The sequence below is a fragment of the Sabethes cyaneus genome, chromosome 2 (assembly GCF_943734655.1).
Source record: "Sabethes cyaneus chromosome 2, idSabCyanKW18_F2, whole genome shotgun sequence".
Classification (NCBI taxonomy): domain Eukaryota; kingdom Metazoa; phylum Arthropoda; class Insecta; order Diptera; family Culicidae; genus Sabethes; species Sabethes cyaneus.
In genome coordinates this window covers 230,843,963-230,965,858 of record NC_071354.1, presented here as the reverse complement: position 1 = coordinate 230,965,858, position 121,896 = coordinate 230,843,963, and the positions used below count along the sequence as shown (strand labels likewise).

The window sequence follows — 121,896 nt, the reverse complement described above, 5'->3', positions numbered from 1 at the left end:
GAAAATGATGATAGTAACGACGAAAATGATGAATATGACGAAACTGATTATGGCAATCACGAAAGTGATGAGGAATGACCAAACTGATTATGGTAATGACGAAAATGATGGTCATGATTGAAATGAAGACTACTCGTATAATGATGAAAATGATTACGGTAATGATGAAAATAATGATGATTATTACAAAACTAATGATGGTAATGACATAAATAATTATTATTATAATTATTACGAATATGGTGATGGTAAGGACGAATGATGGTATTTATGTCAAAAATGATGATGAAAACGGGAAATGAGAAGGATGATAATGACCCAACCGATGATAGTGATGATGGAAATGATGATGGTTATGATAAAAATAATCGTGAAAATGACGAAAATGATAATCATCATCATCATCAATCACGAAAAGGATTATAAAAATGACAAAAGTGATGATAATGACGAAACTGAAGATGATGATGACGACAAAAATTATGATGAAAATGATTTTTTATCAAGATAATTTACCAGAAGAGTAGGAGAAGGGGTGAATGTAGGGAACGTGCGCAGTTAGAAGAATTAACGTAAAAATAAATCTAATGAAACTAAATCATTTGTTTCAGTGTAACGGAAATTGCTTTGCATGTGTTGCGAGAATTTGTCATACGAACGGTAAGAGACAAGGAGAGCAATCTTGAATCGGTCAATATGAGACTCACGTATACTGGCACATGGCATGATAAAGCTTGCTCTAAAACCAGAGAGTCAGTTTTTGGACGAACGTAGACGTTTACGGACGTTGTTGTTCCGTGTTCCGGAGGGCTCGGTCGGAGGCAACCGAGGCAGACACTACATCATCTACAACCCGGATGTCGTTGGTTAGGCTGCATCGCCATAAGCCTCTGAGTCTGCCTCTTTTAGGCTGTCCTTGCGGATTCCAGTCGTGTGCCTCTCTGCAGCTCTCGTTCTTTCCTTTCCTCAAGCTGTGTTCGATCCACTTCCCCCTACGTTCACGAATTACTGTTGGACTTTGCCGCCACGGGGCTGGCAAAGGGTGACCATGTGCATTCCATAACCTCTGTTCATTAACTCCTATTCCTACCTTCACGAGGTGCCGGCTGGGGTACGCTAACAGGAAAGGGGGCTGCGGGATAAGGACCTTAGGTTAACAGCCTACTGTATCAGAACATAAAAAAAGTTACCGAAAATGAAAGAAGAAATCTCTGGATTATTGGCAACGACCTTTAGCATGAAAACACGGACACGAATCGGAACATGGAATATACTGACCCTTTCCCAGTAGGGCAAGCTGGCTCAACTTGCAAGGGAAACTAGCCGCCTGAAGCTTGAAATCCTGGGGCTGAGCGAGGAACCTTACAGCAATCCAGTGCTATGCGCCAACAGATGCTGCCAACCTGCAGGAAAAAGAGTTTTTACAGCCAGCTGAACAGCGTGGCAGAAAATCCCGAAGCAGGACATCCAAATTCACATGGGCGACTTCAACGCGAAGATGCTTTGCTCAAACAACGCGGACCTTGAACGCGTCATGGGACGCCATGGCCTAGGAGAGATGAGCGAAAACGGGGAGCTGTTTACAAAATTCTGTGGTAATAACGACATGGTCATTGGTGGATCGCTCTTCCCCCATAGACCAGTACATAAAGTCACGTGGGTTTCCCGCGACGGCCGAACAAAAAATCAAATCGACCACATCTGCATCAGCCGGAAATGGAGAAGGAGCCTTCTTGATGTACGCAACAAGCGCAGCGCTGATATTGCATCCGACCATCATTTTGTTATCGCTGAGATACGTCTGCGCGTCGCACGTGTCCAACGACGGAAGGAAATAGTTGGATGCCGCTACGACGTCCGCCGATTGGAGAATTCTGAGGTGAAAAGAGCCTTTGTCGAACAACTTGAATCTCGAGTCTCGGAGTTAAACTTGGTTGTAGGCGGGACAAGAGAGCCTGGACTAACTCCCTAGCCAAACAAGGAGAAACCGCCGCCGCCAATGGTGATATTCATTTGTTGTACGATATTTCTCGCCGCCTTAGTGGTGCCAGGATGAATACAAAGATGCCGCTAAAGGACAGAGCTGGTCAGCTATTGACTGACCGTACAGAACAGCTTAAACGATGAACTGAACATTTTGTACAACTCTTCCGAGTTTCAAATGTCAGAGACCAACAAAACCAGCAGCGTATGGCGCCTACAGTTCGTCGAATCAATCGCGTGAACTCGGAGGCGCCATCGCTGGATAAAATTGTAGCAGCCAACAAGAGTATGAAATCCAATAGAGAGCCAGGGATAGATCGTATTTCAGCCGAAATGCTCAAAGCTGACCCATCTTTGTCAGCCCAGATGATGCATAAGCTTTTCAGCAATATTTGGGAAACCGCAACTTTTCCGATGGACTGGATGCAGGGCATATTGGTCAAAGTCCCTAAGAAAGGAGACCTAATGGAATGCGGTAACTGGCATGGCATCACGTTGCTCTGTATTACTCTCAAAGTACTCTGTAAGGTAATCCTCAACCGGATCCAGGAGAAGATCGACGCTACTCTCCGGCGGCAGCAAGCTGGATTCCGAGCTGGCCGATCATGTGTAGACCATATCACAACGCTCCGCATTATATTGGAGCAGATCAATGAATTCCAGGACTCTTCTGCTGGTGTTCGTTGACTTCGAAAAGGTGTTCGACCGACTCAATCACGAAAACATCTGGGGCGCACTTAGGCGTAGAGGAGTTCCAGATAAGCTAGTCCATGTCATCGAGGCTCAGTACGAGGCGTTCTCGTGCAAGGTTTTGCACGACGGCGTCTTGTCCGACCCCATAAGGGTTACTGCTGGCGTGAGACAGGGCTGCATTTTATCACCGCTTCTGTTTCTCATCGTTATGGACGAGATATTAGTTGGAGCAATTGACAGTAGACCAAATCGAGGATTGCCTTGGAAACCCGAATCTTTAATTCAAACGTTAAATCCGTACTGCTGTATGCCTGCGAAACGTGGTACGTCTCAGCGGAGAAAACGCAAAAACTGCAGGTATTCATTAACCGGTGCCTGTGATACATCATTCGTACCTGGAGGCCTGATAACTGGATATCCAATGAGGAACTCCATCGTCGGTGTCATCAACGGCCAATAGTCACAGAAATTCGTGAACATAGTGGACGTGGATGGGACACACCTTGAGGAAAGGAGCGAACGAGGTTTGCAGAAAAGCACTCGACTGGAATCCACAAGGACAGCGTAGAAGAGGCAGACCCAGAGGCTCATGCCGACGGAGCTTAGCCAACGTCATCCGGGCTGTAGACGAGAACCTGTCCTGGCGACAGGTAAAAGTCATGGCGGGTAACCGTCAGCATTGGAAATCTCTGATTTCACCCCTTTGTTCCGCCTGACCGGCGGATATGGACACATAAGTAAGTAAGTAAGTTTGCCACCACGGGTTCTCCACACCTTCTCGCTTTGGCGCAGGATCTCCTGCAGTGTCATGATGTAGAGCTTTCGGGGTTCTAGTTCTTCGAACTGCACCTGGTCGTCACGAAATCTAGCAATATGCAGAGTCAGGTACCAAGCATCCAATCTTTGTCCTAGCTTGGTCGCTGTTCGTTCCGAGCCGCATTTTCCTGATTGTTCGTAGTAACTTTGTTTAGGTAGGATACATTACTAGATTAGAATCACGCTTCAGAGTCTCGTGATGGGGCTGCCATCGTATAGCTTTAGTGCCGAGACAACAAAGACTTGGGAGTATTGTTCGACTCTAAGCTTGATTTTAAACAGCATAACCGGTTCAATCTTGAGTACTGCGCTCCAGTTTAGAGTCCTTATTACCAAAATGTAGTTGACCGAATCGAGTCAGTGCAGCGCAGATTCATACGTTTGGCACTTCGGAGATTGGCCTGAAACGACCCCTTTCAGCTGTTCTGCTGTGAACAACACTGCAGACTTATCGTTCTTGATTTTGAGCCGCCCCTGACATGGGAATAGACGACCAAGTCTGACACGGCCCTTGTCACAAGGCTATTTTTTCGTTTGATCACTCAGCATTCGCATGAGTGCCTCTTTGCCTGTCGGCATCCTACCTTAGTTTCTACCGGAGGGTTGGTTAGCCGATTATACAACTTTTCTGTACAGTAGAGAACGGCATCCTAAGAATTTTCTTTAAGATTTTTCGACGAAAATATTTTTCCTTTTTTCCTTTTTTTCGGGTTATCCAACTGGTCGCTTAATAGCGTATAAAACTCTGCGCTGGGCCCTTTTGTGTTGTCAACAAAGTGTCAGGGAGACCTCAAACATCAATTCTACCTGACGAGACAGGCACTGGCGCCCACTAAAACACAGGTAGAGCCCCAAGCATAGCCGTCACGCCTATACCCGCAGGCGGAGGCGTTTCGGCCCTGCGCGGACTCCACGAACTGACTCTAAGATCTCTCTGCCAAAGGCCGGAATGTCATATTTTAAATATAATGATGATGATGACGATGATGATGATAATGATGATGATGACGATGATGATGATAATGATGATGATGAGAAGAAAAATAATAGATCGAATTTGTAAATGTGCTTTGGACTTTTTGTACCACTCGAGTTGCAATATGTGGTATAGTGAAGAAGTGGAGAATTCGTCAGCCCCGCCTGAAACTGGTCATCAACCACGCGCCCGCTTTTAGTTTTCCAACACAAACAACCACAAATGAACCAATAGATAAGACAAATTTCGGAGCAACTCGGATCAACTTATCAGGGCAAATTTAATCTTTCATCCCCTTAGCATTCACAATGCATTCCCACGATACAAAGTAAATTGAGCGCAGCACAAGCTGGACGTTCGTGGTAGTCGACAGAAGCTTCAAAATATAGAGACTCGCCCGCCTTCCAACCCTCGAGACCAAAGTGCTGTAAAGCTCTGGGCTTAAACGTCTCTTTAAGACTCGACCCCTTCCCATAGACAGAGCCCGCGGGCAGCCATCAGAGGTCAGGACAGCCACGGGGCCAGTGCAAAAATCCTACTCTATCTAGCAGCACCGCCTAGCCGAAACTTGAACACGCGACACGAATTGACCTAATTTTCCCATCTGCTACCTAAGAAGTGCTATTACCAAGAAGTGCTTCGGCATCCAATCGGATCTGGTATCCCGCTTACATCCCCTTACTAACCCTAAGCCCCCGACCAACTCAATCAATCCGACATTTTTCGGAGATATTTGTGACAGTTGTTATAAACAGGGATGAATCCCAGAAAACTTCATCTATTGTCAGAGATCCCCATACTGGCCTTATTCTTAAACGGAATAAAAGCACTTTCTGAACAACTCAACAATCACATTTGGTAAATTTTTACCCCGAGTCCCACTTGAAATCACAAAAGTATTTTGATTTATACCCACATTCAGAAGTAAACGTGATCGCTGTTCATTTACTGATTAGTTAAAAAGCCCTACACCACGACAAGGTTCAGTTTTATCGTAGGGAAGATTTTTCGACGAAAATATTGAAATAATAAACAATTGAGTGAGAGTACAAAAATTTATAATTACACGTACAGATATCTGATGCAATCAAAACTTAGCCTATTCACTTTAGTACTTGAACTATCATGTTACCACCATGCACAGGCATATGTTTCAGCAAATAACTCTTTAGATGAAAGCCTTTCCCGCAAATATCACATTTGAAGGGCCACTGGTGCGTGTGACCGTACTGATGTATTCGGAAACTATCCATGGTAATAAATCCTTTGCCGCACGTTTCGCAACGATGCGGTCGTCTTCCCGTGTGAATGCATTCGTGTTTCGTAAGCGCGAATTTGTAGGCGAATCTCTTATCGCAATAACTGCAGCTGAAAGGTCGCTCACCCGTGTGCGACCGCAAATGCAGCGTCAACTTGCTCTGCGATGGAATCGACTTACCGCAGGTAGGACACTTTATGGCTCGCTCGTGCTTTGTTTGGACGTGTCTCTGACGCAAGTACTCAGTCCGATACCGTTTTTCGCAAAGATTACACTGGAAAGGTTTTACGGGAATATAACGCTGTTTCTGGCCCGCTAAATGATACGAATGATCATCCAAAATACTGCTGACTTTTGGTAGCGCATCTTTACTTTTCGGTCGTTTACCATTGTGTCTTAATTTATGATTCGAATTAATAAATTTTTCACACGTGTGCCGTTCCAAATACAAGCGATGATTAAACCCTTTATCACAAACCGAACATTTATAAAACTTCTGTACACTATGGCATCGTCGTCGGTGCCGTATAAGCGAAGCATTGGATTGAAACTCTTCGTCGCAGATTACGCATTTTAAAGAGGTGTTACTTGTATGGTTAGCCTCCGGATCGTTTGGGTGATCATCGCTGGCGATTTCAGAAATATCACCCAGATTCGGTTTTTGTTCACAATAAAGACGTCTGTGAGTGGCAAGAATAGTGTTGGATTGGAATGTCCGATCACAAAACTCACAATCGAGTCCGCCAGGGTGTGTTAGTTTGTGTCTTTCAAGGATGCTCCTGTACATGTAGCTTTTACCGCACAAATCACACTTGAACAGCCCCTCATTGTGCTCGTCGATCATGTGCTTGGCCAACTCGAATCGACGACGGAATCTCTTTTTACACTTGGGACATTTAGCCTGCCGTACACAACGGCGTACTTTGCGGCGGCGACGACGCTGGTTGGATGTTTTAGATAATTTTTGGTTGTTGTTTAAATGGCATTTTAAAGTTATAATAGAGCAGTCTTTATAGTGCAATTGTACGTGTTGGTTAACATTGGAGACTTCTTCGTTGCAAACGCTGCATTTGAGCGAATATTTTACATTTGAAAGAGCGTCGGCTTCAATAAGCTTATCGTTGCCACACTGATTTTTAGTATGTTTGCGGAGGGCGACATTATCTTCGAAACGTTTATCACAAACGCTGCATTTGATGATTGATTCATCTGCGCTTACCATAATAATATCTGGCTTTTCATCAATATCTTCGTTAGATTCCGCAGTTAGGGTATCACTGTCTGAACACAATTCATCAATGCACTGTTTTTTGTAGTGGCTATAAAGCTCCCCACTAGTTTCGAAGCATTTACCACAAAAATTACATGTGTTGTTTGATGCGGTCAGGTTTGCGTTAAGTATATCCGGTTTTTCATCGAAGTCTTCGATGGACTCTTCCAGTTGGACGAGATTTGGTGATGTCGGTGAGATATGCAACTCTTGATCCACCTTACATTCGAAACTATCTCTAGACGTGGCCTCTTCAATGTTTAAATCTGCTGTTACCGAGTTTGCTCCCATTGATATATCGAAGTTTGTTTGCTGCACTTCTTTGAGGAAGTCTTCCGTTTTGAGACACCGCAATCGGAAACGAGCAGCATTGGATAAATCGTTCAAACATATTTCGCAAATATCTTTAGAGAAGTGATCATGTTCCAAAATCTAAAACCAACATTCAAAACGTTATTAAAAATTTCCTACCAAACAATGTCTGGTTAAATTTACTTACCAACATCCCGGTGCATTCCAATAACAAATTACTTATATCATTTTGAAACTCGTCCAACGTGGTGAACACATTAATGTATTCATTTTGCTGTTCTAAACAGCATCGACAGGAGCTCAGGACATTGAATTCGCTGGCCATCGCGAGTCACGACTGTTTTAAGTTCGGCCAGATTCCAAACAAAAAATAAAGCTTTTTGTTTTGGCTGACCTGACACATATGACAGTTGTTTTCTTAGAGTGGCTGCGTACTTATAACCAGCTGATTTTTTGGTTTTTTGTCATTTCATGAAAATAGGGTTACCAGATTCGTAAATTTGCGTAAATTGCAAGTTTTTGAACATTATTTTTGAATGCCATTCTGCTTTGCAGCCGCATAAATATAAACAATTATCGTGCTTAGAAACCCCATGCCGAATTCTCAAAACTTGCGTGAAAATAAAAAAATCAGAAAGGTTGTGTACAAGACACGACCGCATAGGTGAAGCAGGACTACGTAATGTAGTGCCTGTAATCATTCGATTCTTCATATATACATGATATATGCAACATATATACATGCTACATGCGTTGTATGTAACATTTATCAAAGTAGTAACATTACATACGTTCAATCCTCAAAAGATTTCAGTGTTATTTCTATGTGCATTTGGAAACAATTTAACTAAATCAAGAACTCAAACTATTGCATGATAATTATAATAGACCGTTGTATTACTTTCGTTTCGTAAGAAACCCGAGACCGAAGAGCCACATCTTTTAATACAAACTACCCAAGTAACCACGAAGCTTTATATCAATTCAATTGTAATGCTTTATAGTGCGCTACAAAGCATATCATATAATGTGTTATTTTCTTACATGTACAATAAATGCAGTAATAAAGTGGAAAAGGGCCCCACTATTGTCAAATTAAAGTTGCATTATAATAGCAATTGCTAAAGCACCATTACGGCATGAATTAAACATCGCTTCGCCTGCATTATCGACATATCGTTATTTTTAGCCTGTTTGCGAAAAAAATATAAAAACATCAATTCGGCCGGCGTGTCAAAAGACAAAAATAAATATATTTCATATTTATTTTTTAAGTCCGCTGGTTCTAGCAGCTTCTCAAGCTATGCGTTACTTCATTATTTACGACGAATGGATTTTTTTTTGCATTTCAAATGTTACCTTTAATGAGACTTGAACCTGATGGGTGCGTGTATCCCTGCATGGTTCATTTGCTGGCGCCTTTGATATCTTAACCACAGCTGTTATAGATGAGTGGGTTGTAATTAGTCGTACTTAAATCGTCGTTCGTAGTTGATTTTAGAATTCAATTGGTTGAAAAAAGACAGCAGCAGTTAGGTGAAACAGAGTATGAGCAGGGATGCCACATATAATTCTGTGTTTTTTGTTGGAAAAATCTGACAATCTGTACGGCGAGGAAAAATATCTGTGCAAAAATCTGTCCAATGCAAAACAATGAGAGTGAAAGAGATAGACAATCATTTTGCTGACTATTTCCGTCTCTTTCACTCGCATGTAAAAGCTCAAAAATCTGTTTAATCTGCGTAATTTGGCGAAAATCTGTATTCTATGCATACAGATTCTGTACAGGCGATTTCTTTCAAATATCTGTTAAACACAGAATAATCTGTGCATGTGGCAACCCTGAGTATGAGTAGTGGCCGTAAATAAGTCAGGTATAAGCATTTTATTAACATTTACGGTACGTTTTAAAGATTTGTCCTAAAGCTTGTAAGCAACATATTGTAACATTATATACGCAAATAGTGTTTTTAATAATGCTAATTTACGATAATGCTTAAACGCATTAGCAATGTTTATACAAAAGTTTTAACCATGCGAATTGCTGATATACCGCTGTCTGGTATTAGCGATGCCGAGCTACAGCCAATATGGGGTTATGCGTTAATGCTTGTGGTTACTTGGGTACCCTCTACCCCCGCTGGAATGACCTTCCTTAATCTGAACATTTTTAATCTGAACCCCGTTGGTGTGAATACGTTCACATTAAAAACTGATCAAGCGTCATACACAATTGACGGTTAAGTTGACTGGGCAAATTGAAAAAAAAAGCAAAAAAACTTGATACATTTCCTCTTGATCAGTAGCTTTGTCAATATAGCTCATATGTAACTTATCTCTCACCAGCACTCAAAGTAGACCATTTTAGTTGATACTCTCGAGCCAATTTCCACTTCTACAATCTGGATGTTTAGAATTCGAGAATATTCGACATGTTTTCAAAACGTTTGTTCTCGTCAAATCAAAACAACAAGGTCATAGGGTGCGCGCCTTGTGCGTATGTGAAAGTGAATAGAGTTACCAAATATTCAGATTAAAAATGAATTCGCCTGGTCTGAACGAGGTGTTTTTCATATTAGCGGGGGTTGAGTGTATTGGTTTCCTGCTACCTTACAGAAATTAAAGATTGTTGTTATTACCCATGGTTCCCCACGTTGAAGGGATTTTACCAATTCAATCCTATTTTATCAACAGCACAGCTTTTCACTACACTTCTAATGAAACGGTAAGCATGCGTATTCATACAGAGTCGTATTATAACCGAACACTACAGCTGTAACACATTTTTCCAACACAGATATCAAATTCGCCTAGGTTTAATCGTCTCACAGTAAAGAATTTGCAATCTGCTGGGATAACGAACTTGTGTCATTTTTTCTGGCACACGTCCCTAACACAGACATCAAATTGGACTAGGTTTAATCGCGTTCGTAAGAAATCTGTTGACACGAGGAGGTTTTGTCACTCTTTCTGGCGTACTTCCCAAGCAGGGACATCAAAATAGTCTAGGTTTAATCGCGGTGTTAAGAAATCTTGTTGAAATGAGGAAACTTGGTCACTTGTTTTGGCTTACTTTCCAAGCACAGATATCAAATTGGCATAGGTTTAGCACAGACAAACAGACATAATACTCGTTTTTCATTCTACGTACCGATTAAACCGTCATTTCAAATTTGGGCTTAGTTGGGAATGTCTCCGTTTTGGTCAAAGTGGCGCTTTTTGATGAAAGAAGAGGAATTCTCCATAAAAAATACTTGCTACTTCGAGGGATACCCTTGTTGCTATTTCTTATTTGGGAATGTCGATCATAGATGGTGCTAGTGTTCAGGCTAAAGGTGAGGTACGATAATTTTTGTTGATTTTTCAACCCAGAGTTATGTCTGTTTGTCTGTGGGTTTAGATCATCGTAAAGAACCTTCCAACCAATCACGAAGCGAAAAAATAGGTTCATTGTTTTCAATTTTTCAATAGTTCAACATCAAGAATCCATACTTTTCATCATTTGGGCCAATTCTTAGAAGATTTTCCAATCGATTGGTGTAATTATATTGAAAATCGTTCGGGAAACCACTAAGCTTTTAGCGTCCAAAACCTGACCACTTTTTGAGAAAGATTTTTTTGGAATTACCCCCTGTACCAGCTGCCTTCCTGAAAGACGTAGTCCTACGTCAAAATATATTTCCTTCTCTTTTTTCACACAAAACCCAAACAAATATTTACGACTTCGTAGTCGCGAATTGCGTACTCGCATAAATGAAAACAATTGAAGATAGAATTCACAAAAGGGCGAATGTCGCAAGCGTAAATAAATCGAGTGAGAGTTGATTTTCCTATGCTGGTCCAGCAAAAAATAACTCTCACCCACTTTGTTTACGTTTGCGACATTCGCCCTTTTGTCAATTCTATTGACCTGTTCGACAGAAACTTATGCGCTGATGGTGGTGGTCTTTGGAACTAGCCGAACGGTGAGAAAGTTGACAGTTTGCTTGAAGAATCGGAAAAAAATTCACTTTTTTAATTTTCTTAATGTAGTGAAACAATGTACAAGTAAAATTATTATTGCAAAATGTAAGAAAATTGAGTACTTTATTTTTGATATATACTTTGTCAGTGGTTTGTTTACAGTATATACGAGAAAATAATGTTTTTGTATATTTATGCGACAACAAACAGGTTACATATTACGCTAAATTATAAAAATCCACGTGCTTGAGTGGTAAAAAACTTGTTTTTTCGTGAAATTAATATAAACCAGGCTATTGCAAGCAAGATACAGGATAACTAAAGAGAACATTCATATTTTCATGTAGTGCCGGAGCAATTTGGTTCGATGAGACTGAAAGATATTCGAATCTCCAGAATTTTGACTTGAACTGAACCGATACAAAACAAGCATAAGGATCTTGTAAAGTAGAAAAACATTCCAATAATATGCAAAAACCGCTTTAGGATCACTGCTGTGTTCGATTAGTTAAGTCGCCACACTAACTTTTACAGTATTCTTCAAATTTATGCTCTTTCAATTCACTATTTTAAAAGTGTTTTTAAAATAACTTGTAAAATAGCAAATTTCTTACAAAACCTGATAAAAATTTAGTAAAGTTTTCAATCGAAAACCAGTTAAAAATTAAATTTACTGAAAATTTTTTATAAAAAGTACCGCATCTGACATTTGTTTTCGTTTTTCTCACCATCGCAGCAGGTAGCGACACACCGGCAGTTTTTACTCAAATTTGTCAATCTAGAATTGTGAACATGGTCCTTTTTTTCTATGTGTGGACTCATTACTGCGACCAGTATAGTTGATCTATTGTAATATCACCCGGGTGTTTGCTGTATGACCTGCACTGCATTTCTTTTTGCTATAATCGCTATTGAGTGAGCGATATGCTTATTTTAAATTGTATGCATGCTTGCGTGTATTGGGGTTTACCCTTCCTTCAAAGCTTGATCTACTTTACCCACTTATTCCTCGCTGCCAGCACTATCCCATATTATAGCCGTCCCTGGCGAGGACTTATTCGTACCTCTGACCAGTACACTTAACTATAGGAGGGACATTTGCACTGTCAAGAGGCTTCAGAGGGTAAATATAGAATTCAGCACGAAGGAAGCGTAAATGGAGGGGCCTGCAAGGGGTCGGTCACTCGGCACAGCCGTTTTTATGTTAGGCGACTTGAAACGAGCCGAGCTGTGCCGATGCTGTACCGAAACTTCCGAACTGCATGATTTGTTAAATTCGTTATAATCTGATAGATCTGGCAACCGTGTGAGATTTTGACAACTGGCCGTGCTCCCATTCCATATGTAAAATTGAACCGGAGGTGTGTAAAGCCCTATAAATGTTATTTTTATAAGGCTTTAGGTGTACCGCTTGATTGGAGTGCCGCGGCACAATGTGCTGAGAATAAACCCATGCTAAAGTCACTTGACATCGAATGGCTTGATTCTACTAAGATTCGAACCCACGACCACTCGCTTGTCAAAGCAGACTCGGTAACCTTGCGGCTACGGAGCCCCCCTGGTCAAATGGTCATAATGATATCGCTACGTCGCTCGCCACGGTACAATCAGGAACGACTCGTTTCCTGTAGAGTGACTATATACAGAGTGGCGACAATGTCAAAATTGGAATGATAATTATCTGTCAGTGTCATTCCAATCGAGCAGACGACCTATCCAACGCGTATGCAGGAAAGAGAAAGAAAAACCTTGGAAAACCCGCATTGCATATATTTGGGATGACTTGTCGCCACTCTGTATATAGTCACTCTAGTTTCCTGAAGTGGCTACTAAATACACGCAATACCTTAAATCGGTGCAACCGGGCGAGTAAGAGCTAAAGGAATCGCCTTTTGAACACTGCTGGGGTAACGTTGAAGCAGTTATCAACAGCGCAGCGGAAGGTACCAGTGGATTCGCTGAAAGGAGCGACGTAACGACTGGTTCGATAAGGAATGCCAAAGGATGTTAGACGAGAAGAACGCCGCGCGGGCGTCGATGTTGCAGCAAGGGACCTGTCAAAATAATATCGACAGAAATGAAGCCAGCCATCCAGTTTTTCCGGGATAATAAGCGCTGCCTGGAAGAAATGAAGTGTGATCACATAGAACAGTTGTATCGTTCTCATGAAACACGCAAATTCTACAAGAAACAAAACGTATCCCGTAAAGACTTTGTGCCGCGACCCGAAACCTGTCGGGATAAAGACGGAGGGTTTATATTGGATGAACGTGAGGTGATCGAAAGGTTGAAAGCAGCTTTACAATGAATATATGAATGGCGCTTAGATGGAATGCCAAGACAGCAAGGGTAATAACTGCATCAGTACGGCGGATGATGGTGATGATGCCGACTTCCACAACAGATAAAGTAATCGAAACCATCAAACAGTTCAAGAATAATAAGGCAGCTGGCAAAGATGGCATCACATAGGTTCTGGGAAATAACAGCTACCGGAGAAGTGGAAGGAGTAATATGTCTAATATACAAGAAGGGCGACAAGTTGGAATGTAAGAACTATCGAGCGATCACCATCCTCAATGCCGCACTTGAAGAGCTCTCTCAAATCGTCTTCGCCGTCTATCGCCGCTAGCAAGTAGATTCGCGAGAAGTTATCAAGCCGGTTTTGTGGACGGGCGATCGACAACGAACCAAATCTGGATTATAACAGATCCTCCAAAAGTGTCGTGAATACCAAGTTCCTACGTACCACCTATTCATTGATAACAAGGCCGCCTACGATACCATCGACCGTAGAGCTATGGAAAATTATGGATAAAAACGGCTTTTCCGGGAAGCTGCCAAGACTGATTAAGGTGAGGATATCGGGCGCATTATCAGGCTCGTTTAAAACACGCAAGGGACTTCGACTAGGTGATATTTCCTGCCTCCTGTTCCGCGTCGTGCTAGGTGTTATGAAACGTGCAGAACACGAGCATCAGTAAATCTGGCCATTATCTGCTTCGCTGATAACGTGGACATTGTCGGAAGGACGATCTAGACAGTTGAGCGGTATACCAAGCTGAAATGTGAAGTAGTGAAGGTTAGGTTAGTGACGAATATGTCTAAAATCTTAACTAACACGAGGAACCGCGGTTGCACTCAAGCTCGTATTGGCAATATGGTGGTAGTCGACGACGACGAATTCGAGGTGCTAGACCGGTAGTCCTCTGTTTTATTCATGCCTAATGTTCGATTGAGATTTAAAAGCACAAGCCGTTTATGAAATCTGCCCAATGCCCGATGGTGGTACCAAGATATAGCCACACGAATCAGAAAGGCCAGGGCTGCCTTTGCAGGTCTACGCAACATTTATCGTTCAAACCAGATCACTCTACATACGAAACCCCGAATTTTCAATTCAAATGTTAAATCCGTACTACTGTATGCCTGTAAAACGTGGTGTATCTCAGCGAAGACAACGCAAAAACTGCAGGTATTTATTAACCGGTGCCTGCGATATATCATTCGTGGATGGTGGCCTGACAGCTGGATATTTAATGAGGAACTCCATCGTCGATGTCATCAACGGCCGATAGCAACAGAAATTCGTGAACGTAGGTTAAGTGAATCGCACTGGAATCCGTAAGGACAGCGTAGAAGAGGTAGATCCAGAGGCTCATGGCGACATCCGGGCTGTAGACGAGAACCTGTCCTGGCGACAGGTAAAAGCTATGGCAGGTAACTGTCAACAGTGGAAATCTCTGATTTCATCCCTTTGTTCTGACAGACCGGCGGACATGGACACATAAGTAAATAAGTAAGTTTATGAAATCTAGCTGGTTACACCAATTGAAGCAATTGTGGGAGAAAAAAGGAGAAATTGGAGACGGACAGCTATGGACCGAGTTTTTTGGCGGAACAGTGTTTTGCGGGTGAAACGGTGAAGCCCTAAAGAACATCACAACCGAACAAGTATGTAGCTTTCTATACAAGTATTGTGTTGGCATAATCTAATGTTATGTATGAAAATAGGCGCAATTTGTTTTATTACGGTGCAATGTGTAGAAGAGAAAGACATTCCGAAAATTTCTTGAAGTGATTCTTGTAAAATCTTTTTGAAAGCATCGGAATTCGCAAGGAAATTCGGTTGCATCCAACAAAGCACTCACCCATATTGGTTACATTTGCAACAGTCGCCCTTTTGCTGATTTCATCTAGATTTCGATACTTCTCAAATTCAAATGTAAACACTATTACAATTGGCCCGACATGGCCTATATGGACCCCGTGCTCGGTGCCAAACTATTGAAACGATTGAAACAAAAAATAATCCAAATTCCCAATTTTTGAAAAATCATATGTTTAAGTGACTAAAAAAAACAGTTGTGAATTTAAAAATAAACCTACGATGGCGAGCGGTTCCGTTACGATAAAGATCTGCCGCTGTTGTCTGGAAAACCAAGCCGAATCGGTCGGACTTTTCACAACGTTAGATGAGTTTCAAAACAAAATATGCGACCTGCTGCTGGAGTGCGGTGGGATTCCGGTGAGTACACACCGTTTCCGCGCGGTTTCGAGTCCTGTTTGCTGATGTCCTTGACGGTGGGTACTTCTAGGTTTCCGAAGAGGATTGCTTTCCCAAGTACATTTGTGCGGTATGCCTGTGGGATCTGTGCACTGCCGTACGCTTCAGGATGCGATGTCTCAAATCGCAAGAGGTTTTGCAAAAGGAGCAATTTGTCGTGGAAGAATTGCAGCAAGCGGATGTCGCAGGTCCAGTATTGGAGCAGGATATTTTAACGGAGTTAAATGTAAATATAACCGATGATTTTACATCCGGAGAAAATTCTGAAGGTAAAGTCGACCATAATTTTAAAGACCCTGGCGATGTAAAGGAATCTATTGAAGTAATTGATCATAAGATGGGTCTTCTCAGTGAATTAACCACTCATGAATCTTTTGAAGAAACTTCTGTAACTGAGTCTGGAACTCAGAGAAACAAAGTTAAACCAACTGACGAGCTAGAAGCTTGCAGTTCAGTTACACTTCCGCTTGAATGTAGCATTTGCGGTGAAAAATGTGGCGACAGTGATGCTCTTCATCGTCACATTCGATTGCATTCGAATGACAAAAATGGTATGAATTGCTACATTTGTAAACGACAGTTTCAAACTAAAAAAATGTTAATGCAACATCGGAAGGTTCACCGTGTCATACGGGTGCATAAATGCCCTGTCTGTGAAAAGAAATTTAGTTGCTACTCGTCTTTGGCGAGGCATAAGATTACCCACTCTAACGAGAGGCCACACAAGTGTACCGTGTGTGATAAACGGTTCAACCTAAAGAACACCCTGCGGATGCACATGTTTACACACTCGAAAGAACGGCCCCACTCCTGCGACCAATGCGGTCGATCTTACACCACCAGAAGTCTCCTTAAGAGTCATACACGTACACATACCGGGGAAAAGCCATACGTTTGCGACATTTGCAGGAAATGTTTTTCCCACCCGGTTCAACTAAAGGACCACAAAGCCCTTCACGCTGGTGGTTCGGCACACAGTTGCAACATATGCGGCAAAAAATACACAACGCTTAACTCTCTGCGCCGTCATATAGCCACTATTGGTCCCAATCATAGGAAGGAAGTGAAAGCCGAAAACGAGTTTGATAGACTGGTTAGAATTGCGCTGGATCAACATGGAGGGAAATCCTACGTATGCGGCTTATGTGGTAAAAAGTATTCAGCAAAACATTCTTTGAAAAGACATCATCAGTGGACACACACGGGGAATCTGCCATTCAAGTGTGACATTTGCAACATGTCGTTCGGCTCCAATTGGCGATTTAAGGAGCACACCAGACGGCATTTAATGAAGAAACATTATTGTAACATTTGCGGTAGAAAATTTGCCATAGAAACAAAGCTTATAAATCACATAAAAAAGCATGAAACTCAAGCTAGAGAGTGTGAGCATTGTGGGAAAAAATTCAAAAGCAATTATCTGCTGAAGAGGCACAAAATGATACATTCAAAACAAATGAAATCAAACAACGATTCTACTACTACCAAGTGCCACATTTGTGACAAGGAGTTTCGAACTGCAAGCTTACGCAAGCGGCATCTTGTATCGCATCAAGCAGAACTGCCGTACAAGTGCGATACCTGTGGTAAAGCGTTCACCATTGCAAGTCATCTGGCGAGACACAACCTTACGCACACCGGTGAGCGGCCTCATAAGTGCGACATCTGTGATCGGGCTTTCACGACCAGCTGTGCCCTGGTTCGGCATCGGCGGGTCCATACCGGTGAGCGACCGCATGGGTGCGACGTTTGTGGCAAAGAGTTTATCTGCGGCTATCAGCTCCGAATACATCGGTACAGCCATTCGGGCCAATGGCCGACCCATTGTACGGTGTGCGGAAAGGGTTTCCTTAGGGCGAAGTTAATGCAGAAACATATGCTATCGCATGGAGTCACGATGCCACAGGACAAATCAGCCAAGCGTGGTGAGGCAACCGACGGTAAAACTGGTTGAATATTTGTAGAAGACGGTGTTGCAGAGAACAGTCATTTAAGTTGGGATGAATTTGTCTTCATTTACTGTAAATTTCAAAGTGAAAATCATTGTAATTAAACAGTAATCCATTAGAACCATCAACCTGCGTGTTGCCTAACTAAAACAGGCATATTTAAACACTACAGGCAGTATAAGCAGAAAATGCGTAATTACCAAATTGTAATACCATAACTCAGTTGGCTGCAAGGTATGACACTGGTTTAATAAGTCAATTGTCGCAGCTTCGAATCTCGACTGGAGGTGACTGCAAGAGTCAATAGGATCGGTAGCACTAGTCCCCCAATTGTCCTGTACTTCTACAGTTGGCTGCGAAATCTGTCGTATAAAATAAGGTCAAGCTCGGAAATGGAATGTAGCATCTAGGGTTTGCTTTTCTTATTACTCTTTGCTTAATACTACCTATTATAGTAAACAGGCAGATATTGGCAAGATCCGAGTAAACACAGAGTAGGATATAAATACAAGCAGCACAAAGAAATTGGTTTCGTGCCATGCTGTAGTAAGCGATATAACCGTAAGCTATGATATATTATAACACTAAGCAACGCATAAATAAACGTGAAAAGATTATTCTCCTTGACTGGATTTGTAAACGGTTACGTTTCATTTACTGTGGTTCTAAGTAGAAGTGACCAAATATTAAACCCTACAATCTGACGGCGAAATCAGGTGAAAGTTACCCGTTTTAAATTAAATTAAGGTGAAATTAATCGTTATCGATTTTGCAAGTTTTAAAAGCAGTTTTATTCGTAGAGTTTTGATGGGCGAGAACAATGCAGTGAATTCATTTCTGTAAACAGAACCCCGCATTTGGGCCTTAAAACTGCTTCTGAAATTGGGCTCTCCGACGAAAAGTTAGTGACTGCTAATTTCCCGTTAAAAGGAAAAAAAATCATGAGAGCTTATCATCGGTTGATGATACAGTCAAATTGAGAATTTTGAATTTAATATGGAGTATACCCTCACGTTCATCATTTTATCAGCGAAGATCAACATGGGTTTATGAAAAAGCGTTCTACAACTATGTACCAATATGATGTCATATGTCTCCTCACTAGTACGCAGCGTCGAAAAAAGAGTGCAAGTCGACGCTGTATATGTGGACTTCTCAAAGGCCTTCGATCGTGTACCGCAAAGACTCGTCGTAGAAAAGCTGAAACGAAGCGGTTTTCCCGATTGGTTGACAACGTGGATTTCTTCATACCTGAGTAACCGAAGCGCGTCTGTACGATCTGCTCTGGCGTCCCACAAGGCAGCCACCTGGGTCCCGCTGCTTTTTGTTTTGTTCGTCAATGACTTATGCAACTTACTCAAAGCACCGAAATTTATGTTCGCCGATGATCTCAAGTTCTTCCGTGCGATTACTTCAGTTGATGATTGTATCGCACTCCAGGAAGACATTGAGCTGCTTGTGGAATGATGTGCAACAAATGGAATGGAAGCTAACGTTAAAAAGTGTCACATCATAACGTTCACTCGCCAGCGCAAACCAATCTATTTTAAGTTTAACAACACTATGTCATCAACTGACCTGGACAGAGTGCAGACCATCAAAAATTTGGGAATCACATTGGACAGTAAGTTAACCTTCTCGGAGCATATTTCATCATGTGTGGCAAAAACATTTTCCGTGTTAGGTTTCATCAAGCGCAACACTCAGCAACATATACTGCTTAAAGTCGCTATATTGCTGCCTGGTACGAAGCATCCTAGAGTACAGAGTTCAAGTTTGGGCACCATACCAAGCCATCCACATCAACAGGATTGGAAGAGTTGTCACCCGCTCCAAAGGCAGCGTGCGACAGTGTTTGGTACCGCTGCCTTGGAATGGTTATTATCCCCCCAGAACAAATTGAATGTAGCATTTATTTTACCCCAATACCTCAGCACACGATCAACAGAACAACACGACACACACTCAAGTTGCTGCTTGCCGAAAATGTGCTCCGATAGACTATCACAGGCCGATCTCTAATCTCCAACAGACAGCAGATGGAATTGCGAAAGGGGAAAGTCATCGCGTCCCGATAACACTCTTGATAACTGCAAGAATACCACCCGCACGCTCAATTCTCATTACCGATCTCACACGATCTTGACACCACCGATCGAAGAACTCACCAGCAAGATCATTCCGTTGGTGATCGCTCAAACCACCAGTTAACAGTGCAATCAGAGATAAAACATGCCCATCGAGGCGCTCGAGTTAAATCGGCTCTGCAAGCCCAACTTTTAGTGCCTGAGAAAAGTGTGGGCTGGGATTAACCGTGCCTTTCGAGGTCATCCAGCTAAATTGGCGTTAGAAATTGATCCTTGGTTACAAACGGAAGTGAATTAACGAAGTGCAGCTAGACTGGGAATCGCTGTCCTAAGCCCATTAGTATTATTAGCAAGCTTGGTACCGGCAACCTGGCTGTTTTTTCCCAAATTTGCTATAAAATTGCTATTTCACCAGACAGATTGAGCGACACTAATCTGCACAAGATGAGCTGTAGATTCGGGAAAACGAACACATCCATGGCGTGGTGAACCTGAGGGACAATAGAGATCGGTAAGCAGTTATCAGTCCTATGATGCGTTGTCGGCCATCATTGCTAAAATACCCTCTCGATCCCACCATACAGGCCTATTATACTTTGCGCAAATATCGCCTAACCACCAACATGGTATGCCTGGGTTGCAGCTTGGTGATGCTGCGATGCACTGGGTGCATTAATGGAGTAGACCGACGTCGAAGGCAGCAGAGGAGCAGTACGGAGATCGATGCCAGGGGAACACACTAGACACTGACACACACTTCAACACGATAGCAGATAAGTGAACTAGTTTTAAGTGGTCATGGGTGGAACAATAAAGGTTTAGTTAAAGGTTAGCCATTCTTTCTCCTCATGTGAATCTGACACATTTCCTTTGTATACTGGGTGATTTCGTGAGTAATTGTCGAATTTCTGCGCTGAATCGCGAACCTGTCAGTAGGCCGTCCAGGACGGGCCAACATCTCCACCTCGTTTTCTACTAATGATATTTTGTCTCATTTTTTTTTGTCGGAAGATTTTGTCTCATGCTCGCGGGAGCGTCCCTCCCCGTGTAACAGAGTTCAGAAAATGTTCATCCGTTACGCACTTCGTTCGTTTGCTTGGAATAATCCCATTACACTTCCACCGTATGAACAACGTTGTCAACTCATCTGTCTGACTACTCTCGAATCCAGACGGTTGCTGCTTCAACGGCTGTTCATTTTTGACATTATCAGCAATAACATCGACTGCACGCACTTGTTATCGCAATTGCGGTTCAACGTCCCGCCAAGGAACACCCGATCATCAACTTTCTTCCGGACGGTTCATCATCGAACGCAGTATGGCCAATTTAATCCTCTGGAAACCTGTTGCCGAAGATTCAACGAAACTTGTGATATGTATGATTACAATATAACTAAGTCAGTGTTTAGATTAAGACTTTTAAGATACGAACTGTCTGTACGACAAACTTGAGTCGAAGACTGAATAATAATAATAATAATAAGTCTGCCTCTTTCAAGTCCCTACCTAACACATTCTCGTCGATACAAAACAAACGATCATGATCGATGGGCATACGTGGCATCATGTACTAAGCTACAGCTTAGTTAGCTAGAGCGTGCGAACTCGAGCGCCTGTTTGTCAGGTGAGGGGCGGCTCAAACAACGTCTGTTTTCAGTACATGGCAGACTCATCAGCGGGATATAGCTACATACATGCGACCCCTGTAAGATAGTACACCAAAGATCTCAAATACCTTCAGGGTGTCGATTACCTGGAAAATCTGGAAAACCTGGAAATGTCAGGGAAATTCGTTTCAACCTGGAAAAGTCAGGGAATTTCATTCGAAGTCAGGGATTTTTGGCATGGGATGAAAATGTATCAAAAAAGTTAAGGCATCGCAAGGATAACATTTACTTCAAGAATCGGGCACCTTTTTATTCAAGGCCTTCGCGTATGCGCAAATCAAATAGAATATGACACAATATTTTTACTCGCGTGTAACCAAACACAGCACAGCAGATAAATTTCCTAGAGTTTCGAAATTTAGAATTTCATGAATGTGCGACTGACCTGCTTTAAACCAGGTCACATCTCTCAAAAACGGTTGGTCCCATTTGATCGATTTTGGTTTCAAAAGGAAGGGCTCACAATCTAATTGATCATTATCAATATCTTTTGGATTCTTCGACATTAGTCGGATATTTAGATCCAAATTTGTGTATAGAAATTTGCTTATTTTATACGGAAAGTGACATAAAAAGTCCATATCAGGTTAATCGATGTTGACACGCTAAGCGCATACTTTGTTGGCACAATCCTTTTTCTGCTTTCACTGCGGCCAATTAAGCAAGATTGTTAAAACACTCTTCGGTGCTTCGAGAACAAATATTCATTGATATTTGAAAAAATAAAACCAGCATTTCAAACAAGCAAATTTTCCCTCTAGATAATTCCAGACTTCCGGACTGAGATCGGACTGTAACTGGAACGAAGGCTTATCAAACTGAACCAAGATCAGCCTTTGTAAAATTGCTACGATATTCAACCTAAACGGGTCAGAACCCGGACTTTAATTTTTATTCTCATGTCGATGACTAGTGAAAACCCACACTTAATGCGTATTCAAATGAAAGACCATCTCCGTCTCGAAATTCTGCGAGCAGAGAATCGATAGAGTCACAAACCCGAAGTTTTCCTGAATATCAAAAGTTGACTGCAAGTGGGTTGAATAAATGCAAATAATACAACGATGCTGCGTTGCTCAATTCGTTGTGTCATTTGGCATCAAAAATTTTTAAATTTCTGAGGAACAATTATTTCCTCAAATTTTGATAACAAATCGAAATAGCCGCACAGACAAATCAGGCTTTGTGTCGAAAATTTCTTCAAATTATGTTCTAAACTAAAGACCAACTTTTATATTTATTGTTCTACAAAGTTAAATTGCACATGGATATCGTAAGGAAAAATTAAATTACTTATTGGATATTAGATGATGGAAACTGACGCAATTTTTTTTTTCATTCGAAGGATTGCTGGTGAGATTGTTCTATTTTTTCCATATATGCTTCATTTAATTTTATTTTTAATATTTTATTCATATCGTATATACTGGGTACACGGAGCGAAAAAGCTCCAGTTTGTTTTAAACAAAATGATTGTTGCTTTAAGCATCAATAAAATATTTTTATAACAACCTGAAAATATTGTTGTTTCAAAACGAGATTCTGTTTGAATCAAGAAAATAACAGTTTTGAATTAAAAGTAAAGTATTTTCAAATTTGAAGTTAACATTGATATAACAATAAATATTTTCATTTCAATCATACATTTCAGTTTGAAACAAAACGAAATTTTTGTTTGTGCGTAAAACAACCATAAATATGGTTGAAACTACATTTTTATTCTCCGTGTACAAGAACACCTATGAAGATTGCGCGAGTTTCTACGCATCCTCTTAAAGTAGGTGGTCAACTAACGTACCCATTTCTACAATCGTAAGGACATGGCCAGGTGTATGGTGTACTTACTGGTACATCATATCAGCCACCCATGATGTGTATGGTTGTCTATGCTATGCTATGCTATTATATTATCTTCAACTTAGAGTTGTACAGACAATTTGTTTTAGTCTAATAGTTGTATCCTACGCTTATAAATGATTTTACTAATGTCTAAGTACACGTACACGTCACCAGCATCATTGAAGACACGGCAGCACATGGCCCAAGGTTCGTTGTACCCGTAGTTTGTACGGTGAGAAGGCTACCACAGAAGGGAATGATTCCGGAGTTGCCATCGGGGTACATGGATGTTAACTTGGTTTAAAAGAGAGCTGCAGTCAACATCTCCGTTTAGTAGTCCGAAAACTAAAAGTCTTTGCAATAATTTCCGTCTCGCAGCTAACGAATGCAGGTCGATCAGTTTGCAGCGTTTTTGATAGGCTGGTAGATTTATAGGATCGTCCCAGGCAGAAAACGCAGAGCGTATCTCCGGAAATTTTTTTGGATAGCCTCTAATCTATTGATATGCACAGCATGGTATGGGGCCCATACAACAACAGCGTATTCCAGAATGCTGCGGACAAGTGCATAGTACAACGATTTAAGTGCGTATATATCCTGGAATGCTTTAGTGTTTCTTTTCACGAAACCTAGTATTGCGAAGGCCTTAGCTGTTATTGTAGAGATGGTTTTGCCCGATAGTGTAATCGTTTTGCAGGGGGTCACGTAGACGGCTAAAAGATATGACACAGCATTTCGTGACGTTTACTTCCATGCCGTTCAGGGTGTTCCATCGTGAGAGAGAATTTATATCACCTTTAAGAGTGCACCCATCAAGTGCGGACTTAATTTTACGGAATATCTTTAAGTCGTCTGCGAACATAAGTTTAGAACAGCTCAAACGGCTGCACAGCTCGTTAACAAAAAGTACAAATATCAAGGGTCCTAGATGACTGCCTTGAGGCACACCGGATGGCACCTCGAAACAAGCCGAATTAATACCATTGATGCTGATAAAAGCAGAGCGTTCGGTAAGGTATGATTGGATCCACTGTGTTACCCAGGATGGTAACCCCATACACCTCATTTTTTCTACTGCCAGTGCGTGTGGAACTTTGTCGAATGCCTTGCAGAAGTCGATGTCGATATCTTTTTTCAATGCTCGTGATTAGTGAGTTGACGAAGACCATCAAATTCGTGGCTGTAGACCGTTTTCGCATAAAACCGTGTTGGTGTTCCGAAATTATTGGGTGCACTGCATGATACACAACATCATAGACCATCTTTTCAAGAACCTTGGGGAGACAGCTCAGAATTGAAATTCCGCGATAGTTCTAAATGTCGTGGACATTTCCAGTCTTGTGTATAGGAGTGATGGACGCGACTTTCGTTGGAAAAATACCACAATCTAGTGAACGATTGAAGATGATTGACACGGGTGTAGCGAGGGATGTGGCAAATTGTTTAATGAACGATGGTGGCAGACTGTCTGGACCAGGACCTTTTGAGGAATCTACGGACGAAAGTGCTTGTTTCACATCCTCGATGGACACAATCAAGTGTGGCAGATATATGTTGTAATGCGCTATGCCGGTCAGCCAATCCCGATGTTCATCCGACGTTTGAGAAGGATGAATGTTCGAGAACACACTCTTGAAGAACTTAGCAAAAAGTTCAGTAGCAGCTACCACGGTGTCCGCGCGAGCTTTTTTCAAGAAAACGTCGTGCGGAATACCGCCATTACGTCTAAGCTTCTTCACAAAAGTCCAAAAAGTCGATGGATCCCGTTTTGCGTTCGCCTCATTGCGCAATACGTACTCATGGAATACTGTGTTTAACCGGCTGGAGTAGAACTCTTCCATGTCGCGAAGTAGCCGCTTGTTTTCCTCTGATCGTAGTTTAATAAACCGTTGTCTAGCTTTTCGTAATCTGTTTCTTAGATTTCGCAACTCAGGGGTCCACCAAGGTTGGCTGAATTGCACTCGGGGCAGTCTTTGTCTAATAGGAATACAGTCGTGGATGATATCGAAGATCACATCATAAAACAGGAAAACAGCGTGGTAAACATCACAATCTGCTAAAACTGTTGCCCAGTCTAAGGATTGAAGGCGTGTATGAACTGCAGCTTCATCGCAGGAGTCATAGTCATAGTAATAGCGAACTGTAGCGAAGTCTTCAGTAGCCCGAATGTAGTCAATTTTGACAATAAAAGGTCTATGATGAGCGTCAAGTTTTAAAATTCCATTGGGTGGTTCGAAGAGTTCAATTTTGTCAGTGTCGCTAACGAAAGCCAGGTCAAGTAGTCTGTCATTCACATTACGAATGTCCTGAATCTGTTGTAGCCTACATGCTAGAATGGATTGAGTCACGACCATTTATTGTTCAGACGAGGCGTTAATTGGAATATAACAATGCATATCGGCGTCAAATTCCCACGAGATTGCCTATGCTGTGTTGTAGTCACCCAATGCAATGACTGCATCAGTCGATTTAGCGATATCGCATAGTACCGCGACTTGCTCCAAACTGTTTGCGTTAGCCAAGGGAACCAACTTACATCGCAGGTGCTTCTTAACACCTATCAGCACGCCACCGCCCCACAGGACAGGAGCTGAGACGTAGCAGGATTACGCTCCAGACGGTAGATCTCGTAGTCAGACGAAATCTCAGAGTTTAACACGTCGCTAAGCCAGGTTTCAGTCAGCGCAATGACGTCGTAGTCGCTGGAAGAGAGAGCCAAGCGAAGGTCCTTGGTCTTCGTTCTCAATCCACGAACATTCTGGTAGTATATTGTTAACGAAAGAGCAGCTTGAGGAACCTGACGAGGGAGTGATTGAAGAGGTCCCGATGGGCCGGAACCTGGATCACCGGGTAAGTCAGGCGGACGGCTAGAAGCGGAGCAGGGATCAACGCTTTGATGATTTGAGGAATAAACATACTTGCCATTCATGGCAGCTTGGAGAACCCCTTCACCGCTCCTACACACAGGGCCGGGACGACTGATGAACGCTGGCTGCAGTTACGCGACTGTGGTATGGGGCTCCAGGGTTTCCATAGCGCCAACTGCAGTGCGTCCCGGTGTACCCTCAATGATGCGTCCTGGATTTAAACAACTGCGGCTCGGCTGGAGTAGAATGAATGACAGCGTAGTTGCATCAACTGTACAGTCATCTTGAGCCGTTGGCTGAAAGATTCTTTGAGAGGGTCTAAATGGGCCGGAATGCAGATCATTGACTAGACCAGAGAGAAGGCTAGAAGCGGAGAAAGTATCAACGTTTAACCGAGGATGGCGACTTTGTCGCAAGGTATAACCGTCGATAGTTTGGAGCGCACATGTACTGCTACTAGGTAATGGTCCGAGACGATATCCGCACGCCGTAGGAAGCGTACGTTGGTGATGTTCGAGAAAACCCGGCCCTTGATGAGAATACGGTCGATTTGGTTCGAGGTTCGTTGGTCAGGGGATCTCCAGGTGGCTTTGTGGGGAAGAAACTGCTTCTGATCACCAAGTCTCGGGAAGCTGCAAAGTTTATGATGGTGTAGTCGAAGAAACATTCTTCTATCCTCAACACGCGCATCCTCTCGTTGATCGCTTTTCAGTCCATTACGCGATCCTGCATTTTTCCCATTATTCCGATGCCCGTTCCCAGCTAGTTTGGTCACTTCACCGCTCTGGTAAAATTGGGTTTTGCCGCCACGGATTCTCCACACCTTCTCACCTTTGCGACGGATTGCCTGCAATACAACGATGCTAAACTTTCGGGGTTCTAACTGATCGAGCAACACTCTGTCGTCACCAACGAAATTTAGCGATATGCAGTTCCAGGTACAACGCTTCCATTCCATGTCCTTATTTCGTCGCCTTTGTCCATGCCGAATGTTCCGAGTAGAATTTTCTTGACTTTTTTTAGTGGGTTTAGTTTACATAGGGATAGGGCCGTACTAATCTAATCTTATAGTGTCGAGACAACAGTCTGCCTACTTCCCTGTTGGTATACGACCTTAGTTTCCACCGGGGTTAGTTACACGATCTCCGCTAAGGTTGCTCGTATTCCGACTAGTGCCACGTGGAGGTAGGGATAGGAGCCTCTGGATAAGAGGCCAATGACTACCATGGGGTCTGTTTTGCGCATTATCCAACCATTTACCAGCCAGTTTACAATGAAGAGTATGTGTGCGGGCGTTTTATTCGAATTCAAGAGGGCGAAGGATCCTCTTATTTTTATGTTTCCTAGATACGGAAACGAAACGCGAATTTCTTCCTTAAGAACAGGAAGATAGCCTTAGCACTTGGTTTGTGAGTTCGGATTACAACGTTCCTTAAAACAGGAGACGTCTAGGGGTCATGTGATATCATTCCTTAGCAACAGGAAAAGCATCTACACGCGAGGTCTTTAGAACAAGAACACTAACTTTATTAAATCGAAACTTAGCTTATATAGTCACAATTATTTACATTACAGAAAAATTTCCCTCTTTTGGGTATCGCTTACTTCTACCCTAATCAAATGTCCAAAAGTTACAAATTCCATCAAAATGTCATAGTAAGAATGAAACGGATAGTTCAATTCATATCAACATAACAGAGATAGATATAAAACTATGTGGGTCTACCAATACATAAACTACTATTTGGTTTGAAACATGAATTTAATAGGAACTTAATTTGTATGATAGAAAGAGAAACACATATTTGTCTTAATCTATAAACCTACTCTAAGCATCCTATGGACCTACGTTTATGCTTTCTATGCACCTATGCATTCAAATCGTGGCTTCGTTGCTCTAATACAATGAAAGAGTTAAAATTTCCCTTGCGCATGATAATGCACACAACACGTGCATGGATACGCTGCTGTCACCGCGTGTGGGCATATACAAATTAGATAAACAGAAAAAAGGCGAAAAGGCGTGGAAAGGCGAAAAGAGCACAAATCCTTTTGCCCTCGTCCTTTTCATTTCACTTTCGTTTCGGTGTGATCTCCACCTAACGCAATAATTCACCAGGATGTCTGATGCCAACTCATTATAGGCAACAGATAAGCCAAATTTAAGCGGTACGACTTCACAGTATGATTTTACTATTTTGCGGATAGTTTTTTCAATAGTTTAGTAGAAACAAAATTTAGGTTAATCTGTTTATTATGTTTATCATAACTCTTAATTCTATGAGCATAAAAAGTTTTTTGTTGAAAAAAAAAACAAAGATTGTCCACTAGCTAACTATTATAGTAATATTAAATAGTAATTAAAAAGTAATTAATTACCTATAAGATTTAGCACATGGTTGTTTGCTCAATAAACTAAACTCTACTAGATTTGGAAGAATTACACTTACACATAAAAATCAAATTAGTAGTATTGGATTATGTGATGTTGAACCTAATATACACGAGGTTCTACTATGACCTTTTACTGTGCTCCCCCAACACTCGCAGGAATATCCTCACTCTTAGCACCGTCATCACGAAGCACATGCATCATCCGGTGTCTTCTCATAGAAAACGCCGAGCAGAATATTTTCCCGCACACGTCGCATGCCGACCGCTTGCTTTCCCCGCTACGCGTAACCGATAGTTGCTCAGCGTGCGACGATCGAATGTGCCACCGAAGCTTTTGGGGAGTTTTGAAGCGCCTATCACAGAAAGTACACCAGAAAAAGCTTTGGTCGGAATGCGATTGCCAGTGCAGCCTAAGTTCGTATTTGGCGTTGAAAGAATCACCACAGATATCACATTGGTACTGTAGGCATCCGGTATGCCTAACGCGATGCCTCTGCAAAGAAAACTGCGTAGTGAAAGAGCTACCACAAATATCGCACGGGTGCTCCTGTTTCTTTCTGCTCACGGACGGCTTCGCCAAATTCGAATGCGATCGGATGTGCCGTCTTTGCATATAGACCGAGTGGAACTTTTCGTCACAAATAGTGCACTTGTGAACCGGAAGGCCGTTTTCGTGTGTTCGAAGGTGCCACTTGTGGCGGTAGGAGGTTCTGAACTGCTTGTCGCAGAGATGGCATTTGAACGGTTTGGCATTAGAATGACGGTGCATGTGGTAGGTAAGTTCGTATTTAGCAATAAATTTCTTGTCGCAAATTTCACACTTGTGCGGTTTCTCGCCGGTGTGGATCATGCGATGTCTCCTCACGGAGTACAGTGTAGTGAAATCGCTACCGCAAATGTTGCACTTGTACAGTCCGCTATCGTCCTTTACCAGCTGTCCTTTATCGTGCGATCGAATGTGATGCTTGTACAGGTAGGCGCCATAGATTTCTTCGTTGCAGAGATGACACTTGTATTGTTTCATGCTTGGATGACGCCGCATGTGGTATTTCAGATCGCATTTAGCGAAAAATTTCTTTTCACAAATGTCACACTTGTACTTCAGCTCCCCTGTGTGAATCAAACGATGTCTCCTCGCAGCAAAACTTGTACCAAAATTGCAACCGCAAATGTCGCACCTGAACAGTCCGTCCTCCGATCGTTCTATAAGTGGCATTCCGGTTTTATGCGCTTGAATGTGTCGCTTATAAAGGCGCCCATCGAAGAACTCTTGGTCACAGAGACTACACTTCAATCGGTTCACTTCAGGATGCAGCAGCCTATGGTACTTTAATTTATATTTGGCATCAAACTTCTTGCCGCAAACATCACATTCATACGGTAGTTCGCCGGTATGAATTATTTGGTGTCTCTGCAGAGAATGCAATTTACTGTAGGTGCTCCCGCAAGTATCACATTTGTGCCTGGTCCCGTCGGTTGCTGCAGACTCCACCGGTGCTTGTTCCGAGGGTTGATCTCTGGTATGCTTCTCGCGGTGTCTCTGCATCGAAAACATTGTAGACAAAGACTTGCCGCAAATGTCACACATGTACATCTTCTCCTGAGCAGCACACTCGGCGAAGTGCACTTTCCGGATGTGCCGTCTACGCTGGTATGCACTCCTCAACTCTTCGTCACAAAACCAGCATTTAAAAAGTTTGTTCTCGCCGCCCTCCTGCCCACTTCTTGGTGGTTTAACTTTGTGCGATTGAATGTGCAGTCTGCACTGCTCAGGAGTGGGAAGTTCCTCCTCGCAGATGTCACATTTGAACACTTTCTCGGGATGACTTTGCGAGTGATGTTTCAAGCTATCTTCGGTATCAAACCTCTTGTCACATTGGTCACATTTATACAGTCGGGGTAGGTGAAGCTCGCGGTGTCTCTGCATGGAAGACAGTCTAGTGAAAGATCTACCACAAATGTCACACTCTTGCAACTTCTCGCGAGTAACACTCTCGGTTGGGTGCGCATCGTGAACGTGCTGTTTGCGCAAGGCTGCACTGCTAAGCAATTCATCACAAAACCTGCACTTGAAAATTCTGTCGTTGACCTCTGTCGGCGGTAGACCATTTTCGTGGCACAGCATGTGCTTCTTGTACCGGTAAGCAGCGTGGAATTCCTCATCGCAGAGGTCACACTTGAACAGTTGCTTACCGTGACTTTGCGAGTGTAATTTCAAACTATCTTCGGTATCAAACCGTCTGTTGCAGACATCACAGTTATACGGTCGGATGGGATCTCTGGAATGAAGCCTACGGTGTCTCTGCATAGAATATAATCTAGTAAAAGATTTACCGCAGATGTCACAGTAGTGGATCTTCTCGTGAGTAAAAGACTCGGATGGGTGCGAATCGTGGATGTGCTTTTTGCGCGAGTACGAATTGCTAAAGGTTTCATCGCAAAGCCTGCACTTGAAACGTCTGTCTTTGAGCTGAGTCTGCTCAGCGGAATGCTTAGTTTCGTGCCATCGAATGTGCTTTCTGTACTGGTGAGCAGCCGGGAATTCCTCGCCGCATGGCTCACACTTGAACACTTTCATGTTAGCATGATCCAGCATATGGTAGTCATACTTGTATCTCGCATCAAACTTCTTATCACAAATTTCACACTTGTACGGTTCATCTTCGGTATGATGCATCCGGTGCCGTTGCATGGAAAATAATCTACCGAACGTGCTCCCGCATATGTCACACTTATAGGGCTTTTCGCGCGAATTATGCGCTCGGCGGATGTGCTTGTTGAGCGAATCTTCGCCGACAAACGGTCTATCGCAAGTTTCACACTTGAGGATATCAACATTTTCCTCGCTTCCCTCCACCGGTGGTGGTGGTTCAGCCTGGTGCGATTTCACGTGCCGTTTGTACGGCAAAAGAGCGTGGAATTTTACGTGACAAAGCTCACACTCGAACACTTTCATACCTTCATAACGCACCAAATGGACCCTCAATGAATATTGAGCCTGAAATTGTCTACCGCAAATGTCACATTTGAACGGCAGCTGGCCGGTATGAACCGCACGGTGCCGGTTCATAGAGAACAGTCGGGTGAATCCGCGTCCACATATGTCACAAGCATATGAATTAGCAGCATCCTTCGCTGCCACATCTTCATCCGGGTCAATATTATCCTCAATATTTAAGTTTGTTTCTTGCTTCAAACCGTGACTACCAATTGAATGGACATTTAGCTCACTAAGAGACATAAACTGTTTTCCGCACAGGTCACAATCATAACACGCAACGTCGGACTGCTGCTGCTGTTCCCCGTCGTCTTTCACATCGCTTGTGGACAACACTTCCGCCGTAAAAGTTTGTTTAACATTATGTGTCTTCCTGTGCTTCAGAAGACAACCCTTGAAATGAAACCGCTGGTCACAAGAGTCGCATTTATGGGGCTGCTCGCTGGAATGGATAATCATATGCTTCGCAAGAAGCGAGCGGCAGCTGAATCCCTTTTTGCACTTAGGACATTTGCTCGTTCTACCGGTATGGTTGAGCCGTCGATGTCGGATGAGTAATTTGGTAGTTTGAAACTGTTCGCTACAAATGTGGCATTTCGAAGCTTGCGTGTGGTCAGCCGGAAGCTGCGGAAGCAGTTTTACCGGACTATTCACATCGTTGAATACGTTTCCATAAATGCTTAATTGGTGTGGCTCTTCAACAACCGTATTTTCAACCTGTATTTGATTGTGGTTACTAAAAGTAGACGAATCTTCGAAACATGCCCCACGTGTGGGTTCATTCAACAGAGTACCGAGCAGATATGTTGCGTCTTCTAATTTCAGATCAGATTCTTCGATTTTAACCGGATTTTGAAAAGCTGACACATCCGCGACAAGCAAAGTTTGACTGTCTGTGGTTTCATAGTTTTGGCTAGATTGATCGATAGAATTGACGACGTCCAAGTCCGCCGAAAGCGAACCGATGCCCTGCAGGGCGGAATTATTCGGATCTATCGGCTGAAACGATTGCAGTACTCTAACGACCAGTTGATCACTTTGTAACGTCTCTTGCGATGCAAGACATCGCACTCGGAAGCGGTTCGCGTTGGTTAGCTCCACTAGGCACGGGTCGCAGATTTCCTTCGAAAAAAAATCTTGCTCTGAAATCTGCGGGATAATGTCATTAAAAAAGGTCATTAAACTTAGTGTCCATTAGTGCAAAATTTTACTCACCGAAATCCCCGTACAATCCAGCAGCAAATCACTTATTTTGTTTTGAAACTCGCACAATGTAGTGAAAACGTTGGTGCAAGCTCTATCCTGCTCCAAACAACATCGGCACACTTTATGCACCGTAGACACATCGGTGGACATCTTAAAAATTGTTTATTTCTTCCGTTTTTTCACAGAATTTTGCATCCATTCACGAAAACGAAAACGAAGTTCAGTCAACAATCATCGCTGTCCGTCAAAAATACATGGGAGTACACGCTAAACGCAAACTATTGAAAAATGAAAAATTTATTTACCGTATGGTCGCCTTCTACCGCTCATTTAAAAACGATTCTAAGTTATTATACCGTTTTTGTTTTTGCTTAGGTCCAATCTAGGTTCGTTCTAGTTCCAATCGAACGTCTGTCAAAACGTTTGTTTTTTTTTTACTCTCAGGCTGTGAACATTTTCGCGAAATTTTTAATTTTTTGGTTAAAATTTGGCAGATTGATGGTTTTTCTAAAATAAGCCTGCTTGGGAACATGGTTAGTTTTGACAGTTCGATGGTTCGCTTCTGAGAGCCAATAAGATATGTCACAGGTGAGGAAAGAGCTTCGATGTGTTTCACTGATTTTTTCTTGAAAATTTTTTCATCAATATATGGGCACAGACAAACAGACATAACTCTCGGAAGAAGTATCAACAAAAGTTATAGTTTCCTCACATTTAGCCTGAACACTAGCACCATCTTTGATCGACATTCCCAAATATCAAATAGCAACATGGGTATCCCTCGAAGTAGCAAGCATTTTTTATGGGGAATTCCCCTTCTTTCGTCAAAAAGCCCCACTTTGACCAAAACGGAGACATTCCCAACTAAGCCCAAATTTGAAATGACGGTTTAATCGGTACAGCACTCGTTCGCTAATTGCACGAATGAGGCGATGCGATTAGCGAATTTCGTTTTTTAATTGCACGATAGTTGCCAATATTTATTCTAAAACGTGATGCGTTATCAGTGTAAAGAACTCTTCACATGCATTCGCACGTACGCTAAATTTTGGGAAGAACATCTAAATTATTACAAACGAACTAAAAGCTTAATGAATATGTGTTCAATTAGTCAAAGTTTAGCCAAATTTGCATGAATTTGTTTGTAATGTATCTACGCAATGCAGAGATAGAGAGTTTGCATTCGGCAACGCTGCATTTTTGTTTATAGCAACCACCTGGAAAACCACATGTAGTTTGACAGATAACTGTTTTACCTTTGTTATACTATAACAAAGGTTTAAAAATTGGTCGAAAAACACGAAATTGATCCGAGGCCCGGAGGGCCAAGTCACATATACCAATCGATAGGGTTCGACGATTTGAGCAATGTCTGTGTGTGTGTGTGTGTGTGTGTGTGTGTGTGTGTGTGTGTGTGTGTGTGTGTGTGTGTGTGTGTGTGTGTGTGTGTGTGTGTGTGTGTGTGTGTGTGTGTGTGTGTGTGTATGTATGTAATGATTTTTTCTGTCGCCTGTTTCTCAGAGATGGCTGAACCGAATCGTTCGCTATTACTTTTGTTTGAAAGGTATTATTGTCTAGTAGATCACTATTGAGTTGCCTCGTGACACGACGTTTCGTTTAAAAGTTATAAACAAAAATATGAAAAATACGTGACACGGGTTTCTCTAGAACTACATGACCGATTTCAACAATCTTAGTATCAAATGAAAGCCCTTATTAAAGCTAAATTATTCAGAAATTTTTAATTGAAAACAAACAAGTAGTTTAAAAGTTATGCTTAAAAAACCTGTTTTGACAAGGTAATAAGGCTTATACAAATTTGAAAAAAAGTTTATGTCACCCCCCCCTTCAAAATTTTTCGAAATTTGAAGGGGCGAAAAAATAAAGTGCAATAATGTTGCATTCTTTAATGGTAAGCAGGTTTTTACAATTCAACAAGTTCACATCTCTAAATTATCCAATTCGTGCAAAGTTGAAGTAATTATCCTGCTAGTCTCGATCAACTACACCATCTATACTTTCTTTCTGCTACAGGTCACAGGCGACTATTGTGCTTAACCTTTAAGTTCCGACGCCGAAAATTCTGGTATAGTGCTTGGAATTAGACTTTTGGCTCCATTTACTTTAAATTTTGTCCCATTTTAATTCAACTTGCTTCAAAAGAACCGAATTAGATTGAGGCATCAATCAACCACAGACAAACAGACGTAACACTCGTTTTCCATTCTTCGTACCGATTAAACCGTCATTTCAAATTTGGGCTTAGTTGGGAATGTCTCCGTTTTGGTCAAAGTGGCGCTCTTAGACGAAGGAAAGGGAATTCCCCATAAAAAATACTTGCTACTTCGAGGGATACCCATGTTGCTATTTGATATTTAGGAATGTCGATCATAGATGGTGCTAGTGTTCAGGATAAATGTGAGGTACGATAATTTTTGTTGATTTTTCTTCTAAAAGTTATGTCTGTTTGTTTGTGAATCAACTATGTATTAGTGAAATTTGCTACCACTTTTGACGGAGATATTCCGAATTGCTGTGGGATTATATTTTGCTGTCATAGGGAGTAGATAAGATTAAAATAGAAATACAACAAATTACACACCCCGGAACATCAGCTTTCGGTGCTTTCGGGGCTCCAAATTGATTCTTTTATTCCGTAGTGCCCATGTACCTACCCTAATTTTGGATGTAAGGGGCTAAAAACTTAAAGATACATGTTTATACCATGCATTGGACGCATGCAGAAAGGATGTCACTGAACTGTTCGAAACTTTTCTGACTATTGTCATGTTGTGATTATCATTGGGATCAACGATGGCCACGACCATTACATCAAATGAAGTCATGTTAAGTTATATTGCTTTTTTACTGAGCTTTACTATGGAAATGTACGAAAGTGAAAAAATCAAATTAAATTGGAATAACACTTTCGAAACAGTTTATCTCTCCAAACATTTCAATAGTTCGTAAAATCCTAGAGCTTTCGAAGAAAGATCTAAATATTCATACTGATCTTATAGCAGGACATTGTCCAAACCGCTATCTGAAGCTTATGGGGAAACTGCAAGGTGATATATGTCGATTTTGTGGCACAAAAAAAGACTCGGAACACCTGTTATGCCGATGTCCGGCATTTTTCAATTAAAGATCAAGGTTCTTCAACAGAGGGCTGTTAGAAGCCCTGATATTTGAAAAACAACTCCCAGCGCAGTACTGCACTTCATCCGAAGTGCAGCACCGGACTGGACAAATGCTATTAGTCAAACTATGACATTCGCTTCTGATAGTGGTGCGTTTGCATCCTTAATATATCAAAAATAAACACGTTATTGTTGAGAACCAGCATCAGCTGAGGAATGGGATGATATTCATATGGCTAAAAGGTTGACCAAGAAACAAGCGGTTTCAAACGTGAATAGTGTCAGAGATTTTTTTTCTTAAAAATGTCAGTAGCATAGAACATGCGTTCCAAGTAAAAAAGTTTTAGGGACCTAAATTGCCATTTTTACGAGAAGATTAGATTCCGATACTATTTCGTGATTACCGAGTTCTGAACTAGTGACAGATTTGGATTATTCTAAAATACAAGCTAACTAACCGAGTGACATGCAAGTAAAAACCAAATTCAAATGAAGGTCAAGCTACACGTTTATGGCTCCCTAAGGTGATCCTGTAGCACTCCACTATTTTCAAGTTGATTCATCTCGGCCAGAATACTGGCGCCTGGATCAAAAAATTTTGAAAGTTGTTTTGGTTTGAACTAAAGTTTAAGTACTGTAAAACTTTTTTGTATTGAACTTTTATTAATCTAGAAAAATATACACTGGTTTCTTCTCCTTTGTTTAGTTATTGAAGGTTTGATGTTATTATTTTTTTCTTGCCCCCTCCTTGAACAATATTTCGAGACCAGGACATAAACTTTTTTCCAAATTTGTATAAGCCTAATTATCGCCTGTTTCTTAGAGATGGTCAAACCGATTTATGCGCTATTAGTCTCATTTGAAAGATAATATATGCTAATAGATCACTATTGAATGGTTTTTTGATTGGACGTTTAATTTGAAAGTTATGAGCAACCGTATACACCACACCAAAATTAACAATAATTTATAATGATTTTAACCAAGATAATTTACCTAATTTCAATTATTTTAATATCAAACGAGAGGTTTTGACACTACGAATATATATGCAAAATTTCATAAGAATTGGTTGTACCGGTCAAAAGATATTAACCCTCGAACACTCGCGCCAACTTTTGCAACACAGTTACTCGCGCGCACTATAACCCCAAACCAAAGAAAACGTGCGCACTAGAGGTTTGACTGGGAAAACTTGGTTTTAGGTTTATCGAACCTTTAGAATAGTTTCTTGAAATTAAAAGCTCTATCGTCTGGTGGAATCTAAATTTTGACTAATCCCCCTAAAAGTGAAATAAAAAAAATTATTTCTCTTCAGTGTCAATATAACACATTGATGTGCTCTGCAAAGTTATAGAGCATATTATTACAAGAAATTTTGCTAGAGACAGTAACCTTCCATCTCTACAGCTAAGATAGAAAAATCTAATTTATTGTATATGAATTTGTAAACTCAGTTTTTATATTTTTACTCTTTTTGTAATTGTTGTATGACTTTTTCATCTATTACAAAATTGTACAAATGATAAAAATACACAACTTTGCTGAATATAGTATACCTCTATGTTTGCTTGTTTAGGAACTGTAGAACTTTGATTATAAAAAAATACCTTAATTTTGACTACGAATTACTCGACTACCAGCAGACGGATACATTTTAAACATTTTACATTGGCTAGTTTTGCTGCATACAGACACCATTTTTCCATATGAAGAAACGAGAGAAAATTCCACTTGGGGTCAATTGCGGTACACCTCGCATGCTGATTGTTTCGTTTCTGTGATGGCGGTTTATGCTGATCTATTTTTCAAACAATTTAAATTACTAATGCATTGAATAATTATGACATTTTGCTCACAATAAGTTTGTTGAAGAATATACGTTAGTTAAACAACGATTTGTAACTTTATAACAATATGGCGTTGAAAAACCTACACGTGTTGTACAAAATACAACAGCGTGAGTAACCGAAGGTTAATAAAAATTGATTAAAATTATTCAAGAAAACTCTATTGATGTGAATCAAATAGAATGGCATTACAGGAAATTATGCATAGTTCAAAAACCTATAAACTAGACCTTTACTAGGCAATGTATATGTTAAAGAATAAGATTTCCTCTTACAACTTACTTTTATTTGCACTTACTCAAATTAATAACAACTTACTTATCCTTACTCAGCAATTACATGAAAAAAGGATCTACCAAAATTTAAAAGTGTTCCTATTTTGTTCAAAATTTGTAAACTTATTCAATTTTCAAAAATTTTATGTAAACCAACGCATTACGCAACGTTAACCAATAGATGAATTATGTTCCGAAAACGTGTCGATTTCTATCTCAAATACCAAGTAAGACCGTATAACAAAGGTTCCTTTCACCACTAGGTGGATTAAATCGGGTTTTTTAGTTGCACGATCGTGTAAGTAGCGAACGTGCAATTAAAAGACGGTGCAGTTATAGGACGTGCAATTAGCGCACGAGTGCTGTACGAAGAATGGAAAAGGAGTGTTATGTCTGTTTGTCTGTGGTATGGATGTTTAACATATAACAAATTGGTTTATTCAACCCGAAATGAAATGAGATAAATTTTATCTATCAAATAGGAGCAAATGAACACCAAAAATTCATCCAATTCCAACCTGGAATAAATAAATTCGCTGTTATAGAAAAATTTCTTCATCCTCACTATATATTTGCTATCATTGAGTGAAACAACTATCAATCTGTCAAATATGAAATGGTTCGCATTCTGAACTGATTTTAACCACTCGAGGAGAAATAACCATCGAACTGTCAAATTTTAACTAAAAAGTTAAAAATTTCGCGAAATGGTTCACAGTCTAAGTGTGTAGCCCGTCTGGCGTGAAGCAGTCGATCGATAATGACGATAACTGACAAACTTTTGCTGTCAGCCGAATTGCGAAATTCTCTGATCTGACAAGTCTTGTATCGATGTAATACGAGCCAAACTGAAACCATTTACACTATTGGGAGCTTTGCCCAAAGTTACACGCGGTTTAAAGTAAACACTGCTGCCAGAATGTTGTAAACAAACGTGTTTTTCACATAACTGCAGTGCCAAAAACACATAAAACTTTATGCTTTCTGTGTAATTTCTTCCAACAACATCATAATCGATCCGGCAACCATGAAAGAGCATTTCATTTTTGAGTTGCGCGGTGGATAACTATCAATGAAACTCACAATATAGTCATAAGTAAGCTGCGACCGCGCTTTGGTAAAACTTATTATTTTGCACGTTGTTGCGTTCATCTCCATGCCAGTAGACACACCAACTGGCTATGCTGTCTACGTCTTGCTGTAAGAGCAGCACAGTCGACTAACGAACTATCGGTACGATATATCTTTAAGTCGTCAGCGTGCATAAGCTGATGAGAGTTAATTCGGTAGTTCAAGTCATTCACGAACAGGATGAAAATCAAGGGACCAAGATGACTGCCTTGTGGCAGGCCAGGTGGTGCTGAAAAACTACCTAACTCAAGCAATTTAACGACAGCTGATCTATCCAATCGGCGATGAGTTTGAGATAGTCGATGAACTTGTCTCCCTTGGCTCACTGGTAACGGCGGACAATGATACCAGCCGTGAAATTCGGAGGCGTATTATCAGCAGAAGTCGTGCTTACTATGGGCTTCACAAGCAATTACGGTCGAGCAGACTAAGTCCCCGTACAAAGTGCACCCTGTACAAGACGCTTATTAGACCGGTTGTTCTCTACGGGCATGAAACATGGACAATGCTCGAGGAGGACCTGCGAGTGCTCGAAGTTTTCGAACAACGAGTGCCAAGAACGATCTTCGGCGGCGTACAGGAGAACGGAGTATGGAGGCGGAGGATGAATAATGAACTCGCACAGCTCTATGGCGAACCCTATCTGGATATCTGGATATCTGGGTATCTGGAAGTTGGCTAGAGCTGGACGGATACGATGGGCAGGGCATGTTGCAAGAATGCCGGACAACTACCCTGCAAAGATGGTGTTCGCCTCAAATCTGGTAGGAACAAGACGACTAGGAGCGCGGCGAGCAAGATGGTTGGACCAGGTGGAGCGAGATCTGGCGGAGAGTACTCGGTGTCCGAGGAATTAGAGAGCGATAGCCCTCAACCGAGTTACATGGAGAAACTTTGTTCAACAGGCTTTGTATTAGGCCGGCAAGCCACCTAAGTAAGTAAGTGATCTATCCAATAGATATGACTTCAACTTCAATTGGCATGCGATGAGCCAATGAGGAAAACCTACTAGCGTCTCAAGCTTCTTCAGTGTTAATTCGCGAGGCACTTTGTCGAGCGCCTTGGCAAAATCCACGTAAACGTTATCCACTTGACATCGCTTCTCCAAACAAGAGTTGAGCGTGCTAGTGTATGCCATGAGATTTGTGGGGGTAGAGCGATTTTTCACAAATTATAGGTTTAGCCGCAAAGTACATTCTATCGTGAATCAAAAGTTCGAGCGTTTTTGCTAGATAACAGAGAATGGAAATCGGTCGGTAATTTTTAACATCTTGGGCGATACCGGCTTTGAGAATAGGCGTAACAGCAGATAACTTCCATGATTCTGGAAAGACATTCTCCGAGAGCGATAGGTTATATATGCGACAGAGCGGTGGTCCATTCACATCCGCGCAACGACGAATGCATCCAGGAGGCAGTCTATCCGGTCCAAGACTTTTGAACGGGTCAATAGACTTCCTGTGGTACGATGGAAGTTGAGCATGGCACGTGTATTTCGTAGGATGGCAAAGAGTTTAGTATTTCCGGGGATACAAAGGGGAAAAAAGAAACGTGTTCGTCATACTCTGCCTCGAGAGGATGGAGAACATCCTTAGTTTCTGCGGTACAATGACGCGGGTAACGACGACGTGCCTTGCGAAGAACGTTGCGTCGATTACGAAGTACAGCGTTCCACCACGGGAGGGTGATTGTTCGAGCGTCGAATGTCCATTCTGCGAAAAGGCGTGTGTCTGCTAACAATTCGGAATACTTCGTCATAGCAAATGGAAACTGCTGTGTTGGTGTCTGTATCGTGGAAAAGTTCCTCCCAGTTCAGTAAGTTTAATTCGGCGAGAACGGCATCATAATTACAGCGGTTGAAGTCGAGGTCGCGATCTGCAGGCGTTGAGTGAATGCTTTCCGGTGCACTATGAACGGTTAAGCGTAGAACGAATGGTTTGTGATGATGGTAAGCGGGCAAAATCGGTCATGGCGCTTCGATCAACTCAACCCTTATAAAGTCAACAGATGACGTAACTAAAACATGAACTTTTTGTTATAACAGCTCAGTTTAATTAGTTAAGGTCTTTGACAAAATTGACGATAAGCTCAATGCAATTTAACGAAATTTGACACTTTCATTTGATTTTGCTGTAAGTATCCAAATTGTGTATCGCTGTTGATGAGGTCCAAAATACGCCAGTTACCATAATTAGCATTAAAAATGCAATCACTAGTCGCGATTATAGTTACTATATATATCCCTTTAAGCCCGAGCCCACATAATTGTGTGGGTGAGACATGATTACTTTTAAAAAAATTCCTTTCCTTTCTAAACGTCGTACTTTTACATATATGGCACCAATCTCTTGTGTAAACATCGTAACTCGTAGAAAAAATAGAAAATAGCTGAAAAGAAGTTTTCTTTTGTGCTTGGATTAATTATTATCTAGTCTTCAAAATCATGTGAAAACAGCAAAAAGTTTTATCTGTCGTATTTTTTTATTGGATCCGTATTTCGAAATTGCTTAGATAAAAAATTATTGGTAATAAGTATTTCTAATTGATGTAATTAAAAATTTACGGAAAATAACTTTTACAACTTATTTATGCACATTGTTTTTCATACCTACACAATTGTGTCGGTTCGGCCTTATTCTATACCTACTTTTACCTTTACGTTCCCGCCGGGACTTCAAAAATTAGTGTACTTGCCGTTACACTTTTGGCTCTATCTTTATTATTTTTTGATCGATTTTTACACAACTTGTCTTCAAAGAACCACCTTAGATTGACCTTCAATGCAAAAATATTTTAGCAAATTTTGGGTCCATTTTCCCGGAGATATTCCAGATCGCAGTAGGATTATTTTTTCACGTCGTAAGTAACAGATGAAATAGAACGAAATCTGCTGCTGCCATCTGATTTTGGGCCAGTAAGAATGAATACATTATACTGTAGAGCATTCGTTCTTGCTCCACACTACGGAACTTCCGTTTAGAGTACTACCGGAACCTAAAACTGGTCATTTCTAAATTGTAAAATAATAAAGAAGTGTGGCAAATAATGTATTCAACTGCGGGATTTTCTAAGACAAATTCTTGGATCAACATTTGAATGTTTTTAAGCCAATCTAGAGGTTCCGGTATATCTGTTGTATTAAGGTTAGTAAAAACTTAACTTGCAAAAAGTTTCGTGTATTTCCATAGCTACGTAGCGACCGTTCCGCTGCTGCAGAAGCTGAAGTCTATGAGCCTCGAAGCGATGATCTCGCTCTAAACTAAACGGGGTCAACCCTATTCACTTCTGTGGACTTCTTTACACAAAATAATTAGATTTTCATGTTTTGTTTCTTCAAAGCCTGGTTTGGTATACACTCAACCCCCGCTAATATGAAAAACAGCTCGTTCAGATTGGGCGAGTTCATTTTTAATCTGAATATTTGGTAACTCTATTCATTTTCACACACGCGCAAGACGCGCACCCTATGAACTTGTTGTTTTGATTTGACGAAAACAAACGTTTTGAAAACATCTCAAACATGCGCGAATTCTAAAGATTCGGTTTGTATAATACAAAATTGGCTCGGCAGTTTCGACTGAAATGGTCTATTTTGAGTGCTGGAGAGAGATAAGTTGCAAATGAGCTATATTGCCAAAGCTCCTGAGCAAGAGAAACGCATTAAGATTTTTTGCTTTTTTTTAATTTACCGGTCCACTTTAACGTCAATTGTGTGTGACGCTTGATCGGTTTTTAATGTGAACGCATTCATACCACCGGGGTACAGATTAAAAATGTTCAGATTAAAGAAGGTCATACCAACGGGGGTACACGGTAGTTCAAAAAGGGTAAAAAATGTTAAAAATAGTGGAAAATGAGCAAAATGGGGCACTTCCCGGTGACAAACAGAAAAGCGGTGGGCACCATGCGATTCTCCGGAAATTTTTACATAAGATCACCTACATTTTATCAGCCTGCAGGCCATGTCTTAATTGCGTCCGTTTTTTCCAGGCGTATGAAACTGAAGGGTAAAGAAGTAGCTAACATCTTTTTACGCTTCCTACACGTCCGACACAAAAAGAAAAAAAGCAAAAAAGTAACTTTGTTCGGGAGCTTACCAATACTGATTCATCCGAGGCTGAAGTTAGAGCGGGCTACTCACAAATACATTTTGTCCGAGGCAAAGTTTGTTGTGGGCTAGATGAGATGTTAGCTACACGAAAAATGTATGGGAATGACATTTGTGACAGCGGGGTGGTTTTTTCGGCTTGTTTTTGCCCATAGTGCAATGGTATAAGATAAGGCCGAACCCACACAATTGTGTAGGTTGCTAAATTTAGCAAACATTTATTGCAATGTGTAGAACATACTGGTTTTGGTATCTCGAGAGATAAAAAAAATTCATATTGATCCAAAAACCAAAAACATCGTAACTAAAAGCCTCCGTGCTTAAAGGGATATAGAGCTTTCCAGTTATGTGTGTATTGGTGCTTGAAAATGAGGCAAACAACAACATCAGTAAACAAAAGAGATGCATTCCTTTGTCACCAAGGTACAGAATGAATTTCGTCTTCCGCTGGCTTAAATACCAGCAAATTTTCAAAATATGTACTTGAATTTGAAACAGGATGGAAAATTTGACTTAAATATGTGCTCTGCAGTGTTGCAAACGGAGAAACACAACTAGTAATCGCTATTTTTCGGTTTGTCCCTCCAGCATCAGCTGTTCCCCAAAATGAGGGAAACATAATGTATATACACGCGTATTTCGTGTTCGCTAGTGTGGGTGCTTGAGCTGTCAGAAGGCTCTATATAGTAACTATAGTAGTCCTACGTCAAAGCATTGCTTTGTGCGATGCGCTCGATTTTCAAAATATTTTCTGGCATCCCTGGTCAACTATTCGAAGGGAGTCAACATAAAACATAAATTTTGTCGAGCAAGCAATAATAAATGGCAAGTTCTGCATTTTAGTGCACTGAGTATTTAACTTAATTTCGATTGTGTGATTAGAAAAAATGTCCCTAATAATGCCACAAAGTTGTCGATGCTGTCTGACGGAGCGGAGCGACAGAATCAATGTGTTCCTTATGCTGAATGAATTTAGCAGCCAAATTTGTGATCTGCTGGTAGATTGTGGCGGTATTATTGTAAGTTATTTGTAATATCTGGAAATCGTTCAACTTACAAGTTCTGCTGATGATCAGATTTCAGAGCATGATCCATTCTCCAAAAGCATTTGCAGCAGTTGTCTGACGGATCTCACAAATGCGGTGCGATTTCGTGAACGCTGTCTAGATAACGAACAAAATTTGAAAAGGATTCAACTAACCGCCCACGAGCATCACGAACCGGATGGCATATTTTTAGTGCATAATTCTGAAGAAACGTTACCACAAATTGACGAAGATGGTTCAAAAAATGCCATGAAACAAGAAGAAATAGTTATATTCGATGAGCTGCCTTTTCAAGAACCAGAACCGACAGCGGTACCCGAAATATATTCAAAAAACGAATCGGTTACTGATAGCAAATGTGATGAAGATTCGATCGATGATTCTGAACTATGTTCAGAAAACAAATCAGTCACTGATCAACCACCTTCTACTGATAGCAAACCCGATGGCGGAATGTCAGTGGACGATACAGCCTCTTGTAACCGTGACGAGATCGGGAGAAAGTTTTATGGTTAACTCGGTGGCTTTTGCGCCACTCCCGAATAGGGGAGACCACCGGTCGTGTGTTTGCCCGACTATTATTTTGAGAACTCTCCAGGGACGACTCGCACGGCTCAACTGCAGACTCAACGGACGAATTTCTGAACGGAAACGCACAAAGGGAATTTTATCGCTATTTGAATTTAAAAAACGTAGCTTCGGTGTGTGAGTTTATTCTATCGTTTAGAGTTAACTTATCGAATGCGATTTATAGTTCGTATGGCCGCTAAACGGAATTATGGCGGTATACCAGCAAAGACAAATTTTCGTGACAAACTTTCAAATCAAGTTAACTTTAGCCTAGCTTTATTGTTCGTTCGAATTGCACATTACTCTTGTACAGGCAACACTATTCAGGGAGGGTTTCCACCTACCTGCGCGCAGGGTTTTGTAGTAGTCGACGACGGCGGCCTGGTGCGATCCGGGTAGACCACCGAACCTTCAGTGGCGTTTGACGTTGCCAGTCGGCGCTGCTCGAGACGGTGGGCGTGTGGTCTGTTCGTGTGCTAAATGGTCGAACTAAAGTTGCGGAGGGTGGCGTGGTTGGACAGATAGCTATCGACTTGTATCAACGAGAGTGTTCACGACGACGCAATTGTCGCGTGATTCCCGGGCAGTCTTCCGCAAGGGCTGAACGTACTCGCTGACGGCCCTCGCGTACTAAGATTCCGCTGCCGACCGCCGCGAATGAAATGAACCCTTGCTTCGGACTCGGTACCTCGGTGCGCAATTGGCGACGCACGAAACGAGGACCGACTCTCGGACTTCGACCCACGAAAGGTTGTAACGTAAATGGTTGGGTCGGAAACCACGAGCGGCAATTGACGACCGCCGTGAAAAATTTCGCAACGGATTGAGCGAACTTACCAACGCCTCCGTTTGGCTACCCCTCAGGGCGGACCTTTTATTAGCACACGAACTCAAACGAAGAAATGGCCGAACGTAGAAACCCAGAATAAAACGCCCGTTGGACGAGCGCTGTCCAAACCGAACGTACATACAATTACAATCATATAATAAAAAAGGAAAAACAAAAATTTACCTTATTCTGCTATAAACCGTATTAAGAATACGGACGCCAGTCGAAAATTCTGCTTACGCACCACCAAACTATAAAATTTTTAAATAACACGTTAACAATTGAAAAACAATAGAACAAATTCACACAATTAATCTTTTACACACCTTTTAAAATAATTTGAATAGCACTAGCTCGATTCCTTTGAATCTATTCACTAAAAAATTGAACTTAAATATGCGTCTCAACGCAGTTAGATCCGTTGCGAAAATGTCCGCTTTCATCTCGCTCCCTTTCTTTTAAACGACTTTCCGTTCAATTGTTCTGAATTGAATTTCGGGTTTTAATTTAAATATGGCTACTTAAATCTACCGATCTAAATCGCGAGATTTTAACGTATTTTTTAGTACTCATAGGAATATATTTTACGCCTCTAGGAGTAGCCGGGACTCAAACCATTTGGGTGGCATTCTCATGCTCAGCCAAGACATGAACCGTTAGGTTTATAGCTAAGTACTATCGATCTCATATTTTAAATTTTAAATAAATTATCAAACAAAAAAAACTTATTTTTTTCGGCACAACGTTACATCACACTAATCTATTTTATGAAAATTTGATCAATGAAATTGATCAAATTTTCATAACTCCAGACTCAAGTTGTTACAAACCCCTGCAAACTTGCAAATAATAAGTTTTCTGCACCTAAAATCCTTGTAGCTAAAAAAAAAATCATTGATTCGAACCTATTTTACCTCCGCTTTTTTTTACCTAGCTGCTCTATACTGATTCTGTCAGCTTTTGATAGTATGTTTTCCCTTACCCCAAAATCTGCACATAAAATCCTACCACCATCAGTCATTTTGCTGATGCAATGGTACCATGACATAATCCTTCTGCTATCATCAATCCTCTCATTGATGTCATAGCTAAACGTAACGTAAACTGAAATGATATTGGCACTACATCAGAAAATGTATATCCGAAAAACTATGTACCATTTATCATTTCTTAAACTTGACTTAATACACCACCATCAATCAATCCGATTGATGCAATGGTTAAACGTAAATGTTCCAAGAGTACACGCCAAATTACTAAATTCGGCTTCAATTTGCTACTCTGGAACGTCGAATGCTTAATATCCCCTGGTAACGCAGCCAAATAATACATCATCAGCAAACTGACAGCATATCAGTACGTAGCTTAATGGTAAATGCTGTCGGTAAAACGTCAAACTCAATGGTAGCAAATCTGATGCAGTGCTACCAGATGTGCCGAATAGCAAAAGATTATCCGTCTATCTTAAAATCTGTATGCAGATTCCATCAAATCGCAATATTGCTACGAGTTTAGTGGATCTCCATGCAGGTGTTTCCGCATTATATTGAACAAGATCATATTTTGGATAAATCTCTACAGTTTAACTCGCATTAAAACTTATTTGGGTCTTTTTGAGCAGATGTTTTGATTTCGAGCGGAGTCATTAACTTTTCCGGAATATCTGACCACCCTGGTTTGACCTGCTGTTGGTAACTGTAAACACTTCCATGTCAAAGTGAAGTCAAAATGGTCCGAAATTTTTTACAAAACGCGCGTGTGAAGTGATAATCATCAAAATTTGCCGGATTTGGACCGGTTTTGCGAACTATATGGCAGGTAAGTTTCAACAATTAACTCCCTCTTTTCTTTTCTCCCTTTTCCCGGTATCTGGTCAGGTTCAGTCTGGCCAGATACAAGCTAGAAAAAAAAACTCGTAATGGTAATGGCGGTGACCGTGACCGTGACCTAGCACTTGCTAGGTGAGAGAAAAAAAACCGTACGGTACCATGACCGCCATTGCCTTTAGACTCGAATATCTACCTAAATCATTTCTCTACACCAATTCCTACTTAAAAGTTTCACGATTTTCCCTATATTTACAAATATCCTAGAGAAAACTATTTCTGATTTCCCCATAAAAATTTACTGCCTATATTTTTAATCTTATTTTCAGATTTACCCATTAAATATTAATGCTATATTTTTAAATAACCTTATTTAATTTTCAGATTTACCCATAAAATATTTAGTACTAATCTTTTAATTTGCCTTGTTTATATTTTCAGGTTTTTCCATAAAAAATAAACATTACAGAAAATTCCTTTTTTACTTTCAGACGCGTAAAACTAATTACCTTCTTTTATTTTTAGCTATTTTTCATAAATAATTTTATTTTTTCAGCCCTTTTTCCCTCTTATACGACTAAACATTAATGCTCTTTTATTTTCTTCTTTCTCGTTTCAGGTATTTTTTTTTTATTCTACAAAATATTAATACTCGTTTCTTTCTAATCTTTGTAGGTTCTGAAACGGAAAAAATTTACTACCCTAAAACCTAAACCTAAAAAAAAATAACCGGAAAAAGACATGAAAAATCATGTATGATTGAAAGCTAAATTTGAAGGAACAAGAGGATCTCAGGTGAGTAGCTAACCCCTCTACTAACATAGCTTAGTTACTAATATAGATATAAGTAGCTTTTCAAATTTTATGTTCAGGTTAGGCAACAAAATTATGTATTGAACAATCATACTAAAATAGATTTAAGCTTTTTTTCTCCACTAATCTACAAAATTTTCGCTAACCCAAGTTTTTCTTGTACCATCACTACAACGTAGAGTATATCTCTGCGCTGTAGTCATTATGTTTACATGCTAAGTGTCGCTCAATATGACACTAGCATGGTTTTCGACCACCTTAAAGAGTATACTCGAGGTGTGTTTTATTTTCTACTGGTCACTCTTATATGCGGTAAGAGTTTATTCATAGCTTCAAACAGAGGGAAACAACAGTTCTGTTGTTGTTTCCTTTTTTGAAAATTTACTGTTTAAATTAATGATAATGTTCTAAAAAAGTATTTTGAAAAGAAAAATTTAAATATTTACAGACCTTGTATCAATGGTCTTCTATTAACATTAAGTATCTATAAATTATAATTCTAAATTTAATATTCTATTAAACAAAACTTCTAATGCTTGTATTTACATTTTTTTTTAAATTCGTGGGGATTTTGAAAATCTCCTTTGGCTTTTTATATACTGTGTTGGCTAAGGGCTGATTGGGTTGTGGTTGGCTAAGACGCTGATTGGTTTTGTTTGTTTTGGATGGCTAAGACATTGGTTGGTTTTGTGTGTTTTGGTTTGGCTAAGACGCTGACTGTTTCTGTGTGTTTTGGTTGGCTAAGACCCTAACTGTTTCTATATGTTTTGGTTGGCTAAGACCCTAATTGGTCTATCTCGCCCTTTGCTTTGCCTGTTGATTCGCCCTTCATGGGTGTTTGCGTTCATTGACGTATCATGGTTTTTCAAATATAATCCTGGGGATATTTTATTAAAACTTTTTGTTACTCCGAAGAGTTTCATAGCTTTGGGATACAAAATTTATTAATTTTTTTAGGACACTCCGTGGAGGTTTCGTAATTCATAAATTTAACCCGGTCGGTATTTTTAATTAATTGGTCACTCCGAAGAGGTTCATAGCTTGAAAACAAGAAATACTTTACACAAATAATGTTCTCAGCTATTTAAATTAAAATTTCTTTAGAAAGTTTGCATGAAAAATTCCTAGATAGTTACCGTTAGGATCAGCTAGTTCATAACTGTCTCCTAGGACTTTTGTTACTATTGCTTCGGTAAATTTTGGACCAAGTTTAGCACAGTAATCTTTGGACTTGTCTGAAAGTACCGTGTGCTTTTTGAGAACTTTTTCTCCCGTTGCATAAGTAGGTGCATTTTTGTTAGATCTTAGGTTATAATACTTTGACTGTTTTTGATATGCCTCTGCTAAGTTTTTGCGGACTTCTTCATACAGTTTTTCTTTAACTTGATTATCAAAGGGTTGATAACCTGCAGTGTTAATGTCGCGCATGACTTCATACTCTTTTCCATTATTTATAATATTACGACCGAATGTTAGGTAAAATGGAGTATATTTAGTTGACTCATGGATTGAATTGCGAATTGCATTTGCAATTTGTTGTAAATTGTCAGGCCAAGCTTTATGATTTCCTTTGAGCGTTGCTCGAACAGCGGTAGTAATGACCCTGTTTACTCTTTCTGTATTATTTACCTGAGGGTGGTAGGACGGGGTCAACCAATGTTTTGCTCCATATTTTTGCAGTAAGCTTGCGAAATCTTTCGAAGTGAATTGGGGGCCATTATCGGATAACACCATTTCCGGTACACCGAAAAGAAGAAATACGTTTTGTTCAAGATATTGCACTAGTGATGAAGCAGTTGCCTGACGGAAAGGCTGAAGTAGGACGAATTTTGTAAATACGTCAGTAATGACCAAAAGACAGGTGTATCTACCTTTACTTGAAACTGGGAAGGGTCCAACATAGTCTAATGTTATGAATTGCCAAGGATGGTCACAGAATTTCTTTTGTGACCCCATCGGTGGGGTTGGATTTATGTTCAATGCCTTTGCTTTTTTGCATGTCAAACAATTTTGGCAAAACGTTTTGGTTTCTGTTGCCATATTGGGCCAGAAATATTTTTCCTTGAGCTTACATAAAGTCTTGTCGAACCCTAAATGCGCTGGGTCATGCGTTATATGGATTAAATTATCTCGTTCCGCCATTGGCGGATAATACTTCCATTCAAACCTTTTATCAGCGAATTTGGTTTTTCCAGTTACATGTTTAAAAATTTTGTTATTCGATACCACAAACGAGTCAAATTGCTGTGGATTCTGGAGAATTTTATTTATGAGCTGTTCATAGTCCGGATCTTTAACCTGAAGTGTTTGTATGCGTGATAAACAATCAGCTAATACATTATCGTGCCCTTTGCGGTACTGTATTTTGAAATCATAAGATTGCAATTTTAATGCCCAACGTAGTAAACGAGAATTGGCATTTGCAGCCGAAATTGAGAATAGCCACGTGATGCTTTTGGCGTCGGTTATTACCGTGAAGGTGGTTCCTTCAATGTAGTGTCTAAAGTTTTCTACTGCCAGTAGCACCCCAAGACATTCTTTTTCTGTGGCCGAGTACTTTCTCTGAGCCGTTGATAGTTTCTTACTGAAATACCCAATAATTCGTTTCCCTTCATCGGTTTCTTGTAGCAGAGCGGCTCCAACAGCCACTTGAGAGGCATCTGTTTCAATTATAAATTCACGAGAGTAATCTGGGTTTGCTAGAACAGGTGCGGAGGTTAGGACTGACTTCAAGTCGTTAAGGGCCTGTTCTGCCTCTTCAGTCCACTTAAATCGTTTAGATTTTTTTAATAAATCGGTAATCGGAGCTGTTAGGTGGCTATAATGATTAATGAATTTCTGATAAAAACCCATCAGTCCCATTAATCTCCTCACTTCTCGTATGGTTTTTGGTCTGGGGTAATTCAGGATCGGTTCTAGTTTGGCACTGTCGATCGACAACCCATTTTCAGTTAACAGGTATCCAAGATATCGTACCTGTTTCCGACAAAACCGGCTTTTTTCAACTGATATGGTTAGCCCAGCAACCTTTAATCGTTTGGACACTTCCTCAAGCAATTTGAAATGATGGTCCAAACTTTCTGTGGCGATAACTATATCGTCCAGGTATATAAATACGAAAGGTTCTAGATCGAATCCGATGGCGCGGTTCATTAATCTGTTCATAGTAAACGGTGCGTTTTTAAGTCCGAAAGGGACCACTTTAAATCTGAACAGGCCTTTAGGCGTTCTGAATGCCGTGTAGTTGCGGGAGTTTTCTTTGAGGGGTATTTGGAAATATGCATCTTTTAGATCTATTATACTGAAATATTTTGCTTTCTGAAGTCTGTGGAAGATCTCTGACATGTTACGCATTGGATACGCGTCCTTTTTCGTTACTGAGTTAATTCGTCGGGAATCTAGGCATACTCGGATCTTCCCATTAGATTTTCTGACCGGTACCAGTGGACTGGCAAATTCCGTAGTGCATTCTTCTATTACGTCCAATGTTTTCCAGCGTTCTAGTTCTCCTTCGATCTTTTCCCAAATTTTTGGAGAGTATCGGTACATTGCCAGATCTCTCATTTTCGTTCCTTCGACAAGTTCAATCTCATGTTCAATTAGAGTAGTCTTGCCTAGGTTCTGTTCACTAGTACAATCAAAATTCTGAAGGACCTTTTTTAACATTTCAGATTCCTTACCAGTCAATACATGTTCCGTTTCTATTTGTTCTATCGATTGCTCTGGGTTGGTAGGTAAATCTAAAGTCGGTATATCTAAGGACTCATCTTCTTCCGGGTGAGCTTCAACATAAATTTCATTATTATCTTCACACTTTCCAGATTCAAGAATGGGTAATTTAACGCAATCATTGTTGTTCGTTCTAGGTTCCTCTTCAATTTCCAAAACATTGATCAACAATTCATTATTCATATTTGAAGTCCAAGTTAGATCCAATTCTTGAATTTGATTTTCATGCCAAATTACTGGCCTGATCTGGAATGCTTTCCAGAAATCCATTCCTAAAATCAGAGGTTTCTTAATCTGTGGTACTATGAGAGTTGGAACTACTCTGGTTTCATTTCCTAGACTATATGGAACATTCACGTAACCCAAGCAGGTATACTCAGTATCATCTGCTGTACATATTCTAACTGTTGATTTCATTATTCTTAGTCCATGTTTTTCAATTATTTCTAAAGATCCGATTACACTAACTCCTGCTCCCGAATCTAGTAATGCCACTGTTTCGGTACCCAGTATATTTACCTTAATATGAGGACAAGCTGTGGGATTTACTCTTATTTCAAAGATCAATGGGGAAGGTTTTGCATCAGTGGGAATAATTTCCATTGGCGAGATGGTTGTATTCCCTTGCAAACATCTCGCTTTTAGTTTGTTGATTGTCTTGAGATTTGTGAACGATTTTGACCGACGAACGAGTGTTTATTTTCACAGGTTCGGGTGGTCCTGCCTAATTTTCCGCATGCATAGCAGAAAACCAGCTTCGGAGCTTTACAATCTCGCCAGATGTGTCCTGGTTTCTGACAATTCCAGCAGGTTGTTGGATGTACTGTCGCTTGCTGATTTTGCTGCCTTTGAGGCTGAGAAGGGATTTGTTTGTTTGGTTGCGACGGACGGTTAACATCCTGCTGTTTTTTCTGGAGCATTGAGATTTTAACCTCTTCGTGCTCTGAATATTCGCTATCAGAATGTTGATACTCGATATGATGTATCTCGTTTCTGTTATTTGTTATTGGCCTATAAAATCCTGGATCGTTAGCATCGATCCTATGGTTTAACTTTATCAAATGCTCTAAATCTCTTACATCCACTATTGATAATTTTGATCGGTAGTGTGGGCGCATGTTTTCCCAAATTAATTCGAACAGTGTTTCGTGAGAAAACGGTCGCTGTAAACATTGGTTCAATTTTTCGATTTCCGTAACATAAGCTACAAAGGTTTCCCCTCTTTTTTGCTTAAGGTCTCTTATCTGTGATCTAATGCCCCTATCTCTATTTGGATTTCCGTATCTGAACCGAATTTCGTCCTCAAATTTCCCCCATCTTGTGAATCTATCTTCTCGAGTAAACCACCAATCGTAAGCCTCCCCTTTCAGGCGGTGGTGAATATTCCTTAGAAGCTCTCGCTCTAGTACCCTCTCATGCCGAGCCAGCTTTTTGATACGATACAAAAAATCTTCTACTTGGATTGATCTGCTGTCTCCAGAAAAGTTTAGATCCCAATTTTCAACTCTAGATCTCCTATAATGTCCTCTTTCTCTACTAGTGCTACTATCCGACGTTGGCGAATATCCTCTATGCCTTCTGCCACGGGACTCTTCAATCTGTCGGTTCCGAAATTCCCTATCGTCTCTACTGTCTTCTGAATCGTATTCACTGCCCAAGCTGTAATCTCTAGCTCTGGTTGGTTGTCTTTGTCGACCGCTTGAGTTGCTTTCGACATCCCTTTCTAGAGTCCTTTCCCTGGTTCGATACTCAAGACCACTTGATCTTTCATTTATTTCATGCTCGCGATGCCTATTCCCACGTGTTATTAATGTTCTATCGTCTCTTCTATTAGTTTCCTCTCTTCTCTGTTTCCTCTGCCTGCTTTGTTCTTCACTAATCTCATAGCGATCATTTTTACTGTATGCCCCTCTGGGATCTGTTCTTCTCTGACTAATATTTTTCTCGTTTCTGGAGTCTGCTTGCTCAGTATCTATTTTTCTCCAGGACGGCTTTGTTGGTGCTGTAGTTTTTAAGTCTGATTGTTCTTCCGTATCAGACTTAACATTCTCATTTTTATCCTGCCCATCTAGTGTGCCCCCTGTCGCTTCACCAACTAACTCATTGTCATATCTCTGTATCGCTTCCCCTATACGTTCCAATAATCCATCTTTAATTTTCTTCTGTTCATCATCCTTCGCGATTGCGGTAATAGTGCGGGTCATATAGTGTCGGAGCCTCGACACCAATGCCCGATCAAAACTTTTTTCCAGCCCGACAATGATCTCATTAACGTTCGAACTTATGAGTTTTTCTTCTTCCATAATTCCATGCTTAGGAAAATATTCAGGTCGTTTGCTATCTCTGAACAAACGGCGCAAAAATCTCTTTTTATCCTCCAAGGTTTCCCTCGAATCCACGTTTTCATTCCGTAGACGCAACTCAAACTCGATTTCGTAGTCTCTGAGGTGGTCCACGGTGGGCAAAGTATTTCTCTCTGCCATTTTCAAGAAATATAATTTTTATAATTAAAAGGAAACAAATTTAATTGAAATTGGGAAGTTATTTCTTCCTGGTAATAATAAACCCAAATGAAAATATCAAAACTTAACCCTTCACCTACATATAATTTTAATGGTGATAACTAAAGAAACTATAATGAAATCTAAGAAAAAAAAAACCCGGAATTTTAACCTTCACCTTCCTTATTTTCTACTAAAAACTTGAAAAATATTCTTATTAACTAAGATAAATACTAAAAAATTTGTTAATGTTTTGCAATGCGTAAACGCAAGTGAAACAAGAAAAAAAATAATTCGAGCTGGGCGTACTTCTACGCAATTTATGCCCAAAACAACTTTGTTCAAACGAGAAATTCTTAACTGCTTGGTGATTTAACGTTGTGCACTAAAGTAGTTTTTTTACAAGTTATTCCAAAAACTATCAAAATCAAAATGGCTGTACACTTTTCAATATGGCTTATAATCGAACTCTAATTAAACTTGACAATTTTATCTAAAATTTCTTTTACGTTGGGCGCCAATGTAACCGTGACGAGATCGGGAGAAAGTTTTATGGTTAACTCGGTGGCTTTTGCGCCACTCCCGAATAGGGGAGACCACCGGTCGTGTGTTTGCCCGACTATTATTTTGAGAACTCTCCAGGGACGACTCGCACGGCTCAACTGCAGACTCAACGGACGAATTTCTGAACGGAAACGCACAAAGGGAATTTTATCGCTATTTGAATTTAAAAAACGTAGCTTCGGTGTGTGAGTTTATTCTATCGTTTAGAGTTAACTTATCGAATGCGATTTATAGTTCGTATGGCCGCTAAACGGAATTATGGCGGTATACCAGCAAAGACAAATTTTCGTGACAAACTTTCAAATCAAGTTAACTTTAGCCTAGCTTTATTGTTCGTTCGAATTGCACATTACTCTTGTACAGGCAACACTATTCAGGGAGGGTTTCCACCTACCTGCGCGCAGGGTTTTGTAGTAGTCGACGACGGCGGCCTGGTGCGATCCGGGTAGACCACCGAACCTTCAGTGGCGTTTGACGTTGCCAGTCGGCGCTGCTCGAGACGGTGGGCGTGTGGTCTGTTCGTGTGCTAAATGGTCGAACTAAAGTTGCGGAGGGTGGCGTGGTTGGACAGATAGCTATCGACTTGTATCAACGAGAGTGTTCACGACGACGCAATTGTCGCGTGATTCCCGGGCAGTCTTCCGCAAGGGCTGAACGTACTCGCTGACGGCCCTCGCGTACTAAGATTCCGCTGCCGACCGCCGCGAATGAAATGAACCCTTGCTTCGGACTCGGTACCTCGGTGCGCAATTGGCGACGCACGAAACGAGGACCGACTCTCGGACTTCGACCCACGAAAGGTTGTAACGTAAATGGTTGGGTCGGAAACCACGAGCGGCAATTGACGACCGCCGTGAAAAATTTCGCAACGGATTGAGCGAACTTACCAACGCCTCCGTTTGGCTACCCCTCAGGGCGGACCTTTTATTAGCACACGAACTCAAACGAAGAAATGGCCGAACGTAGAAACCCAGAATAAAACGCCCGTTGGACGAGCGCTGTCCAAACCGAACGTACATACAATTACAATCATATAATAAAAAAGGAAAAACAAAAATTTACCTTATTCTGCTATAAACCGTATTAAGAATACGGACGCCAGTCGAAAATTCTGCTTACGCACCACCAAACTATAAAATTTTTAAATAACACGTTAACAATTGAAAAACAATAGAACAAATTCACACAATTAATCTTTTACACACCTTTTAAAATAATTTGAATAGCACTAGCTCGATTCCTTTGAATCTATTCACTAAAAAATTGAACTTAAATATGCGTCTCAACGCAGTTAGATCCGTTGCGAAAATGTCCGCTTTCATCTCGCTCCCTTTCTTTTAAACGACTTTCCGTTCAATTGTTCTGAATTGAATTTCGGGTTTTAATTTAAATATGGCTACTTAAATCTACCGATCTAAATCGCGAGATTTTAACGTATTTTTTAGTACTCATAGGAATATATTTTACGCCTCTAGGAGTAGCCGGGACTCAAACCATTTGGGTGGCATTCTCATGCTCAGCCAAGACATGAACCGTTAGGTTTATAGCTAAGTACTATCGATCTCATATTTTAAATTTTAAATAAATTATCAAACAAAAAAAACTTATTTTTTTCGGCACAACGTTACACTCTGAAAGCCAGGATGCTCGCAAACGAAAGTTTGAATGCGAGATTTGCGGAAAAATCTATTTATCTAAAAAAGCTTTATCTGGGCACCTGTTAATTAAGCACGATATACAAACGATGCCAGTGCGTTCAAAAGAAACGCGTGCGAAAATACAATGCGAGGTGTGCCAACACTGGTTCCTGACCAGCAGCCGCCTAAAGGCACACATGACTATGCATACCGGCGAACGGCCGTACAAATGTGGCATATGCGGGCAGACTTTCGCATTCAACATTCTTCGGCGGCACAGCCTGCAGGTTCATGGCGAAGTGCAGTCGAATAAAAAATCCATTGTGATTCGAGTTAAAAAATAGCATAAGCAGTTGCAATAAAAATTTCCTATTTTTTTAAATCTACGACTTTTCGTACTAAAATAAGTCTAAATCAGTTTTTCTAGGATGATAACCAACTCACTGTCTTCAAAACTTTTCGCAAAATCTTAACTAACATCGCTAATGTCTAATCTATAGAATTTCGAATGTTTATTTTTTATGATCTACCTCGCGTACAATATTTTCCTTAGAAATCTAAATCTTACTTTATAATAGCTCTCACTTACCAAACGGGTTTCCACTTCGGAACCCTTCATCCCCAGCACGGAGAAATGTAACTATTGCAGAGTTTCCCCCTTGGTCACGCACGCTTCCAGATAGTCGATCCGCCGTTCCAGTGTAGTGAGCTTCTCGTTCAGAACGGCCAGTCGCGACCGACAGCTCATGTCTGAAAAACAAAAACACCTATTTTATTGAAATTCTGGCTAAAAAACATCCTTTAGCACAGAGCATGATGCTCGCCCACTACTTACAACTGAATTCCATTAGACTAATTGAATTTTTAAATTAAACCTAGTAAATTATAAAACAAAAAACCATTACTCACCGAAAGAGTTCAAGAAGTCGGTAATTCGCTTGATACTGGCCGTAATCACCTCGATGTACTCCCGGTTGGCCCAATCTTGATGGATTTGTTTTTGAATCGCTTCCCGGTGCGTCTCCATTTGATTTGTTTTTCACGTTTTTGGGGCCCAAAATTAAATTAAAAGTCGAATTGCACGCAAATAAAACTAAAAATTTTCCTTTTTGCGTTCGGCAGCTCTAAAATGCACTTCACTTCACTTTGCGAGTTTGGGAAACGTCAAACGTCAAACAAATTTATCTTTGCTCGAAAAGTTTCACACACACTTTGAAGATGTTGCCGATTTGCTCGATTTGTTCAGGGTTCTTCTTCCTTGAATGGCGCTCGAGAAGTTTGACTTTGACACCAACTTTCCAACTTAATTAACACATCTGGCAGATCTGGCATCACTGATTCAACCAGCTGTTTACTTTCTGCCAAGTGCTAAGTGCAAAAATTTAGTGATCGATAATAAAAAACTATTACAATAATAATTAAAGTTGTTCAGCACAGTAAATGCAACTTGCACAATGGAACCCACCGTCGATGATCTGCTTTCCTTCAAAGAGTTTCCTCTAATTCCTGAAGGTAATGCCAACAGTGCACAGTTGAACATAGATTCGCCGAAAAAGGTTTCCCCAAACCGGGAAACTCCAACCGATGAAGGTAACGTTCTGTTGTTCATTATATTGTCCTGGAATGCAGACTATCCTTTGATTTACACATATTAGAAAACACCACTACTCCAAAGGTTTCCTCATTCCTGAGCTTTGAGTACTACCAAAAGTTCTTCGATGTGGACACCATGACCGTCGTCGATCGCATAGCCACGTCAATCATTCCGAAAAGGGCTCCCTCGGACTACCTTAAGCTTAACATCGGTACCAATCCGGATTTATACGGTCCCATCTGGATTGTCATTACACTGGTAATTGAAAATTGTTGATTTTCAATGGGTTTTTACATTTACGTACTTGTAGATTTTTACTATTGCCATTTCCGGCAACATGGCAAGCTATCTGCAAAACACGGGCAACCATCATTGGCGGTACAATTTCCATCTTGTGTCCGTATCGGCAACGGTTATCATTCTTTACACCAGTTTGGTACCATTTGCATTGTGGGCTTTGCTTAGATGGAGTATTCGTGCGGACGATCTGGATGTGGAGGAGGTAAATCTAACTTTTAAGTTGGTCTACATTTTTCCCATCAATTTATGATCATTTTTAGCCCACTTATACTCCCAGTCTGCTGTCACTGGTGTGCGTATATGGTTATTCAATGGCAATCTACGTTCCCGTTTCTATCTTGTGGACAATTCAGGTATACCCTGCCATGCTCCTAACAATTCCTCGTGGTCATTCCGCAAATTTACTTCCACAGGTAACGCTCTTCCAGTGGCTGCTGGTAGCGACGGCGACTTTCCTGTCCGGATTTGCACTGCTCTGGGTTCTGATGCCGGCCATAAAAAAGTCGAGGTTCTCGATTTTCATTACCCCCGCTATTGCGTTGATCCACTTTATCTTGGCCACTGGGTTTATGTTGTACTTCTTTCATCCCTCGGAAACGGTCGACGCCGGTAAAGTCGAGGCGCTAAAGACTACAATCGGCGCGGCTGTCGTAGCCGCGGCAAAAAATGCCACACAATAGAAAATTTTAAGTCTCTAAGATTGTGATAATCGTACTTGCTTCAATATATTTAATCTAAATTATTGGGAGTTCTCATTTATTCCATAATCAAAATTAGTTAACAGGGGTCAGTCTCTGTGTAGTGGTTAGCATTCATGCCGAGGACCCGGGTTCAAATCCCAACCCCGTAGAAGTCACGAATGCCCCAAGTGTTAAAATGACTATTCGGCTGTTAAGATTTCGGCACTTTTTTAAGTGTGTGGAACTGCGTACTGCGATCTCTCTTCTTTCAAGGGAGCACTCGAATGCTCTCCGACGTATTGAAGAGCCGCAAGTTCGACGTCTTAGCGCTGCATGAGGTGTGCTGGAAGAACTCAATGGTACGCACGTTTAGAGATGGACATTCCGTCTCCCAGAGCTGCGGCAACACACACGAGCAGGGTATAGCTTCTACTCACACGCGAAAGAGTATGAGAAACATAGCATTCAACGCTTTCGCCGCACACGAAAATAAAACAGCCGCCAGTACTGTGTGCAGACATTCTGCTACCTACACACTCGCGCACGCACATCATCACATCGTCTTCTTGCATAGCTTATTCTAGGATCAAAAAACTCGCGTGGAATTAGCTGCCGTGAGGCTGTTGGCGCACTGGGATACAAATTTTACTTTTTCTTCTTCATTTTTGCCCTCAATTCTACTCACGGGCGGGAGTACGAGCCGTCGTGAGTAATCGGTATCAGCAGATCGGGCAGCAACGACGAGCGACGACTGTAGCTGTTAGCTAGTCACACAGTTGCAACAACTCGTTGCAGTGCATGAAGAAATAAGAGCGGGAGTTTGAAAGGGATGCTTATGCCGGCGTGTTCGTTAGAATGAGTACGCGTGTGTGAGAAAATTCGACCACACGAGTGTGTGCTGCGCAACACTGCCTGCAGGTTGACAATCAAGAACCGGTTCTTCAATATAAGCATCATCAACGTGCACAGCCCCCACCTCAGAAGTACCGATGATGACAAGCATAAATTTCTACGCGCAGTTGGAGAGTGATTACGACCGCTGTTGAAAACATAATATTAAGATCATCATCGGAGATTTCAATGCTCAGGTCGGTTAGGAGGAGGAACACAAACCGACGATTGGAGGGTTCAGTGCACACCAGGTGACCAATGCAATGGGCCTAAGACTTATCGACTTCGTCGCCTCCAAGAACATGGCCGTACGTAGTGCCTTCTTCCAGCATAGATTTCTACACAAGCACATTTAGCGGTCATCAAATCAGACAGAATCACAGATCGACCACGTTTTTGATCGACTGTCGGCAATTGTCGGACATTATCGACGTCAGATCCTATCCAAGCGATAACGTTGACTCGGACCGCTACCTAGTGATGGATAAGATGCACCCAAAACTCTCCGTTGTGAAAAACATTCGGTACCGACACCAGCCGGAAGAAGATGCAGCGAAACCAAATCTTCCGAGAGAAAAAGTGTTACTTTAAACAGCAAGAGTATGCGGAGTTGGAGCGGCTGCATCGTTGTCAGGAAGCGCGAAGGTTATATGTGCCAGACAATTGACGGATCCCGCAAAGGCTTTGTGCCGCGAGTCGAAATACATCGGGATAAGAATGGCAGTATTTTGACAGACGATCGTAAGGTGACCGACCGATAAGCGGAAACAGCACTTCGATGAACACCTAAATGGCGGCCAAGCGGAGAAAGCGATTTCGACGGTTAAACAAGAAGAAGAGGTGCCAGCCCCAACGATAAGCGATGCTAAGGAGGCCATCATGCATCTTAAGAACAATAAATCAGCTGGGAAAGATAGGACCAGAAAAGCTGCCCATTTGTATGCACCGGCTGATTGGTAGTATTTGGGATACGGAACAGTTACCGAAGGAGTGGAAAGATGAAGTTATTTATCTGCCCGATCTATAGAGAGGGCAACAAGCTGGACTGTAAATATCGAGCGATCACCGTTCTCAATGCCGCCTCAAAGTGCTATTCCAAATCATTTTCCACTGACTATCACCAATTGCGAACAAATTTGTAGAAACTTATCAAGCCGGCTTCGTCGAAATCAAATATTTACACTGCGGCAGATCCTCCTGAAGGGCCGTGAATGTTAAGAGTGCAACCACTGCGTACTACATACCTTCCTTCTGCAGTACTTTGACTGCGCCTTTGATTATTGTTTTTGCACCGGGTGACAGTTCCCGCTAATTTGTTTTTCACAACCTACTGTAACTTTAACGAATAAACACGTTGTTATATATTGTTCCGTATTCTCGTGCTTTTATTCCCGCAAACGTTTATCCGAATCGCAGCAACACTTTAGGTTACGGTGCCCAGTTAACGCGTCGTGTTTTTGAAAAGTGTCACGAATATGGAAGACGATAAAAATGATCGGTTCATGTTGCCTCTGTTCGACGGATCGAACTTCAATGCGTGGAAGTTTCGAATGCGTGTACTGCTGGAGGAACGGGAGCTTCTAGATTGCATCGAGAACGACGTCGATGATGTGGATGCTCTGAAGGAGGAAGAGGGTGATACAGCGGAGGTCACCAGGCAGAAAAAGGCCAGCCGTGAAAAGCGAGTGAAGCAGGATAGAAGGTGCAAATGCTTGTTGGTGTCACGGATCCACGATTCCCAGTTAGAATACGTGCAGGATCGAGCCACTCCAAAAGCGATTTGGGATTCTTTAGTCCGTGTTTTCGAGCGCAAGAGTATTGCCAGCCGGATGTACATAAAGCGGCAAATGTTGTCGCTTCGATTCGAGTCCGGTAATCTTCAAGATCATTTTCTCAAGTTCGATCGTTTGGTACGGGAATATCGTGGAACGAGAGCGGTCATGGATGATTTAGATGTGATTTGTCATCTTCTTCTTACTCTGGGGACGGCTTATGCAACGGTTGTCACAACACTGGAGACGATGCCCGAAGAAAATCTGAACATGGATTTCGTGAAATGTCGATTATTGGATGAGGAAATCAAACAGCGCGGAAGAGGTATCGAATTGGTCCCCCCCGATGCAAATCTATCAGCTTTTGTCGGATCAAAGAAGCCTCCAAAGAAAAAGAAGGTGCTGAAGTGCTACGGTTGCCAGCAAGAAGGGCACAAAATTTCGGAGTGTCCGAAGAGTCATCAGCAGAACCGGAATACTAACCAGGGAAAACAGCGGACAAAAGCGAACCTAGCTAATGATGAAACTGTATCGTTTGTCACTTTGATCGATGGTGGTGAAATATCCGAGCGACGACGAGTATTGTGGTTCGTGGATTCTGGTTGTTCAGACCATTTAGTCAACGACAAAGATCTTTTCGAGAAGCTTGAACCGCTGAAGACGCCTATTAAAATATCGGTTGCCAAGGACGGCGAGTCTATCGAGGCTAGTCACTGTGGAACGGTAAAGCTGTTTTCTATCGTAAACGGTGAGTGTATTCCTTGTTCTGTAAATAATGTTCTTTATGTTCCTGGATTACGTTTCAATTTATTCTCCGTGTTGAACGTCGAGAGTAAGGGCATGAAAGTGGTATTCAGCGACGGTAAAGTAAACATTTGGAACGGCTCGAGATTGGTAGCAACCGGTTTGCGTAGTGGAAAGCTATATGCACTTGACTTTTACACTGAAGCAGAATGTGAAAGTAAGTCGATGATAGCTTGTGATCGAATCGCAAAGGGCCTTGAGTTGTGGCACCGTAGGCTGGGTCATGTGAACAATCGGCAGCTAGAGTTGATGTTGAACAAGCAGCTGGTCGATGGAATCCAGTCCGCGAAAGACAAAAGTATAATTGTGTGCGAACCTTGTATCGTCGGTAAACAAACGCGTCAACCTTTTTCGAAATTTGAAGGCAAACGGTCGTCGCGAGTGTTAGAAGTCGTTCACTCCGACGTGTGTGGACCTATTACGCCGGTTGGTCGAAACGGTGAGCGATATTTCGTGACGTTTACAGACGATTGGAGCCATTTCGTCATGGTTTTTGTTATGAAGTCCAAGGACGAGGTGCTTCAACATTTTGAATATTACGAAGCATTGGTTACAGCAAAGTTCGGTTCGAAAATTTCCCGATTCAAGTGTGACAATGGAGGGGAATATCAAAACAAAGCTTTCGAATCTTTCTGCCGTCGAAAGGGTGTACAGATTGAGTTCACTGTTCCATATATACCCGAGCAAAATGGAACAAGTGAGAGAATGAACCGTACTCTTGTAGAACGTGCTAGGGCAATGCTTGAAGATGCACAGATCGATAAGTTGTTTTGGGTGGAAGCGATTCAGACAGCCGCGTACGTTGTTAACCGATGTCCAACTAGTGCCAACGATATGAACAAAACTCCTGCTGAATTATGGGAGGGACGGAAACCGGACGTATCGAAACTCCGAGTTTTCGGATGCGCCGTTTTCGTTCATGTACCAAAAGAGCGTCGTAAGAAGTTGGATTCGAAGGCGGTAAAGGGATTGTTTGTCGGATACGCACCTAGCGGGTACAGAGTGTGGAATCCGGCAACGCAGTCGATAATTGTGGCTCGAGATGTCGATTTCTTGGAAACAGTGCTGCCGAACGGAATCGACACAAAGCAGAACAAGAAGAATGTGATAAACGAGAATGGCATAATTGAAGTGCGTTGTAATGAAGATGTTATAGATGAGGCGGAAATGGAAAACAGAAATGTTTCCGAACTCGTTGAAGATGAAGAAGACGAGGAAGAGTTTACTAGTTTGATTGAAGAAAGTGAAAATGAAGAAAATGCTGAAGACAGTTCTGGTTGTCGTCCATGTCGAAACCGTCGTGCTCCTGTGTGGCACGATGGCTATGAAGTGGATGCGAGTTATGCGTTGAATGCGCTGTCGTTTGTAGAGAACCTGCCGGAAACGTTGTCCGATTTACGTAAACGTAGTGATTGGGCTTCATGGCAGCGGGCGATGCGGGAAGAGATGGATTCGTTGGAACGGAACGGAACATGGACCCTGTCGAAATTGCCTGAAGGACGAAGTTGGATACGTTGCGAGCAGTATTGGCACTGGCCAATCAGGACAGTATGGTGGTACATCAAATGGACGTCAAGACGGCATTTTTGAATGGCGAGCTGTCAGAAGAAATATTCATGACCCAACCAGAGGGCTTCGAACAGAAGAATGGCCTGTTCTGTCGGTTGAACCGTGCGCTTTATGGGTTGAAACAGGCTTCAAGACAGTGGAATGAATGTTTCAATACGTTTGTCGAAAAGCTTGGCTTCCAGCGAAGTGCCAATGATCTTTGTTTGTACATCCGTGGTTCCGGACTGAACAAGATAATTCTGGTCATATATGTCGACGATGTACTAGTGGTCAGTTCGTCCGAGAAACTTATCAAGAATGTGAAGGCATGTCTAGCGAAGAAATTTGAAATGACTGACGTGGGTGAAGTTCGGAATTTTCTCGGAATGAGAATCGATAGAGACGTGGAGAAAAAGGTCTTGCGAATCAGCCAGCGTCGTTACTTGGAGAACCTGCTCTGTCGTTTTCAAATGGAGGACTGCCGTCCGATAGCAACGCCAATGGAGAATCGACTAAAACTTGCGAAAGGAGAGGAATCGAAACGAACCATGCTTCCATATCGTGAATTAGTAGGCTGTATTATGTACGTGTCGCTTACTTCAAGGCCAGATTTGGCTGCCGCTGTAAATTACTTCAGCCAATTTCAGGCCTGTCCGAATGATGAACATTGGGTACATCTGCGTCGAATTCTTCGGTATGTGAAAGCTACGTTGGAGCTAGGGTTGGTGTATCAAGGAGGAACCGATAGGCCGTTGTTGGAAGTCTTTACGGATGCTGATTGGGCAAGCGATATAGTAGATCGGCGATCTGTATCGAGCTGTCTTCAAAGTGTTTGGGGCAACTGTTAGCTGGATGGCTAGGAAACAAGCAACGGTATCCTTGTCATCAACGGAAGCCGAGTTAGTGGCTCTTTGTGCTGCGGCTTGTCATGGTCAATGGTTGGTTCGCGTGCTCCTGGATTTGGGACTGTCTAACAATGGACCGGTTCCATATCACGAGGATAACCAGTCAACAATTAAAATAGTTTCGAACTCCAAGGATCCAGGTCGTTTGAAACACATTGACGTAAAATATTTCTATGTACGAGAGCTAGTAGAAAGAGGATTTATTGAAATCGACTACGTTCCTTCTGAGAAGCAGCAGGCAGACATTTTAACGAAGGGTCTTCCTGCCCCGACGTTTAGAAAGTTGCGCGCTAGTCTGGGATTGGCCGACTGCAGTGTTTGAGCGGGCGTGTTAAGAGTGCAACCACTGCGTACTACATACCTTCCTTCTGCATTACTTTGACTGCGCCTTTGATTATTGTTTTTGCACCGGGTGACAGTTCCCGCTAATTTGTTTTTCACAACCTACTGTAACTTTAACGAATAAACACGTTGTTATATATTGTTCCGTATTCTCGTGCTTTTATTCCCGCAAACGTTTATCCGAATCGCAGCAACACTTTAGTGAATACAGAGTTCGTACGCTACTTTTATTCGTTGACTTCAAAACCGCATCTGATACCATCGAACGAAATGAGCTATGAAAATTGTGGACGAAAGCAGCTTCTCCGGAAAGCTGAAAAGACTGTTTAAATCTACGATTAGCATCCTTTAGATCGGCTGTTCTCTAGGAGCATAAAACGTGGACAATGCTCGAAGAGGACGTTCGAGTGCTTGGAGTTTGAATTCACGTTTCGATTCTGCGGATCTACGTTGTCGATACTTACGAAGATATGCGTTACGTGCTCGTTTCAATGAACGTAGAGGACTAGTACCCCATGGCGGTGTCTGTGTTCAATTTCAAGTGGCGAGTGATTCTCGAGATAACCATTAATAACTGACAACGAAATCAACAACTGGGGATGATGAGTGTCAACGGGAAGCAGTGGTGCAACACACGTGTCAACGGATACAGCACGGTCTGCAGCATGGAAAACTAAACCGAGTACTCTACCAAGCTGATTACGCTCCCGATTAGCTTGTTGGAGGTTGAGAACGTCCATTCCGTCGACCAAAATTGTACTCGCAGCGGAGAAATGCGATGTATTAGTGGGTCGAATCGTGCCATAATTGTAGTCCCAAGTCATACGCGGTTAATTATAATCACCGCAAATCAGGATAGCTTCATTTGAGCGGGTTTTTTCACACAACTCACGAATGGAAGAAACATGCGACTCGACCACAACAGTATCTTGGCTTTTGTCGGGTGGAATGTATATGGCGTTTAACAAGATTTAACACACAAACCTGCTCTAAGGTACTTCCATGCACTGACGTAAGAAGGGCACATGGGTGTTGCTGAGCGATAGCAATCAGTACTAAACCGAAACTACGCTTGTCACTGTTACGAGCAGAACGATCGCAGAGAAAAACGTTGAACTTTTCACCAAACAGCTGCACTGAATTGAAAAGCTACGGCAAAAACTGTCGGGTCTCCACAAGGAAAGTGCTTCGCTGTACGAAACTGTACGAAAATGATTTTTCAGCTGGCGGTACGTGTATCTCAGAATCTAGTAGACCGATTCGACTGAGCGGATTTTTTTTCAGCGTGTAAAAATTAATTATCTAAATTGTTACGAGCTCTCAATTGGCGATTTTTGATGAAAAACAACTTTTCCTTTGAAAAAATTGCCACCATTTTGGTAGGTAATACTTCGAATTTTCAAAAACTGCTACGCGAAAATTTAGGTATTGACTTAAAGCTTCAAAATCATCATTGAAATTCTTTTTCCGATACTTCTTTGGTTGCCGGCACATACTGCCAGCAACGAACTGTTTTCTAGAGAGCATCCACGCGCCCAGCAGCCAACATCTTAATAAATACTATTTTGGAATCCAAAAAAAAATTCAAAAAAGCGAGCGGCTGTACGAAGCAATCCATCGGATCATTGTCAGGATCTGGGAGGAAGAACAAATGCCGGAAGAGTGGTTGAATGGCCTCATTTGCCCAATTTTTAGAAAGGAGAATCGACTGGAGTGTAAAAACTATCGAGGAATTACATTGCTCGATTCTGCCTATAAGCTGCTCTCCCGAATCCTGTTCTGCAGACTGAGACTGTTAGCGGAGTCCTCCGTCGGCGAGTAGCAAGCTGGTTTTCGTGAGGATCGCTTTACTCTGCGCCAGTTACTAGACAAGTGCCGGGAGTACAACTTGCAGATACATAATCTGTTTGTGGACTTTAAGGCGGCGTAATGATTCAGTCAAACGAAATGAGCTGTGGCAGGTAATGCTAGAACATGGTTTTTCGACGAAACTAGTTCCCGAGCAGGAGCGAAGAGCAAAATATGATATATTAAAAAATCATTTTATAAAATATTTGTAATCTAAAATCTCTTTAGTCAATAAAAAAATTGTATGAAATATATCGAATGTCATTTTAAGGTCAAAATAAGATATGATAACAAAATCAGTTATTAAACTCGTCTTATAACCACTGTTTTAAATATCTAATCAATAACAAAATGTGTTATCAATGTATCTCCATATCTATTCAATAACCAAATGTACCATTATAACACAGTTTAATATTCTTTTTATATTATTTTGCTCTTCGCTCCTGCTCGGATTACGCTGATTCGTGCGACACTGGATGGGTCCAAATCATGCGTTGCAATAGCGGGTGTGACCTCAGCCGCTTTCGTGACGTTGGATGGACTGAAGCAAGGGGATGCACTCTCTAACCTGCTACCCAGCATCGCCTTGCAAGATGCAATAAGAAGAGCAAACGTGGAAAGGAATGGAACTATCATTACGAAATTTCACATGCTTCTTGTCTTTGCGGATATCGATATCATCGGAATCAACCAGCAGTGGAAGAGGCCTTCAAGCGTTTTAAAAGGGAAGCGGCGAGATTGGGGTTTACTATTAACGAAGTACATTGCTGGCAGCCGCGAATCGGGCTTTCTACGGATTACGTAGCCATCAGCTGAAGTCCCGTAATTTGCAAAATCGCCCAAAACTGGTGCTCTACAGAACACTAAATCCTCCACTAATGTCCTTGCGGACATGAATCATGGACGCTAAAGGAAGCTGATCGACTAGTGCTTGAGGGGTTTGAGCGTAAAATTCTGCGATCCATACTTGGTGGCAAAAAGGGAAAATGGATCGTGGTGCAGACGCATTTAGATGCCAGTTAGATGCCGTAGACTCCGAGCAGACCCCGAACCCGATGGCTGAGCGCTGTCGAAGACGATGCACGTTCAGCTGGTGTTCGTGGGGATTGGAGAACGGCGGCCCAGGACCGACAGTACTGGTGGAACCATAATTCGTACGGCGCGGGATCGGTAACGGACCGTTACCACTAAAGTAAAGTAAGTAAGATATCCAAAAAATACAAAATACATCTTCATATGTACCTTAACCAATAACTAAAATACCCTAACACTTAACTTCCAACTTAATTCCAAGGTCCCAAAAATGCTTACAAAAATCCACTATTTTTCGATCTTCAGGGGTAGTGCGACAAAAATTCAAAAGATAGAACTATGTTTTCTACAGCAATACCTGCATAGGTACATACCATTTCGAGAGGAAAGTTGTGGTTCAATTGAAGCTTTGTTTCCATTTTCAACAAATATTAATAAAAATCAATCTCAAGGATGTTTTTGAAATTCTAATTTTCTCACAATCTTGAATGAAAATAGATGCTCATTTCAATTTTTATCAGTTATTATTATTATTAGTTTCTTGAACCTATCCTAATCAATTTACCAACACTGTACTTGATTTGGTTATTTCTAATACATAGTATAGGTTTAGATGACATTCGCCAAAGTTTTACAATTTTAGACAAAGCTTATGTGTTAAAGTATAGCACTATTCTACATTATTTTTTAAATACTCTGTATCATAGAGGCATCCTAGGTTTAAAAATATATTGCTACATAATTATATTTCGAACTAAAGTTCACCCCCAGCACCGATAAGAGATTGATTTTTTTCTACAGCCAACTCTACGATAACGTTGTTTTCTCGGTGAGCTCTTGCTGAGCGTTAGCTTGTTTTTTCTCCGCAACCCTGAAACCAATACACACCACTGTAGGCCGACATGCTAAATAAAATACATATTAAAGACAATATAAACCTACTTTAAACACCTTAGCCATCCGCAGGAGAAATACATCGACGATCTGGTAGCTCTATGGCAGAGTGGATGTGAGTCTTGGTCCTGCTGCAGCTGCTGCTGATGCTGTGGACGGGGAAAAGCCTTCACTGATTTTGCAAATACATAGAATTTCAACAGCTTCAATCACCTGTTGTTGTTGTTGTTGGTCGTTCTGAACCGGTGTCGCACTGCAGCTCGCCGCAAACAGCAGCAGCACCACTCCTACGACACAAAAGACACATAAGACTTTGTTCATCTCGGCAGTAGCTAAGCTGCTAAAGCACTGCCCGAGCAGATTCCAAACATTCTTACGAATGTCCGAACCGTTTTGGAGAGCCAAGAAACGAGCAGTACGTACAACAAAACAGGCTTTCGTTCATGTGGCTCGGCTCGACATCTATAGACTTGCTAAGTAGCGTAAAAGTTTGTTGCGCCAACCCGCCAGCCAGCCAGCCAGCCAGCCGGCCAGTCTGCTAGCCGCTCAGCCAGCCTGAGCCAGAGCTAGTGCTGCTACTGTTGCTGCTGTTGTTAAACACGTTGTTAAGTGATGATGTAGGTTTTTCAATTTATTATTTTCGCACTACTATCTTTATGAGACATGCAACCTTGACATGAGCAGATGATTTTGTTTTGCGTCTTGCCGAAGTTGCTGGTGCTGCTGTTGCTGCTGCTTAGTTCGTATATTAACTGTGATTGTTGTTTCGAATGTGGTTAAAAAACAACCCACAAAAAATGATTGATTTATTTACAGAGTTCGAGATAAGTTCATATGTTTTGCGCAGAGGTGGAATGACACTAGTAGGTGACCTAAAACTTGTCTAAGTTTTACAGACCATTGTTTTCCGCAGCAAATTTCTCTGTAAGAGAGAACAAAAGGAATTGACGAGAAGTAGTAAAAATTTATGGCTCTATAAAATTTAGCTTTTATCTTAGTTGTAATTGCAGTACACTAGAGTTGCTTAGTATGATTAGTCCCAGCGTTGGATTAGTAATAGAAAATCCAATAAAAACTAATAAGCCGTTGGGCATGCTACGGCCTTTACCAGCCAGCTAGTGATTACAGTTGAGAGAATTTCGATATCTCTTTTAGCATACAACGATACACCGAATCACAGTGCTAATTGAGACCTGATCAGGATATTTCCCAAATAGTCGGACCGCATTAAATTAGTGACTTATTTTGATTTTGTTTTACAATTTTTAAACCTTACTCAAAGCTGGAATCGACCAGCTGCCCAGACATAAACAAACGGTGGGTTACCCGAACTTCCCAGAAGAATGTTTTGGCTTGGAACAACAGAGTAATCGTAGAATGACGATCTATTATCACTTATCGCAAAAATAGCGGTCGATAAAATTGAAAACTCAGGACTTTCGCGTCACTTAGGACTAGATTTAAAAACAAAGTTGCAATTAGGGTAGTAACTAGACTTGGACCTGGACTAACAATTGGACTCAGAACATAAGACATTTAATTACACTTAAAATTGGACTAACTTGAGCGTGAAACTTTACTTCAAATTGGACTGGAAATTAGACTTAAAATTGGATTTTAAATTCGACTTAAATATTAAGTAATTTGGACTGGAAGTTTTCTTTGGAATTAGAAAGTAGAATTTGAAGTTTTTATTTGAAATTGAATTAGACTTAAAATTGGACGTAAATTGGATTTGAATTGGACTGGAGATTAGACTTGGAATTACATTTGAACTTGGACTTGAAATTGGAATGCCAATTATACTCGAAATTTAACTTGAAATCAAAGTTTAAATTTGACTTAAAGTTGTACTCAAAATTGAAATTATATTAGACTTGAAGTTGGGCTCAAAATTAGACGTCAACTGAAAAAAATGCACTTGACATTGCACTTTAAATTAGACTTGAATGAGACCCGAAGTTTGACTAAAAGTACAAATTGACATTTCATCTTATTCTCTCACGCGTTTTATATGTTTTATTATCTGCTCGTCCCATTTTTCCACTTTTTATTCCATTTTTGCTCCTTTTCGATACCGTTTTCTTGGTTCTTGCTTTCACTTTCCATCCGTATATTTCATTGTTTCGTTTTTATTCGTTTACTGTTCCAATTTTTACTCGTTTTTTTTATTTCATTTGCCCTTCTAAAACCTTTTTCTTTTTTTTCTTTTTTTCGTTTCAGTTTACGTATTTTTCAAACTCTTTTAATCTCCTTCCTCGTTTCTCGTCTTCGTCTGTGCCGTTTACCTCTCTTTGATGACCCATTTTTTGTCTTTTCTGTCCTTTTATTCTGTTTTTGCCTGCCTTTTCCTCACCGGTTGTCTTATTCTATCTTCAATTTTTCGTCTTACTCTCTTCTGTTTCTCCTTTGGTCTGTGTTTTCTTTTTTTCTATCCCATTTTCGCAAACATGTTTCTCTTTTTATATATTATGTATTTTATATTATGTGTATATTTTTATATATTGCTTAACCCTTTTTTCGCATTTTTCTCATTTCCTCTATCGGTTTTTCCTCTCTTTCTTGTTATTCTTATCTCCCTGTTGTTTTGTCTTTTCTTATCTGTTTCCACCTTCGTGTCTCGTCTTCCCTCTTTTACTCTTTCTCTCGATTTTCCTTTTTTCAGCCTGCAGTTTGGTTTTTCTTTGTTCCTTTTCGCTTCTTTTCCTGTCCCGTTTTCCGTACTTTTCGTAAGTCCATAATTCTTCCTGCACTTCCCCTATTTTTAGGCCCGTTTCTTCTCGTTTCACTTTTTTTCTTTTTTTCGGTCCCGGTTTTCGTCTTTTTTCACACCTTTTCGTCGTTCGTTTGTTCCGTTCTGGTCGGGGTCAGTCCCGGCGTAATGGTTAGCATTCACGCCTTTCACGCCGAGGACCCGGGTTCAAATCCCAACCCCGCAGAAGTCACGAATGACCCAAACTGCTTACAGTGACTATAATCAAACAAACAAAAACAACAACTTGTTTCGTTCTTCTTCTTATGTCCTATTTTGTCTTCTTTTCTTTCCCGTTCTGTTTTTCTTTTTTGTTTTATCCTTTTCTGTTCCATTTTTCATGATTTTCTATTCTCGTTTCTCCATTCACCTGCTCTCACATTTTCTCCTCTTCTTTCCTTTTTTTCTATTCCGTTTTTACACCGTTTTTGTTCCGTTTTTTCTCGTTCTATTCAGTTTATATTCTTTTTCTTCCTTTTCTTTAGAGTTCTTTCTTCTATTCTCTTCCGTTCATCTTTTTCTGATCAGTCTTTTCGTTTTCCCTCCTCCCTTTCTTCTGCACTTTTGTCTAGATTCTCACTTTACTCCCATTCTGTTGCGTTCTTCGTTTTGTTGTTCTTTTTTCCATGTCGGTTTACCTTCTGTTTCCTCGCGTTTTTCCTCTTTTTCTCCAGTTTCTCCCGTTTTTCCAGTTTTTATAACGTTTTTGTTACATTTTTCTTCGTGCTCTTTTCTATTTTTCCTCCCTCTGTCACGTATTTTCTTGTTAGCTTCTATTTCTAGAGAGCAGCAGGAGATGGACTACCTTCAGATCAAACAGAATAACGGAAAGATGTGTGAATATGATATGAACATTTACTAACATTTTCATGAGTCTCTTTTCGACTCCTTTCCGTCGCTCGTTTTATTTCATTCTTCCTCTTATTATGTCCTGTTATTTCTTCTTTTCTGTCACGTTCTGTTTTTCTTTTATGTTTTATCCCTTTTGTCTTTCGTTTTCATTTTTTCCCCATTTTAATTCCTTTTCTGTCCCATTTTTCCTCTTTTTCTATTCTCATTTCTCCATTCTTCTCCTCCTGTATTTTTTCCTTTCCCTTCCTGCTTTTCGTGCTCTGCTCGTTTTATCTGCTTTTTCGTCCTATGTTTTCCCTTTTTGTCCAGTTTATCTTTTTTTCTTTCTTGTTTTCTTCGTTTTCTTTAGGATTTTTCCTTCTTTCCCCTCATTTTTCTTCTTTTCTCTTGTATTCTTCCTCTTTTTCTTCTCGTTTCCCCGTTTTCTTCTTTTCAAACTTTTTTCTCCGTGTATGTCCCGTTTTCCTTCTCATTGTATAGCGTTTTTTCACGCCAGGTCATTCTCATTCTTTTCTCTCGCGTTTTTCCTCTTTTTCTATCCCGTTTGTCTAATTTTTGTTACGTTTTTCTTCATGCTCTTTTTTATTTTTCTCATTTTGTTCCATTTCTCCTTTGTTGCTTCTTTTTCTGGAGAGCAGCAGGAGACAAACTACCTCTAAATCCGCACAGTGGTCTAAAACTAAAAAAAAATGTGGGCATTAAAGTTTTGAGTAGGTAAACTTGATTTTAGGTTTGTGGAATTTTTAGAAGGATGTCTTAAAATCAATAGTTCTATCGTCTGGTGGAATTCATACTTAGATTAATCCCCCTAAAAAAGAAATAAAAAATTAATTTTTCTTCAGTTTCAACATAACACATTGATGTGTTCTGCAAAGTTGTAGAGCATATTATTACAAGATATTTTGCTGTAAACAGTAACATGATGGAATATGTTTCTTCACTAACGAGTGCGCTTGAAAAACGTCAGCAAATTGATGCGGTTTATGTGGATTTTGCAAAAGCCTTTGATAGAGTGCCACACTCTTTGATGGTCACGAAGCTGGAAAAAATGGGATTTCCTGAATGGTTGACACGGTGGGTACTATCATATCTCACCAGTCGCGTTGCAGTCGTACGTGTTAATGAAACCAAATCCCTACCATTTGAGATTCTATCCGGTCTGCCCCAAGGAAGTCACCTGGGCCCACTGTTGTTCATTCTCTTTGTAAACGACTTGTGCTCCACGATAAAATCGTCCAAGTATATGTTTGCGGACGATCTGAAGTTCTATCGGGTAGTCGCTTCCAGTGTTGACTGCTCTGCCATACAATCCGACATCGATTCGCTGTTAAGTTGGTGCAAACTCAACGGAATGGACGTGAACGTGCAGAAATGTAATGTCATCTCATTCTGCAGAAATAGGCATCTCACCTTGTTTGACTACAAAATGGATTCAGCTAGTATCACCCGAGTCGATTCCGTTAAAGATTTGGGCATTCTTCTAGATAACAAATTATGTTTCACTCAGCACATTACAGCTACTACTGCTAAAGCGTACGCTATTCTGGGCTTCATAAAAAGGAATACGCAGCAGTTTACCGACCCTTATTGCTTGAAGGCTCTCTACTGTGCGATTGTACGCAGTATCCTTGAGTATGGGGCGCTTGTATGGGCGCCCCACCACGCTGTCCATATCAACCGGATCGAACGAATCCAGCGTCACTTCGTTCGGTACGCTCTGCGGTTGCTGCCCTGGGATGACCCAATTCGACTGCCTCCTTACGAACATCGATGCGCTTTGATACGTCTGCCAACGTTGGCGAATAGGAGAACTTTGCTGCAACGACTATTCATCTTTGATCTTCTTGGAGGTAATATCGACAGCCCGGAGCTCCTAAGTCGAGTCCGATTTAACGTTCCACCAAGGCATACTCGACGAGCTGATTTCTTTAGGCTTCCAATGCACCGTACTCAATTCGCTCAAAACAATCCATTTGACGTATGTTGTCGTGTATTTAATACTGTTTCTGACGATTATGATTTTAATGTTACTCGGACTACTTTCAAACTTAGAATAAGTAATTACTAAGAACTGTCTGTACGAAATTTCGAAGACTAGTATAAATAAATAAATAAACATTCTATTTCTTCAGTGAAGATGGAAAAATCCAGAGGTGGGCACATTTCCGCTAATCCGCTAACAGCTAATTAGCTCAGCTAACATTTTGGTTAGCGGTTAGCGGTTTCGCTAATTTTTAAAACCGTTAGCGTTAGCGTTAGCTTCCGCTAAATTTATGTACCGCTAAATAAACCGCTAACTTTTTTTAGCAGGAGGAAAATTGCTGAGGAATATGAAAATTTTCTTTTAATTCTGCTATTGAACTATTATCTATCAATATTATCGCACAGATTTGAGTCGAATCTCAAGACTTCGTAAAGTTTTGTACGCCTGGAAAACAGTTTTTCACAAAATTTGCTATGGCTGCGGAGCTCCAAAGCAAACTTTGAAAAACTCTATCTTATGGAAAATTTCTAAAATGTTTTTTATTGTTTCTTGTTCCTGTACTTGTGTCATTCATTTACAAATGTGGCCATTGACTCATTGGCAAATTTCATCATTGACAATCCGGATAAAATATTATTTGGAAAAATCTTTTACAAAATGTTCCACAGTGATAGAAAACTGCAAAGAATAATCAAAAAACCATAGCCTGTCTCTTGAAAATATTTTCTATCTGTTCTATTTTCAATGTGAGAATGTTCTTCAAAACATTTTTTATGAGCGCCTGTGATTTTTTTCATGATTTTTCCAGATATATACTTTATCTTAGACTTTCGCAACGAACATTTCCGTTTTTGCCAAAATTGGCGCTTATCACAGTATTGCCAAATTTGCGCTACCACACAATTTAGCGGTTAGCGGTTAGCTTTAGCTTCCGCTAAATTTTTGGTTACTTTAGCGGTTAGCGGTTATCGAAGCTAACGTTTTAAATTAGCGGACTAGCTGTTAGCGAAGCTAAAATTTCGGTTAGCGGTGCCCACCTCTGGAAAAATCCTATTTCTTATAAATCTATCGTAAAATCAGTTTTTCTATTTTAACTCTTTTTGTAATTGTTGTATGACTTTTTCATGTTTTACAAAGTTGTACAAATAGTAAAAATACAGAACTAGCTTGTAATAATATGCTCTAAAACTTTGCAGAACACATCAATGTGTTGTTTTGAAACTGAAAAAAAAAATAAATTTTTTGTTTCATTTTTAGAGGGACTAATCAAAGTTTGAATTCCACCAGACGAAGGTTCCATACACCTAAAATCAAGTTTTCCCACTCAAAACTCTGATGCGCACTGTTTTTTTTTTTTTGGTTTTAGACCACTGTGGATTCTCCAATCTGTAAAGGATATGAAATGGGGATGGGAAGGCAAATGAAACTAGATCGTTAAAGTCAATTAGATCATAGTATTAGGATCGTGGCAATGTCCTGTACACTAACAGCTGGCTGCGATATCTGTTGAACAAAAACAAAAGTTCAACTTTCGAAAACGGAATGTAGCACTTAGGCTATGTTTTGGTTTACTAGTTGGCCTTGAAAGTACTTATTGCAAAAATAGTGGCGAATTAAATTAAAAACTAAGGTCTTCTGGGTTATAGAACTTATTTTATTTTAGGTTATATTTTACAGAGAAAGTGGGGTACGTGCCAGTAAACACTTATGTTCAATTGTTCGATAAAACTTTGTATACGAACGCTATGAGCCATAATCCCGATTACCTTAAGTCTCGGTCAATTCGATGCATTTAGCGATTGATTGGTAACAAATGACAATCGAATCAAAAAACAATAAACAAATTTACAAAATAAAGAGAAGGTATAACCGAACACTAGAGTACAAAATCCATAGTGTTCTTCAATATTGTTCAAAACGTTGTAAGTACCTAGTTAGTTAAATGGTAGGCACAATGAAGTGGCTCGGAATACTGTTCAGTATGGTGGTTTGTCTTTTTTCCCACCAGCAGCAATGTGAAGCGACCCCGAACATTCCGGTAATGTATTCAAAATCTGTTTGCAAACGAAATATAGGTTTTTCTTACTGGTTTCAATATCTCAATTGCAGGAATATCGACTACAAAAGAGGCAGTGGGATTGGTTGTGTTCACCGAACGGTTGTGAACAAATGCCGCCCCATGGAGGATAGTAACCTATTGCTAATTATGTTAATTGATATGTCTCATTAAAAAGTGCTTAGACCAAGAAATGCTAAATAGACTTACTCTACTCTTACTATTCTATTACTAATATTTACGGTTACGGTATTCTCCGTGCTCTTTTCCATTTTTTCTCCTCCTGTCACATATTTCGTTTTTTGCTTCTTTTGCTGGAGAGCACTGGATTACCTCCAGATCCATCGGAAATTTATCTGTGAATATGCTAATCTAATCTTATCTAATCTCATACTAACGTACAAACCCTACAAAGAAAGAGAAACAAAGACATTTATCCTATTGGCACCTTCCGCTAACAATGGCCACCACCCATAGGTAATGAATAGTTTTGTTATTTTACTTTTCAAAAAAAATAGAAGGTGCAACAGTGTTTCTTTCATGAATGCAAAAAACCTGTCATTCCTTTCATCTCACTCCAAGACAAAACATGTTTGTAAACAATGTTTTTAGTTTCACCACCAGGAGCAAGTATGCATAAATTATTGGCCGAGCCCACTCTGGAACATGCCACATAAAGTTGACTATGGGAAAAACATGGTGTTCTCAGATCAACTCCACACTGTTTGAATGATTGCCCCTGTGACTAAAATAGAGTCGGCCAGCAACACTTAGCACTAATGGTCGAACACTTTTTATACGGGTCACTTTGATTCGGCGCATAATTACACTTGACAAATCTACAGCTGCGAGCATTGTCGTTTAGTGTATCGTATTTTGATTTTTTCTGTTGTACGGATAAATTTGTTACAGTCATGTGGGCGTTACTCCCCCTTCGTGTCAGCAACCTCCTGTCATCGGCTCCCTCTTTTGTCCCACCGTCATTTAAGGTAGAACCGTCCAAACATTTCGCCGTCTTCCCCCTGTTACTCCCCTCCTCTTTTGTCAACCCCTTCAGTTCTGATTCCCTTATATCAAGGAACACGTATGAAAGGTTAATAAAGAACAGTCAAGGCGTTTCGGAATTATCATCTCCCCCCTATTAGTCCCACCTCCCTTTGTCAATCCCCGGTGCTGATTCCCTGATGTCAAGAGACATGCGTGCCAAGTTTGATAAAGGACGGTCAAGGCGTTTCGGAGTTATGGTCTCCCCCATATTAGGGACCCTCCCCTTATCAGGGAACCTCCCTCCCTCGTTTTTGTTTACCCCCCGGTGCTGATTCTCTTATGCCAAGGAACAATTGTGCCAAGTATGATGAATAACTGTCCAGGCATTTCAGAGTTATGGCCTTTCCCCCTGTTACGAACCCCCCCCTCCCTTTGTCAACCCCCCAGTGCTGAATCTCTTATATCAAGGTACATGTGTGTCAAGTTTGGTGGAGATCGGTCAAGGCGTTCTGGAGTTATGGTGGAACAGACAAACATACATACAAACATACTCACGCTCACTTTTATATCTATAGATAAAAGATAAATTTATCCATTGTCTGTCTATTACTAATATTTGCGTATAGTTTTTGTTACGGTTTTCTCCGTGCTCTTTTCCATTTTTTCTCCTCCTGTCACATTTTTCGTTTTTTGCTTCTTTTTCTGGAGAGCACTGGATTACCTCCAGATCCATCGGAAATCTATCTGCGAATATGCTAATCTAATCTTATCTAATCTCATACTAACGTAGCTAATTGTTAAAAGCATTTGTCACCCGCTCCAAAGGCAGCGTGCGACAGTGTTTAGTACCGCTGCCTTGGAATGGTTATTATCCCCCCAGACAGGAACAAATGCAACAGTAATTTTGCCCCACTGTACCTCAGTACACTAACAACAGCACAACAGAACCGACATCCAAGCTGCAAACAATAAGCCACCGAACTCTTGTGCCGCACCAGGCCGATCTACATTCTCGGAGTAATTAAAAAACGGGCTCTTGAAAGGGGTAAAACATCGCATGCCGGTTACAGCAGTGTTGATCAGTAGCAAGGCCACCCACACGCTCTCCCTCGCTCTCTTATCAGCGCCGTTATCCGATCGCAATAGATCGGAACCGATCGGACAGGTTAATCTCAGCACAGACGACTTCTGTGGGATTAATATTCCGGTGACCATTTGAGCGACAAGTTCGCTATCTTGATAGGGTTAACGGTGCACTATCGAACGTGAACCCCGCGGAGGAAAGATTCTATTCGGGTGCAGTGAGGCTGGGAATCGCCGGCCTGTGCATGTTAGTGTCGTCAATAAGGTTGGTACGAGCCTGCAGACGATTAGTGCTTATCATACTACATAGTCCATATATTCGTTAGTTGGATCAAGCGACGCAAAGCTGCACGGGAGGATTTTGAGCTCAGGCAAATGAGCATAGTCATGGAGTAGCTTACCACCGAGACAAATGGGATCGGTAAGCAAGCATTAGACAGCCGAGATGCTAGTTGCCATGTTAAAAACCCCTTTCGATCCCATGTAGGCCTATTATTTTTTGCCACAAGTACGCACGAATGCTGAAGATGGCACGTCAACCATGGACCGTCGTAGGCCTGTTGTGCCCAGGGTGCACTTGCGGAAGGATTGGACGTCGAATGCAGCTCGGAGGCCAGCGCCAGGGGACACACAGAATACACAAACACACACTCCAACATTTAAACAGATAAGTAGAGTAGACTTAAGTGGCCATGAGGGAGGGAACATGAATAAAATAGTTAAGAGTTAGCCGTTCCTTTCGTTTCCTTTGTAATATTGATGCATTTCTTTTGTACACTGGTGGTTTCGTGAATAGTCTGTCTTAGTACTTTTGCGCTGAATCGCGAACCTGTTTGCAGGCCGTCAAGGACGGGCCAGAATCTCCACTTCGTTTTCATCTGTTGAATTTTTGTCTCATGCTCGCGGGAGCGTCCCTCCCCGTGTGACACATTCTGGAAAATGATGATAACTTGAATCAATCATTTTTCTTGTCAACGCACAATAGTCGGAAAATTGCAATTTTTGGCCAAAATTATTTTTTAGTTTCAAATTTATTCTAGGTTATATTTGTTACAAAAGAAATGATTAAAACTTATAAGAACTCATATTTAGGGTGATTTGGGGAAAAATTATCAAATGTGTCCGATATAAATATTTGCATAACAAAAATAATTTTTTTTTCTCGCAGGGACTCTCCCATTTTCTCATTGAAATTCTCTTCAGGTACTAAATAAATTTAGTAACAAAGATAATCAAATTTGTTGAAAGGGTACTTAAAATTTTAAAGATTTGCTAAAAATATGACAATTTTAAAATTATTTTTTTTCGGAAAACGTCAAATTATAGCAAACTTTCAATTCATGTTTTGATACAACATACTTCGAGCTTTCAGACGCACTGTTAGAAACTGCGGCGACAAGAGGCGACAAGAGTTGTTTTTTGGATTAAAGTTTATGAGAATTTCATTTTTATTATAAGTAGCCTATCGCGCACCTCATTGAGTTTAAATTTGTTTTCATTTCATTTTTTGATAGGCTAAGGTATCAGTTTTAAAATGATATATAACAATAATATTTACACCCGCGATAAGTATTTAATTTTTTGACTTTTTTAAAATGACCTATTTTTCAAACTTTTGAAATGGGCAACTTTGACAGCTTATTTTTACATGATATTTTTTTTCTATCAAAATTTTATTCGCGAATCATAAAAATATAGACAATTTACTACAAAACCGCGTTTAAGCATGTGATAAACTGTGAAATTTTACATTCGGCAATTTTGGCCGCTACTTTATATGGAGTCCTTCTTATGTGCAACGGCCAGGCCAATGGCGCAGCATGTACCGCAGAGAGAATTCCAAAGAATCAAGTGGAACGATCTTCTATATATGGGTCATTCCATCTCAAACGTACACAAAAATCGGAAAAATTGGATCCGACCATCAGCGATTTTAACCAAAGTTGGCATAATTGTTCATTCCGACCCCACAACCAATTTCCCAAGATATTATGCCGATTGATCAATCCCCCTGGCACCTGGCATTGGCGGTACTTCCCTTTTTACAGATTTTCAAAAAAGTCATTTTTCGGGTTAAATATCTCTGAATCAGTTTGATGTGAAGACATGACAATATATTTTTTCTATGGATTTTTGGCAATTTAAAACGAAAAATGCGAATATCTCAAAACACCCCCAATTTTATTTTCACAAAATGTTCGCCAGAAAATTCTACATAAGAATCACTCAACTAGAAAAAACAATATTGGTAGTTTGGCAGATATGACGTTTTGAATATCTGGGGCATGCGTAGTTTTAACTGAATTGTTAGCGAAAGTATGTTTAAACACGTCTACCTGAAACTCCCGGACATTTTCAAGGCTAAATAATGTATTTTAATGAAAAAGATGCATTTTCAGCATGGAATCAGCATAATAAATTTTGCTGTTCTGGATACTTTTGTATATATTTAAATAAAAGTAACAAATTCGTACAAATTTTTATAGTTTAATTATTTAAGTGTGCTTGTTATTTGAGCGATAAAATGCATTTTTATGTCGATTAATGTGGTATTTCACTCCCGTGATTATTCGAAAGTTCGAAGTAATTTCGAAACTTGAAAATGGCTTTATTAACATTTTATTGCACTATGGGAAAAACTGGTCTAAAAACGAACGACATTTAGAAATGGTCTGCCAACTGCTGAAATATAAGTGATTGTTCCACCATAACTCCAGAACGCCTTGACCGATCTCCACCAAACTTGGCACACATGCTTTACTTTATTGAGTTTAAAATTGGTCTGATATCGGTGTTGAAATTCGGCATAAAATTAGAAATGAATTTGAACTTCAAATTGAACTTACATTAGGCCTAAAACTAAACATGATTTAAACTGGAATAGAAATTGGACAATTTTTACGTAATCATTTTACTTATCGCAAAAATAATGGCGGACTAAAATATAACAGGGGACTTCTGGGTTACATAAATTATTTTGACTCACATTAAATTTTACAGAGAAGGTGGAGCACGTACCCCAGTAGTGTGCTCCGACCTGGATACACCAGTAAATACTCAAGTTCAATTGTTCGATAAAACTTTGTTTACGAATGCTATGAGCCTTAATGCTGATTATTTCAAGTCTCGGTCAATTCGATGCATTCTGCGATTGATTGGTAACAAATGGCAATACTAGATTATAAAATCTACAGTGTTTTCCAATTTTGTTCATAACGTTGTAAGCAGCTCATTATATGGAAGGCATAATGAAGTGGCTCGGAGTACTGTTCTTTGCGGTGGTTTGTCTTTTGTCCCAGCAGCAGCAATGTGAAGCAACCCCGAACATTCCGGTAACGTTTTCGAAATGCGCGCGAGTAATTAAAAACGAAATAGGTATTTCTAACATGTTTCAATATCTCAATTGCAGGAACATCGAATGCAAAAGAGGCAGTGGGAGTGGCTGTGTCCACCGCACGGTTGTGTACAAATGCCGCCCTATTGAGGAATTTATTGTTATTAATTATATCATTTGATGTCTCAATTCATTAAAAAATTATTGGTCTAAATAGAAATGCTAAATAAGCTTACTCTACTCTTATTATTATACAAATTTATCCACCGTCTGTCTGCTTATCTGGGATATGCGTGTTGTGTCGCCATCGACATGGACTTTCCATAGTTTATGGTTGTGATTTTGTTTCTGACTGTTGAGGATTGAGTAACAGAATCGGCAAAAAGGTGCTATAGTTTTCGATATCCGAAGTAGTGCGTTGGCTCCTATTGCATCGTCGGATACAATTTCTCTCAATGTAATTATAATGTCTTTTGAAGTTCGTATTTCAATTCCTAATGTTTGTTTCTGTTTGATTTTCCGCTTTTCGGTATTCTTTTCCATGATTTTCGGTTTTCGTTTCTTTTTCTTCACTTGAAATAAGATTCAAGATTTAAAATTTTAGATTTTACATTAATTATTTTTAATTTTTAATTTTTTTTATTATTTGTCATTTTTCGTTTTTTATTTTTCATTTTTCATTTTTCGTTTTTCATTTTTCGGTATTTCGTTTTTCGGTTTTCATTTTTGATGTTTGATTTTTTTTTTGTCTTTCATCTTTTGTCTTCGTTGTACGTATCTCGTTTTTCGTTTCTAGCTTCTCGGTTGTCGTTCTTCGATCTTCGAGATTCAATCTTTGGTTTGCGCTTTTCAATTTTCGATTTTTGATTTTCGATTTGTGATTTTCATTTATCATTTCATTGATTTTCGATTTTCGATTTTAAATTTTCGATCTTCGAGTTAGAGCTTTCGATATTCGATAGATATATTCGATCTATGATTTTCAATTTTAGCTTTTGTTATTTTTCAGTTTCTGTTTTTCGTCTTGGGTCGTTCGGGTTTCGCTTTACGATTTTCCATTTACAATTCTTTATTTTCGATGTCCAATTTTCTAATTCTAGATTTTGGTTGTTTAATGTTGAATTTTATTTTTCAATTGTCATTTTCGATATTCGACTTGCGTTTTTCGTTTTTTTTTTGTTTTGCGGTTTTCGTGTTTCATTTTATGTTTTCCTTTTTATTTTATTTTTCGTTTTGCGTTTTACTGTTTCGATTTTCATGTTTCGATTTTTGTTTGTCGATTTTTATTTTTTACGTCATTCGTCTTTCTTTTTTCGATTTACCATTTTCGATTCTCGTTTTCTTGTATTTTGTTGTTTAGTTGTTTTTGTTGTCAGTTTTTTATTTTCGATTTCCTTTTCGTTTTTTGTTTTCCAGTTCTCATTTTTCGTTTTGTTATTCACGTTTCGTTTCATTTTATTGTGTTCATCTTCGTTTTTCTTTTCCTTCTCCTTTTTCTTTTCCTTTTATTTTATTTTATCTTTTTCCTTTTCCTTTTCCCTTTCCTTTTACTTTTCCTTTACCTTTTCTTTTTCCTTTTCCTTTTCCTTTTTCCTTTTTCCTTTTTATTTTCCTTTTCCTTTAGCTTTTCCTTTCTTTTTTCCTTTTCCTTTCTCTTTTCCTTTTGCTTTTTCTTTGCCTTTTTCTTGCATTTTTCATTTTCCTTCTCCTTTTCCTGTCCTTTTTCCTTTTCTTTTTCCTTTTCCTTTATTTTTCTTTCCTTTTTGCTTTCCCTTACCCTTTTCCTTTTTCCTTTCGTTTTTCCTTTTTCTTTTCCTTTTTCCTTTCCTTTTTCTTGTACTTTTCATTTTCTTTTCCCATTTCCTTTCCCTTTTTCTTTTTGTTTTCCTTTCCTTTTTCATTTTGCTTTTCGTTTCCCTTTGCATGTTCTTTTTGAAAAGAAAAAAAAGATGGAACAAAAAAAAGGAAAACAAATCCTTTTTTCGTTTCATCGTCCTTTCTTTTTCCTTTTCCTTTTGCTTTCCCTCTTCCTTTACCTTTTCCTTCTTCTTTTACTTTTCTTTTTTCTTTTCCTTTTCCATGTTCTTTTCCTCTTCCTTTTCATTTTCCATTTTCTTTTCCTTTTGCTTTTCCTTTTCCTTTTTCTTGTACTTTTCCTTTTCTTATACTTTTTTTTGTTTTCCTTTTCCTTTCCTCTTTCTTTTTTCTTTTGGTTTCCCTTTTCATTTTCTTTTGCTCTGTCGTCTTCTTTCGTTTCATCGTCCTTTCTTTTTCCTTTTCCTTTCCCTTTTCTTTCTCTTTATCCTTTTCCTTTTTCTTTTTCTTTTCTCTTTTCTTTTCCTTTTCCTCTCCCTTTTCCATTTTCTTTTCCTTTGCTTTTCCATTTTCCATTTTCTTGTTCCTTTCCCTTTTCATTTTTCTTTTCGTTTTCCTTTTCAGTTTCGTTTGCTTTTTCATTTTTCTTTTCCTTTTGAATTTTGTTTTTTTTCTCCGTTTCATTTTTGCTTTTGCATTTGCCTTTGCATTTGCTTTTGCCTCTGCTTTTTTTTGCTGTTGCTTTTGCTTTTGCTTGTGCTTGTGCTTGTGTTTTTTCATATATTCCATACTGTTCTATTTTTTTTTAATTTAAGGATTTATTTATCTCTTTTGTTTTTTAGACGTTTTTCTTTCTCTTGGTGTTTCTATCAATATTTCTGGACCTTTTTTCATTTATTTTGCTTTTATGAATCAAAGTAAATTTATGAGTTAATTTATAAAAAAATTCGAGTTCGGAAATCAGTTATAACCCTTAAGCTTTTCTTTCGGTAGCAAACCAGCTTTAAGGGTATAAGCATAAGCATAAGCATAGGATACCGCCCGTGTGAGCAAACCAGCTTTAAGGGTATATCATATTTAGTTAAAACTATTGTGAGCTATCCCAAGATGCTTTTTCCTAATTTCAATTGTATCTTTATTTCATTCATTTTTTACTCCTTTTATTCTTTACTTTACTTTTTGACTGTCCATAAATCCATATTATTATTTTTTCATTTTTCAGTTTCACTCATCGATTATTTCACTACTCTGAGTTTCTTATCGCAATTGTTTGATTGCAAAATGTTGTGGCATTTGTTTCACCTATAGTATTCAATCGATTCAACATGCATAAACTACTCTTTCACTTTTAAATATCATAGACACGGCAGTTCAGCCCAAATCAGCTTTATAGTTCGCAGCTAACTACCATTCTACCAATACGTTCAGAACTGCTCTACCGCTGGTCAGGCTAATAGTAAAATGAGGTGGTTAGGAATATCGCTACTGATGGCGGTAGCCTCAATTCTGACCCATTCAAGACAATGTCAAGCGGTTCCAAGTGGTCAGGTAATTCCCGTGACCTTGAGTCAATGCAAGGGTCAGTTTGTCAGAATAAATCAAACTATTGTGTTCTATTTTCAGGAAAACCTTTTACAAAAAAGAATGGAGCGCCAAGGCAATTGCCCTCCACCACATATATGGTGCCCTTCTTCTGGATAACAATGTTATTGAAAATGCGGGAATTTTTCTACTGCAATTTTACAACTACAAACCAAATTGGTTTATATTGGGACAAAGCATCATTACTATCATCTATTTTAAACTATTTTATGTTTTAATCTTTCCAATAAATCTTTAATTCAAATGTTCTAAGGGAATCAACTGCATGTTAAAAATTGATGCTTTTAGTGATAATTTAATTTATTATTATTCCTGTAATAAAGGAAAAACAAAGTTTGTTTTGCTCATTTGGATATCTCCGCTTGTTAATGGCAACTCTCTCAACCAGTTATACCTCGACCTGTAGGTAATCGGTCTAGAAATTCTGCTAATACCAGAGAAACAAAGCTTTCTTTAGTTGGTCTTCGTTAACCTCCCTATGCTGATTCCCTTATGTCAAGGAATATGTATGAAAAGTTTGATGTAGAATCGTCCAGGTTTTCCGGAGTTTTGGTAGGCAAACATAGAATGACTTTTATAGTTATTAGATGGAAATCACAGTTAGATGCATCATGCAAATTCATTCTTGCAATGCACATAGAAAATTCGGTTCTTTACTCGACAAATATTTGAGATATTGTCCGACTAATTTTGAATTGAACGGATGTTTTCAACTGACCATACTTTCAAATCGATTCGAACCGCAGCGCATTGTACTCCGAACTGGACATAATTGTGCTGTAAACAGCAAAAGCAATCAACAAATGTAAATTTAAGAGGGTTCCAAAGTTGGACCGAAGAATTAAATCGGAACGATTCCTGGGACGGTAAACGATTAATTAAAAATGAAATGGATTAGACCACTTGTACTTATCGTTGGTTGTATTTTGGCCCAACAACAACAACAATGTGAAACAGCTGTCTTGTCGGTAGGTCTACTTTGTAATCATGAAATGATAATGAAACCCGAAAATAATACGATATTACATTATTCATAGGGATTTGCGCTGCGAAAAGGAGGCCCCATCCCCTGGTGGTGCAAGATATTGGTTTGCTCCTATCGGCCGAGTAGCTTTCTCTATCAGCCATAATTTGAAGCCGAATTTTGTTTATGGTGGAAATGGTGGCGAAAGAGAAAATGGTAGATATTCAACCAACATTAATTAAATAAATTAAATTTGTAACATAGCGGGTTTCTTTTCAATTATAAACTAGTAAAATTTTTACATGAAAGTAAGCAAACATTTGTCATCCAGAAATCGAACAGATACAGTTATCAGTAACTGGAACAAGTAAAATATGTAAAAACTGTACTCTGCATTCGGAATTGTACTATGCTGTCATCAGGAGAGGTTGATTGATAGTTACTGGTTTGATTCCATTCGATGTGAGTGCCAGTCGGCTCAGCAACTTACTGGCTAAAATTTCTTGTTCCGCATTTCTTGCAAAGCTTTTTAATTGATTGGTTCCACTAAAGAATACAGCTTTGCCCCCAGTTTTTTCTTCCAGAATAAAACTGTTTGAATTAAATTGTCTTTGCATCACGTGGTACTTTCCAGTACAAGCAGCATAATGAAGTGGTTGATAGCTTTCATCTATATTGAACTGGCAATAAATGTGTTTTTCTGCAAAGCACTTCCGCAGGAGGAGGTGTCTGAGGTGAGATCCGCCATATGCTTTCAGAAATTACAACCATTGTACTTGAGTTTAAGAAACTATGAAACTATCATTCATTATTTAGCGGTCCTCGAAACAGTATCAATTGGTCGACGTTGGAGTTCGTGTGGAGCCAACGCCCGTTATCGCAAGTTACAATTATCGTGTTGATTTATTTCCAAGCAATAAAAACATATAAATTATTTCTATAAGGATTATTATTTATAAGGAGAATACAGACAGCATTTCGTGAATCTAAATTAAAATTAGCGTATATTATAACAGCCTTATCCTATAATCTTGTTACTAATCAGTGAATGTCTTTATACTCTGCAGGTAATTCAGAAAAAGTTATATAAATAGTTTTATTTTAGATACAACTTAATGTAATCCGGAGAATGGAAAATTATATTTGCGAGTGACATTGATCATATAGAAATCAAGACGATATTGCTTTCAAACAATTATTTTATTCTAAAGCCAGTGCGGAAATCTCAGATAATTAATAAATGAATGTTTCTCGGGCTCATCCCAATCTATCACAGCTGTCACAAATATCTCCGAAAATTGCCGGTTTCATTGGCCGGGGGCTCCCGAGGAGCATTCTACAATGATTATGGGTAATAATAGTGGTGCTAAGGTAGCAGATGGGAAAATTAAGTCACTTCTTAAACTATTTTACATTTAATTCACAATAATAATATTTCTAGCGGTCGGTTTTTGGGGATTGGGGACGGATTTCCGTTATAAATACTGCGCACTATCTCTTTGGTCTCGAGGGTTGCGAGGCGGGTGCGACTCTATATTTTAAAGCTTCTGTCGACTATCGCGAACGTCCAGGTCATGCTGCGCTCAATTTAATTTGTAGACCTGTCTTGGGATAAGTTGATAACCACAAACGGTCCGAAATTTGTTTTCCTATTGGTTCGTTTGTGGTTGTTTGTGTTGGAAAATTGATAGCGGGAGCGCGGTTGAGGACCGGTGTTTGGTGGGGCTGACGAATCTTTCACTTCTTCACTATATTACATTTTACAACTCAAATAGTATAAAAAGTCTAGGGCACATTTACAAATTCGATCTATCATTTTTCTTATCATCATTAAAATATGACATTCCGGCCTTTGGCAGAGAGATCTCACAGTCAGTTTGTGGAGTCCGCGCCTCCGCCTGCGGGTATAGACGTGTCGGCTATGCTTTGGGGCTCTACCTATGTTTTAGTGGGGGCGACAGTGCCTGTCTCGTCAGGTAGAACTGATGTTTGAGGTCTTCCTGACATTTTGTTGAGTTGAGAGTTTTATACGCTATCAAGCGACCAGCTGGATAACCCGAAAAGGGCAAAAAGGGAAACTATCAAAGCACAGTCAGATAATTAGCGAACCGAATTAGTTCTATCAAAACTTCCTTCTGCAACGAAAATTATGTTAACGGAAAGAAGTTTTTTCGGGTATGTCGAATATTGCGATTCGATCAAAATAGTAAGTTTTAAATAATCAAGCCATTCACTAAATCAATCTTGTTGAAACCGAAGTGACTAAGATCTTTAACTCAATCTTTACATGAAAGTAGAATAATGAGTTTTTTGCTCGTTGGTCTCCGGTGATCAATTTCACCCGAATCATTAACTTTAAACAGAATTGCATGTCGGGAAACGGGAAAAAGCCAATCTTGCATACCGTTCAACCAGTGGACAATTTGCTGCTTGTTTTTTCGAAAGCCCAGTTGGTGGTCCCGGATTGCATTTTTTCTCCAATGTCTACTACTCTTGGAAACGATAGTGAACACTGGAATCCCGAACTGTTTACAAATTAAGTTTTGCCTTTCTACTATAAAAATATATAGTATAAAGGTATAGAAATCACTCGGAAAACCGGAAATGGAAAGAAGGCCCGCGGACCGAATGTCATATACCATTCGACTTAGTTTCGAAAACTGAGCATTTTCTGTGTGTGTGTGTGTGTGTGTGTGTGTGTGTGTGTGTGTGTGTGTGTGTGTGTGTGTGTGTGTGTGTGTGTGTGTGTGTGTGTGTGTGTGTGTGTGTGTGTGTGTGTGTGTGTGTGTGTGTGTGTGTGTGTGTGTGTGTGTGTGTGTGTGTGTGTGTGTGTGTGTGTGTGTGTGTGTGTGTGTGTGTGTGTGTGTGTGTGTGTGTGTGTGTGTGTGTGTGTGTGTGTGTGTGTGTGTGTGTGTGTGTGTGTGTGTGTGTGTGTGTGTGTGACGCTTTTAATCTCACTCACTTTTCTCGGAGATGGCTGGACCGATTTTAATGTTCTTAGTGTCAAATGGAAGGTCTAGGTGTCCCATAGGTCGCTATTGAATTTCATACTGATCGGACTTTTAGTTCAAAAGTTATGTATAAAAATACGAAAGATATGGGACTTCATTATCTCATAAGTCCCTTAACTAATTTGAACAAAATTGATTGCATATGAAAGGGGAGCCTTTCAAAACCTTAACTTCCAAATTTCATGATGAATGAGCTTGTGGTTTGAAAGTTACATAAAGAAATGTAATAGAAAAGTATTTAAAACATATTTTTGTTACATATAAGTATTAATTCAATGGGAAATACTTCACAATTTATTGTGATTTGAAAATTACTGTTGAGATCTATTAAACGAAACCGAGTTATTGAAAATCGGTTGATTCTTTCAAAAGTTATTCAAACTTTAGCACTTAAGCACTATATATTAAAACTTTCAAAACGTGTAATGCCAAAATATATCAATCAATCGATGGTATATATATAAGATGGATCGATCAAGTGGAACGACCTGCGAGAGGCGACCTGCGGACCCTACGTAGACTACGTGGCTGGCGAATTGCGGCCATGGACCGAGTGGAATGGAGACGACTTCTTCGTACAGCAGAGGAAACCACGGCCTGGAGCTGATTAAGTAAGTAAGTAAGTAGCAATTCCAGCTCAACTAACAAAACGGTTTGATTCGACTATTTTTGATTGAAATGAAATTTTGCTGATATGTTGGATACCACGCAAAGATTTATTTTCCATGAAACTTTTTTTTTCACTTACTAGGGTACGGGTGGGTATTTCCAGCCCATTAAGCGGTAGCCTGAACAATATTCAGGAATTACCTTGAAACTATATTTATTCGAGACAAGATTTTTGTACCAGTTGATAGAATATTATTTACTGAATATCGGCGTGTATTTTGGTTTTAACGGAGCACTACTGAATTTGAGTTATAGTCGCGAGAAATGATGAAGTCGCTGCGGCTAAATTGAGCCCATTTTCTATAGCGGTGTCTGTGTTTTTTTAAATCCGACCGGCCGAAATAGCCAGCACAGGGAATAAATGCTTTTCAAAAACAGATCAAAATAGAGCCGATGGATAACGTTTCGGTATTGCCAACATTCCGGGCTCATTGAAAATAATTAGTTTTGCAGTGACAACAGCAGGCTGCTATAGCGTCTAATTAGCAATGTCAACACGATAGAAGCTTTTCAGGCGTTTCAGGCCTCACATATTGGTAGTAGTGTAAATAACGCACCATATGCTGGAATTAAAATCAAAATGCTGCTCATGGCTAGTGAATGAAAATTGATTTATATTTTCATATCAGAGGGGAATTTTTGTGTTCTTCCGTGAGTGAAAAAGAAGTAAAATTGTTCTGTGATAGCATATTCACAGCTGTTTAGTTTCTAGAATAAGTAAACGTGATCATACTTGTGTGTTTTCCATCATCATCAAACCATCATCAAGAGCGGATACGCGTAAGCGATTGCTGCTGGTTTTTCAGCCTGGTTACGTGCTAGTGGAAAAACAGTTTTGATGGTTTTGATAGACTAATCTCAAGTTTTTAGTCTTGACCTTGAAATGCGGTCATACATATATATTAATATTTTTTGAAACGATGGTTCTACAATTGATGAAGGGACGGCAGGGGAAAGAAATGAAAATTTTTTGGTGAAGGAGGGGAAGAGCGGAAAGGAAGGGGGGGGGGGGTATTGGTAGCTATGCTTGACAAGTAGTCATTTTGACTCCTACCTTTTGTCCAATGCTGGAAGGTGCATGAGTCGAACCAAGCTGTAATCTAAGATTATAACCGGATTCGAACCCACAACACCCGCCAGGGCATGTGGTTCGCTGGTACTTGTACCTTTGAACCATAGAGGCGCTGGACAAAAGGAGACCGCAAAATCCACTTCTCAAGAATAGCGACGCGTTTGGTTTGATTATCGACACATATTGTGCCGCTTCCTACATCAATTGCAGATTACCACCGAGCGAGAAGTTTTAATCTAACTACTGTTTACTTTCAGGACGACGACACTATGCCGGCCCTTACGACTTGCAAGGTACTGCACGTGACATTGTTCGTCACGTCACGTTAATAAGTTAATAAGTGTCTTCAGAATCTCTCACGATTTCGAATAATTAATCATCAGTATAAGATATTCTCTGACATTTTAGTACAAAATTAAGATCATTGAGGTAGATCAGGAACCGAAGAGGCCCGAGGTGACTGCCTTGTGGGACTCCAGACGTAATATCGAAGTAAGTAGTAATGCAATCTCCGATTTTCACTGCCATTCTACGTCCTATGAGATAAGAGTTGAGCTAGTTTAGAAATGATCCTTGGAATCCCAGCTTGTCTAGGTTAGCTATTGCTATTTGGCGACTGATTTTGTCAAAGGCTGAAGAAAAATCAGTATATATGGCGTCTACTTGAAGTCGTGCTTGAAGAGAAAGAGTGATGAAGGACGTGTACGATACCAACCTAGTACTTGTTGAGCGTTTGGACATGAATCCATGTTGAGAGTCCACTATAGAATTACAGCAATTATGCTTGATGAATCCGAGTACTACCAGTTCAAATAGTTTTGAAACAGCGCATAATGCCGCTATGCCGCGATAGTTTGAAATGAGACTTTTATCGCCTTTTTTGCAAACAGGAAATACAAATGATGTTTTCCGGGGAGATGGAAAGATCCCTTGTTGGAGCGATAAGTTAAAAATGACTGAGGGAGACTCTAGAAGATTGTTGGAGCATTTCTTCAAGACGATTGCAGGGATACCGTCAGGACCGGCATTTGTGGATGACTTTAGTTTTGAGCAGGCTGCCTTGATCATGTCTATCGTAACGAAAGGATGTTGACCAATGTGGAGACGTTCAGGTACATTGCGAGTCGCATTGCAGATCCGTTGAGCACTTAGAACTTCATTGCTGAAAACACTACTAAAGTGTTTACGGAATAGATTGCATATGCCATGTCAGAAGCCTGTTTGTCGCCCAATGACATGTGAGTGGGTATACCAGATTCTTTCCTTTGCTCGTCGACGTAATTCCAAAAGCTCTTAGGGTTGTTTCTCAAGTTGCGTTGGATTTTTTGCTGGTAATTCAGGAAAAGTATCCTATTTACGAATCGGTAATGAGATCGGAGTTGAAGTGATGGGTGCTCAGATAGCTTCCTAAGTATATATCGTTTATCAGACTTGAAATGTTTAAGTTCTGCATTTGACCAGCGAGGCGAGGTATTCTTTTTGGAAAGAATTGGTGAAAGCCATATAGCAAGATATGCGACCATAACACTATTAACACCAGGCATAACACTTATCGTTCTTACAACCATTTATCGTCCTTGCGGCCATGTCATCGCATTATTGCTAGCATCTTGAACTGAGAAGCTAAACAACCAATCTATGCCTGACAAAAAGCTACTCATTTTATGAGAATCACCTTTCTTGTAGTCGTAGTAAACAGATTTGATATTATCACTAAACGTTAAGGGGAAACATTTGTTTGTAGTGATAAGAAGGGGTGGATAATGGCTGCATAGTTTAACAAGGTGAGATGGAGCCTTAACGACTGTCAACTTATTGTCTAAAAATTCTTGACTAACGAAACACAAATCTAACAGACGAGAATTGTCGTTTTGGATGTGATTCATTTGGCAGAGACCAGCAGTACTGTATCCACCTAGCAGTGTGGCAGTTGTTTCATTGATAGTCGAATTTGTAGCGTCCGGATACAAATAAGAGTTGTTTCCTTTAATCCATTTCACGTTCCGAAGATTGAAATCACCCAGAATGAGAATTCTATCAGATAGGCGCATGCGCGAGATGACCCACGACATTGAAAATAAATGATTGCTAATTAAGTCGGGATCAGTGACTCGATCAGGAGGAATATATACAACACAAACATACAGTGAATAGGATGTAAGCTCGACAATTACCCAAATTTGTTCAATATGTGAGCACGTTGAGGATTGTATAAGCCTAGATTTATACTTTGAGTTTATTGCTAATAGCACGCCACTGCCGGTACGTTTTTTTGCTATTGGAAGCCGTGCGGTCGTAACGATAAACTGTGAAAGCATGGGCAAAAATATGCTTAGATAACGTTGAACAATTAAGCCAAGTTTCGACAAAGACGTACATGTCGTAACTTGCATCACAACAAGCTAAAGCGTAGTCAGCTATTGATATGTTAATACCTCCTACATTTTGAAGTTTATTACAGTTGTAGTTTGTAAGTTGTAGTAACCGATGTATGACTAATTTCAGTCATAGCTGAGCTACTAGAATCAGAAGAACCAAGAGTGCACTGCTTGGGAATTATGTACGTTTAACACGAATACTGTAGTAGTAATATTTTTTTCTACTTTGTAAACAAACAGTTTTTAATGGTTACAAATTAAGGTCGTATAACGATAGGGAAGGAAGCATATGCGAACACTGACGGGCGGCTCTTGCTAGCTTGCGATGTCTCAACTACGTGAGCGGATGTACTCCAGGTTAGGAGCGGCTAACGCTTTTTTAATCCATTCTATTTACTCAAAAATTGTCATTTTGGTAAGTAAAACGGTAATTTTTACTTCAATATTCAATACGATCCGACCGATGTAATCTCAATTAATTTCGGAGGCCAATATATTACCAATCATCTATACAAAATATGATTTGCTGCTTTTGAGCAGTTTTTACGTTATTGACATTTGAAAAAAAAAAACCAAATTTTTTTAGAAAAAATGCCTGTAGCTTCGGAACCAAAGGAGATAGCAACTTGATTCCTTCAAACAAAATGTGCGTTTTCCATGCATGTGAAAGTGCTCAGAACGCATGATTGGTGAGAAATAAACACGAAACAAGATATAAAGAAAAAACGGATTTTTAGGTCCACCCGACTTTAAATAGCTTCAGCCCATCAACCATAAGAGATAGAACTTGCATTTCTTTAGCAAAGTAACTAAAAATTTAATGTTCTATAACTTTGCTGAACATTTTTTTCAGCTAACTTAAGCCATAAAAAAGTTTATATTTTGCACTCGCTTACTGATACACCAAAAAATGCGGAAGTCAAAATAACAAATTTACTCCGAACATACTATATACCTAGGACTAACGGTTTTAGCGTAATTGGGATCTCCGTCCACCTAGATTTGTGTTTCATCCCACGGTGGGGCGGCTGAATTAAGAATTAAGAAATGTGGTGTCTCGCTGCTAAGACTAAGATGGCAACTGCCATCTTGCTCCATGACGCGGCAATCCCAGTAAGGCAATCTACTTAATCCAAATTGCTACTGAAATTCAAGCAAATACGAATCGCAATATTCATGAAATTCGCCACGGGACATTAACTTCGGCATCGGGAATATGAACGCCCATCTAGGTTGGGAAACAATGTATAGACCCCATAGCCTGTAGCCTGCCTGATGTATAAACTTTGCAGCTTCCTGAGATGGTTGGGGCAGAATTCACGCTAGGTAAAGAGCCCCGGAGTATACGAAATGATTGATTTGATGCTTGTTTGACCAACAAGCGGTGGACCGAAAAAGAGACTTGGAAAAAGTATCTGAGCATTGCAACTAGAAAGAACTTGACCAAATTCAGACGAGAAAGAATTCAGTTAACCACGATTCTAAGGTGTTAACAGCGCCAGAAGGAGGACAGAGATGCAGAATTAGAACAACATTACGAGCTAGTAACACACGCAAATTTTACTAGAAGGTGAACTAACCTCGTTAGGGCTACACACCAAAATCTGACATGTAAGGGACCTTAATGGCGAAGTTGCAGAGGAGGGTGGAACGGAAGTTAACCTAGGAGTGGCCATGGAAGAAAATCGATGTCCCAACACCTGACCTCCAAGCAGTCAAAAGAGAAATCGACTTGCTGAACACTAACGAAGCCTCCGGTGTGGACCGCCCACCAGCAGACGATTATAAACATTTGGAAGGTGGAGAAGCTACTGGCGCAATGAATGGAAGGACTTGTTTGTCTCAAAAAGATATCTTCGCTCGACTGTTGCAGTTCTAGTGGCATAACGCTGGTAGACGCCACCTACAAGGTTCTCTTTCAGATACGCCGTTACGCCGGCTGTCATGATAACAAAAGGCTCCGTAGGGAATTGTCAGGTGCGCTTCATAGTTTTCACCATCCGACAAATCTTGTAAAAAGGTCGGAAGTACAACGTGTCCACGCATCACATCTTTACTGACTTCCACGCTTCGTACGATACAGTCGATCACGACCAGCTGTGGTAGATAATTCACGAACACGGTTTTCCGGACAAACTGACGAGATTGATTAGCGTACCATTGGATCGAGGGATGCGTTTAGTGAGCTTCTCGGTCCCTTCAAGACGCGGTGAGGATGGACAAAGTGACGGCTTATCCTGCATGCTATTTAACATCGCTCTTGACGGAATGATCCAACGACAGCTTGAAACAGGCTCTATGCTGCTGACGATGACGGCCATAAATCGTACTCTGACGATCTTGCCGTTAAGTCGCCCGAACCATGAATTTGTTGCAATTGGCACTTATTGCCTCCACCGTAAATAATAAATTTGTTTTGCATAGTACAAACGATAAACGGCAGATAAAAATGCAAACTGAATGCTAACATATTATTAGTATCCTATAAGAATCCGTCCAGCAATGAAATTTATTACATCTGTCGTGTTTGTAACATTCCTACTCGTAGCATGTCTACAACATTTTGCGATGAGCTATGCGGTACCTATATCAAAGCTGTTACAATTTTAAATTAATCTTGAAATCCACATTCCAGATTGACCTAGATGCTCGGCAGCATCAGCTGGTGGACGTAGGTACGTGGGAACCTATGTCGTATCTAAAATGTGACGGCTCCCTACACAATTGTGTTCTCCTTCGGAACCTCAAATGAGCTCAACGGACGGAGCAAAGATTGAAAATTTTCGTTATAATCAGAAATAAAGGAAAGGAATACAGTCAGAGTAAAAATATAATAAATGGATGTTTGCAAATAAAACGATTCGTTTGTTTGTAGAATTGTTCATTTAGCGAACAGCAATGGAAATGTTCTACCGAATATGTACAAGGTTGAATTTTAGGCTGTTGATCAAAAAGTGTTGGTAAAAGTTCGGGATTTTGATCCAAATGCTTTTCTTTGCCCGCTTAGTTACAACTGAGTGGCTTCTCTTCAACCGAACATTCACAACGAGCTCCAAAGGTTTATTTCCGTTTGGGGACGAGCATCAGTGGAGACGAGATCCGTCCAGCTTCCGGCGCGTTAATTAACGTTAGCTGTTCAACATCGACTCGAGCAGTCTACGAATTATTATTTCAAGCTCGAGTACTTTTTAATCAACTTGTGAAACGCGAAACAATCGCCTGCATCGAGATCCCGCCCGAACCGTGCTCACTCGCGCGACCCGTACCAGCTCAATCCGGAACGGCCTGCAACAGCCTGTTTGATTCAAATCAGCTGGAGCGGTAAAACTTTTAGCAAATGCGCACATTTTCTGAGCATAACAGTTCCGAACGGAACGGCGGCGGTGTTGTTCCATCGCACTCGTCCTGCTGCTGCCCTTCAATTCCTATGTGATTTCGTGATTTCCTAGCAAATGATGCCCTTATCACACGGACGACGGGAAGCAGAACGGTGTTTATCCTTCGTGCTAGCAGGAGAGCCGAACGAGGGGTCCTCGTTTGGAGCCAACTTCGTTGGCGAATTTTGCAATTCCTGGGAAGCGACCAATCGGTAAACCCACCGGCTGGTGGCACTTATCCCGGAGCACATAAAATGGGCAAAAGAACCGAAGGCAATACACCACAACCGAACCGAACGACCCGCCGACGATGGCGACAGCAGCGGTTCCCTATCAGGTCGCTCGGTGGAGGCTGTCGAAGCCTGTCGAACGGAATTCATCTATCATTCGATGGCGAGACTTACAGACATTCTAAATCAATCTCTTCCAAACAGCTTTTTTACCTTCGGTGGTGCTGAATCATTGTCCTACACTATAATAGCAAGTTACTAGTTTTACCAAGCAAGGACTGCAGAATGCAATAAAGTGACAAAAAAAAAAATAACGCGCTATGCGGATGTTTTTTCATCTTCATCTTCGAGCATTTTCAAGTGATATTAGCTTGTGAGAGAGAAAAAGTTGTGTGTGAAAATCCCGGATACATCCGTCAGCGGTTTGGAGTGTTTTTGAGACCTTTCCTCCTCACTTGAACCCCTGCCTGCCTGCCAGTAAGTGGAAAAACTTTGTGGAAACCTTGAACATTTATTGGGATGTATTATTTAACTGTTGGTTGGTGGGATGATCCCGGTTGGTTCGTTGATTGTACCCCTTTCTGCACCGTCAAGGTTGCCCCAGCCTCTTCAAAGTGATGCCCGAAGTTTAGTGTACACATAAGAGCCACGTTGATGAAATTGGCTAGTCAGGCGGTCGTTACGTGTTCCAGTGTAGGAAGGGAAAAGCTTTCCAGCCGTCCTTATCGGTTCGGTTTGCAAGTTCTGTGCAACGACCGACCAAAGGTGTGTGTGCAGCGCTTGTATGCCTCCAGCTGCTTTGGACGTCGTCGTCGTCGTCGTCCTCGCTTGGGGGTGGTTGGGCGAAACTTGGCTACAAACGTGATCCAAAGTTAAGCAAAAGTGCAAAAATAGCTCGTTTCTCGTTGTCTGCTTTCGGCTTCAGCCCGTTCCATTGAATTTGGGTTTTCGGCAATTAAATTTCCTGTGTACGAACGAGTTCGGTGCCATTCAGTCCGTTCAGTTGTGTAGGCAGGAGGCAGCCTTTCAAGCGAAGAAAGCAAGAGTCGAAAAGCAGCAGCATGAACAATAACGCGCAATCCTTATAAATAGTTCAACGGTTTTCTTCGGTATTATCAGCAACAGTCTCGAATGACTGACTGAATGACTCGAGGCTAACAACGAGAAAAAAAGGTATTCTTTGTGAAACCAGCACAAGATTTGCCGTATGCGGTATCATCTCGCTCGCGAACGTTGGTCGGTCGGTTTGGCTGTCAGCAGATGCGAGCTTTATTTTGGTTATGAAAAGAAAATCCCCATCTGATGAAAATTGGATAAATTCGCAAAAGGAGATTAAGGACCGCACCGTGCGTCACCGCCGTCGGCACATCACTCACCGCAGATAACTGCCGTGTCGTGTCTGAGGCTCACTTTTCTTCGACATTTTCTCACCCAGCATCAGACGGGACCGAGATACTGTTGAATGAACGCACATAGCCTGCCAACCAACAGGTGAGTGAAATTCAAGCACGCAGCATGATGATGTTATTGAATGGGGAATTTGAGAATAGGATAAATCGAGTGGCAGATAAAAGCGGACCTAAATAGGAGCGACTTCACGATCGCAATCTATGTGTACTATCATATTTGATTAGTTGTTAAGAAAAAAATCTCAAACGATTTAGAAATTGATAGCAGTTGTGAATTAAAGTGGTCATAACTGTCAGACACACCGGAAGAGTTAATTTTGGTAGAAGAGATGAACTGCAGTGCGCAAATATTTTATGTGAATCCTTTATTGCCTCTGGAAAAATATTCGTTTAAAATTTATTACGACGACAATACACCGTGCTCGACGAGGGTCGTTTAAAGTCATGCTGAAAATAATGGACTTTAGACATAATGGAAATAGAGACTATTAAGTAGTGCCACCGCAATAGTTAAAAATAATGGATGCAGTGGTTCCGTGCCCAATGGAAGAGGAGTGTAAGCAAAGCGAAATTAGTGCTTCGAATGATTTTAGAAATCACCTCCCAGCTGTCATTTTTAATATCTTGAATATTCTTGTGCATATAAAAAAACTTTTTCGTTGAAATAGGTGTACGACAGTAAATTTAACAAAATAATCGAGATAAATTTATTTTGCACGCCAGATTCGATTGCTGTACACCCCACAAGGCAGAAATATTATAACCTCGACAATGCGGCCAAGCATAGGGGAAAAGAAAATTTTATCCCGCATAATCACATGCACACACATCGTAGGTGCCATTCTGTGATTGATCTGAGCTAGTGAAATAGTATAGAAAATCGCTTAGAAAGCTTATTGGAATAATTTACCATTTTTAATGAGCAAGATTTCAAAAAAATTCCTGTTTCAACAGACATAACGCACTAGAAGCCTGGCTGAAAGTTATTATGGACGCATAGAACAACCTATAATTCGGGACTTGAGAGTCACAAATAAACCACAAATGACTGGATTACAGTACTTTTATTCAGCATTTAGTTTATAATACAGACCGGACTCGATTATCCGGGGATCTGATTAACCGGGGATTCGATTATCCGAGGATTCAATTATCCGGGTTTTTGGACTCGATTATCCGTGATTTTTGTACCAAATATGATGATTCGGTTATCCGGGTGATTCGGATATCCGGGCTGAAAATAAAAATGAACACCCGGAAAATCGTGTCCGGGCTGTATTAGGGTCTTTTTCTAATTCCCGTCGTAATAAGGAAAGCCATTCTAATTTTCATCATTTGCTGGATGGATTTAGTGAATACTCCAAAAGTTCTTGTACTGATTTGACTAAAACACACTTACCTTCCGATCCGTGAACTTTGAAATCACTGAAAAGCGATTATTAAAGCATTTTATTCAAATTACGCAACTGACTTCATTACTAAAATTCGTCGTACCGTTTTAAAATCCGTCCAACAAAATTTTTCATCGTCCGAACTAAAAATCACAACAATGTTTACGAAGCTAACGCGCATGTATTTGTGTAGGACGGCATGACAAATGTTATTCTACAAAATTTCTGCAGGTCAGGCAAGTTTTCCTGGCTGTAGAATAACGACAATGCCTTGCGTGAGTTATTTTCATTTATGAATGACGGAAATTAAAACGATTTGTCGACATTGTCTTCTTCGTCGCACGAAAAAACGTAGGAAATTTGTCTGGAAGGACTTCTTTAATGATAAAAAGCATTTAAATAGATCTCAGCTCACTTTGATTGATTGCGTATGATAGACAACTAACTAAAATATTAGGGAATAACTAGTTTTGCATTGTGTGTCATAAAAATGCTGATATTTTTAATAATTTGTGTTGGATAGGACGGGAATAGGCAATTACGACGATGTAGCAACATACCCTACATCTGTGCATTTCGCTTATTCTTTTTTCATAGAACTCATCATACCTTGCACAGTTAAAGATGCGACTGAATCAGCATCTTTCTTCCACTTTGCACGCATTTCTTTAGCACTGTTGACTGTCAGTGTCCTCCCGCTTCGTCGATGTCGTTGTTTGACGATTGCCCAAAATTGTTCAACGGGTTGAAACTCCGGACGACCAGCTTTTGGTACGAAATCGACACTATTAGCTGCATACCGCTCTAGTACTAATTTGAAGTGATGACAGCAAGCTAAATCAGGTCAGAAAATCGTTACGTTACTTTTATGTTTACGAATTAATGAAAATATCCGTTTCTTCAAGCAATCTTGCACGTATACCGTGAAAGCACCTAATTCCGATCACCTAAGGCATGATTCATCTTTGAGTCCCTACTGAAAAATATACCTTTGCTATTTATTTACACGGTATGTGTCTTTAGTAAGTATTTTCAATTATGTTTCATGGAAAAATACTAAAATACCTAAATTATTTACCGAAAGTTAAAAAAATGCATCAAAGTATGATGTATCAGTGCACCTAATTCCGATCATCAATTTTAAGGGGTGATTCTAATTCCGATTACAGGTGTATCTAATTCCGATCACGTCATGATGAACTGTTAAAGTATGAAACTATTGTCAACTCGTACCAAATGGATCTGAAATGTATTGTATTTATGTAATTTGACGACAATCCCCCTACCAGTCATCTTCTGCTTGCGTTAATGATCATTATTATCATTAGCTTAATATTCATAAAATTTGTGTACTCAATAGACCGACAAGCGGATTATGAAACTTTCCTCTTCTTTTATCTTTGTTCAACTGTTAGAATTACAATAAAATTGGGCCACATTCGACGTTTTCATAAAGCTTTGATCATAAATAATAGTAAAAATCAAATTGTAACAAAGCGATTTATAAGTAACAGAACGAGATAGAATCTTGGTAGAAACATTTATAACAAAGTTTGATAGAAATATCAATTTGAGCAACAATTCTGTAAGATTTTTGTTAGAATCATCTGATCGGGATCACATGTTCGAATCTCGACTGAAAGAGTCAAAGGATTTGTGACACTAGTCCTACAATTGTCCCGTACTCTTACAGGCTGCGAAGTCTGTCGTATAAAAACAGAAGGTCAAAATTCCAAATCAGAATGTAGCACCTAGGCTATACTGTGCTCTGTAGTAAGCAAAAAAAAAACGCAAGTTTATTTTGCTTCTTTGTCTTGAATCAGCAGCAGCCACAATCTTGATGCTTGTGAAGATGCAGAGGATTCCCTGGTCTTTATTAGCAACAAGTATTGGACTAACATTCCTTTCCATCCCACTAGGAACCGCATTCGGCGTCGGTATTGATCAGCACGCAGGAACCTGATAAGGTTGCACAATAAGGAAAAGTGCGCTGTCCTAAGCATGCTTTTTCCAGCCATCATTTTGCAATTTTCATCGGTCTTGGTCAATAACGGAGTAGCAGCACACGGGCGGAATCTTATGCTTATGCTTGCTTATGCTAATCAGCAGCAGCCACAAGCTTGGTGTGTGTAATGGTCGTCCGTGCCTGGGAAGCAAGACTATCATATGAAAAATGTATGGAAAATTTTTAGCTTGAAAGCTTTCGTTAATTTTCACTATTTAGCGATTAGCAAACAATCTTTTCAAGAAAGCCATACAATTGGTGCATCGTTTATGATCAAAATCCGTTTTAAATTGGAAGAACTATTAGCGTTCAAAATCTTTCATTCTTTCGTGACGGTGGCTTGACTCCAAATTTTGGTTGACACCCTGCCGTAAGACGTAGTTCTACGTCAAACAATTTCGATATACCTACCATGTTATCATGTTGCAATTAATCCTAAAATCCAAATAACAACTTCGTTAGCTTGCATTTTGCCAGTTAATAATTTGATATAGTGATCGGAATTAGAAGCAGAAAAAAAATTATGTTCATAATTCCGATCAATCACTTTAATGGAATAAATTCCGCAAAATCAGCACTTTTTCAGCCAAATTTGATATAGAACGGTTGCATATACTTGTATCTATTTGTTATCATACAATACCGAAGAAGGTAATATGTTTTCTCGCTGCTATGATCTTAGCAAATTTGATCGAGCGCTTAGCACTTCGGCTAAGAAAATACATTTTGATGGCGTTTTTTGCTACTGCATGTCGAATTTAATTTATTTTGAAGTGCATGGTGCCCCAAAGGCAGTCATTTTTCAACAACTGACACATAAACACTTAGCACAATAACTAAGCGTGCTCATTTTCTACAGATTTTGGCACAATTTTCTAAAAATTGACCGTTTAGGTTGAGTGATCGGAATTAGGAGCTGATCGCAATTATGTGCGGTCACGGTACACTTGATGTCACACGCTATGTGCAAAGGTACTTATTATTTAATTGGCATGTACCTCAGATTTCTCTTCACAGAATGTTAGTATTGGTCAAAACAATGAATTTAAAAAAGGTCTTAAAATATGCTATCTTGGTTTTTTTACAAAATTCAATTTTTAAGTTTATACCGTTCTGATTCAAACTTAGCACAGTCTTAAACTTCGAACACTTGAGAATAAAATGCTTGTTAGTGTCGTTAATATAATATAATATTATGTTTATTATACACCACCGTTTTCGTTAGAATGTCCTCTATCCGGTGAGGTATAACATTGAATTGTAGGACTCCCTGTAAGAAATCAGCAGGCGTTGGAAAAAAGTGAGAACTCAGATTTTAACTTCGCATACTCTTAGCGTTTCGTGCAAAAGTAGCTGATTTTTCGTTTACATTATTTTACTCATTTTAGAACGTTTTCCTTCCCACTTCGCGATTATTAGATAAGTACAAGATATGTATGTAACGGGTGGCAACTAAAATTTTGGAATTTTTTTGCGGCCCTCATACTCAACAACAAACGGGCTAAGAGAGAAATGAGAGTATGAGAGTATGAGCTAACACATCTCTCTCCTCTTTTTGTTAATATTTAATGTTTTGTTTATACTTACCCAGTTTTGCTAAAAATGGCGTCGAAACAAGAAGCATTTCGGGAGCGCGTTGTAGACTTCTACGAACTGCAACAGAAATCCCGGCAAAAAGTATACGGTATAACATTTAAAAAGCAAATATATTGCGGCTTCGACTGTTTACCATATCCTAAGATGCCCAACAACTATTCGCAAGCAAGGTAGTGGAAGACCAGCCACAATTATTGACGCAGAAGGACATCGTTCTCTTTCTCGTTTCTTCAACAACAAGCCCTCTGGTTTGGCTATCAATTAAGATGCACCATACGAATGTTCGAAGAAAACTTTGATCCCGTTTCTACAAACACATCATGCAGATGGACAATACGTGTTTTGGCCGGATAGAGCATCATCGAATTACGCCGAAAAAACACAATCGTTTCTGAATACCCATTCGATCCCATTTTTACCCAAGAACCACGACCCGAAAAATCTGTCTCAGTGCGCCCAATCGAAAATTTCTTCGGGATTTTGAGTTCCTTGGTGTACAGAAATAACTGGAGAGCCACGAATTGCAAACAGTTGATTGGTATAATCAAGAGATGCATTCGCAAAGTTGACATGAAGGCCGTACAACGCTTCTGTTTCGACGTCAAACGAAAGCTTCGCCGAACAGCCGATTACGGACTGTTTTCAAATGTACATTTTTTATTTTTTTTTTTCAACAATGGATAATGTATCTTTAATTTCGGTAAATTAGATCTTCTTCATGTATCTTTGACTTTTTTTGACAGCTTGAGAAAAAAATTCCAGAATTTTAGTTGCCACCCATTAGTGGCGTGCCACAGAATCACAGAAATTTGCTTTGAATTTGCGTATCACTCGGTTAGTTTCCTTGTTTTTTAGAATAATCCCAATGATAATCATAACATGCCAATAGTCAGAAAATTTCAAGTTTCGAAAAGTTCAGTGACACCCTTTCTGCATGCATCCAATGCATGCTGAAAAATTGTACTTATCTGTATGTTTTATGTCCCAAACATCCAAAATTAGCGAATATACTTGGACACTACGGAATAAAACGACCAATTTGGACTGATAGTTGGTATTCCGGAGTGTTTAATTTGTCGTATTTCTTTTTGTATCTTATCTAGTACTGAATTCGGAATATCTCCATCAAATTGGTTCGGTATTGTTTAATTGATTGTTGCCTCAATCTAATTCGGTTCTTTTAAAACAACATGAAATAAAATGGAGCAAAATTTAAAGCAAATGGAGACAAAAGTCTGATTCCAAGCACCCCAATTTTCGACGTCGGGAACTTAAAGGTTAAGCACAATAGAGCAGTTTCACGCCAAATCGTCCAAGAAAAGCTGAAATCTGAATCAAGACTCATTTTAAAAAAGGCGTATTTATTTTCATGTGTATTATGTTCGAAAGATTGTATCTTGAAAACTATCAATTTTACAAAAATTATGTCGAAGCAAAAGTTGTAGAAAATTGATTTCTGAACATGAAAAAAATATTTTACCAATTTTTCAAAAATTTGCAAATGAAACTTAAAATCAAGATATCAAAAATATACCTTGAACTTTGAAATCACTTGGACACTACGGACACTCTCAAATTCGTCGTTTTAAAATTCGTCCATCAAAATTTTTCATCGTCCGAAATTAAAATCACAACATTGTTTATGAAGCTAACGCGCATGTATTTGTGTAGGACAGCATGACAAATGTTATTCTGCAAAATTTCTGCAAGTCAGGCAAGTTTTCCTGGCTGTAGAATAACGACAATGCCTTGCGTGAGTTATTTTCATTTATGAATGACGGAAATTAAAACGATTAGTCGATATTTTCTTCTTCGTCGCACGAAAAAACGAAGGAAATTTGGGGAAATTTCTTTAATGATAAAAAGCATTTAAATAGATCTCAGCTCACTTTGATTGATCGCGTATGATAGACAACAAACTAAAATCTTAAGGAATAATCAGTTTTGAATTGTTTGTCATAAAAATGTTGATATTTTTAATGATTTGTGTTGGATAGGTCGGGAATAGGCAATTACGACGAAGCAGCAACATACCATATTCGGAGAAAAAGTTGGATTTACTTTAGTTTTTTAAGTTAAACACGTTATGTTACTCCAGTTGCTCCACTGTTTCTACAAAATTTCTAATAACTACATTTAATTTCCTACAAGTTATCCGAATACACCTTATTGATTCAAGCTTTCGCTTTTGAGTTGTGGGTATTTTGAAAACTGCATTCGAAAAAATTGGACACCCTGATTAGTTAGTAACTTTTTACCGCGTGAGTAAACATAACAGAAATTTTGACTAAAAATAGTTGAAAGTATATTGTTTATATCGGTAGAGTTTTACCAAAATAGATTAAGAGATTACAGTGATATCTTTGGAACAAAAGAAAGCGTACAAAAAATTTGGCACTTTCTTCGAAAATCCGAATGCTTCTCATCGATAGAGCGAAATTAAACATTCGACCGTATCCCAAGTAATAAGACGTTCAAGAAGCTTGAGTTAGTTTTAAGTCCAATTTGGAACCATTTTATTTCCATTCTAAAACAGCAAAGAAAAACAAACGGTCGAGGAAAAAAATCTGGCATGTGAATGGAAGAAAAAACGAGACATAGGACATTAGGAGTTCGGAAAGCAATCTTTAGAGCAGCGCGGTTTACTATGGTGACAGCTTAAAGCTGAAAAATTAATGTTCATTTTATTCATTTGGTTAATATAAAAAGGATTTTCCTTACATTTGTCTTTTACCGGAGAAAGTTGTTAACTACTGCGCACTGTGATCATTAACTGGCCTATAATCTGTTCGTAGATCTAATTCTTAGGTTAATAATTCACTAGGAACTATTTAATTTATACTCACTTTTAGTTTTAGTTGGTAATGTAGCAATATAGAATATAAGTTTATATAATACGATAAGCAAAGTAAATTATAATTGTGTATATAATATAGATAATTAAATTGATCAAGTTGAATCGCCTCGTGGACTAATCAGGAACACGTTTATAAATTGCAATGGCCGGTTTCTCTATATCTGACAGCTGCTTGATGGTCGATCTTGTGAACATGATAAAGTAGGAGATCTCGTGCTGCCAGAACAAGGTTAGTAAAACTGACTGTACAGGAGCGGTCTCAAATTGGCTCGAGTTTCTTCTGCGAAGCACTGGAATATTTAGCTGTACGATTTTTTTTCATCCGCTTCCCGTAGTCAAAACGTTGTTAAAAAAAGAGCAAAGCCTCTTAAAAATTTGACCCTTCTTTATCGACAGACTTCGCAGCTGGTTATTAGATCGTTACTAAATTAGATCGTAATAAGCGGAAACGTTTCTGAAGACGTTTCAGCTGAAAACTTGAATTAAAATTATCAATATTTTTGAAAAATTTTCAACGGTCGTGTTGCCTTCATTTGAAGTTTTCTTTTAAGATCTTTCCACCCTTTGATTTTTTTTACTTTGAACTCAAGTTCAGTTCATTTTATTTTGATGCCTTTATAAGTTTAATTGGGGATCATTTTTCCTTTGAAGACTTTTCTGTCGTTAGTATTATTTTGCAACGTGTTCAGGCTTGATTTGAGATCAACTTATCTAAGGCTTTCTCAGGCAATTTGTAATTTAAATCCAGATTCGGCGAGCCTCCTGGCGGAATTTCGTATACTGCGAAATTCGTAAATTCATCATTTTGATCTTAACAAGTGTTGTCAATTATTTTAAGTTTAATTTGGGGTTAAGTAAAAGGCTTTGTGACCTGTTTTTTTTTTTTGTTAACTTTTTACGAGTTATCTCAATTGTATGTTACCTATTTGGATTTTAATCATTTTGATGGTTATTTTTTCTGAAATTTAACTATAATGAAAACATCTTCAATGAAAAAAGCCAGCATCTGCAGTAGTTCTCGTTTCGTATTTTCAGAGTAGAATCTTTAAAGATTGGGATTAGGTTTCTTGCTTTTGGTAAACTTAATTTGGCATTCACATCTTGCAGGATAACCTCGTTAGATTAAAACTTAAAGTTTTGAACAACTGCTTGGTTTCGTTCAAAGCATAGTACTGACTCAAAAAAATTCCTGCTCTAGCCTGCACTTCGGATCTAAATCCGGTGAAGAACCTAAGAAACGTTTGTGGCATGGATCTATGCTAGCAAAAGGTAATATAACAGCATTGATGTTGACTGAAAGCAGCAATTTCGCAACAAATTTTGCAGAACCTGGTTGAAAGTATGTTCAACAGGATTTTCCAGGCTATGGTGCGTTCTAGTAAAATGATATGAAGCGATCTACACGCATTTTTAGCTTTCATTACAAGCCTGGCACATCAGGTTGAATAGCTACCATGCGTCCCCTTTGTCGTTGGAATCGATGGAGGCGCCTTGTTCAGTATGACGATCAAGTTTTATTTTTGCATCATTATTTCAAGAAATTAGAAAAATTGGGGTTGTACCATCAAAAAGATACCAACAAGCTCTGAAGCTTTGGAAACTATTGTTTTTTCCTTAATTTTGAAATGGTATGAAAAAACGGCTGCTGTTCTTTACGAGCACTGAGATACTGGCACTCATATGAACGCATTTAGTGTTTTTGTGTGTCGTATTGTGCTTGCTTAGTCTGCTGTCATGATTAATGCTTCTTGACAAATTAGCGGAGAAACTTAACGCCAAGGATAGACCGTTTTAATCTCATCACGCTCACAGTACACGTGGAAACCAAAATGATTATTTCCTTCGGGCGAGAATATAATATAATAATAAAAAAAGACGTACGGTCAAACGGCGTTAATTCTACTCCTCGTTCGTTGTAATCGGTTCACACCACTAGACCAAGCAAGGATGTCAGCTCTGCCAGAGGCAGACACTTAAACGGCGTAAAAATATGCATCTGTGAAGATACTAATTTCATTCCAATCGCGTGTGATTCACCCCCTTGGAACACCACAACCGTTGCACCGCCGTACCGGTCTCCTTCTTCGAAGTTCGAAGAATGGAAAATATGGAATGGAAGCGATAATGAGAGACTTTTTCCCAGCGGAATCAGGTTTTCTACGCTTTTTGCATAATTAACAGTATCGTTGCGTTTTTTTCCACTCGCAATTTACACGATAAACAGAATTGTTTACAGATTACCGATGTCCACGGGGTTGCCCACTGTTGTTGGCGCGCACAAATTGAATAGTGGTATTAGGGATGAAATAAGATGTAATTTTACGAATTGAACACAACAAGTTAGAAGTTACCATTTCTCTTCTTGTGAAAAATATCTCTAAATAGATGCCCGTAAAATGCTCATGAAACACATTCTTTGAACATACCTGGAAGGTTCGATTCGAAGCTCTCTTCACTGTCCATCGCACAGTGAAGCCCTGCCGGCAAACAGGAGCAGCAGCCAAGAGAAATCAACCACGCAGCTTGCGGAAAATATGGTACGCTAAGAATTGGCATTAATTAGAATTTAATCAAATTAATGCTGTCGGTATTAAATTTCCACACAGTCACACCGCAGAGCGTCGTCAGATTTTACGATTGCATTTGAAAGACGGTCGGACGGTTCGGTTTTTCTCGGTGACCGGGAAAAGCGGTCGGTAAAGGCGGTATTTTTGCGGCTTTTGCCTTCGTCAAATCTGTGACGGTTGACAGCTGGAGGACGGGTCGGACGCTCGCTCGCCCGTCCGCCCGCCAACAACGTGGGACGCGATGTCGCTGTTCCCGGAAAAGAGGATGAAGCTTCAACCGAGACGACAACCGCTACTGTGAGCAAGATAGATACGCTAATTTGCGGCAAAGAGTTGATTGGTGGATTAATTGGAAAAGCGTAAACGTTGGGTATTATGAATTAGTTATAATAAAATTTATAAAAAAAATTAAATGAAACTTTCGTTCTAAAGGAATTTTATCAAATTTCCACAAACAAGTTTTTTAAAAATTTTGATACACTCTGATGGGTCTGTTTCGAATTCAATTTCCATTCGGCCTAGCTAGCAAATAAATCCGGAAAAATTCAAAAAATTAAAGCACTCCGCAATCAACAAAAAAGCATTACGTAGTTCGGCCTAATCCGATTACGGAAGGTTGATCAGAAAGAGAGAGTACAGAACGATAAACTCAAATATAAAGCTAATCATCATTCATTGGAAAAACAAATTCATCTTTTCCCAACATTCATTATTTCGGGTTTCAGTGTCTTTGGGATTAACTTTTCCTGAGCCTTCAGAAAAATATGTGTCTGTTATTTCCGCATAATCCACCGGTGCAAAATTATGTAAAACACATCCACAAAAGAATCCGTTTCCCGACGAAACGAAATCAGCTCACAACGGCCTAGAGCAAATGTTTCTCGTTTCGATTTAGGGGAAGGAAAGAAAAACGCAATTCTGTTTTTAGGGATTATGATAAAGTGTGCTACAACTGCCAAGGATGAAACAGTCATCTCTGGAAGCAAACCTCACACAACAGTGTTCAGCCCAGAAAGGGAAAAACAACAAAAACAGGTCATAGCAATTTTGATAATCCCTATAATTCCTATTCATGACGATAAACGCCCAGAACTACGGGTAGGATTTTCTCGCTCGCGGCGCGTCATACTGGGCGGGAATTGCACTCACTTCCACCCCCAACACCACCACCCTCCGCCGGGTGAGGATCACAGCCAGCCAGCAGCGTGTTGATTAGATAAACGGAGGGAAATTTAAAGGTTGTTCGGGTCGCGTTACAATGTCATTCACACTGGAGCAGACATCGGAGAACAAAATCTATTTTTTCAAAATGTGAATGCTGTGTACATAATAAAGGAAACGTTTATCTCGTTTTTCTACACTTTTATTCTCCTACCATCAGCACCATCAGATATCCGGTATCCTGCGTTTCCTGCCCGGTGGAAAGCAGCAGACGGAAAGTCAAGTCGTTGTCGAGTCGTGGTTTTGTCCTTAGTATAACATTACATAATGGTAAAAGGAGTGTTATGATTGATGACGCTATCTTTGTTACTTCTTTATCATTCACCAGTCCTTCGAATATTCGTCCTCGCAGTTAGTACTAAAGATCTGTCTTAACTTTTATTTTTAAGCAGCATTTTATAACGACGAATTTGGATGGGCAGCTTCTAGAGTAATTCTCATACTTTTTCGGTTCTGTTAAATCCGCGAAATGTGCCCCTGTAAGGAAGCTCCTGCAATTCCGTTACCATGCTGGCAGCTGACAATGTTTTTATATAATGCTTCTCTTTTGGTGATTCATCTGCTCGTCAAATAAAATATTCATCAATTCCGTTTGACAATTTCTTAAGTGAGGCTAATCGGTAAGGACAAAAGATCAAAGACAAAATTAGCGTCGTAGTCGAGTCCAACAAATTGGAAGGCAAATTATGGCGGCCAGAATTATCCCGGACGGAGTTGCCTATAGCCTACGATGTCACTGTCATCGGCTGTAAGCCGACAGTTTATTACATAGATGACGGGCGGAAGCATTCCGAATTGCTGTCAAATGCCACCAGGTTTATAATAATTTTTATAAATTGAAATTTTTTTTTTATTGGACTTCAGCAGCACATTACTTTCATACACATTTGCATCACCAAGAGAGAAACGACAAAGAGAGTCTGTTTTTGTTACTTTGATCCTTTTGAAACGTAAGGCGTGTAATCAATATCCCTGCACTAACCAATGTGCCAGCAACGTACGTTTTCCATGGGTTACTGCGGTCGTATCTTCACCGGATCAATCAAAAACACGTGTTTTCATTTTCAATGAATCAGGTGCGGTGCTGAAACTGTACGGCGTGTTTTGCTCCGTTTTTCTTTGGGTTAGTTGATTTTCGAAGGATTCAGAAAACTATGCTATGATTAACTGGTTCCGCTGGGAAAAAGTCTTTCATTATCGCTTGCATTCCGTATTTTCCATTCTTCGAACTAAAGATGAAGACCAGCACGGTAGTGCAACGGTTGTGGTGTTCCAAGGGAATGAATCACGCGCGATTGGAATGAAATTAGTGTCTTCACGGATGCATATTTTTACGCCGCTTAAGTGTCTGCCTCTGGCAGAGCTGACATCCTTATGGTTTAGTGTTGTGAACCGATTACAACGAAATGGCCGTACTTACGTCTTGTTATATTATTACGTTATATTCTTACCCGAAGGAAAATTATCATTTTGGTTTCCACATGTTTCGTGAGCGTGATGAGACTGAAAAAGGTCTTTACTTGGCATTAGGTTTATCCACTAATTTGTCACGAAGCATTTATGACAGACTGAGTAGGCACGATACGATACACAAAAACACTAAATACGGTCATATAAAATGAGTGCCCGAGTCTCTGTCATACGTAACGATTCAGGAATTCCATGATGTTTTGTGGAATTTGTACTATACCGTCAAGACATTACCTCATTTTTAATATCATTTCAAAAATATGACAAAAAAAACAAAAGTTTCTGTTATTTTGAGGGCTTGTTAGTATCTTTTTTGATCGTTTATAATGTCTCCGCGTATTAGACTCTATAAGGAGGTCGCATGAGGTACACAATAAACTTGATCATCATACTGAATAAGGCGCCTCCATCGATTTCACCGATAAAGGGGACGTATGGTTACTTTTCCATCTGGTATGTGATGCAGGATTTCTGAAGGTCAAAGTTGAAAGTAATCCTTTTTCAAAGTTAGGAAAGGTGCATTGCACAAAATACCATGCGGCTGTTCAAGACTTTGATTTAATCTGACAAGATTATCTCAAAAAAGAGAATGTCCAAACACACTAAAACTAATCCAAACCATAATAGATTTTTCTCCCAAATTCAATTCAATAATCAGTTATCAATAAATTCAATCTAAATCCTATATTCAACTTAAATTGGATTTTTTTCATTATATATTATAAATGGCACAGCAAACATCATAATAATTAAACGCTGTATCAAATATGGTCGGTGTTAAGTTATACCGAACCAAGTGACAAAACTCTGATTTCGAGAAAAACGTGTTCAAAGTTTGCTGCTCTGTACGATTTATACCTATCAATTGTTCGAAATCATGTCATAACTCTGGCTGTTTGCAAATTTTTGGTAGTCTGATTTAGTCTGATTTAGGCTGTCTAACCGGTAGTACCGGTAGTACCGAAACCGGTAATACCGGCCAATTTTTGGATACCGAAATACCGGTTTTGAAAAGGCAAAAAACCGGTATTTCCGGTATTTTCTAATCTGCTTGTTTTTTCCAACTCCTTATTCGAATAAGAACTAAATTTTACAAAAGATTATAAAACTCTTAGAAAAACAACTTGGTGTTAATGCCGACGAGATTCTTCGACTACTAACAATGAAGAGAGTGCAATTGTGGGTCAAATTATTTTAGCTCTTGAACCCGTTTAAGGCACAGTAGAGTAACTTTGGTGTTAAAATGTTTCATTGTATAAGCCAGACGTCGCGTTTCAATTTATATTTGAACAACTTGATATTCAAAAGCCACCAAATTATTCGAAGCTCTCAAATAACGAATTTAGGAAACAAGATCAGGGCCCAGAAACGTCACTAAATTGCAGTGTTGGGCACCGCTAATTCGCTATCCAATTCAATTTGCTCGATAATCGAGGAAATTTCGTTAATCACTAATCGCAAACTGCAAATTAACAGTCACAGTTTATTTTTGAACATATCACAACAACTTGCATTGTAATCTATCACTGTACAAATTATTACTTTCTAATAAAACTAAGATCAAAACCTATAATAATGGATAAAATGCTCTACAGTTTATTATTTCAAAATTAACAGCGGCACTTCATTTGGAATTACGGATCAGCAACAATTCGGCTAGTCTGAGTATAAATTATGAAGCCTAATTAGCGTTTCGCGATTGCTCGGTTAGCGAATTAGCGGCACCCAACACTAGTAAATTGTTATTCAACAATGAAGTAATGAAGCTTCAGTTTTAACAGAAGCAGCGCCGCTTCGGTTCAAAACTGACTTCAATCAGCGTCATTGAAACGATTTTCAATTCATCATGACGACCGGTTTTAAAGTTTCATTTGTATTTCTCTATCAAATATTCAGAAAAAGGTCAGCCTAGACTTTGAATGCAATTGAATTGATTTTGAGTAACATTTCCTATATTAATCTACTCAACATCGACAAATCGTGCATGACTGTCAATCGTCATCATTTGATACAGTCAGTAGCTTCAGCTGAAGCTTGCTCGAAACGTTCTGTTCAACAAATGAAACAAGTCGCTTCATGATGAAGCGAATGTAAGGGAAAGTTAGCTTCATTTATTTGTTTCGACGATGCCGAGCTCTGATCAGAATACGGGGATCTTTGCGCGTTATGAGCATTCTTGCCAACAAAGGATCTGCCAGGAAAGAATTTGCATACAAGGAGATGAACTCTGCATCCCACTATCTTGGAATAGTGGGATTGATAACAGAGAAGAGAAGGTATTTGTGAACGATGATGAAGAGGATGACGTTATGCAGGAGTTCCGGTTTGGGGATGGAGAAAAAATTGTTGAGAGGCTGTAGGAGACCGGGTCATTAATTATGCTGGAAGCAACAATACAAGATATTTTGTAAATAATTAAAGGCGGGTCTCCCTACTATAAATTTGAAAAAATGAAAGGAAAGTTTGTGATGTGCTTAGAGCCGTTCGCTAGACATTGATGAAAGCGGAAGTTTTTTCAATTGTTGGCAGTGTTGGCAATAAAATTCATTCTATAGTAAGGGAATTAAATCGCTAAGTGTATTATATCTGCTTCAATTCTATTTTGCTAAGCAACAATACTGAAGCTAATGTTTCAAAATAAAAAGATTTACTGAAAAATATCAATATTTCTATTGATTTCGAATAATCTGCCAATACCGGTATTTTACCGGTATTACCGGTATTTTCTACGCCAATACCGAAATACCGGTTTTCACCAAAAGCGCCCAATACAGACAGCCCTAGTCTGATTAGAGTAAAATGTAGCTTAGAAAATTCTTGATCGTTTGCTCATTATTTTTTTTAATTTTGCGACTTGGTCCGGTCTGTTTTGTCCACCTATCAATTCTCAGCAGTCGATCACAGTGTTAGAGTTTACTTAGCTGCGAGAAAAAAGCTCACGCATGTTGTTTGTATTGAGACTCATGCATTGCACACAAAGATCGTCTGTATCGGTTACATTTCCCATCGCAATCAAGCAACGAACATGATCTGTTATGTGGTTTGTCATAATCTGTACAGATCGCGACAAAGTATTTATCACATGCAAGTTGTGATGTCAAGGAATCTGAATCGAATTGCTCCTATGGTCTTTTTTTTACGAGTAGGGAAATCTGCTCGGCACCTAAGACGATACGGTACTATCAGACACCTAAGAAGACAACTCAGGAAGTGGGGTTAGGTATCCCGACCCCCCTAATGGGGCGTGAGGATCTAGACTCACTAAAACCCTACTCGAGTCTCCAGCTTCAATCGCTGCTGGCACCACTTTATCGGTATTACTTCAGGGAGGGGCTATTATGCCTAACGCACCCTCTTAGATAAGTACTGGACTATGGTAGTTAGGCTATTTACTCGCCGTTGATCGGCTCTCCAGCGGTTTTGCAGTCCAAGTACAATCTAGGTAGCAGCCGCATTGATGGATCGCTCCCCAGACGGCCGAACTAGAACACAGCCTTTGGACCAAGTTATCCGGAGTAGTGTCCTGTCCGCTCACTGCCATCATGTTGCTTCTCGCGCCCACGAAACGAGGGCATATAAAGAAAACATGTTCTGCAGTTTCTTCTACATCCACGCATTCGGGACTCGCGGGGGACTTCGCATGCCCAAACTTGTGCAAATAGTGTCTATAGCAACCAGACAGAATCTGTGTCAGGTGGAAGTTGACTTCGCCGTGGCGCCTGTGGACCCACCCGGATAAGTCGATGTGCCCACCGGCCTTTTGTGGAATCAGACCATGACGGCTGCCATGTGGTCATCGAGGCCGATCTTGTGGTACTCCGTATGCCTCTAGTTCCACGTTGATTGAAGCGCTCTACGTCCTCCCTGATGATGATGCCATTAGGCATCATACCCGCTAAGACGCAGATTGCGTCATATGAAACTGTGCGATAAGCACACGCCACTCTCAAGCACATGAGACGATAGGTACTTTTCAGCTTACCTAGGTAGCTTTTGGTTCCTAACGCCTGTGACCACACCGCACAGTAGTCCAAAAGAGCGAAAAGTGGAACTTTTTTCCTAGTGTCTATTGTTTTCATTTCATCATTTATGGTCTTCAGCACTTTTCTTCGTATGAATATCCCCCTTAATCTAAAACTGTCGAAAGTTAGTCATCGCTGACTATAATGAAAATAAAAAAATAACTTATTTGTGTTAGGAAATATAAACATAGTTTCTTCGGTAAAGTTGTGAATATTATAAAAATAAGCAACTTTGCTGAAGAAATAAAATTTCTATCTATATCGAGTGCTGAACTATTGGGCATATTTTTTAAAACTTTTTTATGAATTGGTTTTGCATACTAAGCTTTTGTTAGTTGCATTTTACAAGCATACAATGTTCTAGGCAATTATCGAAGCTCTCAAAATACACGTTTTTGCAGAAGACCAGAAATCTTTTGGACCTTTACTTGCTGAGTTACTTTAATTGTGGTATTCCATATACATTGCTAGGTTGCTAAGTGAAAAAACATCGTAGCAAAACTATAGATGAGCGCCTATAGTTGTGCGCTCCAACTGCGCGTTAGATTTTGGAAAATTGGTATTTTAGCAAATAATGCTTTAATTTTAAATGGTGTAGTCTAACTACCAATACTTGTAAAAACCTGTTTTATATAATGAATGTAATTGTTTTATCTAAAATGCTACGGTGACGAAAATATGCATTAATAATGAATAGTAGCGCAACTATTGGTACTACCACAACTATTGGATCAAGTACCCTACACATGGTTTCTTCGTCAAAGTTATAAAAAATATAAAAGTAAACAATTTTGCTAAAGAAATGAGATTTCTATCTCTATTGAGTGCAGAGCTGTAGAGCATTCTCTTTGGAAATTCTTTAAAAATTAGTTTTTTAGTTTAAGGGGGATATTCATACGAACAAAAATGCTGAAGTGTGATCAAATCAAATGAAAGCAAAAGACACTAGGAAAAAAGTTCCGCTTTTCGCCCTTTTGGACCACTGTGTAGTATGGACTGGACCACGTTGGCTAAAAGCACAGAACGGAAGATCAACTTCAAGCAAAAGCGCATTCAGAAAGTGTCCACAAAAACCAGCAACGTTTTTTTCTTACTTCGAGTAAGTTTCTTAGAACGTGCACATTTATGCCGCTTTGACTGTAGTATGGAGCGGTACAATATTTTTTCTATGTTTTGAATTGACCGTTAGCTCTACAGTTCTACCTGCTTAATAATAATTGTTGTTATTAATTACAATTTAAATAAGATATTATTGAAAAATTATAATCGCAGCAGAAAAGTGATGCAGTATAATAAAGATTTTTTTAGATGGAGATGATTTGGAACTCGGAAACCGTTAATAGATAAAAGGATTTGAGTGGAAGGTCTTTCGAAGACAGGTTGTTCCCCTACCTGCTACCTGTCAAAGTTGCGAAACTTAGCCGTTTAGCAATATGAGGCCTGTGTGTTTTTTTCTTTAAGTTAAATAGATCAGTTTGTTTCATTTTTGGCACGGATCGTTTTAGTCAAAAGCACTGGACAGTAAATCATTTCATAGAAATTCTATGGAACGGCCATTGTTGTTTGGAGCCCAGCATCAAGAGGCCCTTCAGCATGAGGGTACTGTCAAATCATATGTGAGAGTGTATTGGTGATACCGGGTTGACTTAATTGGTTCCAACATATAGAAGTAGGCGTGTTTGAAAATATTAAAATTATGCGAGGGACCGTCGCCGTCGCTCATAATCAATCAATTTTTAGTGCGAACACAAGGTATATTCATTATGCGTCAGGTAGGATTGTAGTAGTTATGTGAAAAAAGTTATTAATATCTTGTACAAAAATGTTCACACAAAATACAAACCGCTTTACAAGGCCGAACCTGTTATCTCGCACATCGTTCGTTTATACCAGAGTATTTGACAGGTCTATAGAAAGTGGTATAAATTTTTCCGTGTAAAAAGTGTTTCTGTTACCACTAGATGGCAGTCAAAAATGCACTGAGTTGTAACCAGTTTTCGAACCACAGCGATTAGACATCATACGAGACAATGCCGAAATAGCTGTGGAAGCCTTCTTGCAGGCATAGTCCACGTGGCGTCCGAACTTGAGCTTGTCGTCTACCATGACTCCCAATAGTTTTAAGGATCGCGTTGACGAAATATGCAGTCCCCGAAGTTGATATTTGCTTGCTGTACCGACTTGCGGTTGTTCACCCTCACGGTTTGTACCCTCAGTCAACTGTACGAGTCTGTTAAGGATAACCCTCTCCAGCACCTTGCCGGCAGTATCGAGCAGACAGATCGACCTATATAACGAGGAGACACCCAGAGGTTTTCCCGACTTCTGCAACAGGACCAGGTTTTGTCCCTTCCATCTGTCCGGGAAGTGGCCAGCTTCCAGGCATCTACTCATTACTGCTCCGAATAATTCGTGAACCTCCAAAATAGCCGCTTTAAAGGCCAAACTCGGGATTCCGTCTGGTCCCGGTGATTTGCTCACCTTTAGGGATTTAGCGATCTTAATGAGCTTCTCGTTCGTAACCGTCGCTTTCTCCCCGATCTGTAAACCACCATCGCGCGTTCTTAAGCGCTGCGCGTGCAACAACAAGTGCTACTCGACATTCAGCCCTACCTTCGTCCGAACGAGCTCTTTACATAATTCTCCTCGCACGAAAGCACTCTCCACGAAGTTCCGCAATTTCAGCTGTCCACCAAAAATTCGGTGACCTCCCATACCTAGGTCGGCTTTTCCCAGGCATGGTAGCGTCACACGATCGCAACAGTACTTCAATGATCAGCGTTCGGATCGGGCATACCACGATCACCGCGCTCTCTCCGGATCGCTTCCACAAATACTTCGGTACCGAAGTATGATGTCTTCCATCCACGGGTGGTTGGAGTGTCGGCTCTACTCGTCGCCTGCCGCCTCGTTATCTGACCGACACCATAGCGGACCGCCCGATGGTCACTGTGAGTGTAGCCATTGTCTACCCTCCAGTCTCCTATCAGACCAGGACTGCCGAATGTCGAATTGAGCTTTGCCAGAGCTTCAAGTAGAATCCAACCCCTATGGTTCTTGCGACGACTTTCCCACTCTACCGCCCAAGCGTTAAAGTCGCCCGCCACAACCACCGGCTTTAGAACAGTCAGCACAACTGATACTCGGTCTACCATCCGCGTAAACTGCTCGATAGACCATCTCGGCGGAGCATAACAGCTGCAGTAGAACACTCCACCCACTTTGGCAACCGCAAATCCCTCGTCTGCAGTTGACACAACCTCCTGAACCGGGAACCTGCTTGTCGTCCATACAGCCGCTGTCCCGGACCTATCCGAGACCCAGTTGCCGTTTCCGATCAGGACGCGATATGGGTCCGAGATTATGGCAATGTCCATTGCTGACTCAGAAACTGCTAGGTGTAACAGCTGCTGAGCCGTGCTGCAGTGGTTCAGGTTGGGTTGTGTCACTTGCACTATAAACGTGGCTTAGTCGCCGGCACACCGGCCGGGCACCTTGCACGTCCCGTTACTTGTTTTGCGACCCGTTTACCGGTACATATCAGACACTTGGGAGGCTCCGTGAAGTCCCTCGCTTTATGACCAGCACTGCCACATCTCCTGCACAATTGGCTCCTATCTGGCCCCTTACAATTCCAGGCTTTATGTCCGTACTCGAACCACCGGAAGCAAGCTTCCGACTGCTTGAGCACGCTCAGTGGGCACACCGACCACCCCACTTTTAGCTTAGCAGCTTTCAAGGCTTCGTTTCCATCTGCCAGCGGAAGTCATATGGTGGCTACCTGGGTCCCGGCCGGACCCTTGCGTAGGCGAACCGCCTCGGTTGCCACCACCATTCCACTTTGCTCTTTGAGAGCTTGTACGACCTCGCGCATTTCGGTTATTTCATCCAGGTTCTTAAGCTGGAGAGTCATTTCTGGTGTGAGAGCACGTACTTGTACTCCCTCCCCGAGCACTCCTTCCGCTATCGACTTGTATGCGGAACTCTTCTTGGTGGCGTCCTTCTTCAACTCAAGGATCATTTCGCCCGTGCGTGAGCGGCGGATGCTCCGCACGTCCGCGCCCAGTTCCTTGAGTAGGGCATCTCCTCTCATGGCCTTCAGAACCTCCGAGTATTTCGACCCATCGGTTTTCAGGATAAGAGCGTCGCCCTTCTTCGCTCGCTTCCCTGTCGGTTTAGGTGAAGCTTTCTTTTTGGTGGAGCTTCCTCTTTTCTTCCTCTTGGCCGTGACCTCGATCCAAGCGACGATGTGTGTGTGTGTGCGCGCGTGTGTGTGTGTGTGTGTGTGTGTGTGTGTGTGTGTGTGTGTGTGTGTGTGTGTGTGTGTGTGTGTGTGTGTGTGTGTGTGTGTGTGTGTGTGTGTGTGTGTGTGTGTGTGTGTGTGTGTGTGTGTGTGTGTGTGTGTGTGTGTGTGTGTGTGTGTGTGTGTGTGTGTGTGTGTGTGTGTGTGTGTGTGTGTGTGTGTGTGTGTGTGTGTGTGTGTGTGTGTGTGTGTGTGTGTGTGTGTGTGTGTGTGTGTGTGTGTGTGTGTGTGTGTGTGTGTGTGTGTGTGTGTGTGTGTGTGTGTGTGTGTGTGTGTGTGGAGATGGCAGAACCAATTCCTACGCTATTTCTTTCTTTTAAAAGGTTGTAGAGTAAGGAGGGCCAAAAGTGCGATGAGGGTAAAAGTGCGATTCAATCATTTATCAGTGCAGATTTCGAGTAAATTAACTATCATTGGCATGGATTGGTGACTACTTTGATGACTTGAATCTATCGTAAACATTTGTTGTTTACGAAGCATGGTTGCTAAGTCATGTGGGAAATGTTATTTTAGAGCAATTTTGGTGTAATATTTCGTTATACGGCAAATACGATACAAGAGGATATTACTTGTTGAAAAATTGTAGCAGCGTTTTACATCACTCACATATTACTCTTGAAAATGCGGTGAGAAGAATTTACAATATATATTTCGTAATTTGATCAAACGCCGCCAAGCGCCTAGCGGGGCAAAAGTGCGAATCATGGACGAGGCAAAAATACATAGGTAATTATATACAATTTTAGGCACTATATTACAGATGCTGGAAATGTAAGATCTGTCGAAAGCTGTGTGCTCTACAGATGCTAGCTGAAGGAAAACAGTGTCTATTCGCTGGTGAAACAAGAAAAAAAAAACGGTTGGTAAAGTTTCGATCTGATGGAGGCTGCAGTGCGTCAGCGCAAAATAGGAATATTTCTTACCAAAACATATCGCAGAATGAAGATATCATGGTTTTGTTAGCTACTACTATGCTGATTTCATGGATTCAAACTTCGCACTTTTGCCCTGCGGTATTCGCGCATTTACCCCGGTGATGGGGTATCTCGTAAAAATTGATGACAACTTCAAACATCGCACTTGTGCCCGCCCTCCTCTAGGTATACATTGTAGATTACTATTGATTTGTTTTGCAGTTCAACGTTCCGTTTTAAAGTTACCGAACTAAGAATATAGAAACAACATGACAAGATTTTCTCCGGAACCGCTCAACCGATTTCAAAAATCTAGTACCAAATGAAAGACCCTGTTACCGTCAAGATTTTGTATTGTATAGTTTCATTAGAATTTAACAAGCCGTTCAAAAGTTATACTTAAAAATGTGTTTTGACTAAGTCTCAATTAGTCGAACGTTTCTCAGAGATGGTCGAACTGATTTATACGCTATCAGCCTTTTTTGAAAGGTAATAT

The 121,896-nt window shown here is 40.2% G+C and overlaps 7 protein-coding genes across 7 annotated transcripts; 3 read left to right on the top strand and 4 right to left on the bottom strand.

Moving 5' to 3' along the window:
* Positions 1–5,571: 5,571 nt before the first annotated feature.
* LOC128736760 (zinc finger protein ZFP2-like) lies at positions 5,572–7,633 on the bottom strand. Its single transcript, XM_053831246.1, has 2 exons — positions 7,496–7,633; positions 5,572–7,428 (listed from the first exon to the last, which is right to left on the bottom strand). Exons 1-2 carry the CDS (start codon positions 7,631–7,633, stop codon positions 5,572–5,574), a joined length of 1,995 nt encoding a protein of 664 aa, XP_053687221.1.
* Positions 7,634–15,653: 8,020 nt separating this feature from the next.
* Positions 15,654–16,230, top strand: LOC128736758 (uncharacterized). The gene is made up of 3 exons (XM_053831245.1): positions 15,654–15,799; positions 15,870–16,160; positions 16,219–16,230. The coding sequence occupies exons 1-3, from the start codon at positions 15,662–15,664 to the stop codon at positions 16,228–16,230; spliced, it is 441 nt and encodes a 146-aa protein (XP_053687220.1). The 5' UTR covers positions 15,654–15,661.
* A 60-nt stretch (positions 16,231–16,290) lies between these two features.
* On the top strand, positions 16,291–17,803 carry LOC128738244 (zinc finger protein 431-like). Its single transcript, XM_053833240.1, has one exon. The coding sequence runs from the start codon at positions 16,392–16,394 to the stop codon at positions 17,790–17,792; it is 1,401 nt and encodes a 466-aa protein (XP_053689215.1). The 5' UTR covers positions 16,291–16,391; the 3' UTR covers positions 17,793–17,803.
* A 10,919-nt stretch (positions 17,804–28,722) lies between these two features.
* LOC128738240 (zinc finger protein 729-like) lies at positions 28,723–31,760 on the bottom strand. The gene has a single exon (XM_053833234.1). The coding sequence runs from the start codon at positions 31,711–31,713 to the stop codon at positions 28,774–28,776; it is 2,940 nt and encodes a 979-aa protein (XP_053689209.1). The 5' UTR covers positions 31,714–31,760; the 3' UTR covers positions 28,723–28,773.
* A 50-nt stretch (positions 31,761–31,810) lies between these two features.
* LOC128736757 (zinc finger protein 267-like) lies at positions 31,811–33,025 on the bottom strand. Its single transcript, XM_053831244.1, has 3 exons — positions 32,857–33,025; positions 31,875–32,790; positions 31,811–31,833 (listed from the first exon to the last, which is right to left on the bottom strand). The coding sequence occupies exons 1-3, from the start codon at positions 32,995–32,997 to the stop codon at positions 31,811–31,813; spliced, it is 1,080 nt and encodes a 359-aa protein (XP_053687219.1). The 5' UTR covers positions 32,998–33,025.
* Positions 33,026–57,361: 24,336 nt separating this feature from the next.
* LOC128738250 (probable protein BRICK1-B) lies at positions 57,362–58,006 on the bottom strand. The gene is made up of 2 exons (XM_053833247.1): positions 57,776–58,006; positions 57,362–57,616 (listed from the first exon to the last, which is right to left on the bottom strand). Exons 1-2 carry the CDS (start codon positions 57,891–57,893, stop codon positions 57,507–57,509), a joined length of 228 nt encoding a protein of 75 aa, XP_053689222.1. The 5' UTR covers positions 57,894–58,006; the 3' UTR covers positions 57,362–57,506.
* A 195-nt stretch (positions 58,007–58,201) lies between these two features.
* On the top strand, positions 58,202–59,502 carry LOC128738247 (protein YIPF1). The gene is made up of 5 exons (XM_053833244.1): positions 58,202–58,456; positions 58,522–58,718; positions 58,771–58,962; positions 59,021–59,113; positions 59,174–59,502. Exons 1-5 carry the CDS (start codon positions 58,321–58,323, stop codon positions 59,438–59,440), a joined length of 885 nt encoding a protein of 294 aa, XP_053689219.1. The 5' UTR covers positions 58,202–58,320; the 3' UTR covers positions 59,441–59,502.
* Positions 59,503–121,896: the final 62,394 nt, after the last annotated feature.

Coding starts and splice junctions, on each gene's coding strand:
- LOC128736760 (XM_053831246.1), bottom strand. CDS start 7,633: ATGGCCAGCGAATTCAATGTCCTGAGCTCCTGTCGATGCTGTTTAGAA. Junction 7,429..7,495: donor TGGAATGCACCGGGATGTTG/GTAAGTAAATTT, acceptor TGTTGGTTTTAG/ATTTTGGAACATGATCACTT.
- LOC128736758 (XM_053831245.1), top strand. CDS start 15,662: ATGGCGAGCGGTTCCGTTACGATAAAGATCTGCCGCTGTTGTCTGGAA. Junction 15,800..15,869: donor TGGAGTGCGGTGGGATTCCG/GTGAGTACACAC, acceptor GGGTACTTCTAG/GTTTCCGAAGAGGATTGCTT.
- LOC128738244 (XM_053833240.1), top strand. CDS start 16,392: ATGAATTGCTACATTTGTAAACGACAGTTTCAAACTAAAAAAATGTTA.
- LOC128738240 (XM_053833234.1), bottom strand. CDS start 31,713: ATGAACCGGCACCGTGCGGTTCATACCGGCCAGCTGCCGTTCAAATGT.
- LOC128736757 (XM_053831244.1), bottom strand. CDS start 32,997: ATGTCCACCGATGTGTCTACGGTGCATAAAGTGTGCCGATGTTGTTTG. Junction 32,791..32,856: donor TGGATTGTACGGGGATTTCG/GTGAGTAAAATT, acceptor ATTATCCCGCAG/ATTTCAGAGCAAGATTTTTT. Junction 31,834..31,874: donor AAAACAGTTTATGTCTCTTA/GTGAGCTAAATG, acceptor CACGGTTTGAAG/CAAGAAACAAACTTAAATAT.
- LOC128738250 (XM_053833247.1), bottom strand. CDS start 57,893: ATGGAGACGCACCGGGAAGCGATTCAAAAACAAATCCATCAAGATTGG. Junction 57,617..57,775: donor CGACTTCTTGAACTCTTTCG/GTGAGTAATGGT, acceptor TTTGTTTTTCAG/ACATGAGCTGTCGGTCGCGA.
- LOC128738247 (XM_053833244.1), top strand. CDS start 58,321: ATGGAACCCACCGTCGATGATCTGCTTTCCTTCAAAGAGTTTCCTCTA. Junction 58,457..58,521: donor GGAAACTCCAACCGATGAAG/GTAACGTTCTGT, acceptor TACACATATTAG/AAAACACCACTACTCCAAAG. Junction 59,114..59,173: donor CTATCTTGTGGACAATTCAG/GTATACCCTGCC, acceptor TTACTTCCACAG/GTAACGCTCTTCCAGTGGCT.